General features: G+C 32.2%; 14 protein-coding genes, 1 non-coding gene and 1 pseudogene across 25 annotated transcripts; 4 read left to right on the forward strand and 12 right to left on the reverse strand.

Annotated features, from left to right (window-relative positions):
- Positions 1–2536: 2536 nt before the first annotated feature.
- On the forward strand, positions 2537–4458 carry LOC111290084 (uncharacterized). The gene has a single exon (XM_089768772.1). It carries the CDS (start codon positions 2537–2539, stop codon positions 4268–4270), a length of 1734 nt encoding a protein of 577 aa, XP_089624898.1. The 3' UTR covers positions 4271–4458.
- A 5551-nt stretch (positions 4459–10009) lies between these two features.
- Positions 10010–15791, forward strand: LOC111290932 (signal peptide peptidase-like 2). Its single transcript, XM_022882454.2, has 14 exons — positions 10010–10283; positions 11107–11265; positions 11378–11489; positions 11755–11874; positions 11951–12102; positions 12209–12391; positions 12585–12619; positions 12900–13056; positions 13753–13806; positions 13994–14086; positions 14220–14362; positions 14969–15039; positions 15247–15330; positions 15452–15791. Exons 1-14 carry the CDS (start codon positions 10137–10139, stop codon positions 15580–15582), a joined length of 1641 nt encoding a protein of 546 aa, XP_022738189.2. The 5' UTR covers positions 10010–10136; the 3' UTR covers positions 15583–15791.
- Positions 15792–18628: 2837 nt separating this feature from the next.
- On the forward strand, positions 18629–21280 carry LOC111289543 (aquaporin PIP1-1-like). Its single transcript, XM_022880666.2, has 4 exons — positions 18629–19044; positions 19286–19584; positions 20791–20931; positions 21012–21280. Exons 1-4 carry the CDS (start codon positions 18717–18719, stop codon positions 21105–21107), a joined length of 864 nt encoding a protein of 287 aa, XP_022736401.2. The 5' UTR covers positions 18629–18716; the 3' UTR covers positions 21108–21280.
- Positions 21281–22770: 1490 nt separating this feature from the next.
- Positions 22771–26240, forward strand: LOC111290500 (short-chain dehydrogenase TIC 32, chloroplastic-like). 3 transcript variants are annotated; one of them, XM_022881833.2, is made up of 8 exons: positions 22771–23144; positions 23761–23992; positions 24221–24300; positions 24434–24587; positions 24721–24799; positions 25205–25289; positions 25744–25790; positions 25873–26240. In XM_022881833.2, the coding sequence occupies exons 1-8, from the start codon at positions 23039–23041 to the stop codon at positions 26035–26037; spliced, it is 948 nt and encodes a 315-aa protein (XP_022737568.2). In that variant the 5' UTR covers positions 22771–23038; the 3' UTR covers positions 26038–26240. The 3 variants fall into 3 exon arrangements, with proteins under 3 accessions (XP_022737568.2, XP_089623905.1, XP_089623906.1); XM_089767780.1 differs by lacking the exon at positions 22771–23144 and adding an exon at positions 23458–23479; XM_089767779.1 differs by lacking the exon at positions 25744–25790 and having other exon boundaries at positions 22791–23144.
- Positions 26241–27188: 948 nt separating this feature from the next.
- On the reverse strand, positions 27189–41433 carry LOC111290499 (mitogen-activated protein kinase kinase kinase YODA-like). Of its 2 annotated transcripts, XM_089767778.1 has the most exons (13): positions 41199–41433; positions 39469–40257; positions 38623–39363; positions 38127–38214; positions 37896–37958; positions 37564–37724; positions 37380–37455; positions 37056–37115; positions 36862–36969; positions 28971–29210; positions 28757–28848; positions 27787–28001; positions 27189–27323 (listed from the first exon to the last, which is right to left on the reverse strand). In XM_089767778.1, exons 2-13 carry the CDS (start codon positions 40020–40022, stop codon positions 27319–27321), a joined length of 2403 nt encoding a protein of 800 aa, XP_089623904.1. In that variant the 5' UTR covers positions 40023–40257; positions 41199–41433; the 3' UTR covers positions 27189–27318. The 2 variants fall into 2 exon arrangements, with proteins under 2 accessions (XP_089623904.1, XP_022737566.1); XM_022881831.2 differs by lacking the exon at positions 27189–27323 and having other exon boundaries at positions 27325–28001.
- A 2445-nt stretch (positions 41434–43878) lies between these two features.
- On the reverse strand, positions 43879–48260 carry LOC111290085 (protein neprosin-like). The gene is made up of 11 exons (XM_089768700.1): positions 48238–48260; positions 47977–48049; positions 46970–47053; positions 46753–46838; positions 45801–45873; positions 45655–45687; positions 45458–45544; positions 45099–45299; positions 44918–45015; positions 44488–44812; positions 43879–44383 (listed from the first exon to the last, which is right to left on the reverse strand). Exons 1-11 carry the CDS (start codon positions 48258–48260, stop codon positions 44006–44008), a joined length of 1461 nt encoding a protein of 486 aa, XP_089624826.1. The 3' UTR covers positions 43879–44005.
- LOC111290627 (cytochrome P450 86A22 pseudogene) lies at positions 48106–50528 on the reverse strand (annotated as a pseudogene).
- An 8301-nt stretch (positions 50529–58829) lies between these two features.
- LOC111291057 (BTB/POZ domain-containing protein At5g41330-like) lies at positions 58830–62553 on the reverse strand. 3 transcript variants are annotated; one of them, XM_089767782.1, is made up of 3 exons: positions 60630–62542; positions 60078–60398; positions 58830–59144 (listed from the first exon to the last, which is right to left on the reverse strand). In XM_089767782.1, exon 1 carries the CDS (start codon positions 62066–62068, stop codon positions 60689–60691), a length of 1380 nt encoding a protein of 459 aa, XP_089623908.1. In that variant the 5' UTR covers positions 62069–62542; the 3' UTR covers positions 58830–59144; positions 60078–60398; positions 60630–60688. The 3 variants fall into 3 exon arrangements, with proteins under 3 accessions (XP_089623908.1, XP_089623909.1, XP_022738340.2); XM_022882605.2 differs by lacking the exon at positions 58830–59144 and adding an exon at positions 59168–59951; XM_089767783.1 differs by lacking the exon at positions 60078–60398 and having other exon boundaries at positions 60630–62553.
- A 1218-nt stretch (positions 62554–63771) lies between these two features.
- Positions 63772–67912, reverse strand: LOC111290816 (uncharacterized). The gene is made up of 2 exons (XM_022882299.2): positions 67528–67912; positions 63772–66129 (listed from the first exon to the last, which is right to left on the reverse strand). Exons 1-2 carry the CDS (start codon positions 67639–67641, stop codon positions 64870–64872), a joined length of 1374 nt encoding a protein of 457 aa, XP_022738034.2. The 5' UTR covers positions 67642–67912; the 3' UTR covers positions 63772–64869.
- Positions 67913–73048: 5136 nt separating this feature from the next.
- On the reverse strand, positions 73049–80948 carry LOC111289336 (puromycin-sensitive aminopeptidase). Its single transcript, XM_022880300.2, has 34 exons — positions 80876–80948; positions 80433–80556; positions 80001–80075; positions 79827–79871; positions 79485–79625; positions 79301–79376; positions 79000–79076; positions 78784–78897; positions 78623–78697; positions 78403–78510; positions 78110–78322; positions 77962–78023; positions 77804–77831; positions 77632–77718; positions 77503–77528; positions 77165–77228; positions 76996–77076; positions 76800–76847; positions 76686–76704; positions 76522–76526; positions 76394–76405; positions 76237–76293; positions 76027–76136; positions 75871–75951; positions 75594–75777; positions 75202–75350; positions 74972–75110; positions 74685–74831; positions 74494–74575; positions 74235–74410; positions 74036–74146; positions 73777–73893; positions 73570–73641; positions 73049–73298 (listed from the first exon to the last, which is right to left on the reverse strand). Exons 2-34 carry the CDS (start codon positions 80508–80510, stop codon positions 73218–73220), a joined length of 2940 nt encoding a protein of 979 aa, XP_022736035.2. The 5' UTR covers positions 80511–80556; positions 80876–80948; the 3' UTR covers positions 73049–73217.
- Positions 80949–81715: 767 nt separating this feature from the next.
- On the reverse strand, positions 81716–81787 carry TRNAT-UGU (transfer RNA threonine (anticodon UGU)). The gene has a single exon. It is a non-coding gene; the product is annotated as a tRNA-Thr (tRNA).
- A 604-nt stretch (positions 81788–82391) lies between these two features.
- Positions 82392–84961, reverse strand: LOC111290805 (ubiquitin-conjugating enzyme E2 5-like). Its single transcript, XM_022882285.2, has 6 exons — positions 84817–84961; positions 84623–84702; positions 84037–84151; positions 83838–83890; positions 83577–83705; positions 82392–82734 (listed from the first exon to the last, which is right to left on the reverse strand). Exons 1-6 carry the CDS (start codon positions 84867–84869, stop codon positions 82601–82603), a joined length of 564 nt encoding a protein of 187 aa, XP_022738020.1. The 5' UTR covers positions 84870–84961; the 3' UTR covers positions 82392–82600.
- A 7821-nt stretch (positions 84962–92782) lies between these two features.
- LOC111290830 (AT-rich interactive domain-containing protein 2-like) lies at positions 92783–96022 on the reverse strand. The gene is made up of 2 exons (XM_022882320.2): positions 94481–96022; positions 92783–94118 (listed from the first exon to the last, which is right to left on the reverse strand). Exons 1-2 carry the CDS (start codon positions 95441–95443, stop codon positions 93216–93218), a joined length of 1866 nt encoding a protein of 621 aa, XP_022738055.2. The 5' UTR covers positions 95444–96022; the 3' UTR covers positions 92783–93215.
- An 8130-nt stretch (positions 96023–104152) lies between these two features.
- Positions 104153–107388, reverse strand: LOC111290893 (putative E3 ubiquitin-protein ligase RHB1A). 4 transcript variants are annotated; one of them, XM_022882397.2, is made up of 5 exons: positions 107075–107388; positions 105902–106050; positions 104852–105287; positions 104605–104714; positions 104153–104511 (listed from the first exon to the last, which is right to left on the reverse strand). In XM_022882397.2, exons 2-5 carry the CDS (start codon positions 105965–105967, stop codon positions 104482–104484), a joined length of 642 nt encoding a protein of 213 aa, XP_022738132.1. In that variant the 5' UTR covers positions 105968–106050; positions 107075–107388; the 3' UTR covers positions 104153–104481. The 4 variants fall into 4 exon arrangements, with proteins under 4 accessions (XP_022738132.1, XP_022738133.1, XP_089623912.1 ...); XM_022882398.2 differs by having other exon boundaries at positions 105902–106030; positions 107075–107267; XM_089767786.1 differs by lacking the exon at positions 104153–104511 and having other exon boundaries at positions 104536–104714; positions 105902–106030; positions 107075–107215.
- A 1530-nt stretch (positions 107389–108918) lies between these two features.
- Positions 108919–112618, reverse strand: LOC111291420 (uncharacterized). 3 transcript variants are annotated; one of them, XM_022883142.2, is made up of 8 exons: positions 112322–112502; positions 111534–111721; positions 111072–111426; positions 109910–110054; positions 109672–109808; positions 109441–109500; positions 109274–109342; positions 108919–109183 (listed from the first exon to the last, which is right to left on the reverse strand). In XM_022883142.2, the coding sequence occupies exons 3-8, from the start codon at positions 111261–111263 to the stop codon at positions 109094–109096; spliced, it is 693 nt and encodes a 230-aa protein (XP_022738877.2). In that variant the 5' UTR covers positions 111264–111426; positions 111534–111721; positions 112322–112502; the 3' UTR covers positions 108919–109093. The 3 variants fall into 3 exon arrangements, with proteins under 3 accessions (XP_022738877.2, XP_022738875.2, XP_089623913.1); XM_022883140.2 differs by lacking the exon at positions 111534–111721 and having other exon boundaries at positions 112322–112618; XM_089767787.1 differs by lacking the exon at positions 111534–111721 and having other exon boundaries at positions 109648–109808; positions 112322–112579.
- Positions 112619–116584: 3966 nt separating this feature from the next.
- LOC111291217 (serine/arginine-rich splicing factor SR45a-like) lies at positions 116585–119844 on the reverse strand. The gene is made up of 7 exons (XM_022882850.2): positions 119733–119844; positions 119132–119154; positions 118958–119029; positions 118718–118829; positions 118093–118242; positions 117344–117407; positions 116585–117131 (listed from the first exon to the last, which is right to left on the reverse strand). Exons 2-7 carry the CDS (start codon positions 119152–119154, stop codon positions 117019–117021), a joined length of 534 nt encoding a protein of 177 aa, XP_022738585.2. The 5' UTR covers positions 119733–119844; the 3' UTR covers positions 116585–117018.
- Positions 119845–129661: the final 9817 nt, after the last annotated feature.

A 129661-nucleotide genomic window follows, 5' to 3' on the forward strand; every position in this document is an offset into this window, starting at 1 on the left:
TGCTTTAATATTACTTCGCAAAATAGTTGTGTCTAATTATTGGTAGATACGCAAGATGCTGCAAGTACTTGCAGTGGATCAAGGAGTTTCCAGTCCAGTCCCTTAGATATTAATGCATTTCAATGCCATGGTGCAATCTGCAGCCAAGCTGGATGCTGGAACCCACGAAATACCTGAAACTATTTCCATTTCAACTGACGTTACGGTTAAAACTCAAACAAAAACATAATACCTTGCGGGCTGATATATTAATAGCATATTAGGTATCTTAAATTATAAATAAGAATTTATTACCAAAGCAAAAATGATGAACAATCAAGTTTGTCAATCAGGTTGTTCCCAGAATAACAGACATTCCTGTTATTTCTCCTTTTTTTTCTTCATTCGTTTAGATGTCATTCATCTTTACAAGTAATCAGCATGGTTGTACTTGAATTACATTCAATAAATCTGAAATTCAAAATTTAATATTTATAATATATATTTTTTTATTTTCAAGTTACAATCTCTTTTGTATTTAAAAAAAAAATTGTAATTATGGTTTTTTTTTTAAACCTCAATATAAACTTGATCTTTGAACTTACCATCCAAGGAAAACGTTTCCATAATTGGAGAAATAAATAGAAATCTATAGATAGGAGAAAATCAAAGCAAATTCTTATTGTTAACGGAAAATCCTTACATACTTGTGTAGAAAATTATAATATTATCCGCTATGTTCATCAAGAATAAGAATAGAAAAAACTCATTTATTTCACGCATGAAGAATTGGTGTGATTAAGAAAAGATAAAATCTATTACAGCTGGAACTTGACCTTAGTCCAAGTCCTGTAAAAGGGAATCAGTTGAAGAGAGTAAAACCTCCAATGAAGGCATGGATTATACATGGTAGGCAGATCTTTTAATTCCCAACAGATCAAAGACAAAACAGAAAGTTTTGGTGGAAAGCGAAGGCAGGAAAAAGCCAACTGGTGCTCTAATTTTGATGCCCAAAAAGCTTAATAATTGCATTGTTTACTATATATATTAAGTAATGCTGGTAAACCCCAAGTGTTCAAACACTTGAGCTTTTGTAAAAGGGGCGAAAAGGAAAATTATCCTACAACTCTCTCTGCCATTCCTCACCCAACTCACTGACTTTTCTTATTTTTTCTCTCTGTGCAACATGACACAGCAAGAACAGGACAAAAATGCATAATTCTTTCTTTTCACAGAGGGACTTATTGACATAAACGCACAGAGTGAGAAGAGAGTGGTAGAAGCTGTAGTAAGTTGGGACACACGGAGTTGCTGTGCTGATTGATGAGGAGAGGAAATGAATCATCATGGTTTTGAACACAGTGTTATCGACTGATATATGGTGAGGAAAAATCTTCTCTCCTAAACAGAACTATAGAAAAAAAAGGTTTTTGTCGATTGGTTTTATTGTTTTGGAATTCTTTTCATCATGTATTTCGTTGCTGAGGTAACTTCAACCTAAGCATTTGACTTTACCAGTTTTTTTATTTGTTGTAACTTGTTATAGTTCTTAATTTGATTGTTTCACGTTGATCATGTCCATATGTAGTATCTCTTATCAAATATTTCTGGGTCCATAAAGTCATAAAACAAGAAATCTCTTATAAATTGAGTTACTTTTGATTAGGGTCTGAATATTAACGTTAATCCTTTTTCAATACTGATTGATAACACTCTTAATAGATGACAGTGGTTTTGAATCCATTTTTGTTGAATCGAGGGAGTAGTTTGTGGAGCAACTTTATATATTTGCTTTTATAGCTTTTTCGACTGTAAAAGTTTGAGGCTTCTGGATTTCACTGAATCACTTGATTGTCTGGCAGGAGTTTATGTAGAAATTTGAGCTTACCCTATAGAAGTAGGTATTTAGTCTTATAGGAACTGGATTTTGCACTCGCTTTAACATCTCGGTTCCATTTGTTCTTAGCGTATTGAGTTTAGTTGTACGAAGTTCCTGTCAGAATTAGAGTAAGGGAATCTGTCAAAGTTAAATTCAATTCCTGTTTTGACTCATGTAGTCATATGATTGATATTTTTGAACTTTAACGCTTACTATGAAGTCTATGCTCCCAGTCTTTGTTTCCTTTTTTTTTTTTTCTGTTACTTCTTTCCTAGTTTTCCCATATATTGGTTTTTCCCTGGTTTAGTGGATTCTCGTATACTTTTTGGTTGGGAAATAGTTTATGTTTGGGTATTAAATCAAATCTGCCCTTTTAACTCATTTATCTTCAATTGTTCTTTGCTGTGTTATAGCAATCAGATAACTTGTAAAACAGTGTTATACAGAAACTAGTAGATTCGATCTTGAGATGAGCAGCACTTCTACATCTAGTTTCCAACAGCTATCATATATAGTTCTAGCAAAATGTCCTCCTACATTGAGGACAAGTGGCGACAACTGTCTGCATTTAGATTCTGCTAGGGGCTGGATATATGATATATTGGTGATTTTAGTCGTTTTATTTCTATGGTCCTAAGATTTTGCAATGTTCAGGTTGTAGTGATACCTCCAGCATAGATGGGAGAACTGGAATTTCAGCAGCGTTGGGAGTTCAGGAGGAACGAAGACGACAACCTTGATTCTTCATGCGATGATTCAAAATCAAGTAGCGGGCAACTTTTCAAAAAGCATAAGCTGGTATCAAGCTTGAATTCAGTTGGTGATGATGAAACCAGTGAAACTAGTAGACTTAAGCAGAAGGACAATGATAATCCTGGAACAGGTGGTCATAGGAATATTGAGAAAGCTAAGAAACGCAAAACCAGGAATGTAAGTAACAACTTACAGAACAGTAAAATGAAGAAGGATTCTCCTGAAGAGGTTGATTTGCAGAAGGATGAAACAAGTGCTCATGATGATCCTGCTCCATTGAATGATCTTAAAAACTTCATGGAGTCCTTGTTAAAGGATCTTAAAGTTACAAGACAAAATTTATTGAAATGGATGTTGGAGGAAATGCAAAAATTGGTGGCAGATGATACCACTCCAGAGCGGAAAAGGAAAAAACGTGGTCAGCAAATAAAAAAATCTAAGAAAGTTCAAGAGCAACATGAAAAAACCCACAAGGAGAGCATTCAATTCCAGCATCCGAATAACTCCGAGAAAAGTATCCAAGTCCAATACCATACAAACTTTCAGGAAACAGTCTTTGCGCAACAGCAAAACAACTTTCAGGAGAACATCAAACTGCAGGTGCAGCAGCTTCAAGAGTTGGAGAACATTAACAGGCAGCATCAGAATGACTTCAAATATGGCATGATAACTCAGAACGGCAATAATAGCTCTTTAGTAAGATTTCCTGAAGGTACTATTGCTGCCAATTCTACTGATTACTTTCATGCATTAGGAGATCGAGTTGACTCTGGACAAGTAACTGAGTTCATTACTTCATCAAACAAGAACAAAAGAGATAGCCTCTCAATATCTTCGAAGCCAATTCTTCAAACAAGTTCTGACCAATATGTTCAAGTGCAGAGTGATAAGAGCGTTGTTTTGGCTATCGAAGCTCAAAAAGGCAAGGGTGGATCTTTGAAGAGAAGTTCAAAAGGCAAGAAGTTAGTTGATCGCAGAGATCACAGTCAAGTACCTGAAGATCAAGGTGGTCATGACCAAACCATAAGAACTGCGGTAGCCGATACTAACGGAGAAAAGTTGGGATCATCTATTGTTCAAAATTTTCTATCTAGTCCCTCTGGTCAGGCACCTTCTTCGATGTATTTAAAGTTACCCACCGTTCTAACTGAGCCCATTGTTGCAAATCACGGGCTTCATGCTTCATTATGCAACTATTTTCTACCAAGAGTTGCTGAGACAAAAGGAGGTGTGAATTCAGAAAGAGTGAATCAAATGCTGGAACCAAGTTCTAATCAAAGATCATTTCCAGTTATCCAGCCAGAAGAAAGAGTTCGAAGCTTCACATTAATGGGATCCAGAAATATGGGATCCGTTAATCAGAACAACACCCCAACTTCAGGTATTGGAACTGGATTTCCAGTCCCACTTCATCAGGGTATAGATGTTGGTTTAAGCATTCCAGGACTACTCAATCCACAATCTCTTTCACAGGAAAATAGCAAACCACTGGGTTTGAGGATGAACGGAGGAGCCGTCAAGTTTTCTGGAGGAAGCTATAATCTTTCAGAACATATTGCTGCAAACAATTACCATGGCCTTCCAGCATATAAATCTGATGGCAGACTTATGTCATATCAGATCCAAAACATTAAAGATGGTCATCATTTCCTACAGTAGTTCAACAGCAGGAGTTGAGACTCTTTACAAACTATTCTAGGCAAATAGATTTCAATCCCATGATGTTTCTTGATTGTCTGGTCATGTTTCCCTCCTTTAATCTATATAAACCTGAAATCCTGAATTGATGTTCTTTGACTGTTTTCTATCTGATTATTTAAAAAGGATGGAAGTTACTTTCGTTCTTGAAAAAACCATCTTGCATGTTGAAATGCCCTTGTTAATACTACTTGCCAAGTAATAGAATAGGCAGAGATTTGAGGTCCAAGGTTATCAGAATAAAGAGCCATTGAAGATGGTGGAAGAGCATTCCTAGCCTTGTCTGATGCATCAAGAAATTCTAATTCTTGGACTGCAAAGTGGTTTGAATTGTTGAGTGTTTTGGGATCTGATTAATGGAGTCCCACTGACAGTGACACACGACAAAGGCCCAAACCCTGTTGGTTCAATGTGGTTGATAACAGATTCACATTGCTTGAAATTCAATTGTAGGTAACCTGATTGTGATGGACTAAGAATGCTTGATTTCATGTCAAAAACAAGAAACCCAAACTTAAAAGAGTTTAGACCTGCAGTGAAAACTATGACAAGAAAATAAAAATTTAAATCTTTTCATTTAATTGATTCATATAACTAATTTTTTATTAAATTATTAGTTAAATTTTGCATCAATATACAATTGGATTTTTTAATATATATTAAAAATTAAGTAAAATTAAGTGATAGAATTCAGTAAAGAGGTGCGAGGAATGAATTAAAGTTTAGTTCAATAATTCATAGGTCAAATTATACAAGAGATATTTGTACTTTAGTGAAGTGATGGAATTAATTTATTTATCTTAATGTGTTTAAATTGGATTCTTATCTTTCATTTAATTGTTGAATTTAGTTAATTTATTAACGATTAAAATTTTTTTTTGTTAAAATTTATTATATGGCATTTTGATTTTTTTTGACTTGATATTTTTATTTACGTTACCGTTAATGTTATTGACGTGACAAAATTTTTTAACACGTCATTATTTTTTCACGTTAATTTTTTTTATATTATACGACTCATCTCTATGCTTTAGTTAAATAGTGAAATTAAACTTTCTATTTTAATATATGTTTACGTTTAATCCTTATATATCAATTAATTATTAAATTTAAGATTTGACTTAAAATAACATATAAAAAAGCATAAATTATTATGTCGATCGTTACATTTTCTTTTTCATATTTAGATAAATTTTTTTGAATTTTTGAATTATTAATTGGACTTGATTTGATAAATTGGTTAATCTCAAATTATATTATAAACCCAATATAAACTAAATTACATATTTTCTCTATCTTCTATTTATTTTTTTTCATTTTTTGTTAATTTTTATTTTTAATAATTTTAAAATATAAAAAATAAAAAATAGATAAAAGATAAAAAAACATTTAAAATGACATAAATGTAAAAGTTAGATAAAGAAATTGATAATAAACAAATCTAGATATACAATTAACAATAAAAGCAGTTGTAGACATTTTATTTATTTTGAAAATTTTTTTGATATTAAATGGGTTTCAAATTTTATCTCGATATTAAGTTCTAAAATCATGTTAATTGGGTTTACTTGTAAAATTAGATTTTAAATTTAAATTTAAAAGTCAAAAAGTGTTTTATTTATTTTTTATTTTTATTGTTTAGTCAGTAAAAGTCAATAAACCAAAGTAAAAACAAAAAAAATTAAAAATTAAAAAAATATAAAAAAGTATAAAAATTTTTAGAAAGATTGCTTTGAAAATATTTTAAGAATTCAATGACAATTAATTTTTAAATATTAACAGCTTTTAGGTTTTTAGGATAAATTTTTTTCTTCAATCATTAAATTTTTTAATAATTGGTTTTTAAAAATACGAGTTCATTAAACAAGACTTAAAAAGAAAAATAAGAGAAATTTTAAAAAATTGAATTTTTTATCAAATGAAGTCATTTTAGAAGACAAGTCTAGTGTAATTTACGTGTTGACTTATGCATTTACTTTGTTTACGACTTAATCTATTTGCATTGAAAAGATTTTTATTTTAGATTAAATTTTAAATTTAATAATTAATTGATATATAAAAAATCAAATTTAAACACGTTTTAAGTTAGAATGATTATTTCATTATCTAACAAAAATACCGAGATAATCCGCATATTTTAAGAAAAGTTGATGTGAAAATTTGATAATATGTTAATAAATTTTGTCATGTCATCATCTTTGATTATGAATATCTTACACATCAATAAAATCTAACGATCACGTAAATAAAAATACCATTTCATCAATTGTAGTGAAAAAAATTTGGACCGTTAACTACTTGATTAAATTTAATAATTAAATAAAATATAAAAATCTAATTTAAATATATTAAAATAAAAAAATTAATTTCACCATTTAATTAAAAAATATATATATTATAATTTAACTTAATTCATACAACAATTTTAAAAAATTTTAAATTCAAATCTCATCACCCTTTACTGTTTTACATGAAAAATAAAAAAATAAAAAAAAATAAAGCGAAAGACTGAATTCGGCTTCTGGATAATATATGTTGACTTGGGGAGTTCGTTACTGAATACTGATTAGCTATAGTCGCATTTTTTTTTATAATGCTGAAAATAATACATCTTTTATGTGTTCCACCTTCACTGGATGGAATCACTAAATATTGTTGTTAGTTCCATTAAAGTATGAAATTCCATAATATATCTGATTCTCTCCCCACTTTGAAAAATCTTATCTGTCTGCCATGTGTGAAGATATAATTATTTTATGATTAGACACATGATCTTGCTTTCTTCCTCCTTTTATTGACGGAAATTTCAGAAAACGACATCCCACCAAAGTTTTCCCTCATTTTCAGTTTTAGTTATAACAATAATAATAATCTCGTCCATCTTTTCAAACACTTTGTCAAAAGCATTACAACATTAATCATCATAAATGACAAAATGCTTTCTTTATCAACGCGCCAATAAAAATATTTTGATTATAGACCTGATTTATAATTTAATTTCATTTTTTAAAATAAATTATATCATTGTTCATTAAACAATAATTTTATTTTAAAAATCTCATTAAATTATTAAAATTTGAATAAATATTTTGATAATTTTAATAATGATATATCAATTCTTTAGTTACTTGACAATTTTACATTAATAAAATTTAATTTTTTTTAATTTATAATATCACGTGATATATTAAATAATTTGATAATATTATATAATATTTGACAGTTGATATAATATTATCAAGTCAATTCATTATTAAAAATTAACGATTAAATGATAAAAAATTATTATATTTAAGTGATTAAATTAAAAATATCTAATAACTACATGAATAATTTAAAACTTAGATCATAATTAAATGATAATACTATATTTTATTATATACTCCTATATATATTTTTCAATTTCGCAAATTGTCGACATCTCAACAGCCCCGGCCTTTTGTTGATTGGCACATGCGGGCTGTATATCTTTTGTACACAACCACATGGATGGTCCAACAAGAAAAAAAACATAAAACGCGTAATGAACTTATTAATGTTTGAAGCCGAAAAAGCAAGACAATCCAACGTGGAGAAAAAGTTTTTGCACAACCCCCTTAGTTTCTGCGGCTATATGCTATTTGAAAGTGACCCCTCTTTTTTCCTTCTTGATTTGCGTATTTCTTTTTGTGGTGGACATATTTTGATGTTTTTCTCTTTTTGAAAATCATTGTCGTCAATGTGAGATTATGAGTTGACCCCTACATGAACTTTGCCATTGGATTGGATGGCTAATTTCATTGCTAAGTTCACATACGAAGAGATATAAAATTAGCAAATCAATGATTTTTGAAGTTAATAAAAAATTGAAGTAAGTGATTAAAATTTAAGATTTAAATGTAGAATATTTAAATTTAAATTTATATATTTTTTATTAATAAATAATTTATAAGTTTAAAAAATTATAAAGGATGAACAAATATTTTTGTGAATTGATAGTTTATCTTGATTTTAGAGATAAAGTAATTTTTAAAATTCTTAAAATTATATATAAAAAAAAACCCTTTCGTCTAAATTTTTTAAAAGGGAAATTGATCCTAATAATGGTTTAAACACTTGCTGTTGGAATTTGTTATATAAAGTGGTTGTACGTTGAAACAGTTACTTTGTTTTTTAATTAAAAAAATTTGCATTTTAATGAGAGGATTTTAGATGGTTCTTCAACTTGATTAGATTCTTTAAATAGTTGTATGATCTTTGTAATTAGATATTTATGGCACATAATGACAGAAAGCCTTCAAATTCAATTCACATATAACGACAGGAATTTATTTTGGCCAGTTATACAGATAGGATTAATATGAATAATTTTTGCACAAATTCTCATATTCAAAATAACTTTATAGGGTCCAATATTCTATGGGTACTATTCATGAAAAAGGTTAAAAAAATTCATTCTAATTTTTTTTTTAAAGAAAAAATTTTGAAGTAAATAAATTGTTTAAATTTTTTTATCAAAATAAAATGTATCGTATTTGACAGTTTAAGATAAATGATTACAAATTATGCATTCGAAATGATCACAGATAGAACTCATACCTAAAATCTCTTCGTAAAAAAAAAAGACTTTAATCGATTGAATTAATCATTTATTGATAAATTCATTCTAAATTTGTTTTCATATTTTTGTAGCAAAATTACATTAAATATACATCAATAAATAAAATTAAAATTAAATCCAAAACTTAATTCAATGATATTTAATAAATTTAAAATTTAATCTTAATACTTATAAAATTTTTTAATTTTTAAAGTACATTTTTTAATAAACTAAATTTCTTTAGAAAAAAAAAACATTGAAAATAAAAATTACAAGAGTCTTCCCTTGTTCTCATAAGCAACTTTTGAAAAGGGCAAATGTGCAAGAAACTCTGATGATGTAAGGAAAGACGTAGCCAATCACTAATTACTATTTTTTTATTAATTTTTTTACTACCTACTACTGTAAATTATAAACAACTGAAAAAGAAAATCCTTAATTGCCGGGACCGTTATTCCCGCGGTTTTCAACTGTGCGGCCGTAACGAGTTTTTTTTTTTTTAAGCAAATAACTAACCATATATTCATAAGTTGAAAATCTTTTATTATAATTTTTAGATTATAATTTTTTATTATTAATAAAACTTTGACCCAATTATTATAAAATGTTAAACTAAGCTCGCCAAAACTTTTATTTTCTTGTAAATAGAGATGATAATTTTAATTATGATAAAAATAAAAAATAATTAAAAATTTTAATAAAAATTATATAAATTTTAAAAAATAAAAAATATTTCATATTTAATATATTAATATAAATTATAAATATAATTTTATACGTAATAAATATAATATAATTACTAAATTATTAAATTTAATGATAAATTAGTAATAATTAAAAAAAAAGAAGAATCGCCTTAAAAAACGAGTAAACGGCGTCGGACTTATGACTTCAGCAGCAGCTTGGAAGTTATTTTATTGTTTTTGGGCAAACAGCAGCTTGGAAGTTAGGTGACCTTTGGCTTTCAAGCTTTGACGGTTGCTTTGCTTTTCTCACTTTCTTCCAAAACCAGTAGATCCATTTGCTCATTTTTCGTTTCGTTTTTTTACAATTTACCAACTGCTACAGCTCCAGTACTCCTTCTGTTCATTATTTTATTATTGCTCTTACATTTTATCGGTACTTAGAACAGAACAAAAACCAATAACACCAAAAGCAAACATTTCTGTGATGCACAGAGTCAAGGGAACATCAAAGGGTCCCTGAAGAAATAAAAGTTGAAGCAGGAGGAGGAGGAAATCCCCATCAATGGATTTGCAGAGTCTTTGCAGAGTAATCTTTGTATCAACTCTGATTTCGCTTGTCTGTCCGCCTTGTTCTGTCACAGCAGGTGATATAGTACACGATGATGATTCAGCTCCAAAGAAGCCTGGTTGTGAGAACGACTTCGTTCTGGTAATCATTCGAAATGCTACTTTTCTTTTTCTACCCAGTTCTTGTTTATTTGTTTTCTCAACTGGGTTTACTTAAATTTTTGTTTTTTATTCCTTTTTTTATTGAATATGGTAATGGTAAACATTTAAATTTTGTTTCTTTTTCTTTCCCTCCTTTAAGGACTAGAAGAAATTGAATTTGGATGTTAAGCATTTAAATTTTGTTTCTTTTTCTATCCCTCCTTTAAGGACTAGAAGAAATTGAATTTGGAGGTCTTGAAGTAGGCGTTTTGGATGTTGATCTAAAAAACTATATTTTTCTTTTATTTAATTTAGCTTCTTCAAGACTCAACAAGAAATTTGTGTTTAAAACTAAACTAGGTTCAGTTTGGTAAATTGTTTCTTAGTAGATTGTATATAGCATTTAGTTGTCGTCTTAAGTTGGTGGGCGAGCCTGTGTTTTTTTTTTTTTTTGCTGCGATTGTAGTTTGGTGATATTATGCAGTTATTCCCCTTTGTACTTTCTATTTGCTAATTGTTATATTATATTAGATTGATAGTTACTGTTTTCCTAAGTGCTTTAGCTTATAAAATTTTCAAAGTTCGAGAGAGAAATTGTTATAATGGCTAGTTACTTTCATGGCTCATAGTGATATCATATGGTATTACGGCTATTACCTGCCCTTTCTGTCGTTTTTTTTCTACTTTTAGTTTTAGGACTCCATGTTGTTGGAGTAAATTTGTTTTCAACATTAATTTTGTGCCGCTGATATATCTTGTTGAGCTTTATCCTTGTTTTTGTTTTCTCTATAGAGTTTAACTGTCAATTATCATGACTTTGTTAGGTCAAAGTTCAAACTTGGGTTAATGGCATAGAGGATGCCGAGTTTGTTGGTGTAGGTGCCAGATTTGGTACAACTATAGTGTCAAAGGAGAAAAATGCAAACCAAAGACGCCTCATTCTTTCTGACCCCCGAGATTGTTGTAGCCGCCCAAAGAATAAGGTGTGTTTATTTAGTCATTGATATACTCTTACATTTATGTATGGTGATGCACAACAAGCAAGTATAGTAGATTTTAGATACTAATACCAATGCATAACTTTGATTTTGTTAGCTTGTTAATGATGTCATTATGGTGGACCGAGGCCACTGCAAATTTACAACGAAGGCAAATAATGCAGAGGCAGCTCATGCTTCAGCTGTCCTTATTATAAATAATCAAAGAGGTAATTAATGTTTTTGGTTATTACTTGATGTGAGTGTTAAGTAGTCAAGATTTTCAAATGCATTTTTGATAAGTAACCAGAGTGGTATTGTTATATTAACTGGAAGAAAATGGTCTTTTGTCATTACTCTGAATTTTACCCTTTTGGATTGCCATGAATACGTATGAGACTGGCAGTATTTAATTTTTCTATTATTTTTGGATAAATAGTTTGACGTAGAAAGACAGAACATTGCTAAAGGTCAAACTTGTTTTTTCTCCTGTAGAACTTTACAAGATGGTATGTGAGCCTGATGAAACCGATCTAGATATACACATACCTGCTGTCATGCTCCCACAAGATGCTGGTGCAAGCTTGGAGAAAATGCTGACAAGTAATTCATCAGGTAAGCTTCTATTCTGATATTTGTTTTACTTAGTTTTGTCATCTGCATATATGATTAATGCTTTGAGCTTTTTCAGTGTCTGTACAGCTTTACTCTCCAAAGCGACCACTAGTTGACATAGCCGAAGTGTTTCTATGGTTGATGGCCGTTGGTACCATATTGTGTGCTTCATATTGGTCTGCATGGAGTGCAAGAGAAGCTGCTATTGAACAGGACAAACTATTAAAGGTCACATGCACTTAATTTTACATATTGCCCACACAGCAAGTCTAGAGTTGTGTCCGTCTGTTTACGGCTATATTATACTTATTAATTTGTAGACCTGTCAATGCAGGATGCTTTGGATGAAATTCCAGATGCCAGACATGTGAGTTATGGTGGTATTGTGGACATCAACACCACATCAGCTGTCTTGTTTGTTGTTCTTGCTTCTTGCTTCTTGGTTTTGCTTTACAAACTTATGTCATATTGGTTTGTTGAGCTCTTGGTGGTTCTTTTCTGCATAGGTGGTGTGGAGGTACAAATTTCTTTCATTTCTGATTCCCAGTTATTATTCATCTATGAATGCATGCATATGCCGCTTCTCTTAATTCATGTTATAGTTTTGCATGCACAAAATGTTTCTATGAAAATTACCAATTTTTTCTCACTGGTTCCAGATATTTCAATGAAGTTTTAGCATCTAACTCTGAAGTTTAATTTATGTGCAGGGCCTTCAAACTTGCCTAGTTGCTTTATTGTCAAGGTATTCATGTATTTCGTAGTATGAGTTCGGTATGTTATAAAAGGTTTGCATTTAAACACACGAAGTCTGCATGTCCACTTGTAGGTTATTGTTGATTGATTGTGGCCAACTTTCATCAATAGACAAAGAAAAATGTTCATGCTTTGTTGCTATGGATGCCTAGGCATTTAGTTTCTTGTTTGATCCTAGATAAATACCATTCTGTCAGTTTTACAGCCTTCATTATTTAAGGGAATCACTTGTCTTTTCAAGGTTGTGAATAAATTTTTATATCTCACAGGTGGTTCAAGCATGCTGGAGAATCATCCATTAAAATGCCTCTCTTTGGAGCTTTCTCATACCTTGCATTGGCTGTTTCCCCTTTCTGCGTAGCACTTGCTGTTGTTTGGGCTGTTTACCGCAATGTGTCGTATGCCTGGATAGGTCAAGACGTACTAGTAAGGATGTAATTTCTTGTTAATTCCTAACATGTTTCAAGTTTGTCTAAGTTTCTTTACCGTAAATTATTAAAAATCCCTTTTTTGGCCTAAATGTTTTCCGCTTTCAGTTGTTGATGCGTTAAATCGTGGGTTCTGGCTGAAGGGTAAAGTGTGGCTACCATCATTGGTAACAAGAGGCTAGCTAATTGGATCCATGAGTCATATCATGAATACAATAGCTATATGCTTCAATCTTTGAATGTGCCTATCTTAATACGCCATGCACACCCTATCTTGTTGAGCAACCTTTTTCTTTCCCATAAATGGAAAAGAGTGAGTTTAAAACAAGTTTATGTTTGAACTAATGAATGACGACCTTTTTTCCTCTTCTGAGTTCATGATAGACAATCTTTGTTTTTTCCATCAAGCCATGACTTTGCTAGAATATTCACTCCAAATAGTGGATTTAGAATGCTCTAACTGGTCAGTGATGGAACTATTCCTAATTCCATCACCGTGTCATGTATTACATTACTAAATTAACGAGTAATGAGTACAACCACCGTTAGGTGGATGGATTGAGCATATGGTTTATTCCTAGTTCCAGTACTTCTCTCCCTTTCTTTGTTTTATTTTTTATTATTATTATTTTGACAAGATGTTGATGTAAGATTTACATTGCAGAGTTCAACTTGTAATATTTTTTCTTCTCAGGGAATTGCTCTGATAATCACAGTTCTGCAAATTGTCCGTGTACCTAATCTCAAGGTAGTGTTTCAAATTTATTTGCTCCATCTTGTTATATTTTAGACTTGTACGAACCGTCTCTTAGATTCCTTTCATTTGCCCTTCGGAATGTCTAAAATAATCAAATATGGAATGATTTTGACAAATACTACTATTTCTAGAAAATAAGTTGTTATTATGACATAATTCTGGTTGGTTTATGAATCAGGTGGGAACAGTTCTGCTCAGTTGTGCCTTCTTATATGACATCTTTTGGGTGTTTGTTTCAAAGAAGTTGTTCCATGAAAGTGTGATGATTGTGGTAAGTAATCCACCGTATCCAACTCTAGCCCTTGTGCTATATTAGAATCAGAAGGTTTTGTCTTCAGACTATTAAGATATTCAAAATTTGAAAGGCTAGAAAGTGATACTGATTGCTTGTGTCTATTCCATAGGTAGCTCGTGGTGATAAAAGTGGAGAGGATGGCATTCCAATGCTACTGAAGATCCCACGCATGTTTGATCCATGGGGGGGTTATAGCATAATAGGATTTGGTGACATCCTTTTACCTGGATTGCTGATAGCATTTTCACTCAGGTTTGAACTCTGCAGTCTTCACTTGCAAAATCTTTTATTCCTCTCAGTGCTTTGTTCATGCAAACTCATCAATTAATGTTCATACCTTTCTTTTCAGATACCTTCCATATTGGACAGTTTTTGTTTAAAATATTCAACTGGCTCATAAGGAGTTTTTTTTTGCGCACCCGGAGGGGTGGGGGGGGGGGCACAGTTGCTCTTAAGGAGTTATTCACTTTTTAATCAGAGAGGAGAGAGCTATTTTTTTGACTATTTAAGTAATAAAATTATATTTCAGAAGACACTTAAGTCTGACATCCTTTTAAAATGGTTCTATAATATAGCATATAAAAAAAAATGAAATTTCCACTTGAATATCTCATGTTTCAAGCTGCAAAATGAATCTAACTGTTAGTAAAAATATGATTATCATGTATCATTTTCCTCCCAAGGAGTATTAGAAATATTTATTTATCCCTTTCTCTCATGGAGCTGACAGAAATAGCTGATTTTTTTGCTGCTAATATTCAAAATTTATAGGCATGCTTTTTTGGCCATTGAATTCTCAAATTATTGCTAATTTATCTGCTTAGAAGTTAGAACTCACTTGACCACTTGTGGTTACAGGTATGATTGGCTGGCAAACAAGACTCTTCGATCTGGATACTTCCTGTGGGCAATGATTGCTTATGGCTTAGGTAAGAGATGATAAAGAAATCATGTTGGTCCCAAAATAAAAAACAATCATATTTTTCTTGTTACAATGACTGCGAAAACATTGTTTGTTGATAAATGAATAGAGAGACAACTTCTGAAAATTCCCTTCATTTTGTTGCTATTACCATAAATTTTACCTAGGTTTTGCAAATGACTGTTTTCTACTACTCCTTTCTCACCCATGGCAGGTCTTCTCGTTACATACGTGGCACTAAATTTGATGGATGGACATGGTCAACCAGCTCTCCTTTACATTGTCCCTTTTACACTTGGTAATTTTTGTTACTGCAATCAGTTTTCTTCTTCCCTTTTTTTGGGTCCAATCCAGGTTGAGGAGTTGAAAGCTACAGTCCGGTTACTTTCAGGTGACAAAAGTTTAACACCTTGTTGCAGGAACCTTTTTGAACCTTGGAAGAAAGAGAGGTGATCTAGGAGTTCTCTGGTCAAGAGGAGAAGCAGACAGACCCTGCCCCCATATCCAACTCGAACACCAACATAATGAAGACTTGAACCACGAAAAGTAGGACCCCTTTTGTAAAGTTTGTAGTGTGTGGCTTAGGTTGATCATTTGAAACTTACTGTAGCTCTAGCATAAATCTCAATGCCCTTTAAAGCTAGACAGGGCATGTTATGAATTAACAATAGCGTGTCTCCTTAAAAAAAAAATTAGAGTGGTGTGCATTTGATAAGCTTCAATGAATTGCTTCCAAAATAATTTGTATCTTTCATCCCACCATTTTGCTTTGCTTTGCCGTAAGTGTTTTCATATTAAATTTTTTAGATTGAGAAGAGTTAAAGATGGAAATGGAAAGGAGAATCTACATATTCAATTGTGGAATTTCAAGAGAATCATACTAACAAATACAATTAAAGCTAAAATTTCTTTTATTTTCTCTTGTGGGTAAGAAAAAATGGGATAAACAGGTAGTATTAATTTCGGGGCTGGCTTGCTGGATTGCTGGATAGAGTTCCTTGATTTATAAATTGTCATCAACATTCTCAAGTATTCCAAGGCAGTTAATATCAACAATAAACTTTAATGTTGTGGAAGCAAATATGATCAACAAACTTTATTTCAAAATCTTGAAAGGAACAGGACAGGACAGGACAGCACAAGTACAATAGAGCACCGAAAGTTTAATAAACAAGAATGAGTTTCTAAAGGCTTAAAAGTGAATGATTGGTCATTTTTCAACCTTCATGGAACGAGAATGCTTCAATAATTTGCACATTAGCTTGAGCTGAAATAATGGAATGGAGGAGAAATTAAAAAAAAAAAAAAATCAAAGCCAGAAATTCAATGATTAAATGCATATTCTCATATCAAAATGTATCATTAATTACGTATAAGTATAGCTTAATTTTACCTAACAGCTACTCACCCTTAATCTTTTCTCCAAAAAGAAGTACAACGAAAACTGCTGATTATGGGGGCTATTGCATGAGAACTAAAATAAAGTTTCATATTCATGAAGGAAAGGAAGCCAGTTCATTTTTTATAATAATCCCAAAACACATACTGTAATCCAGTAGGGGTCTGGGATGATCACTTTTGTTGGCAGTCAAACCTACCAGTAGGGGGTCGCCACGTGTCCCCTTGACGACCCACGTGCAACCATGTTGACATAAGACAATTGCCAAATGCCAAGTGTCAAACGAAAAAAAAAAGGCTCGTTGGGTGATGATGATTAGATGTTTAATACTACTAGAAAGCTCCTGTTTAGGTCAGGTTTGAACTTTGGAAAGGGGCAAAGGCAGCATGTGAGGTATCCCGTGAGTATGGGTTGTCCAGCACGATCATTTTGCTCCCATTTTCATTTATAAAGTTAAAGAAGAGGACCACTTTGTTGAGGCTCTGCCCTCAATTCCTCACTGGCTAACGGAATAAATACAGCAACCAGGCTACCAAAAAAAAAGAAAAAAGTGATTGTTGAATGAATGGTATGCCATATGTGGACCAAGCTCCAAACCCCTTTTTTCCTGTTTGTTATCATGTTTAGGTCATGGAAATATAGTTAAATGTAAAACATCAAGACAATCCATGTCTCCCAAGTAAACAAACGTTAGCTGTTTGGTCATGGATACCAGAGTAATTGAAGGAATATTGCAAATTGCGTTGAATGTATTACAGTCTTTTGACAAATTATTAAGCCTTGGGAAAGGTGTTTTGTTCTTCACCATTCATGAACCTTCCCCTTATTCTAATCCTGGAAAAGGCCAAAGAACCAAGCAACTTCATTTCAGATTCCTAAAATTTTGGTTACGTACATTAATTATGTTACTAATAATTGCCAACCACAATGGGACCCGGCCCATGAAACGTACGATTTACGTGATAAGGATAGAACAGTAGTTTTCCCTTCCCGATATTTTCCCACAAATAAACGTTGCTCACTCTCATGTGGCCGTCACTTTCTACAACGGTAACCCAAACGGTCAATTTTACCCATCATTTCATTTTCCTTCTTTCTTTTATTTCCCATTTGCCTCTTAAAGTCCCATTTTCCTACCGTTTAAAGAAAAGACAAAAAAAAAAGAAATATATATATATATATATATATATATATCGTTTCGCCGTGGAGCTGAAAAAAGTAGCGTTGGTTTGAAAAATGACCATTTTGCCCCCACGAGAGTGACATAAATGCTGTGAAAGTGAAACAGCATCATTCCCCATTTCCCAATCAAGTTTGCAAAAACAAATCACGACCGTCCAAAGGGTTGCACGTTGCATCAGGAGTGCAAATAAAATATTAGTATTTATAAATTATTTTAATTTAATTTAAATAAAATAAAATTTTAATTTAATTATTATTAAATTAAATTTAAATTCAGATAAATTGATTTATTAATTAAATTAAATTAAAATATTTTTATATTTAATTTAAATTGTTCATGAATTTAATTTAATTATTATATTTTAATATATTTTAATTAATAAAATATTTTAAATTTAAATTTAAGTTCGAATATAAATAATTAAAATTTTATCAAATATAAAAATTAAATTTATTTTTTTATATTAATCGAATTTAATCGAATGAGTTCAAATAATTTAATTTTATCTCTAATTAAATTCGAGTTAAAAAATAAAATTTAATCAAATTTGAATCAAATTTTAAATATTAAATTTAAAATTAAATTTAAACTTAAATTTAATACTATATTAATTTAAATTTGATAGACTACGTCCCTTAATCAAATAATGAAATTGTTTATTGATTACGGTGATATAAGCAATTAATCTCCCAATCAAATACTACCTTCAAAATTATAACAGACCAAAACGGTATTCTTTAAATATTTTATTGTCTACCACGGAATTTCTTTATTCTGATTAGGATGTTTGGTGGACAACGATATGGCCCAAAACAGCTAATCAAGTTAATCAAAATGAAGATCTTGCTTTTTCTATTTTAAAAAAATAAAGAAACCCTGTTGAGGATAAGAACAAAGGTATAAACCAACAGGAACCCTGTCAACATCCACTTGCTATTTCCAGAACAATCCTTTCGAAATGAGATACACTACACTATCTATCTATAAAGTCACCATATTCTTCACCTTTCTTCTATCGGTACTCATTTGCCTTGAGGGTTTGTGTTGAGATAGAGAGAGAAAAAAAATCGTCAAGCATTGTTTGTTGAGTGGGTGAAAGAAGATGGAGGGCAAAGGGGAGGATGTTAAGCTAGGAGCAAACAAGTTCCCAGAGAGACAACCTATTGGGACATCAGCCCAGACAGACAAGGACTACAAGGAGCCACCACCGGCACCATTGTTTGAGCCTGGTGAACTCAAGTCATGGTCTTTCTACAGAGCTGGCATTGCAGAGTGTATGGCCACCTTCTTGTTCCTTTACATCACCATCTTGACTGTCATGGGTGTGTCTCAGTCTAAGACAAAATGTAATAATGTTGGTATTCAAGGCATTGCTTGGGCCTTCGGTGGCATGATCTTTGCTCTTGTCTACTGCACTGCTGGCATTTCAGGTCTCCTTCCTCAAACTTTTAATGGGTAGTCTGCAGATTTTGGTTTCTTTGGCTAATTTTTCAAACTCCAAAAAAAAAAAAAAGGGTTTTGGCTTTGGTTTCTATGGCTAATTACAAAGCTTGGAACTTTTTCTTGCATATTACACCTTAGGCTAACCTAATATCTTGAAGATGCTTAAGATTCTTTCGTAAAAGATGTTTAATAACCAGATCTGCATTTTTTTTTTTTTTGTGACTTCAGGTGGCCACATCAACCCAGCTGTGACCTTCGGGCTGTTACTGGCTAGGAAGCTGTCCCTTACCAGGGCAGTTTTCTACATCATCATGCAGTGCCTCGGTGCCATCTGTGGAGCTGGTGTAGTGAAGGGATTCCAAGGTGACAGTCGATATGAGTTGTTGGGTGGTGGAGCTAACGTTGTGAAACCTGGTTACACCAAGGGTGATGGTCTTGGTGCTGAGATCATTGGCACTTTTGTTCTTGTCTACACCGTTTTCTCTGCGACTGATGCCAAGAGAAACGCCAGAGACTCTCATGTTCCTGTACGTATTTTTTTTTTCCTTGTCCTTGTATGTTTTACTTGACTTTAAATTTACATGAAACAGATTATCTGCTTTTAATTAATCATTATCTTTTTGTTTCTCATAACTTGATTTTGCAAGAACTGTCATTAATCGTAGTGGATATAACCATCTGTATGGGTATTCTATAGATATCAACTAGAGGGGAACTTTTACTGCCTAAGCAGCATAGTTTAAAACAATAGCTAGTTTTCTTAAGTTTTAGCTAGGTTCAACTCCACACCAAGTTGTTTGAGGGGCTTTTTAATCAAGGCAAAAGTAAAGGAAAAAAGTTTTAAGACTGAAGTCCTCTTATATGAACCCCTAACTGATGACCTCATTGCATCCGGTTTGGATTGAGACCTACCTATATGTTAGTTCTATGTTTGTTAGATGAAAAATCTAGCATCATGCAGAAATGGCCACCTTAATCTACCATGATTTTTTATTTTTTATAAAATTAAAGCAGCATATTGGTACTACAACACAAGCATTACTTCTACCAAAATAGTGGTGGGATAGATCATACACTTCAATGGCCATATGTTAGCGACGCTAGAATGATTCTTGTTCAAAAGGTTGTTATGTTTTCTTAAAGAGACAATGATTAGGTGTGTTCAAAATCTTATGGTTTTGATACTTAGAATACAAGGGGGAAAGAAGTTGGGAAGTTGGAGAAATCAAAGAAAAGAAGGTTAAAAAAAAATCTGATTTCAATATCCAAACATTCAAAGTCTAGATCAAAAAAGATAATAGATAATATTTAAAGTAATTCTGAATCCTTACTAATGTCATTGTTACCTAGTTTGAGCATTTGGCTTTTAATTGGAATTTCTCTCTATTTTTCTTTGTTCTTTGTTTTACTTTGTCTTTCTTTTCTCTCATTATCTTTCTTCTAATTATAATTCTCCATTGTTCTCTCCTTATTGGTAAAAAATGTTGGTAAAAAAAAATGTCGTATAGTCTCTAATTCTTTTTCATACCAGCGTGGCATGGAGTTAGTAATTAAAATTCTTATTGTGCTTTTTTGTTTATTTGAAACTAAACCAGCCACCTCAAATTGAAAACCGATTGGAACTCGCTGTCTAATACATTCCACTCTCCTAAATATGCAAAATTTACTTAAATTAGAGGTGAATTTCTTGAATTGTAGCCCTTTTTAATGTATTTCTGGCCACTACATTGCAGATTTTAGCTCCCCTTCCCATCGGGTTTGCAGTGTTCTTGGTTCATTTGGCCACCATTCCCATCACTGGAACTGGTATTAACCCAGCAAGGAGTCTTGGAGCTGCCATCATATATAACAGAGACCACGCATGGGATGACCATGTAAGTATCCTTCTGCATTCGCCTTTCTTTTTCTCCACTGACGTCGTTAGAGATTGATTAGAATTTGCCTTTGCTTGCAGTGGATCTTCTGGGTTGGACCCTTCATTGGAGCAGCTCTTGCTGCAATTTACCACCAGATCGTCATCAGGGCTATTCCTTTCAAGACCAGAGCTTGAAAAGATGAATCATTAGGTCTTGCATAGTTTCTTCTACGTATTGTTCTCTTTTTCAGCCTCACTTCTTTGTTTGCTTCTCTCACTTCCTTTGTGTCAATGTGTGTAAATTATCTAGCGTTTTGCTGTACTGAGTTCATTAAACTTATCAATGGAGGATTCCTTTTTTCTCTTTCCCTACTTTCTCCTCAATCCTACTGGACCATATGATTTTATTTTTAGTGACTATTCCGTTTGAAATCTTTCCTTGTTGAATTGCATTTGCAAAGGCTTCAAGTAACTTAATAAATGAAGATTTCTTTTGATGGTTTCTCAATCAATGTCGCAACCATTAATATTAAGAAATTGAGTTATCATTTTTCTTCATCAATCATCAACATTGATGCTGCTTTTGTATATATGGGAAATACAGATGAGGACTTGGCGAAAAGGCTATGGCCTATGAGACATTACGTTGGGTTTTGACCAAAATCTAAGTTTCTATAAGCTTGGTCCATGAAATCCCATTTATCTTCCATATTATCTTAACTTTTTCAAATTTTTTGAGTGTAATTCTGAACATGTGAACCTAGTAAAAATTTGGGTGTGTCGCCTTCTTCTTAAGTGACCAAAATCCTTTCCCCCTTAAGAAGGATTAGTCTAAATGGTGTTTTATTATGGCTATGTAACCTAAACGATAGGGAGTATCTCTCTTTTGTGTCTATTAAAATTCAAAGTAGAAAATTGAAGCCGTTAAAAATGTTGCTCGAGGATAGTAGCATCTTTAAACCAAGACAGGACAAAAAAAAAAGGTAGTGTCTGTACAAACGAGGAGACACAGGCAAGGGTCACAATGAAAATATACTAGTATTTTTTTTTTTTTGGTTGAAAAAAATCCGAAGGTAGATGTATAGTTTTTTTATGTTATGACATGAGATCATGTATTCGATATAATTTTAATAAATAATTATCAATAAAACTCAAACTTAAAATTTTTCTACGAAAATAACAAATCCCTTCATTATAAGAACGAATTTTAATTGACTGAGCTAATAATTTGATGAAAATATACTAGTATTATTCTACTGCTACTGTTACTAATAGAGTTGGGTTAAAAGCCTAAACTAATCCTAAATTGAAAAGTGGACACAGGCCTTGTGGCAAGTCCAATTGCTGTAGGAGCTAAAAGATAGACAGAATCAACATCATTCTTAATTGACATGATATTACATAAATAGTTTAGATATTGAGGACGGTGCAATTGATATAGATTTTTTAGTTTTATATATTTTTATCATTAATTTTAATAAATTTAAAAGATAAAATTAAACTATTTTTTAATTTTTCTTCCATCCTTTAAATTTATTAAAATTAATTATTAAAAAAAATATAAAACTAAAAATTTTACACTATACAAATAAATACATCCTCTTGGATAATAGTTTAATACCTATTGAGTAAATAGTGTAATAAATTTGATAAATTATGTAAATTAAAAACTTACAAATTATTTTCCTATGTGAAATAATGTACATCTAAAGTCTAAACAACAGTGTAAATATACTTTAAGAAATGAACATCATTTTTTTATAGAAAAGAAATGAACATTATTGGATGTATACAAAATAGAGTATACAGGGACTAGGTCACATGCGTATATTAATTAGTGATAATTAACATTAATAATGTAGGAGTGATGGTTTAGTTGTAGATTAAGCCATCCATCCTATGACATGTCAGGATCTCATTTCTTCCCTACCGAGTAGAAATTGTTGAGGAACAGATGGTGTGGTCGATGACTTATTAGATTTGGCAAAGTTTTTATTTTTTGGGATTAAGGATTGGCAAAGTCTTGACCTTTGGCAAAAGCTGCTAGTCTGCTTCTCAAGTGAATCTGTTCCTTTGGCCTTTCGGGTAGTTTAAGTGTAACTGTAAACTACTCTACAGTAGAAAACATGTGGATTTTTGGGTGGAAAGGACCATCTGGGTTCTCTGCTTCTTCTACAGCAGAAGAGGTTACTCAAGGGATTGATGGAACTGGTCTCACTGCCATTGTTACAGGTTTTTTTTTTTTTTTTCCTCTTTTCTGTTACTTAGACTCCTTTTTTGATCTGGGTTTTTGTCTTGGTCTTTCGTTGTAGATGTCATTTTTTTAATCTAAACCTCTGTTTGGTTGGTTGGATAGTTTTGGGAAAGACTTTCTTTTTATAGAAATACCAACTAGGTGTATCATTTATGTTTAGATGTTAGAGCTTTCCCAATCACACTGATAGAAAGATGAGTTGATCATTTGGCAAGTAATGAAATTTATCTCTGTAGAATGGAAAAGAAGTGAACTTTTTTTTTTCTGATGATTTAGACCCCGGTTCTTAGGCTTTTCATAATTAGTGAACTTGGTAATGATCTTTTTGCAGGGAGATTGTGCATAATTTTTCTTGGTTGCAATTTCTGGGTTTTGGATATATACTGTTAAATTTACAATAGTTTATCAAATCTTTCTGGCATATGAAAGTTTTACTCTTGTTTATGCAAAAGAAGACCACTTCCCTGAAAGTAGAATGGGGAAGAAAAAGAAAAGAAAACCCCCAACTTCTTGCTTGAAAAGATGCGGTTAAATTGGTGCTATAATGTTTTTCTCTTAGTTATATATCCAAGTGCTCATATCAGTTCATTTCAGGAGCGTCAAGTGGTATTGGTGTAGAGACAACACGTGTTCTTGCATTACGTGGTGTCCATGTGGTTATGGCTGTAAGGAATGTGGATGCTGGTAGGAATGTTAAAGAATCAATACTTAAAGAAATACCTGGTGCTAGAATTGATGTGATGGAATTAGACCTGAGCTCACTGGCATCAGTAAGGAAATTTGCATCAGATTATGAGTCCTCAAGTCTTCCCCTAAATCTCCTCATGTAAGAACTATAAACTCCTGCAAATTCAATTATTTATGACCCTTTTCTTCTAATTTCTGCACTATGCGCATTAACGTGCAGTCATATGTGAATTGACTAATGTTCTTTTGAGCTTATGATTGTAGCTTTTGGTTCCCTTTTTGTCAATTGCTTCTTGGTTGTGCTTGGGCGTAAACTTAAATAAAACTTTTCATGAGAGGACTAATATTATCTTTCTTTGCTTGAAAGCAACAATGCAGGGATTATGGCAACTCCTTTCATGTTATCCCATGACAACATAGAACTGCAGTTTGCAACCAACCATATAGGTTAATATATTTCATACTATAACTTTATCTATAAATAGTGTGTTGATAAATTAATGTGATATACTTGAATTGAAAAATAGCTGTGATGTGTACCTGAATCTCAAATCTAATGAGATATGGGAACTATTTGCAGGTCATTTTCTTTTAACCAACCTTTTGTTGGAGACTATGAAAAATACAGCATGTAAAAGCAATAGAGAAGGGAGGATTGTTAATGTATCTTCAGAAGGTCACCGGTTTGCATATCGTGAGGGAATTCGTTTTGATAAAATCAATGATGAATCAGGGTAAAACTGATGAGAGGCTTTACCAATTTGCTCCCTTTTGGGGTGCAAAATCATGGATGAATAGTTTCTTTTTATCCAAGATATTTGCAATATGCTTGATCATTTCTTTCTCATTTAGCTTGCCAATTTACAGATACTACAGTATGTTTGCTTATGGACAATCGAAGCTTGCTAACATATTGCACGCTAAGGAGCTTGCTAAGCGCCTAAAGGTGCACAATATGGTCAATTTCTCTTTGATGTACAATCAATGCATTTCACAATTCTTGAACCTCATATCACTTAATGTATCATGCAGGTGATAACATGTTGACACTGGGAAAATTGTATGTCATTATGAATTTTCTTTATTAATAAATTGTTCTGACAAATTCTTTATGTTCAAGAGTAACCGATCTATTGGTCAACCACTAGTGCTTTTAGTAGAAGATTTTACTTTGTTTCAAATATCTTTCTCTGTACGTGTCTGAAATTGCATTTCTTAGTGCTATACGGTTCAAGTGGAGTTTATTATATCATTTTGAATTAATTACTTAAAGGTCAGCATCTCGTATGCTGTTAATGTGCAAAGTGGGATATAATCTTTGAATGTTTTTCTTTTTCCTTGATATAAACAGGAAGATGGAGTTGAGATAACAGCAAATTCACTTCATCCTGGATCAATTATGACCAATCTCCTGCGCCACCATAGTTTTATCAACGGTAATCCTTCGAATCATTTAAGATTCAGTTGATTTTTTGTGTTTTAAAGATAGTTTCGATTATTGGAAGTTTAAGCTAGCTAGATTACTTTTTGACTTCAATATGACCAGAAATCTCTTCTATTTAGGAACTGCTGATGCATTGGACCTTGGAAAGCCGTTAGCATTTATTAATATTATTGCATTTATTGATAAAGATAATTTTTTTCTTACTATATTACCAGCATAATCTCATGCAATTCAAAACAAGATGGGAAAGTATAATTTAGTAAGGACAAGGTTAGTTGCACTACATTTTACTGGACGGTGATGGTTATAATCTAGTAACAGGAAGTACACCTATGTAATGATGCTTCATTCCCCAGCCTGACTGAACCCTAATATCAAACTGCTTGAAGTCAACTTGTATCAACTTTGGCTTTTGATTACTGATCCAATATATTGCCTTGATGCAGCCATTGGCAATATGGTTGGCAAATATTTCCTGAAAAATATTCCACAGGTAGTTTTTTTAACAAATTGTGATAAAGATTCATTATGCACACGGCTCAGCTGGTTATTGGTTTCTTCTGATATGGTTGTAGGGAGCTGCTACTACATGCTACGTAGCATTACATCCACAAGTTAAAGGTGTTAGTGCAGAATATTTATCGGACAGCAACATAAGCAACCCAAGCTCTAATGCTAAAGATGCAGAGTTGGCCAAAAGGCTATGGAACTTCAGCTTGATCTTGACCAATCCCAAGTAGTTTCTTGAAAAGGCCTTTCCGAGAGGAGTTGCAGTCTTGCAGATTGCATTCTCTCTTGATCTATAAAGTCCAAATTGTATGACTAGACTTTGGTTAAATGTGTTCACAGTTTAATTTCTGTACTCTTAAACTGAAACAGTAAAAAACCACAATATTTTCGTATCATGCAAAGGGAATATAGATTATGGAATGATCTCATATTCTATGGAGAGGATTTGGATTAAATGTGGAGTATTTTCTTGATTGTAGGAGTTTCAACAACTAGTCCTTATTCTCTTGATTGACTGCATGAATTTGAAAACTAGTTGACAACGATCACCACCGTCATAGTATCTATGGTTCAGAGTCCTTTTTACTAGTTCGTTTGATGTGGTGGGGACTTTGATGTAGAAATGTTTGCATCAATAAGAATTGCCATAGATAATGCTGTGGCAACCTGTCAGCCTTCCCTTTTGTCTCTTGATCATCAGTTAACCATGCCAATCATGGGTCAATTACTAAAATTTGGTATTCAATTCAGCAAATAATCTGTTTGAATTTTGGACAAATTGACGCTCAAACAAATAATGAAGAAATCTAGGCAAGACTAGTGACCTTTCTGCATTGTTATGTTCTAAACATGTATAGCTCAATTCAAATGTTGGAAAGGAAATATAAGTGAAATTAGAATTTAACAATTTGCTTCCAGGGTAATATCGATACATCATACATCAATGTCAGCAGCCAAAATTAAGTTTCTGGCTGAGCTGCTACAGCTGATTCAAAAAAATTTACCAGAAACAGTCAGCAAATTTTCACGTCATCTTGACAAAGCCTAGATTTCGTTTTGGTCACCCACCTTCTGTACAAAAACTTTTTTAACCCCCAACCGCTGTCTTTCCACCTGTACAAATTGTGGAGGGAAAAAATTGGAAAAGAATAGTTCTTCTAACCATGTGTTTCTTAGGTGTAATGAAATGAAATGTACAGTTCTCTTTACACTAGCAGATGCGTTCATTGTCAGGAACTGCTTTAGTAAATCTCCAGAGGTGAGCTTGGTTTTGAACTTCTTTGCCTCCACATTGTGATATACTCTTAAGTGACACAGATTGCCTGCTATGATGGTGAAATATGTTCGAACAAGGTGAAGGGTCTTAGTCACCGACACCAACATGACAACATTATGTGTAGCTAACATCCAGTCTCTAAGAACCTCTTGCATGTTGATTGTTTGTTGCTCACTGTAAGAATTGAACAACCACGCAAAGGGCTCACTTCAACAACGTATCTCCTTTCTGCCATTCAAACTTCCAGAAACAAACATATATTATTTGCATGGAAATTGGAACCTGTAGCCTTAATTTTGAGGGAAAAAACAACACTAGAGCACCAAAAAGCATATAAAATGCATTGAAGCCCTCCCCTGAGTCCTGACAGAGGATTCTGGAGCAAACTAGATTCCTCCATTACGACCAAGCATTGATGAACTTGGGTTCAGGTCCAGTGATGGTTTAAATTTCACATGGTCCCTCAAGAGTTGCTGAGACACATGATCAGCCAAGACTGGCTGCCCATTATAGAGTTCCCTATGATCCCCACTGCCAGGCCTTCCATATTGTTTTCCAAAAGCACCACTATCTGATGAAATCATTTCTTGGAAAACATTAGAGGCTTGTGGAATCCCTCGAAACAGGTCAGGCTTGGCTTCTTGATAAGGCTTGCTAGGATTTCCATAAAAATTACTTTGGGACCTAGGAATAGTTCCAATACCTTCATGCAAGTAGGTCATTGACTGTTTTTGGGGATGAAATGGAATGGGGCCACTACCACCAGTAAGAGGAGTGGATGAACCAGAGGCAGTATGAGGGCTAGATATTAGAGTGGGGGACATCCTTCCACTCAAATGTTGTGGTGACCTTGGATGTAGGAGAGGACTGCCAATAGGAGAAACCGGGGATGACACGTTCCTAGGTGTATGAGCATCACTGCAATAGAGAAGAAATAAGTAAATAAAGAAAATCATAATAAGACCAAAAGATAATGATCATATCTAGATTGGAGAAGTGACGTCAAAATCTTTGTTGCAAACATATTTTCTACTTATAATCAGACCAAGTAAGACATCCAGCAGCTTTCAAGCTAGAGCTAACGGCTTTATTTCTCTTTAAATGAAATCATATAAGTGGATAGAATTCAATACTCCAGGAATATAGGGGGACAAAGGTATTAAGTGCAAAAGGATCTGGCAGAAAAAGCAACTTAGTTACATGTCAACATTCTATAATCATTCATGAAATCATAGTACAGCATCCGATGACAACACGCATTATAATGATAAAAAGTATCAAGTCAGAGTTAGATTAAAAGGAGTTGTAAATATTGACTGGATGCTGATCCATCAATGACTACTGTCATGTAATTTTATGTCACTGTCACAGAAGTGATAATCGAAAAAGCAGTTTTTTATGTTAATTCCCTTAAGAGGCCAACAACATTATTGTCCTCATTGTTCAAGCAGAGTGAGAAAATTTATAGTAGCATGTCAGCAGTTTTGCTAACCCTTTTAGAAGTTGTGCTATTTTAATCTGCAAAACTACCAAAAGCCCTCTATCTACTCGAGTTTGTATACAGCATACGCTCATTAACCACCATGAGGGCACATTTATGCATGCATGTCTAGGCTGCACATGTGCATCCATGTTAGAGAGAGAGAGAGAGAGAGAGAGAGAGAGAGAGAGACCTGGATCCTGATCCCATTTTTAAACCTCTACAAGGAAGGCTAGCTGTCCCTTCAGAGTCAGCGCACGAAACATTTCTAGTATTTCCAACTCCCTAATGAAATATTCAAAAGCAGAATGAAGCAGTCGGCAATACAGTATAAACCTGAACAGATACAGATGATCAACAAAATCAAATTATTAGACAGATCAAATACACAAAACTTATGCTAATACCAGTGTTCTCATGGCATTGGTAACTGCAGGTGATGGGTCTGATGCATCAGCACTAAAGATGGATCTTTCCAGCGGTGCCACATTTTTTACAAAAGGGTGCTCTAAAAGCTGAGCTGCCGTAGGGCGATGTGAAGGGTTTCTTTGCAAACACTGCCTCACAAAGTGCTTTCCCTCATCTGAAAGACTATCAGGAATTGCTGGAAGTTCTTTACTACTGCCAATCTTGAACAGAGCAGCAACCTTTGAAGTAGTATAAGAAAATGTATCAAATTCAAAATAAAGGTTAAGAAATTTTCATATTGGGCATGCAGCATTCTCCACTAGAATCGAATATCCACTACTATGATGCTCAGGAAAAGTACTTTGCTGTATTAGTGGTGACATTTATTGTAACATCCCAACCTAAATCACATGTGGGCTAGAGCACACATGGCCCATGGTACATTGGGGGCCCATTAACATTTTAATTTGAGTGAGCTAGGGCTTACATATAAGGTCATTGATCTTAAGAAAGCAATATGGTTTTGCCGACAAAAAAAAGGAAGAACTCTCCCTTGCTTTCTTGCTTGGGGTTTGAGATTTTGGGTGATTGAACTTGAGGTTAAATATCCAAGACCACAGTTCCATCTCTTTAAAGTAAGCAAAAACCCTTTATTTATTTGGAAGAATGTTTTATTTATTGTAAAATTTGAGATTAAAAGTTAAGAGGAATACTTAAAGATTCATGTAACTCTCACATAGTTCTTCATGACCTGTTGATGCTAGCCTATTTGATTGGGTTTTTATTATTTAATTAAGAGTTAGTTCTTCATGATTGGTTGATGCAAGCCTATTTGATTGGGGTTTTATTATTTAAGAGTTAACCACGATTATAGATTAGCTTTAAGGCTGGTAACCAAAAAACTCACTATTGTGGGCTAAAGGAAGGGATATATATGCTGTGCAACAAGTTTTCTATGACAGTGAGTTTGTATTAAATTTATGTATTGATAAATAGAACTTTATCATGAGCATTATATATCGTTGGAAAGCTTATTGAATCTACTTTCCAACAAGACAAACAAAAGTTGATTCCAAGTTTTTTATGAAGAGTTGTCAAGTTTTTATTTAAGGGGTTGTAAGCTGCTTGGCAGAAGCATCAGGGATAAATTACGAAAATTCTCTTAAATTTTATACAAGGAATTACGGTTTGAGCCATATATGCTTGGAAAACTTATTGAGTCTACTTTCCAATGAAATAAGAGGAACTGAATTATGAGTCTCCTATGCAAAAATATCTAATTTTCACCAGAAGGTATACATGCTGCCTGGCGGCAGCATATGATGCAAATTGAGAAAATTATTGCAATTAATCTACAAGGAATTAAGGTGTGGGCCATATATGGTTAGAAAGCTTATCAAGTCTAGTTTCTAACGCACCTAAAATATCTTAATTTTGAGTTTTATACGTGGAGATATGATCCTTTTAGTGAAAGGGGCGCAGGCAGTCAGCATTAGTTTTAAAGTTAACTATTGTATAATTTAATTGTTTTAGTGTAAATAGCCTCTAAAAGGGTTGATTGATTTTTTATATGTTGAAATGACCTTACATAGGCTGTTTATTATTTTGAGGGAACAAGTTAAGTGATGTAATCGAAAAGAGATAAGTAGAATCACATATACTTTGCTTGTATCCGAACCTATGTATATATTTATGTTTCTAAATGAGTGAAGGTTCTAGTTCTTTATTTTCTATATATGAAAATAGGGTCAAGCTTTTTTTATATATAAATGATGAATTATAATCTCATGAATGGATAGAAAACCATTGCTACAACAATGATTTTAAGAAATGATTATGATGAAATGTGAGCTTATCGATGAAATATGAAATGATTGATAAGACTTAAAAGAACGATTTATGAAAGCTACGAATTTACGCCCTTACGAAGTGGGATCATCAACACCAAAACTAGTTCTATAAACCTAGTTAACGGGTTATAGTAATTAACATAGCCATGATCTTACAGCCCTGCTAGTGGGTTATAATAGTTAGCATAAGGTCTTGACTAATAGGTTATAATAGTTAGCAATGATCATAAGAATAAAATTATCGATACGACTTTTGTTATGGGTGATGATAATGATCGTAGCTAATGATGACTAAATGAGTTATGGTAATGAATTTACGATTTTGAAGATTGATCCATGATTTGCATGAAACGGTATGTACTTGTCCATGATTTATGAATTATAATTAATGAGATGATATGTTTTGATATGATATCAATCTTTTAAATGATTTCTTAAATGTTTTGGAAGCATAATTTGAATGATCCATATGTATGTACGTAAGCGATGTTTGATCTGTAAGGCGTGTAAGCCTATACTTGCCAAACTATGGTTTGTTCATTCCCCTTTTACTTTCCCTTTACAAATGATTAAATTATAGGTTGCTTAATCTTGTGAGGAGCTAGAGGAATGAATTGAAAAGGGCATCTGGGCATTTGAGACATTATTTGGCGAATAAGATTTTATGAAATAATGTTTTTTTAGTTGTATTAGTTTACATTGAATTCTTAGAGATTTGCTATTTAGTTGGACTATAAATATAAAATTTACTTGAGGATATTATTTTATTTAAGAATTTTTTAGTTTTATTTAAGGTGTGAGCCATATATGGTTAGAAAGCTTATCAAGTCTAGTTTCCAACGCACTTAAAATATCTTAATTTTGAGTTTTATACATGGAGATATGGTCCTTTTAGTGAAAGGGACGCAGGCAGTCAGCATTAGTTTTAAAGTTAACTATTGTATAATTTAATTGTTTTAGTATAAATAGCCTCTAAAAGGGTTGATTGATTTTTTATATGTTGAAATGACCTTACATAGGCTGTTTATTATTTTGAGGGAACAAGTTAAGTGATGTAATCGAAAAGAGATAAGTAGAATCACATATACTTTGCTTGTATCCGAACCTATGTATATATTTATGTTTCTAAATGAGTGAAGGTTCTAGTTCTTTATTTTCTATATATGAAAATAGGGTCAAGCTTTTTTTATATATAAATGATGAATTATAATCTCATGAATGGATAGAAAACCATTGCTACAACAATGATTTTAAGAAATGATTATGATGAAATGTGAGCTTATCGATGAAATATGAAATGATTGATAAGACTTAAAAGAACGATTTATGAAAGCTACGAATTTACGCCCTTACGAAGTGGGATCATCAACACCAAAACTAGTTCTATAAACCTAGTTAACGGGTTATAGTAATTAGCATAGCCATGATCTTACAGCCCTGCTAGTGGGTTATAATAGTTAGCATAAGGTCTTGACTAATAGGTTATAATAGTTAGCAATGATCATAAGAATAAAATTATCGATACGACTTTTGTTATGGGTGATGATAATGATCGTAGCTAATGATGACTAAATGAGTTATGGTAATGAATTTACGATTTTGAAGATTGATCCATGATTTGCATGAAACGGTATGTACTTGTCCATGATTTATGAATTATAATTAATGAGATGATATGTTTTGATATGATATCAATCTTTTAAATGATTTCTTAAATGTTTTGGAAGCATAATTTGAATGATCCATATGTATGTACGTAAGCGATGTTTGATCTGTAAGGCGTGTAAGCCTATACTTGCCAAACTATGGTTTGTTCATTCCCCTTTTACTTTCCCTTTACAAATGATTAAATTATAGGTTGCTTAATCTTGTGAGGAGCTAGAGGAATGAATTGAAAAGGGCATCTGGGCATTTGAGACATTATTTGGCGAATAAGATTTTATGAAATAATGTTTTTTTAGTTGTATTAGTTTACATTGAATTCTTAGAGATTTGCTATTTAGTTGGACTATAAATATAAAATTTACTTGAGGATATTATTTTATTTAAGAATTTTTTAGTTTTATTTAAGGTGTGAGCCATATATGGTTAGAAAGCTTATCAAGTCTAGTTTCCAACGCACTTAAAATATCTTAATTTTGAGTTTTATACATGGAGATATGGTCCTTTTAGTGAAAGGGACGCAGGCAGTCAGCATTAGTTTTAAAGTTAACTATTGTATAATTTAATTGTTTTAGTATAAATAGCCTCTAAAAGGGTTGATTGATTTTTTATATGTTGAAATGACCTTACATAGGCTGTTTATTATTTTGAGGGAACAAGTTAAGTGATGTAATCGAAAAGAGATAAGTAGAATCACATATACTTTGCTTGTATCCGAACCTATGTATATATTTATGTTTCTAAATGAGTGAAGGTTCTAGTTCTTTATTTTCTATATATGAAAATAGGGTCAAGCTTTTTTTATATATAAATGATGAATTATAATCTCATGAATGGATAGAAAACCATTGCTACAACAATGATTTTAAGAAATGATTATGATGAAATGTGAGCTTATCGATGAAATATGAAATGATTGATAAGACTTAAAAGAACGATTTATGAAAGCTACGAATTTACGCCCTTACGAAGTGGGATCATCAACACCAAAACTAGTTCTATAAACCTAGTTAACGGGTTATAGTAATTAACATAGCCATGATCTTACAGCCCTACTAGTGGGTTATAATAGTTAGCATAAGGTCTTGACTAATAGGTTATAATAGTTAGCAATGATCATAAGAATAAAATTATCGATACGACTTTTGTTATGGGTGATGATAATGATCGTAGCTAATGATGACTAAATGAGTTATGGTAATGAATTTACGATTTTGAAGATTGATCCATGATTTGCATGAAACGGTATGTACTTGTCCATGATTTATGAATTATAATTAATGAGATGATATGTTTTGATATGATATCAATCTTTTAAATGATTTCTTAAATGTTTTGGAAGCATAATTTGAATGATCCATATGTATGTACGTAAGCGATGTTTGATCTGTAAGGCGTGTAAGCCTATACTTGCCAAACTATGGTTTGTTCATTCCCCTTTTACTTTCCCTTTACAAATGATTAAATTATAGGTTGCTTAATCTTGTGAGGAGCTAGAGGAATGAATTGAAAAGGGCATCTGGGCATTTGAGACATTATTTGGCGAATAAGATTTTATGAAATAATGTTTTTTTAGTTGTATTAGTTTACATTGAATTCTTAGAGATTTGCTATTTAGTTGGACTATAAATATAAAATTTACTTGAGGATATTATTTTATTTAAGAATTTTTTAGTTTTATTTAAGGTGTGAGCCATATATGGTTAGAAAGCTTATCAAGTCTAGTTTCCAACGCACTTAAAATATCTTAATTTTGAGTTTTATACATGGAGATATGGTCCTTTTAGTGAAAGGGACGCAGGCAGTCAGCATTAGTTTTAAAGTTAACTATTGTATAATTTAATTGTTTTAGTATAAATAGCCTCTAAAAGGGTTGATTGATTTTTTATATGTTGAAATGACCTTACATAGGCTGTTTATTATTTTGAGGGAACAAGTTAAGTGATGTAATCGAAAAGAGATAAGTAGAATCACATATACTTTGCTTGTATCCGAACCTATGTATATATTTATGTTTCTAAATGAGTGAAGGTTCTAGTTCTTTATTTTCTATATATGAAAATAGGGTCAAGCTTTTTTTATATATAAATGATGAATTATAATCTCATGAATGGATAGAAAACCATTGCTACAACAATGATTTTAAGAAATGATTATGATGAAATGTGAGCTTATCGATGAAATATGAAATGATTGATAAGACTTAAAAGAACGATTTATGAAAGCTACGAATTTACGCCCTTACGAAGTGGGATCATCAACACCAAAACTAGTTCTATAAACCTAGTTAACGGGTTATAGTAATTAACATAGCCATGATCTTACAGCCCTGCTAGTGGGTTATAATAGTTAGCATAAGGTCTTGACTAATAGGTTATAATAGTTAGCAATGATCATAAGAATAAAATTATCGATACGACTTTTGTTATGGGTGATGATAATGATCGTAGCTAATGATGACTAAATGAGTTATGGTAATGAATTTACGATTTTGAAGATTGATCCATGATTTGCATGAAACGGTATGTACTTGTCCATGATTTATGAATTATAATTAATGAGATGATATGTTTTGATATGATATCAATCTTTTAAATGATTTCTTAAATGTTTTGGAAGCATAATTTGAATGATCCATATGTATGTACGTAAGCGATGTTTGATCTGTAAGGCGTGTAAGCCTATACTTGCCAAACTATGGTTTGTTCATTCCCCTTTTACTTTCCCTTTACAAATGATTAAATTATAGGTTGCTTAATCTTGTGAGGAGCTAGAGGAATGAATTGAAAAGGGCATCTGGGCATTTGAGACATTATTTGGCGAATAAGATTTTATGAAATAATGTTTTTTTAGTTGTATTAGTTTACATTGAATTCTTAGAGATTTGCTATTTAGTTGGACTATAAATATAAAATTTACTTGAGGATATTATTTTATTTAAGAATTTTTTAGTTTTATTTAAGGTGTGAGCCATATATGGTTAGAAAGCTTATCAAGTCTAGTTTCCAACGCACTTAAAATATCTTAATTTTGAGTTTTATACATGGAGATATGGTCCTTTTAGTGAAAGGGACGCAGGCAGTCAGCATTAGTTTTAAAGTTAACTATTGTATAATTTAATTGTTTTAGTATAAATAGCCTCTAAAAGGGTTGATTGATTTTTTATATGTTGAAATGACCTTACATAGGCTGTTTATTATTTTGAGGGAACAAGTTAAGTGATGTAATCGAAAAGAGATAAGTAGAATCACATATACTTTGCTTGTATCCGAACCTATGTATATATTTATGTTTCTAAATGAGTGAAGGTTCTAGTTCTTTATTTTCTATATATGAAAATAGGGTCAAGCTTTTTTTATATATAAATGATGAATTATAATCTCATGAATGGATAGAAAACCATTGCTACAACAATGATTTTAAGAAATGATTATGATGAAATGTGAGCTTATCGATGAAATATGAAATGATTGATAAGACTTAAAAGAACGATTTATGAAAGCTACGAATTTACGCCCTTACGAAGTGGGATCATCAACACCAAAACTAGCTCTATAAACCTAGTTAACGGGTTATAGTAGTTAACATAGCCATGATCTTACAGCCCTGCTAGTGGGTTATAATAGTTAGCATAAGGTCTTGACTAATAGGTTATAATAGTTAGCAATGATCATAAGAAAAAAATTATCGATACGACTTTTGTTATGGGTGATGATAATGATCGTAGCTAATGATGACTAAATGAGTTATGGTAATGAATTTACGATTTTGAAGATTGATCCATGATTTGCATGAAACGGTATGTACTTGTCCATGATTTATGAATTATAATTAATGAGATGATATGTTTTGATATGATATCAATCTTTTAAATGATTTCTTAAATGTTTTGGAAGCATAATTTGAATGATCCATATGTATGTACGTAAGCGATGTTTGATCTGTAAGGCGTGTAAGCCTATACTTGCCAAACTATGGTTTGTTCATTCCCCTTTTACTTTCCCTTTACAAATGATTAAATTATAGGTTGCTTAATCTTGTGAGGAGCTAGAAGAATGAATTGACAAGGGCATCTGGGCATTTGTGACATTATTTGGCGAATAAGATTTTATGAAATAATGTTTTTTTAGTTGTATTAGTTTACATTGAATTCTTAGAGATTTGCTATTTAGTTGGACTATAAATATAAAATTTACTTGAGGATATTATTTTATTTAAGAATTTTTCAATGATTATGGAAGAAGGTTTCATATTGCTTTGGGGTTTTATTTCAAGGAAATTTGGCTGTGTCATGTCTAGGTCTTGGGACTTGACATTTATTCTCTACAATATCTGCCAAAATCAAAATTTCATGCATCTATATAAAAAATTTACTTACCCCTTCATACTGGCTCCAAGGTGGCTTTGTGGTTGCCATCTCCAAAACTGTGCACCCAAGGCTCCATATATCAACAGCAAGGTTACATCCATTTGAATATTTTATAACCTGAATGAAAAATCGAATTAGACAATATTACCAAAAAGCATCATAGAAACGATGACCTTGGAATATAAAAATAAAACCAGGCTGACCTCAGGTGCCATCCAATAGGGGCTTCCCCTGAATGATAATGGACAAGATGAGCCAGTAATCTGCAAATTATTTCAGATAACCTATATTAGAATCTAGAGACATGCAATATATGCATAAAGTATTCTTACTAAGCAAATTACAGGGATTACTTTTTCTTACTAGGATGTACTGAAGAAAATACAACTCAGGAATTTAAATTACTTATCTTATGATAATATCGTATGTCAGGATCTAGTTCAGATAACCACAGCAACATAAGCATGATTTATTTTGGTTTTTTAGGTAAAACCATTAACTATGAAATTATAGATAACTGCTCTTACGTGCTTTGCCATCCCAAAATCAGCCAATTTCACACGGCTATTGGGGTCAACCAGTATGTTTGCTCCTTTTATGTCTCTGAAAAATTTGCACATCAAAACAAATGATTTTCCAGCTTGATTGACATAATGAGAGACTGATATTCCCAAAGTGAAAAACCCAAGTAAGGCCAGAAAGTAAACTCACCTATGAACAGTATTTGTAGCATGCAAGTAAGCCAACCCAGACAAAATTTGTTGAGTATAATTCCGAATGGCACTTTCACCAAACTGACCATACTCTTGAAGCAGTTTATAGATGGAGCCACCAGAAACATACTCCAAGTATATGTAAAGTTTGTCATCTACCTGTTGATGACATAAAAAAGGCAAACAAACAGAATAAAAATAATGCATCAACTGATCCTGTTGATCTATTTATATGTGATGTGAAGAGAAGTATGATGACAGACAATCAGAGAACAATTACAGGAATGACAAATTTACAAGGTCTTAAAAGAAAAAGAACAAAAAACTCACAGTTTCAGATCCATAATATTGCACTATATTTGGATGTCGTAAGCGACTTAGCATCATTATTTCCTGCCAAAACACCATCCATGAATAAAGGTTACCTAAAATTATTAACACCAAAAGAAAAATCAACACTCAAATGAACATCAGGGAAAACATGATTTCTGTTCTTAAAGCCACAAAATTTCCAGCAAATCCATTTTAATAATAATACAAAACTAAAAGAAAAAGACTTACTTGTCCCAACTGCTGTGCACTTTCCTTTGATTTGGAGTCATCTGAAAACAATGTTACTTCCTTCATTGCGCACATCTCCCCACTTTCACTAAAGCAAGAGACAAAAGAAGGAAGAAAAGGAGAGAGAAAACAAATCAACAATTGAAATAGTAAGGAAATTGCAATAAAAAAAAGGATCATGCAATTTGAGGGGGAAACAAGGAAATCAACAATGTTGAACAAGGAATGCGCACATTCAAATTTGATGATAAAGTTAACAAGGACTAATCCAACCTCAAACACATTGTGATTTGATGATAAAGTTAAACAAGGATTAATCCCAACCCAGACACATTATGATTTGAAAAATAGCTTGGGTTCAATCTCACATATTGCTCTATAAAGATAAAGTTTTGGCTATGAAAACAAATAATGTCACAAATGCAGCAATAAAAAATGAACAGAAAGATCTTTATATGAAGCAGATAAATAGTGGAGCATAACTCATTTGACAAACCTGTTAAAACCAAGATACACGTGTCCAAATGTGCCCCTCCCCAGCAATTGTCCTTTCTTCCAGCGGGAGCCAGGGCTTGTTGGGTTTTCTGCCCTACCAGGACTTCGTAGCAGTGATGGAGATGTTGCTGCTGAATATGCAGGGGAAAAGGGGCAAGTTTTAGATATTGTTATTGGGGGAAGAGGCAACCTGTGGCTTTGCTGTTTCCCATCATCGTGTCGGCTTGTAGGTGACTCAGTGGCAGCCCCTGCAGCACGTGGATGCAAAGGGGTGACAGCACCACTGTGTATTCTGGAGCTGGGACCAGGGCTTGTCATTCTAGGACTAGGTATTGGAGAACATTCAGGGCTACACCTGCTTTGTGGCCAAAATAACTGTCCTGACATATCTCCACCAACAGAATTATGTCCAGAATTATGGCCTGAACCTGGACTAGAGCAGTGTCCAGATCCCAGGAAAACTATGTCAGAGAAAGGCTTTCCTGTACACGGACCGGAGTTCCAAAGTTGCTCAATACCAAATGCTCTCATTGGACTTCTAGAAGGGCTGGACATTGAGCTCTCTGCAGCACTAGAGAAAGCACTACGTTGAGGAATCTGTAAATTCTGCACATGATTGCTCAATGGTCCTCGCTTAGGTGATGTTGATAGGTACTGATTATTCAAAGACATATTAGCTGGCTTCAGTATCTCTTTTGGGTCCTTCTGATTGATAACAAGTAACTGACCCTTGTGTTTTATGCTTCATAAAAATTAAAAATGATAATCAATCAGTGATGACATACAAGTAGTGAAGAGGGGCAGTTCAGAAACACTATAAGTTTAAATGATGTTAGTTAAAACTCACCCAGAAGGACTGTTTGCAGCAGTCCTCTGTCTATTTTCATAATCAGAAGTCAGGGGGCTAAGTAGACGAGAATCAGATGGGTCATCACTATCAATGGAGCTATTGCTAGAAATAGAAGCAGTAGCAATATCTCCCTCGGCATCTACAGGATCCAGTTTGTTAGAGACTTGTCCAGGTTTTGGCAACGGTAAAAGCGGTGGTGGCCTTGAACCTCTGTCAAATCCTGGTCTTTTTGATGCATTAATTCCAGAATTAGTACGTACAATACTAGCATGGTGCATCCCAGGAAGTGGAGGTGGTTGGGCATTACGCCCTTCTGCAAAACTTTGACAGTGTGATACTTGCGAGGGTGATGGTGATCTTGACGGGACCTGAGACAGAGATCCCCTATCTGAAACAGTATCATTATGGTGTCTTCGAGAACCCTCTGATCTGCTAGTGGATTTGTCATCAGATGTGATCTTAAGCTTGCGATTTATAGCATCAATGAACCTCTCCTTGCTTGCTTTCCTTTTGTCTTCTTTGGATGAAGACTTTCCCCACCATGTAGGCATATTTGTGTAATATAGGTTAAATTCGGAGTACAAGATCCCCTTCTTAATTACAGTTGATACTTACTTCAACATCCATGATTATACTTGCTGCTAACATGCAGGTTAAGCTTGAACCAGGTCCGATGGCCTTTTTCCTTGACATAATTACATTAAAAGCACAAAGAAATGGACATAACTCAGGGCATGCCAATAAAAGCATGTTGCATTCTTTAAAGATACATTAGCCTGTAAGAACCTGTATAAAAGCTTCATCATGAGCCTCTAGCAAAGGATATAGCAAAAGGAAAAACATAAATAAGAATTATACTAAATATACAGGTTGGGAGATAAATGATAACATGCAAATGGAAAAGCAGAAAGGACCCTTCATAAGCACACAGACAGCATAAGTTCAGAATCTGGTAAGACTGCAAAAATCATGTTAAAAACTTTTCGGCATTAACTTCCTCTTTAAAAAGCAGACATACAAGATGCATTAACTTCAAATTTCACATCTAAAAGTCATAACTTTGAATTTATCTAACTAATCATTGGTGCACATCCAGAAGATGCATCCTAGCTTGACCATTTAGTCCAAAACTACTTCTAATTAATCTATAGGGCATTCCAGCTCAATTTTACAGCAAAAAGTAGAGCAGCTATCGAATATGTGCACAAAAAAAGGGGCCCTTGCCATTCAATTTATTACTATCAAAACAGATCCTAGATATTGGTACCCAGTTTTCTACATAAAGTGACATATAAACTCAATCTCAAGAACCCAAAACTCAGTTTTTTAACCAGGATCTAAAAATTAAATCATTTCATATATCCAACAAAGAAAAAAAAAACATCACTTTACAATAATTAACAAAAAATAAGAACTCAAAATCTGACAAGTTACACAGCAAAACAACTCAAATCAAAAACCCATCTCCAAATTCAACACAATCTAAGGACCCATAAGTTAATGAAAAGAATTCAACCACAATGAAGAAAGACACGCTCAAATTAAACTCTAAAAGTAGAGTAGCCCACACTTCACTTAACTCAAAACTTGAACATAATAAACAAATCAAATGTTGAAAACCCTTAAACGTCATCAAATTAATCCAAAATTTTCAGCCCAAAACACCCAAAAAAAAAAAAAAGACTTTAAACCAAAAATAAAAGCAAAACACCCAAATCATTACTTACAGTGAAGTGCAAGACTGCAAGCATATCCCCGTCTAAAAGAAGTTTTAAGTTTCCAGAGAGACCGCAAAGAGAAAACTCAAAAGGCTCTGAAATGAATGAAAGAGAGAGAAAGGAAGAAAATTAAATTAAAAAGCTCTTTAGAGAGAGTAAATGAGAGCAAGCTCCTTAGAGAGAGAAAGGGAGAGCGATTTTATTTTATTTTATTTTTTTCTTTTAGTTTTAGTGAGCGAAATAATAGAGTGCCGTCTTTCCGCGTTTAATTTGTGTCATAAGAACCGAAAAAAATAAATTATTTGAAAATTTTGGGAAACACTCTCGTGAAAAAGCTGCTGTTCGATTCCACGTTGTGACATGAGATCAGGACCGTCCGATTTGACTTCGATGACGCATCGTTATTGATTTTCAGTCAAGTTCGTTATAGAAAAGTGGAGTGTTTTGTGGTTATCGTGCTAACAGATGCGTTGGATTGGTTACCCCCCCCCCCATCCTCTTTCTCAATTATTTTTAACGGCAACTTAAAATATATTCCCATTATCATTTAACCCAAATGCTTTTACGCGGAGGTTTGTTGGTTTTTAATTGAAGATACCTTGCTTTGGATTATTTGGAATTGGTACCTTAATTTCTTTTGTTTTCATCTTTGTCCTTCCTCATCTAACGTATCTTACGTATAAGGGTTTTTTTAAAACATAAAATCTTAATTTTTTAAGTAAAAAAGTTATTTAAATTACAATATAAATTGTAAAAAATTATTAAAATTTATATTATTATTTACATGCATTATTTTGTTTCTTTTATTTAACTTTCAAATTATTTAACTCAACTTTACTAACAAATAATTTGTTCAATTTGTTAAGATTTATTTTTTTTTATGAAAAAATTTTCGATTTAAGTTTTGTCGATAATCACTTATTGAGATCATATCGAATGCATAATCTATAATCACTTATTTTAAATTATCAAGTACGATATATTTTATTTTAATTTAAAAAACTTAATAACTTATTTACTTTAAATTTTTTTTACAAAAAAAAATTATTTAATACAATTTCAATGTACAATTATAAATATTGGTAGATTAAGATCAATTAAAGTCAAGTCAAATTAAATTCAACAGGTTTGAAAAGAATTTATGCTTGAACTTGAGGCATGAAAGTTTTCTAATTTTTTGACCATTGAAATAAGATCTTGTTGACAACTTCTGGGTTACTTTCACATATACAGTATTACGCACAATGTGTTATTTTAGTCTCCTTCGGGGTTTTACTTTATATTTTATAGTATATATTTTTCAAGCATTGTTGACGTGGTCAACAATTTCTATCATACAAACGAGAGGTTCTTGAATTTGTTTACAAAATTCCAACATCTTTTACTCTTATGTCAAGCCATCGAAAGTGAATTAAGGTCGTCCACCGGTTTCTTTTGAAAAGGATATCAAATATTCTGTTTGATCCCTCAAAAGAATCTTTGAAACAAATAATTTTTTTTTTTTTTTTGGTCATGGTTTTCTAAAACGACTTTGAACCTAACAGTCAAATGTAAATAAGAACTTAAGAAGTGTCGGGAGACATGGGAAGAATTTCATGCTTGGACTTTTTGTCATTTCGTTATTGCTTTAGTCTTTTCTACGTCTATTAGCAGACAAGCCACGAAAGGGTAGGGTTGGCCTTGGCTTGTGAGGCAGAAACCCAAAGGAACGATGCCTAGATTTTTCAATTGAGGTTCGAAAGTCAATTAAAACTTGGTATTTTCTTTTTGCTGGATGCACCTGCAATTTGAAGCTCTTTGATATGGGCTGCCTTAGTCATACCTTATTCAGCAAAATGGGCATTTCCCACGGGAGGATAGCTTCATTATTAGTAGGAAAAACTCTTGATCCTTCCCATGCAATCTCTGTTGCATATATAGCTTGGTAAACTACTAAATAATGATGATGGCTAGTAACCAATTTGATCCTTGTCACCAAATGAAAGCCATTCATTTCCTGATTTTGATCCTATATTAAGCACAGAAAAAAACTGAATACTGATAGTTTCAAAGTTGGGATACCAGATACAGGAATGTTATAAGGGAAACATTATACTTATGAAGTTAAAGATAATGATTCCAGAATTGGAAATTTAGGGACTGATTTGAAATTATTGGATCGACATTTAGGCTAAAGGAGCTCATCTACTTATGCGATTCTGAGGAGTCTTCCTAACAGTAAACAAAGATTTCTCCGGGGAGGGTAATTACACCAAATAGACTGTCAGGTTGGCCACAGATTAGCTAGTGAACTTTTTACTGGTTCGAGTCAAGTCTTGGGGAGAATGTATCTAAATTCTTGAATGCTTCATTAGGATTTTTGGTGGCAAATATAATATCACCACACATCAACTTTACTCCTGATTTGGAACAGAAGAGATCAACTGTGCCTACTTGGAAAGATTTGGGATATGGAACCTGAAGCTTAGCTCAATTGATTCGTGCAATCATGTCTTTAAGAAATAGCATCCAGCAGGTCCGGAGTTAAAATTTCAACACCTACAATTCTTTTCTCTAGACCATGTTATGGCCTTCTTTATAGAAAAAAGAAAGATTTGGGATGTCAATTAGTTCATTCTGCAAAGTCAAATAAAGGAAGAGCTTACTAAGAAGTTGACTTGCTGGTGTTAAACAGGAGTTCATATATGATACCAAATCCTAAGTTCAATCAGTCAGAGACATAAAAATGGAACTAAATTCATGCCACCATCCATTCAAAGGGATTCATTTCATACATAGAATCAAAGATGCCGAATCAGGATTACAAGGATGTTAAATCACATTGAATTAAGTTCAACAATCCCTTCCTGGACCCCCATAAAAGAAGCCATGAACATCTCCTTCAATAGGACCAATGTTATAACACTTGGGATCATCTGCGATGTACTGGAGACGTGTTGGAATAGGATATTCTGAATAACCGGATTCTTCAATTTGAATATCTCGGATATAGCTGCCTTATTCATTCCTTCTTCAGCAAAATGGCCACTTCCCATGGGAGGATTATCTGCATCATTACTACTGAAAGCACCTCCTCCCCATGTAATCTGTGTAGCAAAGTTTGATAAACTTGTAAATAAGGACTCTGGCCAGTACCCAATTTTCTGGTCATAATTTTCACTAAGTGAAAGCCACCAATTTTCTGTATCTTGATCCTACAAGCACAACATTGAGTGAAACTTCGAATTGTTTCGAGAGAAATAAATTCTTATGTTCTAATTACACGGTGAGAAGCTTTTAGAAGATGTTGAAAGCATACCCAAGATATAAAACATACAAAATCAAAGTGCTGCCCTCCATAGACAGAACCATTGTGGAGAATTGCACCAAGAGGGATATCCTTGTTGATTTGCACAAAGCCAGGGCAGAACAAATTATAGCAGCCTTTATTTCCTGCCCGCATAGAGAAATTTGACATGTAAATTCTAAGTTCTAATTTCAAGTCAATGGTTGATGACCAAAAACAAAAGAAACTAAAAGAGCTCACGCTCCAAGAGGCAAAAGTTCGAATGTAATTGTTACCTTGTAATGCTGGATTTATCTCAGATGAGTTTGATTGTAAAAAGTAAACGTGAGCTGCGTGAGTTTATTTGAAATAAACAAAGGCAAACTAATAGAAAATCCTGAATTACCATTCATCCAACTTGAATATTATCAATTTGATTTTGTGATCCACTTTGAACCCTCACAAATGCTTCACTGAATTGGGTATTTGAAACAGATGGATTTTGTATGTTGATCCGGCTCCGGTAAAATTCTCACCAGTTTGTAGCAATCTTATTGCATTCTTTAGATTATTGTAAATCAAATTAACCACTTTATTAAAAAAAAAATTAAAGGAAATACGGACCAAAATAAATAAATAATTACATGATAACCAGGAGAGGCAAGTACAGCAGTTGGTTGAGTACTTTTCATAAACATTTTAGCCCTTACTAAGTCTTCCTTGCTGGTCCTCTTGATTGGAACTGTACCTGATGGGCAGCCTCCATTCTCCAATATTCCAATTTTCAGTGACTTGGCTGGCAATGAGCTTGCACTTTTCAATCTTTTCTGAAAACTAGGCTCCATCTATGCTATTATTTTCATTTATAAAGCAAAAGCAAAACCATAATTAATTATGTGCAAGTGGTGACATTGATGAAGCTATTTATTTTCTAACCATACACCATGCATGATTGAGCAACCATTCAAGCTTTACTAAAAATAAAGGGGTAGGGGTGATTTACCTGGATTTTATGGTTTTTGAGCAAAGGATGATTAAATGCTGGTTGTTTTTTGATCTTGACACAATCAAATATATCACCTTCATCAGTCTGTTAAAGTGATAAAATTGATCATTAATTCTTTAGCACTCAATGATAACAAATTCATAAATTTTTTTATAAGATTAACTTTGTTTTCCATTGAAATAGCAAATTATTACCTCAATGCTCTTGACAAAGGGTTTCTTGAGAATCTAGACCTGTTTCTCTAAATCAAGATCTTCAAAACTTTTCTGCCATTCTGATCCATTTGCGATTATAGAGAAACACAAAGAAAATAGAACTAGAAATGGGACAAGCATCAAACTTGAGCCCTGATAAAGGCCATTGATAATTGTAGGTGCCATGGATGAATTCTAGATCTCAATTTCTGCACCAGACTGCCCAAGGCCTACTTAATGTTGCGAATTATAAGAACATCCACGTGGGTTTACACACAAAAAATGAAGTTCTTGTCATTTTTGCCATTTGTCCTTCTTCCTTTTCTTAGTATTTAGGAGAATATTTGGTTTTAAAGACTATTTTTCAGTTACTGAATAACAAAATTTATTGTAAAGGTTAATAACTTTTCAAGATTCAATTTGAATTTAGAAGGATTTTTCTTGGAGAAGGATTAAGAAAACTCCATGAGATGGTTCATTATATGGACCAAAGTGGACCCATGTAAACAAGAACAATCTTTTTTTTTCTCAGCAAATTGAAGATAACAACTCGAATAGTTTAATTCTGAGCTTCACACTAGTGATATCAACAAATAAAATCATTCATCCTTGAAGTTTTGGACATATAATGAATGCACCTAGCTGGCATGTTCCGGGTTGTTTACACTCTCAATAGGATATCAAAACATATGCTGTGGGCCTTTGGTGAAGGATAATTATAACCCCTACCCTCAAAATTGCTCTTTTCTCTTATATATATGATCCATCAACCATAGTTGACCCTATAAGAAGAAATAATGAAATTAGCCTTTGGCTCGAAGTGATTGTCTCCAATTTTCTTTATGCCCAACAGTGACTTCTCTAATATAACCGCCTTATATATATATATATATATATCCTCGACAGGGCAGCCTTTGTATTGTTCCATGATGGAGTTTGTATTCCCTAGTAATGGCAATAGAGTGTGGACCATTAGTTTTCTGGATTCAGAGGAGGGAGAAGAATGGAACGAAAGGGATATGAGGAAACTTTTTTTTTACTGGAATTTTGCAACTGAATGAAGGATCTTCGGTACAAATTAGCAAGATTTTTCTGAACCTTTGGTTAGAGTTGAGGCAGCTACTTGGATATTCAAAACAGAAAATAGAAAAGACATAACCACGCAATAATTCAATGGGAATTAACTATATGGTTTCACGCCAATTGAATTCTGTCCTGGATCCTATTTCGCCTGATATTTATTTTTTTCCCTTTTTTTCTTTTGTTTTTTTGCAATTTTCCCTTATACTATCTATATGATCATTTCTCAAGCAACATGAGAAAATTGAGCACAGAAACTAATAGCATTTATAAATGGTGACCGCTGTTCAAGCATTTTGAGCATAGAAATATGTAGCATCTGCAAATAGTATAAAATCGAAGGAAATTATACTGCTCGAAGGTTTTCTAGAAAGATTCATGAACTGAATGCTAACGTTGACTTGAGCCTCTAAACTTGTTGGTAATGATCATTAATGCCTAAAAAGTTGTCTTAATCTTCAGCCGTAGACATGCCAGCGGATCTATTAAGTATAGGGATGGTTACAACTAAATCTTCAACTCTTTGATTGAGGTCTCAGTTGCTCGCCAAAATCATAGGCTTTAGTAAACTCTATATGTAGAGCAATTATTAATGACAGATACTTAAACTAGTTAACATTTTTTACTTTAGTTCACCATCTATATTTTGCTTTCAGTGGAGGAAAGAGAGAAAAGATAAAGACTAGAAATAGTTAGAAATTTTCACTGAAAGTAACAGGCCAAGATAAAAATATCCTTTGCTCAAAGGATAAAGTAGATCAAAATTTAAAAGTTTATATTTAATATATTATCAGTATAAAAATTTTATTATTATTAATAAATCAGTTAAAAATAATTCATTAATGAAATAAATAAGATGATAATATTTTATTAATAATTAAAATATTTTTAATTTATAAATATTTATTTTAAAAATTGATAATTGTTTATTAATAAATTATCATCATTTGATTTAATAACAGTATATAAAATTTATATACTGATTATAAATTAAATATAAACTCTAAAATTTATAACTTAATCAATTATCTCAATCAATAAAGTGCTTAGTTTAACTATTAAAGGAAAAAATGTTGAAAACGTCATTTGTAAATTTTTTATATTTGAATTTGTGAGTTTAAATATCTATTCTTGAAATTAAGAATTTAGTATTTTATTTATGAATCACATGCCTATTGATAAAAACTCAAATTTTGCCATGAATTGGTTTGAACCTTTAAGAAGGAAATTAACTTAAAAAACATTCAACTTCAGAGATATAAATGCTAAGAAGAAAAGATATATAATTCCAATCAAAGTTATCACTATCTTTATTCTAGCAATCAAATCTAAAAACACCAAAAATTACCAACTGAAGCAATGGCTATGCTATCATTCTTCCATTGTACAAATTTCAATCTTTGGGAAGGTTGATGTATAATTTGCTTTCAATTTTTATTCCCTTGCAAAACAACATCTATAGATAACTTAAAATAAATTAAGGTAAACTATCTTAATTCTTACTTGATCCCTTCTTCATCAGGCATATATATTGACAATGTTTCATCAAAATTGAAACGTACCCTTACAACACCCCAGCTGCTCCTGCTAGTCCCTCATCATTGCCATTAGCAGGAGAGTTTTCACCAGCTTTGCACGTCTTTTCCTGGATTGGCTTCAGATTTCTTAGGTGTACGTCCATCAGGAGTCCATATTTCATGAACAGTGTTAGGGAAATTTTCTGCTCCACCCGGTGGCCTGTCGCCATTGTAAGCCGGTGTCGCAGCAAAACCGCCGCCGCTATTGATTTCATCTGCAGATAAGCTAATCCTTCCCTAAACAAATTCTAGGACCAGCGTTAAACGAAACAAACCTGTATGAATCTTTTGCCTCAAATTTCATGCCATCTTCGGATAACCACCTTTCTGGCTTGAATTCTAGGCAATCTTCACCCCATATGAATTTCATACGACGGATTGAATATATTGAGTATGTCACATTTGATCCAGCAGGAAACAAATGTTCCATTAGGCAGGACATCATCAGCTATTACATGCTTTGAGTCTTGTGGCACCGAAGGGTAGAGTCTTAGTGTCTCTGATAATGCTGCCTTGAGGTATAACAATCTGTCAACTTCTTCAAACACTAGGGGTTCATCTACCCATTTGGAAGTGTCTGCACCACGTGTCTCCATCAGAACGGTGCAAATCTCGATGAGGATTTTCTCTTCCACCCTTGGGTTTTGACTGACCAACCAAAAGAACCAGCACAGCGCGACCGATGATGTGTCACGTCCGGCTAGGATGAAGTTCAGTGCCACGTGTTGGAGGAATACGTCTGAGTAGGAATCTTTTTTCTTCATGAAACGAGAAAGCAAGTCATCGTGTGGGGTCCCACCTTGATGCTGACTCACCTATTCAAGCTTACCTGTATTAATGATTTCGGATAAGTATTTATCCATGTGTTCAAGGCTTTGGCTCAGCTTGACTTCCATCCCAAGTCGAAACCATTTCTTCAGCTTCCATACGATTTCAGGTAAAATAAAGCGTTGGAGCGTGGCTTCCGTGGCTCGATCAAAAGCCATTGCGAAGCCGTTCTTAGGAAGCCCAGGAGATAGTGTTTGAGGGTCCTTGCCAAAAGTTAAACCGCATATGTTATCGAAAGTCAGCCGAAGCAAGAGGTCTTGAAAATCAATCGGCTTCCCTTGCAGCTGAGCTGTCTCAAGAATGGGGCAAAACCGATGCTTGATGGCTCGGTTAACCCACCGTGCCATGGCTTGGCGCAGCGTCCGGGTGGTAAATTCCAATGCGGCAGTCTTACGCTGGAACAGCCACGTGTCACCATCAGAATTGAAGATCCCATCACCGAGCAAATCATTAAACACAGCCTGCCAAATAGGTCCCTTGGGGTAATTATCGAACCGACTCTAAAATATGCTCAAAGTTCTTGGGATCGCACGTGACAGTCACGAGACTTGCTTCCGGGCTAAAAATGGAATTGCGTCGATGCATGTCTATAAGTGCCACCACACGTGCGGAGATTGTCGGCGATCCACTCATGCATGCAATTCGAGTTCTCAATGAGCCCCGGGAGGCTGCCCAGTAGAGGCCAGACACGTGGACTTTGAGCGATCGTGCGATGAACTTGAACCACACTAAATAAGCAACGATGGCTGATAAGATCATCACAGCCGTCGATGCATCCATGTGATCAACGACCTCACTAAGAAAATTTTTGCACGTAAACAAGAAACTTTAAATGTCTTTGCTAACGCTGACAAGAAACGCAAAGAAATATTTGCAATTGTTGCAACGTAACATTCAACGTTGAACTGAAGCTACTGATTCTTGAGCCCTTGAACAAAAAATGGAGAAAAGTAAAGGGAACCCAGATCCTGTTTCGGGAAGAATGACTGGTTTTGTTTATTGGATTGATAACAGGATCAAAGAATATGGAGGATGAAAGGGGGAGAGAAGTAAAGAAACAGACTTTTCTTGGAGGGAGAGGAGAATAAAAGAGTGGGAGGAGAAGGCTGTGAGTGAAGGGAAAAGAAAGAAGACAAAAGGGTTATATAGAGGGAAATAACACAGAAAGTCAGAAAGGCAAAGCAATTAATATGGGCAGCCAGATTTGTTGAGAATATCTCTCTCTTTCTCTTTTGTTTGTGTCGGGCACCGATCTTGAGGTGATTCTTGAAAAGACAAGAAAGAAAAGAGGTATGGTTACAGGCAAAGGTACGATGTCTTTTTTAAGTTTACACTTGACACATAGTTAAAAAAAAAAAAAAGGTTAAAAAAAAAAGAAATTAAGAAGAAAAGAAAGGGAAGGGAATAAATTTACGTTAATAATGTTTGGATCTTTATATTTATAAGTAAATTGTATGAGATTATCATGAAATAATAAAAATAATGTTGAATTAATGTAACATTGAACATGTTAGATCGATCTGATATTTTAAATTAATACAAATGATAAGAGTATCCTTGATTATTTGCTAGAGGTTTATAAAGAAAAAAAATCACTATATCTTTTTTATCATCAAATGTTTTTAATATTCTGTCCTTCCATCAAGCAGTCTAAGTATCATATTGTTGAAGTATGATCGACGTCCTTAATATTAGGCAGATGAGTAAAAGGAGATAACCTAGAAGTTTAATTTTTTGAAGTTGACATTATGAAAGGAGGTTGGTTTTAGGGGATAACTGACCTTGAGTCACGGTCCAATCTTATGGTTATCTGATCTCACATGTGTGTCTTGAGTTGAGTGCACAACCAACTTAAAGGTTGCCAATGTGATAATTATTGGGAATGATTCAAGATAAGTGCTAGAGTTCGTCTGGCTGTAGTGGAACTTTATTTTATTTCAAAAACTTGGATTTGAGCCTCTACTTTGAACTTTGACGATGAACCAGGCTCTTGATTTACTTCAAAAAGTCATTTGGTTTAGTCAGTCTGACCTAGAATTCATTCAGTTAGGTCGATTTAACAATATTAAATGAAGAAAGAGGTAGTCTGAGCAAAAAAATTTAAAGTGGAAAGATGAAAAGATATCTTCCCATCTTTTCTCCAACATGTGGCACAGCTTGTGTCATTTATTTGATCTATGATGCGTCTATATAAAGAGATGTTGGGACTTTAATTTTCCACATTTTTTTTTTGCTCTTAATCCAACCTGAACTTTCTGATCTCAAAAGCTTTTTGACCTTTAAAGTTTTTTTACACCTTTTTTAGTACATATCCTTAATCATGTCTTCTAGTATAAGTTACAGAGAGGTCAAAAGTTATCGGATAAAACCTATGAGAGGTCAGCGTGAGCAACAAGATGATGATCTAATCCCACCAATTATCGAAGGTTGTGATTATGAGAGGACAGTCTATTGGTTCAATCAATGTATAAGAAATGGCAGTAAAAAAATGAAAAGAATGCTTGAACAAGAGAGAAATGGGTTTTAAGCATGAAATAACTATGTGCTCAGATTAACTTTGACTTGTAAAATCCACCACCTTTTTTTATTTCTCAGGTCGATCCATCTTATATGGTTGACCTTTCTTCGTACTCGATTATTCCCTATTATGGGGTTCAATCTCATCGATTTTTTTCTTATTCTGTTCTCCCCCTATCAATGCTCATGATGTCACTTTTATTCCCCCTCAGTCAATTTATGTTAAGATTTCTTCCTCTCTTGAGTGGTCTCTACCTCATTTTTTTTTCAAGATTGAGTTATTCTCAGCTACTGCTTCACCTCAAAATCATACTCTTACTTAAGAGTCAAAGTTTTTTAACAGTGGAGATTCTGATGAGGAGGGTTCTAAGAAAGAACAAGAAAAAGGGAATACCTTGATTGAAAAAATGATGATAGGGAAAAAAATTTTGTAGTGCAATACGAACTAGCTGAGGTCCCTATGTATACTTCTTGTGACCTCAACATGATCCTCAAAGACGTGATAAGCGAACTAAAAAGCAGGGTAAATCTTGAAGACTGTCCTAACGTGTATTCAGCTTATCATGTTCATACTTTGGCTATAACTTTTTTTTTTCTATAGAAGGGTATAATATAACAATGCTAAACTCTTCAGATCGGGTCACTGATAGACTAAAGCCACATCGACTCTACGTGTATTGGATTCTTTTGTGGTTGGTCTATGGTTTTCACTTTATTTTTTATTTGTTTTAATTTTTAATTCTTAAAATTTGACTATCACTCAACTCACTCCTAACTCTATATCGTACATAGTTGCCTTCATTATTCTTTGTCGACACTTAAACATTCTTCCTTCTCTCCCTTTACTCAGAGAATTTTTTCTCTTAAAAAGCACCTCAATAATAGTATGTGGTACTACATAATAGCTTGAACTAATAAAATTTACTTACCAATTGTTTGAGCTCAATAAAAAATTAGAAGCTACTTTTCTTATGTCTCAAAAAGCAAAAAATAAATAAAGATATAAGCTCAAGGTTGAGGTTAATTCTAAGGTTAAGGCTTGGGAAATAAAGAGTATGTCTAATTTTTTCGTGGATACACTAGTGGCTTTTTTCATCCTGAATTATCATATTAGAATAAAATTTAAAAATATACCCATCGGGGAGGCTGTCATTGATGCCTACGAGCTGACCTCTCAAAAAGTAATAAACGAGACAAAGTATTGGGTTAGGTTTAAGAAAACATCTTAGGTTTAACTTTAACTTAATTTTTATCTAACTATTAGCTCAATTTTACAAAGATGGTCAGCAGCGATAATTTTGACTTCTGGTTGTACCAACACACCTTCAAGCCTAAAAAAGGCTTAAAAAAATTCAACTCAGGGCCCTGTCTCACAAAAAAGACAAGGTGGTCAATACATCATTGTACCACTATCTTACAAGTTAAAAAACAAAAACCAGGGGTAGCTGAGACCTATCTTCAATATCGGTACCAACACTTCATTCTTCTGCCAAAAAATCACGGGTGTAGGCCTTTTCTTCCCCCCTTAAAAACTTCAAGGCTAAGGTATTAAGGCCCAGCTAGAAAAAGATATCTAACAACTTCAAGTACACTATTGTTGACAAACCAATCACCAATCTGATGGTGGCAAAGAGATTCAGCAAAGTCACAATCCCTCATCTTAATAAGCATTAATTAACTTCAGCTTAATTTTATTAGTATTCTTTATTTTGCTAAATTTAAGTCATTTTGCATAGTTGAACAAAAGTTTTCCCTTCAACCTTTGGAGAACACTAATGAAGCCTTTTACTATACCTATCTCGCAATGGCCTACCTATTGAAGGTCAAGAAAGGTATAGCTACCTTGGTTAAGAAGCATAAAAAGATTTCAGGCATGTTAGGCAATGTTTGATCTAGCCTCAACGCATCTCACAAAAAAATAAGCAAAAAAAAAATTGATGAGCTGACAGGGAAGCTGGAGGCCGTCTTGATTAACAAAGCCTTAACTGACTCAATGAGGGAGTAAGTCGAGCTTAAACTCAAAGGCACTCAGGTTAAGATAGCTAAGGTGAGGTCTGAGCTTGAGGCCAGAAAGAAAGGGGAGAAGGACCTAAAAAAAAAGACGATGAAAGAGTTCAAGGCCTTCAATGAATACCTTCAGATGAAAGTGGATTTTTTTAGAAAGAACATGCTCAATGCCTTTTAATTAGCCAAAAATAAGGTACAATTTAAATTTTTCACCCTCAACTTCAATCTTTTTTATATTGATATCAACAATATCATATTAAAGCCTTGTCTAAATCAGCTCGAGAAGGATGAAGATAAGAACAAAGAGGATGAGGATGAGGCTTTGAAGGCCAAACTAGAGGTAACTCTAGGGCCTGAGCATAAGGTTAAGGAGGTCGGGGAAGGTAAGGTCATCGTTGCTACTCCTACTGATGAAGATGCTACCTCTACTACTGTTATTGTTGATGTTGTTGATGAATAATTCTTTTAACTTATTATTTTTGACTTTTTATAAATTTTTGTTAATGTACGAGGTTAGTTTTTTGTAATGACCTTAGCTAGGGATGATTTGCTCACATCATTTGTTAGTAATTTTTGTAACAATTAATCGATACAACTTTTTATTCAAATTAGTCTAAACTTCAGCTCAATTTAGCTTTATTATCGTAATTTTTTTTTTATTCACATAAGTTTAAGCATGATTAATTAAAAAAATTTAAGCCCGATTAATTGAACTAAGGATTTATATAATCCCTTAAATTAAATTAACTTAAGAATCCATCAAAGTTTCAGGTCAAGTTTTGTTAAATCAGTAGGTGTAAGCTCATTAAAGATAATTTGATTTTGGTATTCAATTACAAAATACAAGTATGAACTCAGTTTAAACCAAGCTACTGATAATAAACTTTTAAATTATTTGCATTTCATATCTTTGGGATGGCGTAGTCATTCAAGTTTTATAGTTTATAAGTTATATCATAACGATCTCTTTAACAATATATGGTCATTCTCACGTCGCGGCTAATTTGTCACCTCGATCATCTCCTTCTGAGGTTTATACTTTTTTAAGTACTAGGTCGATATTCTTAATATGCCTACATCTAACCCTTTTATTATAATAGGTGGCCACTTTTTGTTGATAAGCTATTATCTGTGTTAAGGATATGTCCTTCTGTTCTTCACAAGGTCGAGGTCAACCCCAAGCACTTTTTCATTTTTTTTTACTCTAATTTTACTTTTAAGCTCAGAAGGTTGATCTCAACAGGTATCACAACCTTTGTTTCAAATGCCAAATGGAATAGGGTTTCACTAGTGGTACCTTCATGGTAGTCCTTAAGGCTCATAGCATTCTTGGTAGTTCGTTAGCCTACTTTCCCTTTGTTGCGATGAGTTTCTTTTTCAGAACTTCTAACATTGTCTTACTCGTAGCTTCAGCCTGTCCGTTGGACTGAAGATGGGTAACCAACGTGAACCTAAGGTCGATGTGAAGGTTTGAACATCATTATTTGAATCTCAGGTTTTCGAATTGTTTGCCAATGTCTGTTATTATAAATTGAGGTAAGCCGAATCTATAGGCTATATTTTTTAACACAATTTTCTCGACTTAGACCTCTATGATAGTAGCCAGAGCCTTAACTTCAAGCCATTTTATGAAGTAATTTACTGTTATTAAAAAGAATCTCCTTTAACCTGTGATCGAGATGAATGATCCAAAGACATCCATTCCCTATTATACGAAGGGCCATGGACTAATGATAGGAGTAAGCTCGGTCAAGGGGAAATGTTGTAGGTGTGCTAATCTTTGACACTTGTCACACCTCTTTACCAGTTCGATTGCATCCCTTTTGATGGCGGGCTAATAATAGCCTTGTCTAAGCACTTTGTAGGCCAATGATCGAGGTCTGAGGTGACTTTTGCATATTCTTGTAAAACGTAGTCTGTTTCTTCCTCATCAATATATCTTGAGTAGGGTAGGCTAAAAGATCTTTTATATAATTTTTTTTCAATTATTGTGTATCGAGGGGCCTTTTTCATCAATGCTTTAGCTCAAATTTTTTCTTTAGGTAATGCTCCCGTGGTCAAGTATGCCTTGATTTGTGTTATCCAGGTTTCTTTCTCTATGATTTATCCCACGGGTTTGTCCTCAGTACTCTTATATATCAACTCCTTTACTAGAATTTGGTTCGAGCTTTTTATCTTTATTTTTGAACCCAACTTAAACAAGGAGTCTGCTAGTGAATTCTATGACCTCAATATCTTTTTTACCTTGGCTTTTTTAAAGGCAACCACTAAGGCCAATGCTTTATCGAGATACTTTTATGTCTCATTTTTTTGAGCTTTGAACTCTTCATTTATTTGATCGACCAATTGGGAATCGTAGTATGCGATTAAATGTTGAATGTTCAACTCAATTACTAACTCTAAACCAATTATCAATGCCTCGTATTTTGTTTCATTGTTGGATGCCCTGAACTTGAATCTGAAGGCATATGGTACTTTAACCCATTCGAGCTTTTCAAAATAAGGTTGGCTTTTTCATTGTGGCTTGTGGCCTATTCGTCAACATAGAGTTTTCAATCATCTTTATCTAAGGTTTCCTCCTTTTTCTTGAGTTATCTTTAGGGTGTACCAGGATAATTTTTGTGACAAAGTCTGCCAATATCTGTGATTTTAGGGCTGACTTGGGTAATATGTGTAAGTTCGGTTAGGATTTGGGGTTTGTTTGTTCGGATTTATGAGTTATAGCTTGTGTTGAATTGTAGCTAGGGTAATGGTAGGCTTGGGTTATGTGTTTCTCCTCTCTAGAAGCCAATGGGGCTTTCACCTCTTCCTAGCTTGGTTGTCTAACAGTAGCTTCTCAACCTGGGGTGATTAAGTCAGGCACTTTCAAAACTTGGGGTAAGGTTATGGTTTGTAATATCTGCTTGAGAGCCTATATCTATTCGATCATGGTTTGGAATTGTTCCATGGTCGGGCTCGCCTGTGGTTAAGCCAATTGGATGGAATGCAGACTATGATAGGTTTTTATTCTAGCTAGGACGACCATCTCTTCTTCCTCTAAAGTTCTTTTCCTTGGTGGCATCACTTTATGCTAGGCTAATGAAAGAAAAAATCCCTTACCTTGCACGCTAAATGTTTGTGCCGAGCTTTAACATTGAGGTGGTTCCTAGAAAAACAAAAAAAAAAGGTACGATTAAAGGCAAAAGCAGGGTGTATTTCATGCGTGTGCACTTTGACGCATAAATCAAAAAGAGTGTGGTAAAAAAAAGAAAGGAATTACAAATGAGAGAAAATGAATGGAATGAACTAGTCTTAGTGGTGCCTGAACCTTTATATTTATAGGAAAGCTGTAGGGGATCGTCGTGAGACAATAAAGATAATGTCGAACTAATGTAACATTGAACATATTAAACCAACCTGACATATCAAGTTGACATAAAATGATAGAAATATCTTTGATTATCTGGTGAAAGCTTTATAGAGTGAAAAAGATTACTATACCCTTTTGACTATAAATACCCAAACATCTTTTTTTTTTCTCCTTCATATTCAATTTTTTTTTTAATTGTATGCATGGACCTGATTAACTCAGCTTATAAGCATAGCCATTAATGGTCGACGGGGTGGTTGGAAAATCACAAGGAAAAAAAAACAATACCACGAGAGACGACCTTGCAACAAAGTACATAAAATTAACCCACACTAGCTCATCACAAAGAAAGAAAGAAAAAAATGAAAATTATTGGTTGAGATTATTTGTTTTCTAAATGAAGTGTCTCGAGGAAGAAAGGGCTTACCTAATTTTTCAGGAAAGAGCTTCTCCTCCTTAAATTCCACTATGGCTGCATTGAATGAAGATGTAGACGTAAATAAAGATTGGTTCCGCAAGTATACTCCCTGTATGGCTATTTAGATCATAATCATTTTATTTTTATTTTATTTTTATTTTTTAAAAGAGAAATTCAAATCTAATTTTTTCAGTAGAAAAAACATACAGTTATCATTCAAGTATTATTTGAATTCTTATTTCATTTGAAAATATCATGTTTAGTCTAACTATATATTATTATTCAACTTAAAAATTGGATTAATAAAAAGCTTGCTCCTCTTATTTTCATCCCTAAGTTGCATTATATATATATATATATATATATATTAAATATGAACCCAAAGAACTGTTTATATTTACTACTTTCATCATATCTTTGCATTTCAAAATTTAAGGGTTATTACTGTTATTATCCAATCGTCCAACGACACATGTGGGAGATTAATCAATTTGTGCATCTGGCACATGTCAAGTTCTTTATTTTGGTAAAATATCTTGCACATGTCAAGTAAAATACATTAGATTTGTGGTTTTAGACCTAAATTACGATTTCTTTTAGAGAGAAGGTACATATCAATGACATAGCTAAACCTTCATAACTGTTATAGGAATTGGGATAATTTCCAATTTTTTTTGTTGAACAAAGTAATTTTTGGTAACTTTAATTCCTGTTCCATTGACATAAAGTCCAACCCCAAGCAATTAATATGAATGACATTTTCAAGGTCACGCATGAGGGATGATCACCATCATCTGTCTGACAACAGTTTCGAACATGACATATGTGACTTAATTAGTTCACAGAAGTTCAAGCCCAAATCCCTTTCTTAACGGATCCTACTACCTTCTTTAATGTGGCCATGGGGACTTTTGATTTTGACTTTGGATGAGCTTCACGACCAGATATATGAGGCAGACAGCAAGAATTAATGGACTGCCAAAGGGGGTCAGAACGATGCAAGAATTTCTTATTTGAGAAGGGATGGAGGGCATTGCTAATCTACTCTGCAAAACTTTGACATGTTTTCCTCAGACTATATTAATGAATTTTAATGTCTTTTGTATTAGTGGTGGAGAAATCGAGATATGATTTTAATGTGATGAAAGGTCTTGATAGCCCGAGCAGTCTCTGAAGTATCTAATGCAGCCAACTCTTTAACTTCTTTGCTGATGATCGATGGAGGCTGCATTATTGATTCAACCTAAAATTATGGGCTTTGATTTGGGTGTCATTGTTTATGATCTTTTTTGCTGAATACATTGTCTCTTGATGAAAATAACATAAACTTGAAAATAACATAAACTATCTAAAAATCATTAATTTCCTAACGTTTTTAAATCCCCAGCAAGAAAATTAATTACTTTCAAACTGAAAAAGCTGTTGCTACTGACTAGTATCACCTAATGTCTTTGAATCTATGGTTTTGAAAAAGAAGGATGAGAAAAGCTTAAGCAAAGCATAATGTTGTTATACTGTCGGACTACGTATATTTCAAGCTTAACCCACCTAAAACCCCATACTAGCATGCATTTAATGGCATCGTGCCTCTTTAGACAAGGCAGGCAAGCTCCTGGTCCAGCCGCGTTGATTTGCAGGATCAAACCGGGACTGCATCTTCAAGCGTGCCCAGCTCATGGTTTGGTTATTCATCATTACCGATCTCATGGATTTCCTATGTCAAAGCATGGAAGAAAATAGATTCAAAAATTTACAAGATATTACTCCAAATGCATTTTAGTTTAACGGTTTCCATCGACTGTCTAGAAAGATTTACAAGGTCAAAAGGAAACCAAATTACACAGCTCTTAATTCACACAATTAATCGACCCCAAATTAGTGTCAGGCTGACTGTCGTCACAATAGGTGTTGAGAGTACACCGAGTTTTAAATGACTCTAAAAGGAGCAAGTACAGCCAAAGTCTAAAACAGCCAGCATCACGACCTTGGTTTTCATAAATAATTGATTGCAATTGAACCCTACAGCGACAGCCTGACAGGTTTGAGGCAACCATTCTCACTTCTCAGCCATACCTAGATAATTGATCTTTGGAATATAGTAGCTGCTGAAACTGCCATTCTTAATCAAGTATGCATGCATAGTGAAGCTTACTTTAATTAGTGTCATAGCCAAAGAGCAACCTTTTAGGTTTAACCATTGGCAGACCGACAGGCCTGGTATTTCTTCACAATCCTTCTTCTGCCATAATATTCTCTGACGATCTCAGAAATGCACATATTATGTGTCTATTAGGTAAAAATTAAGAAAGGGGTTCCATGTTGCTGCTCTATTTTGGAATAAAAGACTTTACACTTTTGGAAGTTATAGACATGTCTCTGGCTATTGCAGGCTTAATCTACTATATGACGATATATTCATAGCTTGATTCCAGAAATATCAAAAACTATCCTCAGATCTATTTTGAATTCGTAATCAAAGCCGAAATGCAATCTACTCTACTTCCACCAGCTTAGAAATAACCTGCAACAATATATCGAAAAGAAGTTTTTGCATCAAGAAAGCTGTATCCTATTTCCCAACATTAATGTCATCTTAAAGGCTTTGTTTTATTCAAAGGCCTTTTCTTTTAGCAAAGGATGTCATTACCAATTGATAGGTTCGAAATCCCATGATTTGAAGCTTGCTCCATATTCAGCTGGATGACTTGTCCAGGTCCTAAAGGTAGATGGATGAATTGAGTATTACTGAGACTTGTTCATTTGTCTCTCTGAATCTCCCCGCCACTTCCTCTGTTTCTTATTCTTTAACATCTCTATTCGCTCTCGATTTATCCTGCCTATGCTGCATCATTTTACTTCTGTCTTATATTACTCTTAGCAATCCTCTGAATTTTTGGATGTTACTTCCCCAATCAAAGCATAGTTTTGCAAGAAATCATCATGCAAATCACAACCAAGAAACAAGAACCTAAGGTAAGAACAAACAACAAAAATAATGTCAATTCACCACATTTTTTGAATAGGGCATAAAATTTAATAGACTAAACAGCAAAGGCGTGAATCTTCTCATTTATGATTCAATATTACAGTATCAATTGTTGATATAAATTCAACCACCAAGAACCAAATCTATAAACAATTACAAGATACAATACAGTCCTATTTACAACAGTACCGAATTATGAAATAGGTTACTGACTTGTAGTTTGATCAACATTCTCTCCCATGCAACATCTAACCAAAGGTTCCGTCCGAAGATCAAAACCGTGTCGAGGAACCCTGCCAAATCTCAACAGCTTGCTGATCCTTCCGGGTCACAAACATCTTGTTCCCACCAAATGCCAAGTTGGTTATCCTCAAGCCTCCCATATCCTTCACTCTTCCCATCAAATTCTTCCTAAAATCCCTTTCCTTCAGTCGACCCTCACTACTCTTCGCCGGACCCATAACAACCTCCGACCACAACTCTATATCCCCTCCTTTACTACAAAACACTTGATTCCCATGACTCTCTATTTTGCACCCATACCCTTCTTTCTTCCCGTTAACAACCTTCCTCCTATCCCCAAGAGAAATCCATGGATCACTATTATCATTCACACTCCCTAAACTCCTAAAATCAGCATAAAAAACCTCCCCAGAATTCACTCCAATCTTAAAAATGGCATTCAAATTATCCGAAAAACAAACATCAGAAAAGCAATCAACTTTTTCCTTCAATTCAAAAACCATGTTACCAGACCTTATATCCCAAAACCTAATATTACCTGCCACACCCGATAACCCGCTGTGTGACCCGGATGCCATAACTAACCCATAACCCGAAACCCATCTCAGCTTTGTAGCTGGTATGGCTGAATCAAGATCAGCCCCGAAAATCTCATTATGACCAAGCTCATTAACAGGGTTCAAGGTATTCAAATCATAAACCATTATTGAATTCGAGTTTCTCCTACTGGATTCGAAGCTAGTAAACAAGAACTCGCCTGATGAACCAATGGCTTGAACTGTTGAACCGGACCGGGTCACATTCTCCCAATTGAGAACTTGTTTGATGGACCCGTTTTGGAGATCAAGAATCTGCAGGCCCGAAAAGTCGGTTGCACCGGCGGCCACGATATCTGGGGATATGGCAAGTAAGGAATCGATGGCTGTGAATTGGGTCAAAATCGTTGACTTTTTTGTCAACGACCAATCGAAAGACGTGATCTTGCTCCCGTGGGAAACATGCAAGGACCCAAACGGCGTCGTGGCAATCACGGAAGGGAAGTCACGGCCGTTCAAGGGCAATATTGACGATTTTTGGAGAGCAAAGGCATCAAAGTGAGAAGGGTTGGTCAAAGAGCTCGTCAAGAGAGGCTCAAGGCCGTAGAATCTGGATTCTTCGATGAGGTCGCTGATGTCAAAGTCTTTGACTTTGGAAGGAAGGGTACCGGTGCGGAGGAGGGAAAGGAGGACAGAGAAGTAATCGGGGTCTCGGTCGACGAAACGGTTGGAAGTGGTTTCTGCGAGTTGAGAAAGGAGGGATTTGGGGCCCGCTTGGGTTAGGGTTTGTTTTGTTGTTTGGAAAATTTGGCCGCCGACATTGATCGTCACAACATTGCTGTTTAACTCCGGTTCTGCTTCCAAACACTGCATTTCAAATGGTGGCAAAATTTCAGTGAAATTTCCAAAATTGAACCTGAAGAGAAAAGCAAAAAAAAAAAAAAGGCAAATGTTCAGCTTTTGGCTAGTTTTTAGAGAGGAACCCTAGTTTTGCGGTGAGGAAAGCGAAATCAGAGCAGTAAGACTATAAAGGAAAGGGCTTTATTTGTGGTGTTATAGAAGTCAAAGGGTCGTCAGGTTTAACGGTCAACAGTGACAGAAATCTCAGATTCGAATGGATATTAAAAAAAAAAAAAAAGGATATATTAACACTAATTCAACTTTTATTTTTATGATGATTAATGAACCAATGGCTAAACAAGCCGCCCGCCCAACATCGACTAAAGAATTTGTGTAGAAAGAAAATTCAAGAGAATGCTGTTTTGTTTTTTTTTTTCTTTTTTACAAGAGAATTTTTTTTTTTTGTCACCATTTTAATAGAGGATCTTAAAGGGTGTATTTTTTTTGTACTAGACAAAAGTTTTATACCGCTAGGCTAAGTTCGTAATTGTGTTTTTTTAAAGAAAAAATTGATTTTTGTTATGGCTGTCGTTGGGTGAACAAAGTTGGAACTTTAGGATTGATGACCCTGATTTGGATTCTTCACAAGAGTTCATGCTGCAGGTTTTGAATTGGCGGCAATGAAACATGGTGCTTAACTTTGGGCCAAAAAAAAGCATGTTGCTTAACTCACTAGTTGAAGCCCACTGAATTTTAGATTAATTGGTATTACATTGGAATTAATGTTAAGAGGTTGTGAGGTAATGTCCTCTTCATTTAATAAGAAAACTTGAATTATTTTTTTTTTTTTGTAGAAAATTAGTTTCACACATCATATAAATATGGATGGTGTCCGATCAAATGATTAAATAATCTTTAAAAAAGCAAAAAAATATATTTGATAATCAAAATATAATACGATAACATAATAAAATATGATGCAAAAATAATATATAAAAACAATATGATTTAAAATTATAATAATTATTATTTATAGATTTAATAAAATAAAAAATTTATATTTCATATTTTTATATTAATATAGTTATAATATTTAATTTTTATAAAAATATGATATAAATATACGAATTATTAAATTTTAAAAAAATATTAATTTCTCGTTTTCATGAACTATGCCCATTATATATACACACACATATATATATATATATATATATGTATGTAAGCATGGATGGTTGTTAGTGGAGCTGTTGGTTGTTTCCGAGTTAAGCTCAGTCTTGTCCAAGAACCTGCCCAAGTTAAGCTAGGGCCATTGACCAAGTGGGTTACGGAGCCAATGAAAAAACCTTTTTTTTTTTGGCTAAAAAATTCCCTAGGTATTCTTTAGTACAAGGTTAGTGAAACGTATGATAGCTTTATAAATTTTTTTGTTACGCATGGCAATATTTTTTTTATAATCTTTGAAACTCTTTTAGTAATTTTATTACAATTTTGTATAACCACTGAAGCTTTTAAGTAACCATTGCAACATTTTTTATTATCTATGTTTATTTGGTTAACCTCGACATGCACATTTAATAATCTTAAAATAAATGTCGTGCTTGTGAGTTGGGTGTCCAAGACCGGGGCAGGCCTGTCTCCTCCATTTAAGCTTTCTTTATATTAAAAATATTATTTAAATATTAAAAAGAATCTTTATGTTAATTTTTATATAAATTTTTAAATTAAAAACTTAATAAAGAATAATATTTTATTAACAAAATAATGTTTCGGATTGGTTCTGGGCTTCAAACGTCTTGCCCACGAACCAGGACAATATAAAGCGTTAACACCTCTCATTCATCCAATTCTTTTAGTAACATTGAACATGCTAGTGATTTATTAATGAAATTATAGTTTCTGAAAACCAAAATTAACAGCGATGTTTAACGTTCTCGGCTTCTAGCAGTGAGTTTAAATTCGATCCATGAATGGCCCTTCGGCTTGTGGGTTAGTGTGGACTCCAAACAGCCCATCAGCCCAAACCGGCTTCGCAAAACTTTCCACTCACCCTTTGCTTTCTGGATCATTTATTTCATTTCCAGCTGCAACTTTCCGTTGGTTTCAAAAATTTTTTAAAAATTTTCAACATCCCTAAACTTAAGCAAGAAACAAGAAATAGGTTAGAAATAACAATCGCTTTTGTATTTATCAATTATAAGTCTGCCCAAATAGTCCCTCGGAGTGAACCAAAGCAATAGTTACATGGAGAAACAAATGAATGGCTTCCATGGTAGCATGGCATCAATTGCCTGAATATTACCCTACAATAATGTAAAACTAACACCAACTATCCCATTACCACAGCAAAACATCTTTAAGTACCATTGTCACAAGAGTAGAATCTTGGTCAATTTGCAGACGGCATAAGTAGACATCGATCATCATATTCATATATATATATATATATATTTTTATTTATTTATTTTTCAATCTTTAACTTCACTGCTATTATTCTATTCTATCATTAATATTTTACATAATGAGGATTAAGGGCACAAAATCAAAAAGACTGTTTTGACATCTATCTGACAAAATTAGAAATATAATACATATTGTAACAAAAGAAACATTCCTATAAGACCCTATTTTCTAATCACGAAGGAGTCAAAAACAGCCTTAATGCATTGCCAATCATGCAATATGCCATCTGAGTCAAAACCCTAAAATTATCTATAATTTGATTGAATAATTGCGCTCTGTTGCTGTTACCAAATTAATTGAATCCCCAAAGCCACACCTAAATTCCTAGAATGATAGGGAAATCAGAAGGCATCAACTAAAATGCATACCAGTTAGCTTACACCTGGCTGCATCATGGGGAAAAAGGACCAATTCCTGGGGACACCATCATCCTTTCCAGCTACCTTCTCATTTGCCCACCAATCAGAACTAACAATAGGCTTATGGGCATCACCTCCATCAACATTGTTAAAATTGAATTCTTTAGCTGACCCGAGAGTGATGGATCGATTCTTATGGTGCTGTGGTTTGCCTTCCTTATCTTCTGGAGCTTTCTCTGGTCTTTCGTTGGATGTTTCACCAAGACGACATTCATAATCATCCACCACCTTAGTGGCGGTTTCTTCTCTCTCTTTTGTTGCTTCATTCTGTAGAGATTCTGACACAGCCTCAGACAGCTTTGCTGTCTCAGTTTCCACGCATCTTAAATCTTTTTCAGTAGTCAACTCAAATGAAACTCTATGATTAACTGCAACCTGATCAGTTTGGTTTTCACTATCCAAATGTGGATGTGACACAATGTCAGAGATCTGATGATCCAGAAGAAAACCATTGCGAGGTGTAGATGTTGTAGCATATGGAGTTAAAGTGCCGGAACCATTATGTGATCCCCATTCACGGTTGGAAAGTTTATCAAGGTTCAAGAGCTTGGGAGGGTCACCCATTCGGAACTCGGGAAAGCATAGACCAGCAGCAAAATCACCATCAGGGAAAGGAGATGAGGGGCCAGAACCTGAGATTCCTGAGCTTGGTGAGATCAGTTGACCAACAGGGCTCCCAGGATGAAGTTGATAAGACTGAAATTCATAGTGGGATATTGGGAATCTCTGTTCAACCGCTCCATACTGGAGGTTGGGGCCAAGGAACTGAGCAAATGGCACCTCTGGTGAGGAAGGTGTAGTCAAGTGCACTGACTCGGGAGGAGGAGTAAAAGGAGCAGTTGACGGTTCGGTGGAGAAGGTTGAGAAAACAGGTGGTGAAACTAACTGAGTTTCATGTGCATAAGGGCCAATTGCAAAAATAGAAGCAGGCCCTGGAGAGTACATATTAGCAGAAATAGAGGTGAAAGACACTAAACCAGCTGGAGACTGTGTAGCGGAGGTGGGTTCAGATGGAAGGAAAGATGCAGGAGAGGAGGGTGGTGCAACAAAAGGAAGCGCTATGGTGGGTGCTTGGGTTGGATTTTCAGCAGTACGCACATTAACACCAGAAGCACTCGTTTCAGAAACAAGAACAGCAGGCCCAATTCGCTTTTTTTGGTTGTAAGATCCAAAACACCAATATATGCTCCAGCAGCTACCCCATCTTCTCTTCTGGATGCCACCAAATTTAAGATAAAATGGATTAATACAGGAAATTACACCAAATTCTCATGTGGCTAATAAGATATCAAATAATTGGCAACAAAATTAATTACTTGAAAACTTTTGTCCTAAAAAGACATAAAGATATATCAAACCAATAATACGACACCTCATTGAATCTTTACCAAAGTGTATTGAGTAATGAAACATATTAGAATACACATGCTCAAAACTTATTGGACATCATGCTACAAGTGTGCTTCCAACTCTTTGGCAGAAAGAGTATGGGCATGCTGTTCTCTTTCTCGTTGGAAAGCTTTTAACCTAGAAGATAACCCAATTTAATCTCACCCCTTTACCATCTAAGTTAAGGTCAAGGAGCAGAAGCACTTCATACCCATTGTTTAAATATTTCTGAAGTTTTTCCTCAGGTGTTATAAATGACTAGTCTTCAACTAGACCTCCAGTACAAGGGAAATCACATCTACAGACAGAACAAATCAGTTTCCAACTTTCCATTATTCAGAACCACTGATTATCCATCTCGAATTTGGATGTTGAAATGGGATTAACCTGATCTTAGTCAGCTAAATAGGATGTATAGAAGTTTCTAGTTTTCCAAAATCACACTGAATCTGAAAACTTCTAATTAACTATTCTCACATCATGGCCACAAAAAGAGCATGATACAAACAAATTCAAAGACAAACTTGTCCAATTAACAACTGTTATCTAAATTCCAAATTGTACGATATCAGCTCTGCTTTACTCTTCCTTTGTTTCTTTACTTCTGATCTAGGAACTTTTACCGAATGAGAGTAAAAATAGAAAAAAGAGGTAAGCAAGATCACCTAAGTCCATGATGTTTTCTGGGTAAAGAAGGAACCAAAAATTATTGATAAACACTGTTTCATCAACACAGAATATCCTCAGATTCCTGAATTGCCAAGTTCAAGAGGTAAAAACCTGAATGTATTGAACTTGAAGTACCAAAAAAAAACAACTTATAAAAGAAAAAGCTTGATCTTCTAAATCTAACAACAAGAAACAGTTAAAAGATTCATGATTCTGGAATAAGTCAACCTTTAATAAATCTAACCCTAAAATGTAAAATCACAACAAAATGACTTGTACAATATTCTTACGCCAAAAAACAAAAAAAGCCTAATCTTGGTTAAAAACAAAAGCTTACTAAGTCGCCATAACATAATCAAAGAACCAAAACAAAAAAAAAAAAACAACAAAAATCATGCAAAAACAGATCACAAAATGAATTTCAGAGAAGCTTAAAAACACTTCCGAAACTCAACCAAATTGAATTAAATTCAATTGAAACAATCACAACAAACAAACAAAAAAATAAATGAAACAGCAATTTTAAAATATATAAAGAAAATAAAAATTTACCTGAACCGTAGCTTGTGGAACACGATTCTCAGCTGAAGCGATCGCGTTAGCAGCAGCATGTATGGTCTCCAAAGTGTTATTCATAGCTCTGGATTCTCCATTTGCGCCTCTCATCTCTACTTTTTTTTTATCTTTTTCTCGCGCAACAAACAGCACAAAACTTTCTTCCCTCGGAAAATGTCAAATTTCCCCTATACCAAAAAAACAATTCGAGAGAAAGAGAAAGACAAAAGAAGGAAGCTGTAATTTATAGAAGAAGCTTCCGTAGTGAAATCAGAAATGAAAAAAAAAAAAAAATCAAATCTTTAAAAACTCTTAAATCTAAATCCCCTTTTTATACTTACTATTATGTTAATGAGAAATTCATTTTTTTTGGGGGAGGGTTTGAATATTTACTAATAATTGCGAGAAATATGTGCATAAGCAAATGCTTTAGAGGTCAAACACGGCAATGACTTCATCCTAGGCGGTGAAATTAAAAATAATGATGGTGACGAGATTATTTTTTATAATGACGAAATTAAGTAATGTAATAATAAAATAAAAATTAATAGTAAAATATATTTTTGAACGTAGAAATGAAAAGAAAATAATTATTAAAAATATTATATTAAATTTTATTGATTTTATTATTTATTTAATTATATATTTTTGTTAACTCATATTAATTATAAAATATTTATTTTTTAGTTTATTAAATATTTATTTGATTATAAAATTTAGTTTTTATTTTTATTTTTAATTATTTATTAATTATTTTTGTTATATAATTATCATATTTTATTTATTATATTATATTAATAAAATTATTTTAAAATTTTAAATAAAAAAAGGATTTAAAGGTAAAACAAAAAGAAAGTAACTGTTTAATTGGAAAAAAAAAAAGTATAATGGACGATTAGTGTATTCACTAGAACCTTGAACTCTAGTAAAAAAAAAAAAAATTAGTACGATGAAAACACAATATATTTTATAATCTAAATGAATGATCAGTCTAGTTGGAAGGTATAATCTCATCTAATTGGCAGCAACTGGCCATTCAAACAGGACCTAAATTAGTTGCACTATTTTACCTTTTTGCCCTTTTCATTTGCAATACAATCAAATGAATTTTCAATTGGGTTAGAGAAAAAAAAGTGAAAAATGCTTTTAAGAACTAGGAGAAAATCATTTCTCTAATTTTAGATCAATAAATTTTGTGTTTCTTAAATTTAATTAAACTTACACTCTTATAAGAAAATTCATGTCAAATATGTTACTATATATTATAAACTTTAAAATAATATTATTTTTTTAGGATGAAAAGAGTAATTTAGTTAAATGAAAGGGACAAATATTATATCAAAATTATATATATAAATGTGTGATATGTTAATAGAGTGTTGGATTCTTAGATTTTATAATAAGATTTAAATTCCTTTAATTATAAAAAAATTTATATAAAAATAAATAGTTAATTAGGTAAGGTACTTTTTATTACTAACCAAAAAAATTAAGATACTTCTATCTTTTTTTTTTTGGATTTTTTATAATATCTAAAAATTTTAAGTTTTGTCTTAATTAATTTTTTTAGGATAATTTTAAAAATATATTATTTGTATGATACAAACCCTTTTTTTATAAAAAAATAAAAAAATTATAAATATTAAAATTTAACCTTATGATTTATTAAATATCATCTTCGAATAATAATTTCGTAAATCAATTAAATTAAACCTATAATATTTCATAAAATCGAATCTTAATTGATAAAAAAATTTTCTCATTGCCAACGAAACTAATTAATATAAGTTTTTGAGATATTATTTTAATTTGTAATTCTTTTTTGAAACGAAGGAAATAAAAAAGGGGGGGGGGGGTTGTAGATTGTTGTAATGAAGTGTTTTGTCAAAGGTGTGCACGTGTGCACATCCACTTCCTTGATGGCTTTCATGCGCACCTCCATTTAATAATAGGGAAAGAAACGAAAAAATGGGTCCCATCTTCTCTTCTTAAATTCTCCCCCTTTACCCGCCACTTCAACTAACTCCCACTATTGGCCCCATCTTCCTTTTCCCCTCTTTCCTCTTACCTTCCCTCTTTCTCTTTGGCATAATTTTTATGCCCCCAAAATTTGGCTCACCTACACAAGCAAGTACCACTTTTTTTTTTCCTTTCACATTTGTATAACTTTTTTTAATATTTTTCTGTCTCATTTATTTATTTAAGATATTTTAAAATTATATTTTATTTTTTATATTTTAAAATTATTTTTTATGTTCTTTTTTATTTTTGATATTAAAAATCATAAAACTTTAATTTTAAATATATTAAAATTAATTTTTTTTTAATTTTGTAAAAATTAATATATGACAAATATTTTGGAATGAAGAAAATAAACATCTCCCACTCCTCTTTAATCTTTGTGAATTGTTGCACTCCGAATGTCAATTTTGTGTCGTTGTTTTACTTTTATAAAAGATTATTAATAAAATAAAACACATGTTCACTTGATTGCTTCTAAAAATTATTTAAAACTTGATTTGATAATGAATCACTTTCTTTAAAATTATATTTGATAGAATAAATTTATATTTACCTAAAACTTAGATTGAGAGATGATGATGACCCTTCTTAAAGATTTGAGAAAATAACATGAACTATTCCTAGGTCTAACATTCAAAATTGAAACGGTCAACCCTTCTAGAACAATTTTTATTATTCATTGTGACCCTTTCTTCAAAGAAATTAACTCTCTTTTCCAAAAGAGTTATTCCTTTTAACCTTCTTTTGAGATGGTTAATGGTATGATTTTATGCCAATCTTCTTCAACAATCCAATGATTTATCCCTTTTTAAGGCAAAAAGATTTAACTTTTTAATGTTCCTTTGACCATGTATAGTTACAGTTTGACAGTTGAATTCATTGATCTTTGTGAAGTATCATTTCTATAACATATAGCAAAAGAGCCCCTTTTAATCTGATTTGACTCTTTAAAGATGATTCTTTTTTCACTATATGTATGCTACCTAGCTACCTACCCTTTTTTTTCTTTAATCTTTGTGAAATTCATGCCCCCAAAGTTCCCCTTACTTCATTCCCTTTTAACCAGCATTGACACTCGACAGAGGGGAAAAGTGCCTTTTGGTTGTAAAACTATAGCTAGCTTTGACACTTTACATGTATGATTTTCACTATAATACTGGTAGTGCTAGATTTCACACAAGGGGGCCATTGGGGGATCTTTTACTTTTGAGTATAGCTTTTACATTCATTGTTGAAGGGCTTTACTTTATAGTTGAGTTACATCTGTTTGTTAAAAGCTAGCCTAATCAACCAAAGCTTACCTCGAGGGCCCCAAAAATTGTGAAAAAAAAAAAAAAAAGGTAGATGTTTCACACAATGAAAGCCTTGAGCTTTAGGGATAGTTTTTTTTCTGAGTTCTTCAGGCTTTTGCCTTGAAATAGAGCCCCACATGCCGTGGCTGGTGAATGATTTGAGGGGAGAGGGAAGGAAAAATGATTAAAGCAGCTTACTAAAAAGTGCTTTTGGGGATATGTAATTAGAGTTTGATTATTCAAGGTTTAAATTAATTGATCATGACTCACTAAAAGCTTGATTAGGCAAAGCAAAGGTAAGTAGAGAAAATGAAGCCTTGATAAAGAAGGTAAGAGTGAACCAAAGTTTTCAGCTGAAAAGCAATGCCCTACTTTTGACCAAGCAGAAAAATGCAATGCAGGATGACCATGATCATGATCATGATCGGTATGTAAGCATGACTTCAAAGTTCTTCTCATCAAGTTTGCTCATTTTGTCATTTCCCAATTATTACTATTGGACCTTTTAAACCAAACCTTTTAGGTCAAACAAAGGCCGAATTAATTTCTCTCTTGTAATCTTTTACTGTCTCAAGCACAATCATATTCTCTTTTCTCTTTCATGGTATTGGATGGTGGACAGATTTGAAGAGCATTTTGAAAAGAGAAAAAAAGGGGTCACTGCATCCTGTAGATAAGCAAGAAACTTGATTGTCAAAGCTTGGTTTAAGATATTTTTATTAGAGAATTTAATCTTAAAGAAGAATCTTCTACACCATTGTGTTTTCTTTTTTTCAACCCCTTGATGGGTGAGATTGAATGGGCCATATTCAAATTTCTCCCATTTTTTTCTTTGGTTTTATCTCTGACCATATTCAAAATGTTACGTATACATACTAATATGATCACATTCTCAACTAATCTTTCACTAATAATTTGAGAAGAAGAAGAATTTACGAATTTTATTGAAATCCATCGCTTAAATGAAGTTGAAAAACTATTTGATTTAAACTTTAAGTTTAAAATAATATTTATTCGATCAAAGTTTGGAGTGTGATATTATTAAATATTATTATACAATATTATATCTAATTCTTAGAATAAAATTTTTTCATATAAAATAATTATCAAAAGATCATTTTTCAACATCTCGAATAAAAAATTCCTAAAAATAACAATAAAAAAGTTGAAAATTTTAAAGTATATTAACTACTAATAGAGTAGTAGACAAAATGTATATATCAAAGCTAAAGAGATGATGATGATGTTGATGAAGATAAGACACGAGACCTAACTTAGGCAAAGAGAAAAGACTTGGGAAAGTGAAGAGAATTGGTGAATAAGGAAAAAAAAAAAAAAGAGAAAGTGAAATTTGAAGTTTGAACCCTTCATGCATTAGCTTTTGCTCGACACGTGTGATTTAGCGTATGCGTAAAAGAGGCGATGGCTATTGTTGGGATGGATGGGTTGAAAAGAAAAGTTTTAGGTGAACTAAGTGGGACCCAATTAGGGGTAGTATTGCAAATCTTTAAATCTGGATTAGTGCGTTGACCCCTACGATTTTATAGGCCATCAGCAATAGTCTCAACATCGTTCTATGGCTTGTGCTTTCATGTGTTTCACTGTAGATGCCATTCTTATTAGGGCTTAGGCCTTTCACAGGCTTTCACATACAAACATACAAGACATCAAAATATGGCATTTATAGGTGAGTAATTTGAGTTTATGGTTGTCCACCTAATTGCTGCTTTGGTGGATGGATGTGCTTTTATATTTTATAAGAGGCAGTTGTTAGGATTCGTGCTTATCTCCTCCGAGGTTGTAACTTAGGTTGTGTCTTGTAATAAAATACACGAGAGAAGTGAACTGGGATTTTGGATTGAGCATGGGTTTACACATGATTGTTGACTGCTGTGGAAGACATTTCCTTATGCTCCGATGAGGCCTCAGTGTCAGGTGAAATAAGCTTCTAAACTTGACCCACAGTTACTGTAGAAATTACTTGCCGCAAACAGAGTTTCACCATTAAGTCAATTTCAGATTACAACTTTACAACAACAGTTATTAATATTAGATGTAGATCCACTTGCTGAATTTCTTCGTCAGATCTGATCCCAAGTTGAACCAGTTGCTTGTCATATTAACACTAACAAGGTGACAATTGAGTTATACAGTCAAATATGAAATATAACTTAAGAGAAACAATTTCGCAGGTTGGACAGAAATATTCAAACCCAAGCTCATCCAAGTAAGACATAATAAATCCAATTTCCAACTCCAATCACTGAATAACAGAAAAAACTCCATTCGGTGATATCATAATTAAAATCCATTGAAAGCTATTTTATTTGTGTCTATGACACATGGGACAGCAGCAAAAGTCAATTGACACATTTAAGCAGCTAAGCTCTTTGAGGCAATCTCAAATACGTTCTCTGATAACCCGTTGGCAGACATGATCATCTCCAGTTGTGCCTGTAAAATGTTATGCAACTTTTTAGTATTATAATCCTGCTGTATAGCACAAGGAAATGAATCAATTTGTAATTTGTCCACTAAGTTTTTCGATCAAAACATCCCATGTAACTGATAAATGCCGACACCAAAACAATATTCACAATGGTAGATATGATAGAGGCATCAGACACTTTTAAGCCATTTCTGGATATACATGAATAAAACATTCTACATTTAACTTTAACCAAGGCAATTACATAGACATAACAGCTACCAGCATATCATTTACCTTGGCAAGTTTTTGCCTGCTTTCATCAAAACGCCTCCATCTTGAGAAGGCTGACACCATGCGGGAGGCCACCTACAACATATAAGGAGAAAAATAGTTACTGAAGAACAGCAAATGACCAGATGAAAAGTAACCTGACAAAGGAAATTGGCCTTTCGTGTTTCATGCAAAAGAACAAAGGAAGACAGAATGGGATTATTAACAAACCTGAGGATTTAGCTTGTCAAGTTGTAATACTATTTCACCCAAGAACTTGTAGCCGGAACCGTCCTTGGCATGGAAATTCACAGGAGATCCGCAAAATCCTCCAATGAGTGAGTATACCTACATTAAAAAAACAACCCACAGTCACTGCAACGCTCAAATTTAAGCTGAAGATAATTGGCACCAATATGTTTATGCCCACACCCACACACATACATGTGTGTGTGTGTGTGAGAGAGAGAGAGAGAGAGAGAGAGATCACCTTGTTTGGATTGCGCAGGTCAAACGCTGGATGATTTAAGAGGTTGCGAACATTCGCAACATTACCAGGAATGTCAGACATGGCTTGAAGGGCAAACCATTTGTTTACAACCTAAAAAAGAAGAAAAAATGAGACTATCCAAGATAAGAAGTTCAAAATACATTCAGGTAGGAAAAGGGAAGTTGAGTTGGAAATTTACCAGGAAATCATGCTGCCACTTGCTATAGAAATCGACCAAAACATCATCACGAGTTTTACCAGGCTTCTGGGCAATGGCTGCCAAAGCAGCAAACTGTTCTGTCATATTTGTAGCGGTATTATACTCATGCAATGCAAGCTCCATTATCTCTGGATCTTCAAGGGATGCAAGATATGCTGGAATTATACAGATGTAAGGCAATCAGATGACGTAAATTTTGCCACACATCTTGCAAATATACAAGTCATGCAATACAAACCAAGAGCAATATTCTTAAGTGCACGTCGGCCCATATTAGGATGGTTAAATACATACTCTTCTGAGCTTCTATTGTTCTGAACCTGTTATAGTGCCAAGAGGGAAACAGGAAAATCAAGTTCATTTGCAAAAGATGCACTGGTCTAAAAGTAATAAAGATGCGTTTATATAAGTCAACTTAATATGGCATACAGTGCTTAGAAACTCTGATTTCAATTGTAAGGCAAGCTCTTTTCTAATGAAGGTTCGAACAGCATGAACAGCATCAGGATCAGCAACTTCCATCATATCCATAATCTCTCCTTCACCAGGGAGAGTTATTGCTTTTGCAATAAATTCCTGGATAACAAAGGGCAGTTAAAAATGAATCGTGCATTGATTTCTATATATCGCACAACACACACTCTCCATTCAAACACAGAAGGAAATTTTAAACATTAAGGATCTCATATTTTCCAGGAAGAGAAATATCATCATACCTTATCCAAGCTTGTATCACTGAGTATGCTTCTGAGACCTTGCACAAATTTGGGGTTCAAGGCCAATGGTTTGTTTTGTTGGAAATCAGTAACTAAACTGAGCATGAGCTTCCTTGCCAACAACTGCCCAGCCTCCCAACTAAAACAGAAAACCATCAAGTTAACAAATTCTCATATATTCCTCAATAATTAAATTAAATTAAAATATTCATGCTTCAAGAATGACCAACCGATTGAACTCATCCGAATCATGTGCAAGGAGGAAAAATAGATCACTGTCAGAGAGATCAGATTCAAGACGGATAGGAGCACTATAACCTCGCAATAGTGATGGAATTGGTCGCTCAAATATATCAGAAAACACGAACTCTTCTTCTTTCTGCCCAGCACCAAGAAGCATAAATGAAATTCATAAAACATAAAGATATGCAACAGACATGTTATCTGCCTATATGTAAATATGGCAGCTTGGGAACAGTTTGCCCCCATTGTCATGGTCTTTCACTTTCCGAAAGGTCTGTAGACATCCTCAAGAAGAGTGCAAGTTCATTGCTTTTTTCTCCTCCATGATGGAAGTATCTTAGAAATAAGAAGATGGAGCACAGGAAGATGCTCAACTGACCTTAGTTACTCGAAGAACAGTACTGAAGACTGGCTGATTGTTGCTTGCAACAGACTGCAGTGTACCATCGTGATACAAAGAGGACAGAGGCATGTCCTTTCCACTTGAGTCCAGCAGACCAACAGCCACAGGAATGAACATGGGTTCTTTAACAGGCTGCCCAGGAGTTGGGGGTGCCTCTTGACTGAAAATCCCAAATCAGGCATAAAAGTCAGCTACAAAATCTTTAGGAGAAAATCGATGATCATTCTTGGAACAAAATTTACAGCTTGTATACCTAAACTTTAAAGAAAAAGTATGAGCATCGGCATTGTAGGATGAAGTAACTTTTACTACCGGAGTCCCAGCTTGTGAATACCTGAGTTTCAAAAGCACATGCATCAAAATTACCAGATAGACATAGTAATTCAAAAAATAAGATACTGATCCATACCAAAGCAAGAAGTTAGCAAGATCTGCATCATTTGCATCTCGCATGGCAGCAAAAAAGTCTTCACAAGTTACTGCTTGCCCGTCATGTCTTTTAAAGTAAAGATCCATGCCCTGAAACATCAACAAATCATATTCACAAATCTATCCAACATAAGCAACTTCACATACATAGACATAAGTTCAGACTCATAAACATGCTTAAACCTTTTACCTTTCGGAACCCTTGAGTCCCTAGGAGTGTTTTGTACATCCTGACAACTTCAGCTCCCTGGCAAGTTGAATCATAAGGAAAATTCATTAACGCGTCAATATAGCTCTTGCCCACGAACACACATAAACAAGAGAGATTCTGGTTAAGATATTCAAACCTTTTCATAAACCTATGAGAAAGAAAACAAAGAAGACCAAGTAAAACAAGAGGAAAATTAGACGCCTTGTTATTGAAAAACAGAAAATCAAACAGATAAAGATGCAAATGCAAGTGGCTAGTCCTTACCGTCACTGCAGTTGTTTATAACCCCATTTCCATTCATATATAACAAGATCATGCGACAAAACCAAACAATCACACATTAAAAAGGGATATCAAATTAAATATAATAAGAGGAAACTGATCCATGCACTCATTACACATTTCTATTAAACATGACAAAAACTTGCCTGTGTAGAAGTTGTCCATCTGTCAAAGGGAAAAATGGGAAATAGTTAACACAGCTTAGAAGCGCAAGTGAAAACTCAAAGAAAATGCCACTAAAAAGGGAGATACTTTAAGACCTTAATGTAAGAATGCGGCCTAACAGGATGAGCCATGGGACCAGCATCCTGAACAAAGGGAAACAAAGGCAAGTGAGCCCTCAAGTATGTCACACACTGAAGGATATATTTGTAGATTTTAGAATAGTTGCAATAATACTTGCTCATATAACCGCACATAAGGTCACTATCAAGTCATGCAAGAAACATAAAAAACCTGTGGAAATTGATAAGTTCGAAGCTTTGAAACATCAGCAATCCTCTTCACCGTACGGCTTCCCATGTCAGATGAAAATTCCTACCAACAACCCAAGATTACTTGACCATAAACACAGTTATGTCGCAACAAGGCTTCATTTTCACTCTTGATAACTGACGAGTCATACCTGATCACGGAAAACAGTAAGACCCTCCTTCAAGCTTAGCTGAAACCAGTCCCGGCATGTCACTCTGCAGTGTTTCAGCTAATATTATATTGAAGTTTGTTTATCCTTGTAGTTTTAAATAGATTTAAATTGATAAACATGTCTTCAGAGCAACACATAATTTCATGACCTTCATGAAATTATTAAACATACAACATAGATCTAAACATCACACTAACAACAACAAACACATTTATGGCAGATCAGATCTCAAAAAACAAATAACAATACAGTAAGGAAAAATAGAAAAGGATGTAATTTTTAAACAAACAATATGCCTAAATGGGAAATAAACCAACCTGTTGCCAGTCCAGTTGTGAAAATACTGCATGAAAGCAAGAAATAAAATCAAGGCATAACATGTCAGATCCATCAATAAGTCTAACAAATGTGAGAAAAGGCATTTTCAATTGATATCCACAACAAACCTCGTGACCAATAACACCCAAAATTGCAGCATAATCAGCATCTGAAGCAGTTTCCGGAGAAGCCAAAACAAGCTTTGAATTGAAAATCTAAGACGTGCAACAGAAACATATTCAACAAGATGAAACAGTAAAAATATTCGATATAGATGACCAGATAAGTCAGAAGACATACATTCAGACTCTTGTTTTCCATGGCTCCCCTACATCCAAAAAAAAAAAAAAGAACAAAGTACATTGGTATTAACAGATATAAATACTGCATAAAAACCAGGTAAGAAGTAAAAGATAGCACATGTAGATCAAATGTTCGGTTTCCTTTAACCATCTTACATGTTAAAATCAGGAACAGCGACAATATTGAAGAGATCCAGATCATACTCAAGACCAAAAACCTACCCCAAAAAAAAAAGATTTTTAATAAAGAAATAAAATAATCTCAATACCACAATAAAAACAATCTAAGGATATAAAGACTGACATCTTCATCCCACTTCATAGCTGCTTTAAGTGAATACATGGCATGTGCAGTCTTGGGTACATCTTGTGCTGGGGTCCAGATCCTTAGGGCCACTTGTCGGCCAGTGCGGGTAACAAATATATCATCTCTGCTCTCCAACTGGCCAGCTACTAAGGCAAACAAGTAACATGGCTTCTTAAAGGGATCCTCCCATACAGCATAATGCTTACCACCCTGCAATGGATCCAGGAAAAAAACAATGAACAACAGTCAACATTAACCAAAAAGAGACAGCCATAATAAGTGAAGCTTACCTCAAGGGTTCCTTGCTCTATGAGATTTCCATTAGATAACAATACTGGATACAACGACTTATCAGCTTCAATACGGCATGTGTATTTCGCCATTATATCAGGACGGTCCTGTTAGCAAAGTAAACATGTCAAGGAGGTATAAAACAGATTCATGCATCAAAATGAAAAATAATAATAATAATAATAATAATAAAAGCCAATATTGTTTCAACATCCTAACTTGATAAAAAGTAATTTTCCGGAAACCCTCTGCTTCACATTGTGTACAGAAATTCCCCGATGACTTGTAAAGCCCCTAAAGAGAAAAATAAATTTATAACATGGTTATTAGGGAAAATAATACTGTACATTTTGGAACCAAAAATAATAACAATGTCTCACCTCCAATGATGTGTTCTTCTGAGGTTGTATCTCAGTATCAATTTCCAAAGAAAATTTGCCGCTTGGTGGTGATAGAAGTGTCAAATGGCGTGAGTCTAAGCAATAATCTCCCTCCTAAGAATGAAAAAATAAACATATTAAAATACTATACCTTCAGAACGACTGAGTAATTATGGTACCAAGCCTACATTGAGAGAGGTATGATATATGGTATACCTTCAGTTCCTTGCCATTGATCTTGATTGAAATTAGCTTTAGATCAACCCCATCCAGAACCAATGGAGAAGAAGAACCTGCTCTAGAAGATACATTAGTATAAAATAAAAGAATAATGACAACCAGAGTTTTTCAACATAAAACTTGAGCACTAGGTTCTCATGAAAGAAGAATGCAGAGCCAAGAAGTAAATTACCCTTTAACCGTGAACGATACTTCTTGCTAAAAAGTATCAAAAACAACGAAATTGTCTACTAACGATAGTTTGAGTATTAGAAGCAAAGAATAACGAAAACAATACCTTCCACTCTGGGGAACACAGTTATTTTTGAAGCAACGATTGTTTTCTCCTCACCCAGTGAAAATTTCAAGTCCACCTGAAAATGCTATTTTCATAAGTAAAAGAAAGCACAAGCCAAAGCCATATAAAAAGGTTCAGAATCCCAGCTTATGCATAGTCTAATTTAATTAATTGCCATACATACAGTATCAAAGCAGTAATCAGGGGACTTGTAGTCCTTCAGAAAGATTTCTTTAGGTGCATCCATTTTGGATTCTTCAACTTGCTTAGGTAAAGGTTCTACTGCAACCGAACAAAGCAGCCTTCTGCTGGCTTCCCTTGCCCTCTGAAACAGTGTTGCCAAATCAACAAAAATAACAAATATAACCATAAGAGACCACATCATATTCCATGATAGAAACATCCATGAATATTTTGAAAATACTATACGAATTATAGACCTTCATATAAATGCATGCATGTAAGCATGTGTCAATGGAATAGAGCAAAAAGTGTTAGAATTTAGATACAAAACATAGCAACTTACATAATGTGAAGAATGTGGAAACCTGTAATTCCTTCTAGTGACAGCCTAAAACCAAACAACAAAAAGAAAATTTTCATTTAGAAATGCATAATGACAAGACCAAAAATTATTATTCCAAACAAACTAGGGACCCTAGTACACTCTGATAATAAAGAACTAACAAAATGCACAAACCTCTAAAGCAGAAAAACACCTATACCGAGAGATATTCTTCAGTGAACCTTGAAATGAACTAACACTACTTTTAACCTGAAGGTGCAAAATAAGCAAACAGTCAGACAGAAAAATATTTAAAACAATAGATCCTGCCATAATTAGCAGTTCATAACCACCCTTCAAGCTATCAGTAACAGTATATCCATGTAGGTATATGCATACATAATTACATATGCAAAAGCAAATGTGTAAAGAAACTGTGCAATGTATACAATCTCCTACAAGCCACCCACCAAAAATAACAATCTAAATGCACTTTGAACTTGAGCATCATGCAAAGGAATCAGTTATAATGAATTAAAAGCCAAGACTTTCAATGGGAAATAACTCAAACCCATAGAAGCAAACAAAGAGATATTCATAAAGGAGAAATCGGGAGTGGATAATCACAGGAGCAGAAGAGATCAAACCCAAAAGACTGGTCCTTGCCAAACACGAGCTTTTGCAAGGAAGAATCAACCGAGCCATTCAAAATCAACAATCCCCCCTTTATTTTATAAACTCCACGTTTTCACTATAAGATAAAATAATCAAAACTACACTTTAATCTCCAAAGAGCTTCTTTGACTGAAATAATAGATACCCAGAGGCCCAAAACCCTAAATTAAATGTAGCCCACAAGAGAAAAACAAAGGACTGAAACAGAGTCAGACAGGACAGCGGAGGATTTTTATAAAAAGGATATATGGATAAAACAAAAACATGGACAAGAAAATTCAAGAAAAAAATGTGAAAGTGAACGAATAATAAAATAAGGCAGGTTTCTGGGAAATTTATGCTTAGGAAATTGAATTAAATTAAAACTTGAAGAAAATAAATTGAAGTGATTTTACCTATTTTGATGACCAGATGAAGAGGAAATCAGGATTTCAGGAAGCGAAAAAATGACGGATAAAACCAAAGAATGGAGAGCCACTGTCCCACAACCAAGATATTTATTGTTAAAAAAAAATTCTAAAAATATACGTGTAATTATCTTATTTGGTTAACAGTGGACTTGTTTAGTATTTAGCCGTTCGCGTATTCAGCGGATCTTTCGCTGTCGAATTGTCTGTGTTTTTTAAGATTGATGACAAGAAAAAAAAGGCGGGGCTTTTTCTTGGTAAACGATCTTTTTTAACGGGCCAGAAATTGGGTTAAGCTTAAATGCGGTTGAAATTTTGGCCCAAATTTGAGATGGACTTCAAGTTTTAGGGTTTGTTGAGGAGGTCCAACCAACCCTGAAGCCGCAAAAAGTATAGCAAAAATTTAAATAAGCAAATTTCAAAGGGTTATTTTTTCTCGGATATATAAATTGTCAATTACATGTAATATATAAATTAAAATATGAAAAATAATTTATAATCGAGTTGTGACAACAAATGCACAAAAATATTTCATTAATTGATCATAGACGGAATGATAGGTTATCAATAAAAAAAAAAAAAATAAGAGGAAGGAAAGAGAGAAAATACGAAAATGAGGAGAGAGAAGGGAAAAGAGAGGTTGGTGGCTGCAATGATTGATTTGGGTGAAGTGTAAGTAAGGACAGTGTCGTGTGTGATGTTACTGCTGCTTACTCTACTTTCAGGCTTTTGTACAGGTTTTGTACTGACCCCACTGTTGTCAGAAAAGTGACCAGATCTGAATAATAAGATCCACTGACTAATAAAAAAAACAGAAAAAAATTAATGTGCCCCCACGCAGGATCGAACTACGGACCTTCAGTTTACAAGACTGACGCTCTACCACTGAGCTATAGGTGCTGCACAATGATCAAAATAGTATATACTTTATATGTATAATAACACCTAACTCTAATCATTTAATCCAATTCTTCCACCTTTGATCGAAAATGGATAATTATTTTCACAGAATTTGCAGATGGTTTCACCTATTCACGGAAACATTGTATTAAATACTATAAATCATCTGAGTGTCATAGTTTCTTATCACCGCCAAGTCCAACCATTTCCTGGTGTCACAAAATACTCATGGAAAGTGTGTCAAAAGTCCAACCATTCTCAAACTGCCTAATTATTCACCAAAACATCAGATTGACCTAACTAACCAACAATTTCTAGAGCAAATCAAGTGCCATGCCAATGGTTTTTCGCCATCATTGGAAAAGAGGGAGAAGACGTGGGGTATATGAATTCCCTTGGCGGCCAACCATCACAAAGTTGAATTCTGAATAGTTCCCCTTCAAGTAACAATGTCTCTATGCAGTCAGATCAGCTTTTGAAAGATAGGAATATTGAAAGATCACCTCAATCAAGGTGTTAATGCATTCTCCTGTGTGGACAAAGACACTCACACTTGTAAAGTCTAGTTGATGCGTGCACATGAGGAGGAGGAGGAGCAGGAGCATGAGAAAACTGTTTTTCAGTCTCAGCAATGGATGAATACTTGAAATATTAAACAACAGTAGATTAATTAACACAACATCAATGGAAAATAAAGACACAAAGGAGAAGGAAGTTTTCCATATGGCCCCAGTTTTGTCAAGTTCAAATTTTCCTGGACCTGAATATGATGTACAGCACAACAATTGTCTAGGGAATAGGCATATTGTGTGCCTAAGGATCAGCTTTTCCAGCAATTTCCTCGTCATCCGAGGCAGCATAGTCATCTTCACTTAGCTCTTCATCACTGGACTTCTCTTCAGGCGCTGCTCCGACATCTTCTGGCTTGGCATATTTCTCACAATATTCTGGGAAATGAAAAAAGTCATAACATTTCAATTATCGCATCCTTAAAACGACATGGAAAGAGACAAGCAATGCATGATGCCGCAGAAGTAAAATTGCAGACCACATTTTGGAAAGAACAATAATTGCAATGCCAGTAAACCTTGTAGCATCTTGTCAATGATGATAAAAGCACTTTGCCACAACTTGTTACTAGTAAGCTGAATTCATTAACCTATTTGAGAATATCTATATCTATATTAAAGAAGAACGGAGAAAGTAGGTGAAATGGAATGGCCACAACAAAGAGGTAAAGTGGGTCTATTGCCAGCTACTATTAATATTATTTTGACTGAAAATGGCCTACTTTTAAAGCTGCAATCTCTCCTTTCCCACTACAAACACACAAACTTCTGAACTCTAGCATACTCTCTAATCCCAAGCCAAAGAGTAGCGAAATTGCAAACAAATGACTGCCAATAACAATAGATAACAAGCTTCGGGTCCCTTTAAGTAGTGGAAAAACTGTTGGCAAGATCGCAATAGACCTCGTCAACTGCTTTCAGAAGCAATTCTTAAGGTTTAAGACCATTAATCAACTGAGTACAAATTAAGCAGGGTTAATAGTTGCATGCCACTTATAAAATAATTCGTACTCCCAACATCTGAGATTTATGACCTCATGTAATTTCTTTCAAAAACACAGGTGGTCAAGAAAATTCTTGTAAGCCTACTGCTGTCTGACTTCACTTATTTGGCTTTAGAGAAGCAAGAAATCCAAATAAATACCTTAACTTTTCAGCCGAGCATTCTTAAGAGAAAAAAATGGACAAATAAAATATAAAAAGTTATTCAGAAACGCTACCTTTCACTCTTTGTTCATAGGCTGTACGATCACGCATCATAATGGCTGCAGCTTCCCCATTCAATGGATCTGATGGATTGGGATACAAAAGAAGTTGAGGAAGAAACACTTCAAACACATTTACCAGATCTGAAATTGAACATAAGGGTGGAAAAAAAAAAGAAGTTAAATTGATTGTCAGGTTCCAAGTGGAATAACAGCAACTTTAAAACAAAAAAAAAAAAAAAAGAATGAGGAAAACAAAGAATGTGAGAGGTTTACCAAACATGGGACTCCAAGTCTGATTGATGACATCCAAACAAACTGAGCCAGACCTGAAACTCATATATAGTTCAAGTATATTTTAATTAATGATAATAAACCATTTACTCATTCTAAATTACCTCACACAAGTTAATACTACCGCTAAGACAAAGCTAAAACAGCCAAATTTAGAACTTTTTAACATCCACAAACCTACATTTCATCAACATTTGGGTGGTAGATCTTGTTTACAAAGCCAATTGAAGGAGATTTATAAGGATAAGCATCTGGGAGCTCCACCCTTATCTTCCACACACCACCATGATAAGGACCTGTCATACACCATATAAGATAATCTGTGAGAAAAAAAAAAAAAATATATATATATATATATATATATCCTTATTTGGCTCTAGACTAAAAATACCCAGAAGCAAAATCTATCAACAAAACCCACCCTCATTCAGAAAATTCAATGAACTAAACAAATAAATGAAAAGTGGCAGCTCAGGTATGAACAAATAAATTAAAATATCACTTTAGATTAATTGGCCAAAAAGTACAAATATATAGATAGATATTAATCTTCAAATATCAAGATCATCAAAAGAGAAAACCAATAGCAATCACCAAATGGTCAACATACTTCCAAGCAAAAAAAAAATCAACTTTTGAGAAGAATAAGAAAAACCCAGAAAGAAAAGATAAAAGAAAATTAAAATTTTCAGCAGAAGTAAAGAGATAGATCATAGAAATGAATTGAAGAAGAAGAAAGAAAGAAAGGTTAAAGAAATTATTTTTACTGTCTTTTGGTCCATTGAATTCAACATAAAATTCTTGCAAGCCATCATTGATCATCTCCACCTTGTAGTCACTCATCATCCTAGTAAAAATCAATCCAACAAATGACCAAAAAAAAAACCAATAAACAAAACCAAGGATAAAGATAAATATTGCGATTCGGGGAAAAAAATAAAAAACAAGAAAAAGCAATTACAGTTTCATCCAGTCCATTTCTCGGCGTTTGGTTGGAGAAGACATTTTTTTCATTTTTCTTTGGGATTCTCGAGGGAAGGAAAAAAAAAAAAAAGTGAAGAGAAGTGAGATTTCTTCACAAATAAAAGCAACCCAAAAAGTGGTTCGGACATCAAAGAGTGAATCCAGGAGTTTATATACATGTGTAGTCACGGCCGTAATTCTAATTTTAACTGCAGTAACTTTCTCATTTTTATTGCTGAAAGACAATAAACTTAGATTTGTAACCTTTACCCCATTTTTATCGATTTTGATTTCTAATGGTATGTTAGTATTTTTTATTTTTTATTTTTTGTAATTTTATTTTTCAATATCTAAATATAGGAAAGTGATTTACATTTAATCTAATAGGCATAATTAAGAACAAGATAAATGAGAAGTTTTTATTTGACATAATAAATTTAAAAAAAAAAAATCAGCCGGCCAACAATTATATGATTAGTAGGTAAAATATTAGATCTTTTATTTTATTGATTAAAATTTAATTCTTAATTGCTTTAAATATAAAATATAAAAAAAAAATCTAATCTATATAACATTAGTTAGTTGTTATTATTATAAGAGTTACGATCTGATGATTTTAAACTTTTAGAATTATACGCACTCAAAGACATGATATTTCGATTTCAAAATTATTCCTATGGAGATAGAATGAACATTAATCCGTGAATCAAATTTTTAATGATATTTTTTTCTGAAAATAACAATCGAAAAGATTGGGCAAAAGCAATGGCTTCCTGAATTCTTGATGTAATGGAAGAAATATGATGTTACGTTATGTTATTTATTTTGTTTTTTTACTTCCTCATTGGATTCAAATTTTCCTCCACAAAATCAAATTGCCTTTAATGCAAATCTTTGACAAATTCATTCTAGACGGAAAAAATAAAATATTAAAAAAACTTTTGAATTATTCTATTTCTTTTAAATAAATCATTATATTTTTATTATATTAAATAATTTTTTATTTTTTATTTATGTCAAAATACATTTTTATTTTAAATAAAATTAATGTAAGAGATTGATTTAGATATAAATAAAACATTATATTTTTGTTTGGATATAAATTATAATTTAATAACTTATTTATCTATAAATTAAAGATTAAAAATTTATTTGAATACAATAAAAATATAAAAAAAATTATCTAATTAAAGTGATAAAATTCATAAAATTTTTATAATTTTAGTCAAAAAAATTATTTTTTGAAAACCATTTTATTAGGGAAAAAAAAAAAAGGGAAATCCCCATTATTGCTTTCCTTCCCTGACACATAACACGGTATTGTTGCCAAAGCGTGAAGTAAACTGGGATGTGGACTTGAATTGAAACTAGCTTAGTGTATTCACATTTGCACCTTTAAAATTTTTTAACCTCATCCGTAGGCTACCACCTACCTGAATTGTCGGTATTTTCGTTACTTTTATTTGTTTGGTATGATAATTGGACCAATAATTGATACTTTTAAAATTCACTTATAATAATGGAAACTAATCTCAAATGGCATCATCATCATTTTTTTTTAATTTTAAATTTACCCTAAACTTCCAAAGTTTAATCTATTTAACTCGCCGACAACCTCTAAAAATCTATCTACTTAACTCATTCAAGAAAAATATTATATGTTTAAATCTTCTTAAATTCTTAACCCCTCAAAATCTATCCAGCATACATTTATTTATATAAAAGTTGATGCAACCTAAGAATAAATAAAAAATTATAAATATTAAAATTTAAATTTAAAATTTATTGAACATTATTTTTTAAAAATGATTATATAAAATATCTGAATTAAATTTTAAATTCAAATATTTAATAATAAACTAAAAATACTATTTTTTTTATGAGGATGTGTTTTTAAAATACAATGATATACTTTTTATTTATTATTATCATGGTTCCCTTCAATTTAATAAAGACAATATATTAAAAAAATCATATGCTATAAATCAAAATTAAAGATGTAAATAAATTAAATTACTTATTAGTTATATGAATTTTATTTTGTGAATATTTAAACTTAATTTATTCATTATCAAGCTCGAATTCATAAAACATAAATAACAAAAGAATCAAATTTAAAAATTTTATTATTCGGTTTTAAAAGTTTATAAGTCTTATTAAATTGAATTCAAATTGTTTAAATATAAAATTTTTATCTTATATTAAAATATAAATTTTAATCAAATTTAAATTATAAATTTTAAATTTTAAATTTTAAATATTCATATCAACTTAAATATCAACTTGAGTAATTTATACTCTTAATCAAAATATTACATAATAAAAAATAACAAAGATTTAGTAGAAGAAACGTACTAATAGTAATACTAGTCATAATTTGCTTTGCAAATTATTGAATAAAATTAAAATAAAATAAGAAAATAAGATGATAAAAAAAAAAAAAAAAGGTTATCGATTGGAGCACCAAGATTCAATATTTGTTGTACTTAAAAATTCTTTTTTATCCGTTGGTTGCTGTTTTGCCGCCACACAATTATTTTTAGTATTTCATTGTCGTATATTAAATAAGAGATTTGATGCTTGAGTGAGCATCGTCAGATTCATCTCCCCCTGATGCTTGAGTGAGCATCGTAAGATTCATGCATCGTCAGATTCATCCCCCCCTGATGCTTGAGTGAGCATCGTCAGATTCATCCCCTCCCGCACGCTATCTTCTTGTTATTTGTTCGAAGCTGGAAACACCGAAAGCTACCGACTGCCTACCATTGCCAGCTACAACCCCTCCCCCTTTTAATTATATTTGCTTCTTTCTTTCTTTTTCCTTTCCTTTTTGTTTCATTCACTCCGCACATTTGTGGTTGAAACCAACCAATTAATCATTCAAGTTCCGTAATTGACTTTCCTTTTGTTCTTACATAATTACCCCACCTACCCCACGTTTCTCAACTTCACTTTCCGATCAAATAAAAAAAAAATTTAACGTGTGATTTAACTCACTAAAATATTATTTTAGTAATGCTTAATGTCATTGCAAAATAATGATTTATTATTGTAAAAACTTTTTGGCAACGAGAAGAAAAGTTCCGTTGTTAAATGTATACGTAATAATTTTTATCTTATTAAAAGTTAATTTAAAAAATATTTATTACAACGATTTTTTGTTGTTAGTAAATAAATTATATTTAAAAAGCGACTCAATATAGTTGTCCAAGCTTTCTTTCAGAAATTACATATTTGTTACTAAAATTTTTACATGATAATATTATATTGATTGCTTGATTATTTTTGCAATACAATATTTTTTATTACAAATCGTTTTTGACAACAATTATTTGTTAAATAATTACAATAATCATTGCCAAAAGTTTCTACAAAATGCAATATTTTTTATTACAAATCGTCTTTGACAACGATTATTTGTTATTGCAATAATTACTTTAATAATTACAATAATCGTTGTCAAAAGTTCTTACAAACTATAATTTTATCGTTTCTAATTGTTTTTAGTAATCAATATTGTTGTTTCAAATAACCTTCCTACAAAAATGATAAATTATCAAAGAATCGATAGTTTAAATATTTATTATTAATAGAAATCAACATTCAATCTAAAAAAAAAAAAACGAATTCATTTAAAAGAAAATTAATATTAACATATTAAAATATATATTATTGTCATTTACAATACATTTATACTAAAATATATTATAATAATTAAAGTTCCTAAAGTAGTAAAATAAAAGAATTCTGAACGTAATCTCGCTCTACTGCAAGGAAACAATAATATTCCATAGTACAAGGAACTTGAAAGAATGAATATAAAACTCGGACTAAGGTTGATGAGATCTTTTGGATAATAGGAGAATTACTTGTAAAAAAGAGTAACCTGGAAGCCAAAAAGCAAGAGTCTTAGTAAGATAGAATTTTATATCCACAAGCATTGTAAATTGTCTAACAATATAAACCTGACATCTTTTGTAATGGAACATTGCTTTTAAGATTTGAATGTTTCAAACTAAGTTGTAAAATATTAAAGCGATGCAAGGAGACAAATAAAAGCCCACTAGTAAAATGAATAATCTAATGTGACAAAGGAACCAAACATGATGAAAAGGAATATAAGGACAAAGCAATTACAGTGACAATTTGGGAAATCATCAAAGTGCTTATTTCAATGTTGCTCTCTGGACATGGAAAGTTGTAGGCCTTTCAAACTAAGTTGAGAGTGGTGCAGGCGTGGAGGTGATAGTAAGTAGGGTTAGGGGCGCCGTCAGACGTAGGGTTATCATCGGATCAGGTTCGAGACGGATTTTACTTGTTTTGAGCTCGATTTGATTTTATGTTTTATTAAATTCGAACTCGATCTTATTTAAAATTTTTTTTATTTTTTTTATACTCAAACCCAACCTGACCCTGATACTATGTAAACCGTACCTGATTCGATTTGACTTGAAATTAATAAAATATTATTTTTTAAATATAAATATTTAAAAATATCAATATATAAATATATATAAATTAAATAATTAATAAAAAAATAATTTTTTATATAATATCGGATTGGATTTTAGGTAAATTCGAACCTGGCCCGACCACGATTGTTTTTTAATTTTACCCTACTCAAAACTTGAATTAAAAAAAAAAAATGATCCCATAAGGTTGGGTCGAGTTAAAACCCGTCGGAGATGGGTTAGATCGCCGTCCCTAGTTAGATAGCTTGGAGAGAAGGCGTCGGGGAGAGAAATGAGAAATGAGAAATGAGAAATGAGAAAGAAGGGATTAAGGTTTTATTAATTTATGAAGAGAAGTTGGTAAATATTATGAGTTTTTTTAATAATTTTTTAATTGATATTAAAAAATATATAAAAATAAATAATAATTTGATTAATTTCCATAAAAAATTCATTAATGTAATTTTTGGAAAAAAAAAAAAGTGTATTGGTATTGTTTGATACTCATAAAAATTTTAATTTTTTTCACGAGAAAATACTGACAAAATTTTGTCAAAAATTTTGATAGTAATACTCTCATTTCCACAAAATTAATCAAAATTTTCGTAAAAAATAGAGCACTAAAAGTAAATGATGTCAATTTTTGCCGACAAAAATAATTTCGTTGGTAGATTTCAACAAAATTACCGACAAAATTTGATTCATTAGTAATTGATTTAACTATTCTTGAGTTGAGATGGGTGGAATTAATATATGAAAAAGATAGATCAATTAGAGAGACGGATACATAACAGTGGAAATTAGAAAGAAATAAAATAAAGTTTTAGACAACAAAAGCCTTTCGAAGAAAAAGAAACAAAAACGCTGTAAATTGAGCTTATTTTGATTTGTTTGTTTTAATTTCTATTTTTTCTTCAAAGTTTTTTAAAATTTTTTTTGAGAAGTGATCAACTTACATAAAAAAAATTTTATATATTTTTTTAGTTTTTTATTTTAATAAATTCAAGAAATTAGGTTGATCCATTTTTTTCTTTTTCACTTGACTCTTTCATCCTTCAAATCTATTAAAATCCATTATTAAAAAAATTGTAAAACTTTTGAGTTTTACACAAGTGCAAGTTGATCTCTTCGCAATTTTAATATATCCTCTAAACTTTTAAACTTAACGTGAAACTATTTTTTTTCTCTCTATCTTAAGTTCTTAATTATATATGTTTGTCTATAAAAAATTATTTTTAAATTTTTGTATATGTTTCTATTATTTTCATTTTAATATTAACGGTATTTTTTTTCAAATAAAAAATAATATAGATTTTTTAACAATTATTTTTATCTATGTATAAAACATTCAAACATGTAATTATGCAGAATTAAATATCTAAACTTTACTTTCATCAAATATTTTATCTCATTTCATCCCACACGTTAATTCTACTAATGGTAAATTGGTGTGACAAAAAAAAAATTACGTGACACATTTATATTGGTAGTGTTTGTCACATTAATATTTTGACTACCAGTATTTGTTAATAAAACAAAATATTTAATAAAAATAAATTTAAATATTTAATCATGATTTTTTTAATAAATACTAATGCGTTAAAAATTGTATAAATAAAAAATTAAATTATGTATTAATGCTTTAAAAAGTGTGACAAGATATTAAGAGTATTTATAATTCGATTTTAATCGAATTAATTGACGGAATAAATTTAATTTTGTCACTGAATTAATTTTGATTAATTATCAAAAATAATTTTTAAAACAATTTTGATTTTATTTAATGTTATTAGAGTTTTCAACTTAATACTTTGATATTTAAATATTTTTGTTAGATGATTTTACTTAATTTATTTCATATATGAGAAAATAAAAATTTAAAATATAATTCAACTTAATGTATTTTATTATTCGATTAGCCAAAAAAATTAATCGAACCAACTAAATTAATTTTGATCAATTAATTTTTGAAGTTAAGAAATTCTGTTTAGTTAATGAAAAAATATAATATAATTCAATCTTAGATAATTTAATTCAAAATTAACTAAACTGATCAAATGAATACCTTTATATAGGATGAAAAATGAAAGATAATATGATATCCATGCTTGAAGTATGAGACAAATGTGTTAAGTATCGAACCTAAAACCAATTAAAAATTATATATTTATTATATTCAAAAATTAATTTCCTATAACGTTATATTCATGTTCAAAATTAAATATTTAATAGATGTGAAATCATACCATTTTAATATGCTCCCATCACGTTTAAACGAAGATAGAAGAAACCTATAATGTATCAGATTTGGAAAGCATAACTAACTCTGACACCATGAAACCTAACTCTGACTTTGATATTATATTAAGTATCTCACTTAAAACAAATAACATGCCTCTATTTTGAATACAAGATTACAGAAAATTATATATCAATTAAATATGAGATAATACCATTTTAATAGATTCACATCACGTGTAGAAAGATATGAAAAAAACTTGAATATAAGACTACAGAAATTAGATATTTATTAAATGTGAAATAACACCATTTTAATAGACTCTCATTTTGAATATAAGACTATAAAAAATTATATATTTATTAGATGTGTAATAACACTACTTCAACAGACATCCATCATTGTAGGCAAAAATAAAAAAAATCTATCAAATGACAGACTTAGAAAAAGTAATAGAAAAAAATTTTAACTCTGATATCATGTTAAGTATCCAACCTAAAACCAATTGACAGTAAGTATAAAAACTCAACCTAAATATAAGATTATAAAAAAAATCTATCACATGACAGACTTAGAAATATATTTATTAGATGTGCAATAACACCACTTCAACAGGCATCCATCATGTGTAAGTAAAAATAAAAAAAATTTATCACATGATAGACTTAGAAAAGGCAATAAAAAAAAATTATAACTTTGGTATCATGTTAAGCATCCAACCTAAAATCAATTGACAGTAAGTATAAAAACTCAACCTAAATATAAGATTATAAAAAATTAGATATTTATTAGATATGAGATAATACCACTTTAACAAAATGCACTTTTATCCTTGTAAGATTCAATCATGATAAAAAGAGTAGTAGAAAAAACCAATATATATATATATATATATATATATGATATATATATATATATATATCATAATATTCATAGTGGGAACGGAATAAGGCTTCTCACTTCTGCAACAGAAGTTTTTATCTGATGATACACAAATGAACTTCCATATGACAAGCCATCAACAGGTATGCTTTTCAGTAAAAACAAAAATTCTTTATAATGATCAATAATAAAGATTGAATCAATGAAAAATATCTGAGTGAAATGTGCTAAAAGTTGCATAAAAGTCATCAGAAGTTGGCTTTTAGACATTATTCTGCAAGAAAATTCGGGAGAAGAATCTGTTTATGGTGACTTTCTATCAAACCTGCAGGCAAATTAAACATAAAAAGATGGCAGCATTGGCGAGAAAAGAGAACCGCCCAAACACAACCTTGACATACAAATGAATGAATTCATTAGGGCAAATGTATAAATCATTTAAGAGAAAAATGAAAGTTAAAACTTAGAATTGAAGAAGCGGAAGCTGCATCTTTTGTCTCCCACTTCCATCTTCCCCTGTCCAAAGTTGTTACTTAAGAATATAACAGTATTCACAGATGCAAAAGCAAAGTATAAAGCTATCCTAAAACAGGTATTGTACACCAGCACATTTTCTTTTACCAGAGCCAAGGAACCAAGCAAGGTCCAAATTCCACCCAGGCACATTTGAAAACTGTATCATCAGTGTCATTAACCTATCCCATGGAGATTTTGAGGTAACTGAGTGATGCTGTATGGTAAGTTGCAAAGAAACAGAAAAAAAGAGAAGGTTCAACTATTGGTTCAAACAGTGGCGCCAGATCTAATCAACATGATAAGTCTTCATCAGTATTCATCTGATTCCCAGTCAATGCACTGATTATTTTGAGAACATGTCAACATATTTGAGCCAGGAATCTTAAGGGCATCGCTTCCGAAACTGTCACTTATGCATCCAAACTCAGATTCATCATCATCACTATCAATGCTTTTAGGAGTGACACGGTTCTGATAACTTCTACGCCTGATAAGAAAGACATTGAAGTAATAGCTTACCAAGTCTCGCCTAGTCTTCCAGGGAAAAAACTTGAATGCATTAGGCCAGAATTCATTTAAAGATGGTGGTTCTAATTGTACCATATACTTGAATCTCTTTTCTTCTTCAGCCGTCCAGCGAAGTGAGACTTCCTCACCCATCCCATCAAATCTCCAACGGTAGAACACTGAACCTAGTTCAAGCTTTAATTTCATCCTCTTCTCAGCAGTGTGAAGTCTAATACATTCAACAGAGCCTGGAATCTGACAGCCACATGAATATGGTCTTCCCCTACCAATTGGATCTGTTACAGCTAAGGAATCATGTTCTCTACCTTTTAAGGGCCATTCCCGTGTGCCTAGCCATTTAGAGTCAGTATCAGAAACCATACCAGTCCATTCAGGGACTTCAGCTTGATAAAGGGGACCCACAGACACTTGTCTTCTAAAAGAATCATCCCCAGATGGCCCTGCAGTTGTACTCATATCTAAGGAGGATAAGCCAACAGCTACAAGGGATTGCTCCTTAGGACCATATTCAGATTGTGCCTTGTGGAGACACATCAAGTTGTTCTCTAAGGCTGAACCAGCACAGCAACAAGAGCACGAACAAGATTTCGATGTAGGAAGTCTCTCATTGCATCTTAACCTATGTGTAAAAGGGTGACTAAGAAAGTCATCCTCATACATGGATGGATGCATCTTTTGATTATTCTGCCAATTACACAACAATATGTCTTTAATATTGACAACTAACCGAATTCCACATGCAAACTAGTATGAGAGCATAAAATCCACATTACAAACTTCTTCCAGGATAACTTAAGTTTTCATATATTGAGAATTCATTTACTTTGCAGATTCTGATCTCAAAAACTCCTTTCTAAAGCACTGATTAATGTTTCAAACAGCTAAGTAAGGTTTATACCATCCAAGTTGGTCTAATGATGCTCTAGCAAAATTTTATAATGAAAATTTAAAACTTGCGAACATGAAATTTCAAAATCTTTCAACTACATAGTCAATTAATATTATTTTATTCCACAACTTGAATTAACTGACGATATTAATTTTACCTGAAAGAAAGCCTTTTCAATGTTTGAATGATCATCCCTTTTCTGCCTTAAAGCTTCACGTGCCCTGATGGCTTGTATCCAGAATTCATTGCCTCCATGGTCTTTCCACTTAGATGGGTCCAATATTGCCCCAACTGAAGGATCATCAGGGCATTTTGCAACCTGGATTACCCAATTCAGCATACCTAATAAAGATTTTCTTTTTCTCTTCCGAGTGCTATATTCTTTCCTAGCAACCGGTGAATCCAGCACTAAGAGATCATTTCTACATAATTTTTCGTCATCATCACCAAACAGTTTCTCGACACCATTGTGCAATCTACACCTATCGTTGGCATCTGAAATTTTCAATCCATTATGAGTATCCTTACCAATGAACTTGTCATGTTTTATATATTCCGATAGAGCCACTCTGTTTACCACCACTTTTTGATCAACCCCATTTGTAAACAAACCTCTAAATTCTTCCTCTTGCTCCAATGACAAGAACCCAAAATTTCCACCACATTTACCCTCCCCATGTCTATCTCCAAAACCATTCCTCAACCATTTTTCCAGCTCATGCAGATACTTGGCATATATCAATTTAACTGAAGCTGAAACGTCAAGATCCAACCCTAATTCTTTCACTACAGAAGCCCATAACCCTTTTTTCGACACGAACTCATACCCTCCAATCTCCCTAACTACAAGGAAAAGCTTGAGCAAATCTGGTGATTGCCCATCATTTCCAAGCATTGCTGGAATAGGCCTAACAAAACCCTTACCAGCAACCTCTTTCAGATAACCAGAAAGAACCAGATCAAACAAGCATCTTAGTCTATCCTTGTAATCCCCAAACTTTTCAACACTATCCCCTGCTACAGGACCAACATCTAGGTGACAACCATTACTTTGACACTTATTTACAAGTCCTACAGAATCTAAAGCAGACCCATTTGTTAAAATTGACCATCCTGCCATTAAAGTTACAAATTTTCCCTTTCTTTTCAATCTTACAATCAAAAGCGGTTCTTTTTTATGGGTGAGAAAGGATTAATACAAATAACAAAATACAAACAAAAGAAAATTGAAATATCAAGTGGGCATAAGGAAGATCCTCTGCTCCTTTTGTCTCCAAAGTTATTACCTCATATTTTGTTGGGTATTTGGTTTTGTTGATTGTATTTGCTTTCAAGCCGCCCAATAAAATCTACAAGTTGTAGAGAAAGGAAAAAAAAAAAAAAAAAAACAAAACAAAGAGAGTGAAGACAACTAGATTAAGCTTGTTCTGTTTTGGGATTTTTGAAAAATGATCAGTGGGTATTTGGAAAAAAAAAAAAAAGAGAGAGAGAAAGAGGGGGCAATTAAAGATTAGCAAAACTATGATTTCAAGAACAAAGAAGAAGATTCCAAATGGACTTTGAAGCAAATCAATCCAAAAAAATTCAATCTTTTATTTTTCGCTTTGAATCTCTTTTTGATAATAACAGGGTTAGCGGATGTAGGTTTTTTTTTTGGTGAATTTTTACAACAAAATAGGTGATTACTATCAATGATATTAGAACATAAAATTTATTACCTTTAATTATATATTTTTCATTTTTACTAATATTTATATTACTAGTTTTTATAAGTTCACAATGTTAAAATTGTAGTATGAATTATTTTTAGGACATTTTTCTACCATTAATTATAACATAAAAATAAATTTCATCTATTTATATAATTGATAGAAATGATTAAATAAAATTAAAATGATACTAATAATAATTTAATTTATTTATAAAATATTAAACTCGTCATCAATATTTAATTTTTAATAATTTTAAATATAAAAATACAATAGATTTATAAAATTTGTTAAATAGATAGAGTATATGAAACTTTAAATAATTTAAATATGTTTTAAGATTTCACTCTCTCAGTTACAACAAAAATGTTGTATATAAACATATTATTTTGGATTAATTTTCAAATTTTATTAATCTACCAATTTTGATTTTTTTTATTAGTAATTATTATTCGGTTATTTTCGTAAAAACTCCACAACCTCGACATGAGAAATTTTGTTTACATTTTATCGTATTTTTAGAAAAATATTCATATTTATTAGAAGCATTGAGAATTGGAAATTGAATCACGTGGATGCGATTGTAAAAGTAATTATTATCTTTTATTTTTCACTTCCTTTCTTAAAAAGCTTTACTTTTGATTTATTTATTTATTTATTTTAATTTAACTTTACCAATCATAAAATATAAAAAATAATGAAGACCTTAAGAGCTTCAAGAATATATTGAATGTCAATTGTAAAAAGTCATAATTATCTTTTTGACTCTTTATCATTATTTTAATTTTTAAGGGTCTGATTTAGATGATTTTAATAAAATTAAAAATAATAATAATAATATTTATTATAATAATAAAATTAAATATTGTAGAGGTGTAACTAAAATTAATTTGTGATATATATATATATATATATATATTTGAATGTAAAAGTAATGACAACAGTAAGATAAATAAATTGTAATAAAAAATAATTATTAAAAATATTAGAGTAAAAATTATATTAATACAGACTTTAAATTATTTAATATTTTTAAATTTAATAAATTATTAAAAATTTTAAAATATTTTAAATAAATTAATAGTTTTGCTAATAAAAATTAAAAATAAAAAAGTAGTTAAAAATAATAAAAATTTATTATATTAAATTAATAAAATTATTTTATAAATTTTAAATAAAAATCAAAATAAAAACGTTAAATTATAAAAATATTATTATCTTTGTAATATAATACAAATGTAAAGGGTAAAAAAATTAAAAAATCCAAAGTTGATAGTTATTCTCTCCACTAGACCGTCATCAACACATTCAGTTGAACCGTCGTCATATCTCCCAAATGAATTTTCAATAGCTTTTAAGGATGCATGCAATTGGCACTCATCATGAATGCAATTGCGTCAAAATTGAGCCTAAGACGATATTTCATTGAAACAATTAATAATTTTTTTATAAAATAAAGTTATAAATGTGGTTTTCTAACAAGTTAACAAAAAACAATTATTATAATACAATAATCTCGTTTGTAATTGAGATAACTGTTAGAAAAATTTAATCATGAAACTAATTAAATTTGTCAAAAATTAATTAATCACGAAAACTAAAATTTAATCACCTTATCAACCACACTATTTTTTTTTTATTTTATAATTAAAATTATGGATTCAAAAACAAAGAAGAAGATTCCAAATGGACTTTGAAGCAAACCAATCCCAAAAAAATTTCAATCTTTTATTTTCGGCTTTGAATCCCATTTTTTTAATAACAGGGTTAGTAGATGTAGATTGTTTTGGTAAATTTTGACCCAAAAAAAAAAAGGTGATTCGAAACAATCAATTATATTAGAACTTAAAATTTATTGCCACTAATTATATATTTTTCCTTTTTAGTAATATTTATATTATTATTAGTAGTTATTAAAAGTTTATAGTACTAAAATAGTCTTATAAATTATTTTTAGGACATTTTCTTACCATTGATTATAACATAAAAATAAATTTCATCTATTTATACCATTTGATACAAATGATTAAATAAAATTAAAATGTAATAAATAATTATTTGATTTGTTTATAGAATATTAACTTTTTTATTTTAGTGATTAATAGTTGATTTTTTATAATTTTAAATATTAAAGAAATTTAAAATCTAATAGATTGATAAAATTTGTTAAATAGATAAATTCCATAAAATTTTAAATAATTTAAACATGTTTAAGATTTCATTTACAACAAAAATTTTGTATATAAGCATCTTATTTTAGATTAATTTTCAAATTTTATTAATCTACCAATTTTGGTTTTTTATAATAGTAACTATCTCATTTTTATATTAGTAATTTTCAAATAAATACTTTTTATTTATTTTTATTTTATTTTATTTAACTTTACCAATCATAAAATATAGAAAACAAATTATTAAGACTTCAAGAGCTTCAAGAATAGGTTGAATGAAAATTACATAAAGTCAACATAATTTGGCTCTTCATCATTATTTTAACTTTTAAAAATCTAATAGATAGTAAGATTAATTCCAATAAAATTAAAAATAAAAATAAAAATAATATTAATTATTATAACGGTGATATTAGATATTATAACGAAGAGATTAAAACCAATAATGATGGAAACATCCCAAAAATGGTCTAGAAATCGCCTAGAGGAGGTTGGAAAGGGTTGAATGGGGCTATGAAGAAAAAGCTATGTTTTGATGAACAGATAACATATTTTATTACAGGAAGTTGGGTGACATAGAGACATTTTTTGTATTGCTCTCACACTTATTGCCATAGCCTGGCCATGGTCTGGCCTAACTGGTTTTCCATTTCCAAAAGAAAAAAGTTGGAGAATTTGGCATCAAAGTTTGTGAGTGCTCTGCTGGGATTTCACATTTCCTTTTAACAAACTTAGAGAAATGCTTTATTCTTTTTCTTTTATTGGAAAATACTATATTCTAAATTTAAACAGTTAAGAAAATTATCTTTCTTTATATAATATAAATTCATTTAATATTTAGTTATACTCTGCAGAATCTGAGTGTATATTGTTCTCTACTAAGATTGGAATATACAGCATTAATATGCCTCTAATTAGTAGTATGGGAGAAACTTTCAACTCTAAATATAATCTCAAATTAAAAGGTTGTCGGTGTTGAGCTGTCTTGATGAATGCCAAAACCTGAAATTACAGGGTAGAAGGTCAGTTAGTAGCAAATGTTCAAAGTTTTTTTCGATATTTGTATTTTAACGTTCAAGTTAGTGCTCCACAAGAAAATGGAAAAGAAACAAATGAAAAGAAGATATGAAAAGTTGAATGATTCGACTGTAAAAAAAATTATCATTTTTTATTTTTATTTTTTTATTAAAAAACTTTACTTCTTATTTATTTATTTTTATGATAATATTTATGTTTTTATAAATACTTCTTATGTATTTATTTTATTTAATTTAACTTTAACGATTATAAAATATAAAAAACAAATTATTAAGACTTTAAGAGCTTTTAGAGTATGTTAAATGTCAATATGAATTATTTTTTGGCTCTTAATCATTGTTTTAACTTTAAAGTCATTATTTCATTGGAAAAAAAAATTTATAAAAGAAAGTTATAAATGTGGTTTTCTAACAAGTATGCATATATATATATATGTATATTAAAATACAATAATTTTGTTTATAATTGAGATAATCGTAAATAGATCTAATCATGAAAACTAATTAACATTGTCAAAAATTAATGTTAATTACGAAAATTAAAAATTAATCAGCCTATCAACTACACTATTTTTATTTTATAATTAAAATTATAAAAAATTAAAAAATTTAATGCTTTATGACATAATTTAATGAATAAAATTCATTTGCCTTTCATGACAACCCGTCATATAAATGCTGCATATAGGCTTTGTCCTCATCATGCCACGTGTCATAATCTTATTCGTCCTATTTGGCATTTACCATATCATTTACCAGGTGTCACCATATCATTGGTCCTTTCTATTTTTTTGGTTTTTTTTTGTTTCTTTGATATTTTTTTGTTTCTTTTCTTTTTTTTAATTAATAAAATTTTAAAAATTATAAAAATATATATATATATATATTTGTAAATTTTGTATTTTTATATGTGGAACCTATTATATTAAACTTTTTTTTTTTACGCTTTTTGGTTTCTCTTATTTAAAATGAAAAAATGTCGTTAAGATTTTTTTTAATTCTTTTTTAGCACACTTGAATAGTATGCTTTCTTTGATTATTGCATGTCATTTTTTTATGTTTTACTTTTTTATTTGTTTATTCTTTTTAAAAATTATTTAATAAATACTTTTAAAAATGATAAAACTATATATATATATATATATATATTTTGTTTAGACTTGCATATATCAAATTTTTTTATTATAATTATGAAAATATTTTTTATATTATATTTGACTAAAATTCCTATAATACTCTTTAACTATAATTATAAAAATATCCTTTCAATTACTTCATATAATACTTTTTCCAACATAATTATGAAAATATATTTCATATTATTATTGGCTAAAATTATTAAAATATCATTTAAGAATAATTACAAAAATATCTTTTTAATTATAATTACTTATTAAATTTCAATATTCATACAATATGAAATCAATCATTTTTTAAATGATTGTAATGTTTTTTCAATTACTTAGACAATTGAATTACATACATTTAAATTTATTATATTGCCTTTTTCTTATGATTAACTATAATTATTATAATATCTCTTTTAACATAATTACTATAATGCCCCCTCTTAACATAATTGGCCAAAGTTTCTATAATACTCCTATAACCATAGTTACAAAAATACCATCCAACCATCATTTGTCAAAATTATTATAATACCCTTCTATCACAATTACAAAAATACCTCTTATATTATATTTATCAAAATTATTATAATATCTTTTATCATAATTATGAAAATACCCTATTACAATAATTACCAAAATAACTTTCATATTATAATTAGCTAAAATTATTATAAATTCTTCTAATTATAATTACAAAAAACCTCTTTTGATTGCTTCATATAATGTCTATTCTATCATAATTACGAAAATACCTTCATATCATAATTGACTTAGCTTAAAGTACTATAATACCATTTAAGCATAATTACGAAAATCCCTTTTTGATTTTTTCATAATTCCTCGTTAAATTTTAACATTCGTATAATAATTAAAAGTTAATACCATTAGAAATAACCATAATATTTTTTTAATTATTTGATAATTGAATTACATGCATGCAAGTTGACCGTAATGCCCATTTTTTACGAGTAACTAAAATTACTATAATACTCTTACAATCATAATTATGAAATGTTTTTCTACCATCATATGTCAAAATTACTATAATATGCCTATTCTACCATAATTATGCAAATACCCTGCATATTATAATTTACCAAATTTTTTATAATATCCTCTAATCAGAATTACGAGCATACCCTCTTACATAATTACAAAAAATACCTTTCGTATTCTAATGGTTCAAATTACTATAATACTAACTACAAAAAATACCTTTTTGATTGTTTTATATAATGCCTTTTATACCATAATTACAATATATCTCTCATATTATAATTGATTAAAATTATTATAATACCTCATAAACATAATTATGAAAATACCATTTTGATTGCTTCATAATTACTCATTAAATTTTAACATTCAAAAAATAATATGAAATTAATTCCATTATAAATGATTATGATACATTTTTAATTATTTGACAGTTGAATTACTTGCATCAAAATTAATTGTAATACCCTTTTTTCTATGATTAACTAAAATTACAATAATGATTTTTTAACATAATTACTAAAATACCCTTATTACTATAATTACCCAAAGTTAATATTATATCCATACAATCATAATTACAAAAGTCAGTTCCTACCATTATATGGAAAAATTACAATTATGCCTCTTATACCATAATTACGAAAATATCATCATATTATAATTTGTCAAAATAACTATAATATTTTCTAATCATAATTACGAATATACCACTCATTATAATTAGTTAAAATTACAATAACACCTTATAACCATAATTACAAAAAATAAAATAAAAATTTTTGATTGCTTCATATAATGTCTCTCCTACTAGAATTACAAAAATATTCATCATATTATAATTGACGAAATAACTATAATACCCTTTAAGCATAATTATGAAAATACTTTTTGAATACTTCATAATTACTCATTAAATTTAAACACTCATATAATAATATGAAATTAATCCCTTTAGAAATGATCATGATCCTTTTTAATTACTAGACAATTAAATTATATGCATCCAAATTAACTCTAACGCTTTTATTTTTATGATTAACTAAAATTATTATAATACCCCTCTTAACATAATTATTAAAATACTCATTTTACCATAATTGTCTAAAATTACTATAATATCCCACAATCATAATAACGAAAATGCTTTCATACCATCATATGTCAAATTTACAATTATGTCTTTCTCACCATACTTATGAAAATACTTATCATATTATAATTGACCAAAATTACTATATAAACTCTTTAAGCATAATTACAAAAATAATCATTTGATTGCTTAATAATTATACATTAAATTTTAACATTAATAGAATTATATAAAAGTGATTCACATAGAAATGATCGTAATGTTCATTTAATTGTTGAACAATTGAATGACGCGCATCAAAATCAATTATAATGTCCCTCATTCTATGTTGACTAAAATTACTATAATACATTTTTAAAAATAATTACTAAAATGCATTTTTTTACCATGTTTAGCTGAAGTTATTATAATACATTTACAATCATAATTATAAAAATACCCTCCTATCATCATAGATCAAAATTACTATAATATCTTTCTTATCATATTAAAATTATTGGTTGATTTTCCCTTAAAAAATTAAGTTGAACATATGATATTAGTAGGCTTTGATTCCTTAGATAAATGAATTTAAATTTAATAATTGATCAATACTGATAATAAGTACATATTGTATCAATAGTTTGAATTTCCATATATATATATATTATTGTGTGTTGAGTTAATTTATATAATTTTTTAAAAATAATCTCTCTTATTTAAAATAAAAGCCACCGACACTCGATCAATTACGATTGAGTGACATAATTTGAGCATTAATTTTTTTTAATTTTTTTCAAAAGATTATATTTTGCAAAAAAAAAAAAGAAAACCAACAAAATACTAAAAAAATTATATAATTTATATTTCATCAAAATTAAAAAATTTGTAATCGCCACGTAATTTTTCTAGTCATGGTATTAAAAGTAAAATATCTCTGACGATAATGAACTATAACAAGTAAAAATAAAGTCCTGTAAATCATGGTTAGTTGCCAAGTGAAAATGAAATGTAATTTAATTAATCAACCATCGGAAATAGCCACCGAGTTTCATACCCTTAGGCGCATAAGAGGAAAAAGTGATAATGAAAAATAAGAGCAACGATCAAACTTTGATGTGAAAATTATACTTTTATTATATACATGAATCATTTAATATACAAAATGCCTATTCAGTTTATCCCTTCTGCATTTTTTTTTTTTTTTTAAAAAAAGGGAAATTCTTTACACAAATAAGATTCTCATCATTCTAAGGAATTCATAAACTCATAACAAAAGCACATCCACCACCATCAAACAATTTCACGTAACCATACAAGCCATTAACAGAAGAAATCCAATGAAAGGAGGGAAACATCTGTTTGAAAGATCTGAGTTTGCAGGTTCATGGAATATATATATATATATATATATATATATATGTATATATGTATGTATGTATGTATGTATGTATGTATGTATGTATGTATGTATGTATGTATGTATGTATGTATGTATGTATGTATGTATGCGAGAAGAAAGAGTTAACGTGCAGCTTTGGGGAAGGTTTTCTGGACAAAGAAGGCACAAGAAATCAGCATGACAGCATCGTATTCCCTCCTTTACGCAACTTCGGGCACTCATCTAATGCTGAAGGTAGAGAAACTATGACATCACATGCTCATCTAAACATTTTAGGGGAATGCATAGTCCATTAAACATTAACCTCTGAAATGGTATCAAACCTGTTTCTGTCTAGTTTTTACTGTATATTTTTCTCCTTTCTTTTCATCTATTCATTTTCAAATATTTCAAGGTTCAAGGGATGAAAGTACAAAGACACTATGCTCACAAATGGGCATGACTCTCTTATAAAATCAAGCAGAAAAAGGAAATGAAGAAACAGAAATCCACCAAACTATTGCCAAATTTGCAGCAGCCACGAAATATATGACAACGAATGAGGGAAAAGGTAAAAAACTGAAATGTTGATGTGTGGTAAGTTGTAACCTTTGCAACAAACTTAATTTCAAGCAGCTAAAGCTCAGTCCACCACCAGGAACCTAATCAGTGGCTAGGTCGAATATCATTTCCTGCAACATAAGAGACTTAGATTGTTATTTCCATAGGTTACATAGAATAATTCCTTTTGACTTATAACAGACGAAAATAGTTTTGAGACAAACCTTATCACACACAGGACATGTGTCACTTCTTTCCATCCATTCAAGAATACATGCAAGGTGAAAATGATGCTCACATTTTGTGATAATTTTAGGATTTTCAGCATCATACTCTGCAGGAAAGGACAGAAAAAGGGTCTATCAACAACCTTTCTACTTGAAAGTTGAAATACGGCTTAGCAGAAAAAATGCAACACCTATTAGGCAGTGGGGGGAGAAAAAGTTCAAAAATGGCAAGGGGAAGACATACCTTCCAAACAGGTGGGACAAACATCCACCTCCTCCTCCTTTGTAGACACAATCGGTTCAACTAGTTTTGAAAGTTCAACTTCTAGCCCCTTTGGTGACTCAATTTCGGTATTGGACTCCACTTTGTAGACCAATTCCTTTATGTCCCCAGATTTTATAGAAGTCTCTAGGGTATTGACAGCAACTGTTTCTTGACTTGAATCGACATTTGTTGTTTGCACTGCTTCATTGCTCTTACTGTTATGAATTCCTTGGGCCACTGAAGGAGTTTGAGGAGGTCCTAAAACTGCATCGAACGGCATTGGAGCAGGAGGAGGTCTATAAGCATCAGGAACAGATACCACCAGATTTGTGTCAACCAGGAGCCCCGTTGAGAGGGCAGAGGCAGCACCACTGTGAGAAGATAAAGGTACATGCTCATCTGACGCTCTTGGGTACTGTTAAAAGAAAGAAGTTCAACCCAAATGAAGATAACAAAAATGCATTAAATATGATAAACAATTAGTTCAATTTACCTGGATAAGTATTTAAGTAATCCATTTTCTAATAAATAATAAGTATGAGAATGGACAGGTCAACAAGAAATTTTGAATATTCATTTTCTGTTTTCAGGTTGTTCTACAGTTTAACTCTGACCCATTTTAGTATCAAGTGTAGGTGGGCAGAAATCATGATTCATGAGCAACTTAGTAATGGTGATTAGAGAATTAACAATTGGAAACATTATAATCGGTTACATGCAGTAAAAATAAAGGGGTTCCAGCATTTCAGCGAATTTAAGACATTTTTATCCTCTAAGTGCACTAGAGAGTTCAGTGTAACTTATTTTTTAGTCACATCATGCATCCACCCCTGAAATTTTGCAGTGTGGCACCTAATAAAATATAAACAGACAGTACTCTACACTGAACTTGAGATCAGTTGACACCGAATTCAAAACATACGAAGTCAATTGCAACATGAGAAGTGAGGATGAGAAGATTAGGCTGATAAAACTAAAAGAAAAAAAATACAGAAAAACATTTCCATGGAGGAAGAAAATGATACTAACGTAAAAATATGATGGTGCACTATTTATTTCAACTCGTCCAGAAGAGCAACAGCAGCAACCTCCCATTCCTTTTACTTATGTCCACTGCCCATATAACACTACTGGTTCTTGGTATATTACAATCCCACACTACCACAATGTGAGAAAATCTGTTATAAGAAAAAGACTAAAATCACTCTTGAAGATATAAACAGCATAATATACCATCCAGTTAACTCTGTAAATTATATACATGCCAAATGCCGCATGACAATGTGAAATATATTGTAAATAGAAAGTTCCATAAAAATAACCAACAGCACAATGTTCTTGGAGCAAAAGTAAAACCCAACAGAAAGTAACAAAATTATGTAGCTTCTAGCATACACCTTTCATCAACATACAAATAGATGATAAGAAACATGAATAAGACCCTAAAAGAAAGCCAACATGGCAGGTATTCTACTCATTGTAGCACATACTACAAAATTTTCTATGTTCTGAACAACAAGTAGTAACGGAATTATAGATGTAAAACCAAAAACAACATCCATTACTGATTGTCAAACACGAACCAAGTTTAGAAACCTACTCAATTCAATTTTCCTGCTATTCCATACCAAGAACTTCAACATAAATTCATCCAAATAGACGAATAAAGTAAACAGAAAACTAAACAAGATTCTGATAACTGGAAAGATAAAATGCCCAAGTTTCCACTCCTCGAGTAATCACGGTTGGTGGTCTTAGAACTTCTTATCAAAGCACACTTTTTTTGACAAACTACAATTAACCCATGTGCTGAAACAACAGTAATAACAATTAAAACAGGTAAATTCAATAAGAAATCAACCAAGACTGAGTTGCCTTAAGTTACTCTTCATCAACTACCAATACATCAGACTTCTATCGGATAACCAACTAGCATGGAAATAGCTAAAAATGATAAATGTAATAATAGAAAGGAATAAATAAGAAATAAAATAAAGAAAATCAAAAGCTATAGCTAAAGGACTAAATTTCATAAGGATGGGAAAAACCCAGTAAAAGTTATCAATAATTCAACAATTTAAGAGCTAATAAGAAAAAAAATTAATCAACTTATGCTTAGTAAAACCCTAGAGAAACCATAATTTGATTAATACATAGAGAGCTAAATTCCAAAAAAAAAAGTTGAATAGGGTATGAAATTACCTGCTGATTGAAACTTCGATTGGAAATGAATTCAAGAATTCCAAGTGAAAATTCAATAATAAGAAAAATAAAAAAAGAGAATTACGCTTTTTTTTTTTTTCAGTGTAATTTGTTATGCTTCTTTTTGCGTGGGAGATCAGGTTTCCCTAAGAGAGGAAGACTCCATGAAAACTGAATTGTGTTTTTGGGATTCTTTCCACGCGCCAACCTCTCCAGTTTTTCTACGCGCCATATTAAAAATGGAAAAAACATTGAAAATTGATGAGATAAGCATGACTTTACTCTTTTGATTTGATCCTTCCCTTTCCAAAAGCAAAATTGAAAAGTCTTTTCGACTTTTTGTATTTTGCAGATGGACATCTAGCCATGCTACTAGCGATTGGAATTTCTGTAAGTGTTAAAACAGAGCTGGGCTGATGGAAACTTGGGTTTCATAATTGGGCTTTTCTTATTTCTAATGGCCTTTTTTGGATTAGGTTCGTTTCATGATTGGCTCTCTGTTACGACCAAAAAAAATGGGGAAGATTTATTTTGATGGGGATGGCCTAAAATTCAATGCTAACAAAGACAACTAGTGAGGGAGATTACCTTCTGACAAAATACAACAGACGTTGACCTTCGTTAAGCAAGAAAACACAATTGCGTTAAAGTCAAACAAATTATTTAAAATTTATATAATTACTTTTAAAATATAATATTCTATATGCTTAACGTTTAAATCTGAACACCTAAAAACTTTTAAATATTTTAAGGTTAATTAGATGTGGTCCATCAATTTACGGTCAAAATAATATCTAAATTTAAATATATGATGAATTTAAAAACTATAATTAACAGAAGATTTTAAGATTGAAATGAAATCCCTTTTACATGAGATTTACAAGGCAAAAACAAGGAAAATGACGCCCATATTGGAAAGAGAAACGGCCTAACTTAATTCCTTCCCGTCAAAGATGTTAGGCATAGGTATGAAATATCGCAGAATAACGTCGTGGTTATCCAGTCATAATGATACATAGAGAACAAATGTAACTCAACTCACACGGCACCATGCTGTCAAAACATTCATCGAAATGAATTTCTATGCTCCAAATTCTTTATATAGTTTGCATGTCTATTCCCTTTTATCTTTTAAGCATCGTCTTAAGACACAGACCTTATTTTTATTAGTCAATCGCTCATTGCCAGAAACAGATCGGGAAAAGCTTTTATCATTGCCAAATGGATGGACACAATTGAATTATAAAAAATTCAACAAAATAATGTTAGCCCCCATTTTAAGTGCCATTGGAAAGGCTTCCCATATCGCATTGGAGTGCTAAAACGACACTCCAGTCACCGCATTTTGCTCCCAAACGCAGCCTTGCCTCAATTTTATTGTGGTATTAGCTGCTAATTACAAACCTTTTAAGCATATGGAGGCTGGTCCAATCAGAAGCGAATGGCCAGTTTGCAATACTTAATAGCCGGGAATTGTTAAGCGACACTGCCATGCCCATCACCGGACAAAAAAGGGCCTGAAGGCGGTCAGTCAGGGTCACACATCCACTTGACTTTTAACCATCACCAGCAAATAATTAAAGAAGGTAGAGTCCTTGATTTGAAACTTGAGGCAGGTCGGGAATATACGTCCCCACTACCCACAGTTGCACAGATACCGTGACACCAAATGCCAGCCTGGCTTCTGTGCAATCACCATCATATAATTGAGGTTGGGGGCTGGTTTATTTCAATTCCAAAACGTCTTGATTTACATCATGCCACCATTGGTGAAGTTTCAGAACATATCCAAGATTTCGCTCGTGGTTCCACTTAAGTTCACGGAAGGGTTGGGTATGATGAACTATTGGAATAGTAGATATACTAGAAGAAAACAGTAACAAAGGGCACAAGCCCTATATTACAAGGTTAGAAGAATCCGGTTGGTCAATCGATAACTCTTCCCAATTAGTCTTTTAATTAGTTCAAATCTAAGGTTAGAGCTAAAATATGTATGTAATTACACAATGTTGAAAACATTCAGAGTTGCTCACTCCGTGTGTCATCAGTTTTCAGTCTCTTAGCTGCGGTGATGAATTCTGAGATCACTTGTGCCTCATTCAGTGGTGGCTGTATCAAAGAACGTATGTTAGATCCATGCAAAGGTGCGAAAATATGGCACGTTTGTGTGTATGTGCATGAGTCTCAGAGATGATTGACCTGTGACACAAAATGCTGCTGCACAGTAAAAAGCATTAGTTCCCTTGGCGAATAAGCATTGATGCCTTCCTACAATTCAAAATAAAATAACTTCTTTAATTAGATAAATACAATTTCATGTAGATCTTCAAAAAAAATTCATCAAGGTGAGAGTTAGTAGGACCTACAAGTTTAAAGTGCCTGCAATATCTTCTCAAGGAGTCGGTGTCAAGTCTTGCCAACTTTACCTTCAGAATTGGGAAACAGATGATAAAACGCACTAAGAATTATTTGCTCAATTATAGGCGGCGAAAAGGCAATAGTCAAAGTTCCCACAACTAGGGCACCAAATATGTAAAGTACAAAATTATAAAACAAAGGCTAATCAGACGCACACTGCAACATTCGGCAAAACTAACCGATTCAAGTGCATGAATAATGGATCGAACATATCTGTAACCACTACGATTTGTTGATTTCATAGATGGAGATGGAACCCATGGTTTTGTATGTCGTACTCTTGGTTTGGCAGTCCTGTGGAACACGATGCTACTAGCTGTCCAAAGTGAAAAAAAAAGGAGATTATCACAATGTTAAATGCAACGTGAATAATTTTTAGTTACGAAAGTTTTTATGGCATGAAATCATTTGACTTACAGAAATCATGGTCCTTCTCACCAATGTCAGAGCCACTGCTTGAGTTATCAAAATCACGATCATCATCTACTTCATTCCCTGTAGGATGTTCCAGCACACTCAATGCATTCCTTTGCAGCTTAACTTCAACCCCATTCTTCAAAACCTAAAAAACGGCAGCACTAGTGTCACAAAATATGATTCTTCCATAATATAAAAGTTGACAGAGTAAGTGCAATCTAGCTATAACAGGGTTTAGCAACAAATAAATCACACGTCAATTTCAGTTATCAAGAAAAAGACCCAATCTTATCATGAACAATTTCATTTAAGGAAAAACATCACAAACTAAGTTGATGTCTGGTCCATCTGTCCAACTAGAAACAGAGGAAAAGCTAAGCAACAGTTAAAGCTACAAATCAGTATGCAAAACAAATTGAATAACCTGTTAAGAATCAATTTACAAACAGGAAAAGTAGCTCTCTCTTTTTATTTTCCTTGATTGAGGAAAACAGAATTTGATCACTGGATGGATCACAAAAGTGTTCTATCAAAATCTATGTGGTCCAACTATCAGAAATTTTTAAAATTTTTTTGGAATCAAACTATTAGATCAAACAGATTTGAGTTTAAAGAAAAAGTCAATCATCTCTGCCAGATATACATAAAAGCGTCTAATTGCATCATCAGAGCGAGTCATAGAGTTTGGGGGGCTGTAACGAGCAAAACTGTACACAAAAACCGAGACCGAAATACATGGATTTATATAGTAATTTCTGCATGCAAAAAAAAAAAAATCTCACCTTAATAAAGTAAATAATAGTACTAGTAGTAACTAAAAATACAACCAATCACATGTAAGATACAAGTATAATATTACATGTAAACCAATTACAATGGGCTGTGAAAAAACAAAGTAAATTAATTAAAATTAAAACAATCAGAGAATAATCCAAATCAATTAAAAACCACTTGTTTAGGACTTAGACCAACTTATTTGTATTTTCTTTTTTTTCATAATACGGTCAAGGGTGTTCTTAAACTTTGTGTGAACCTAATTCTTTTTAGAGGCGATCTTAAGAACACACTAAAGGCTAAAGCAACTTCATCATTAATTATGGAGAATTTCCATCAAACAGTTAATTAAAAAAAAGCCCATAATAATGTAAATAAAGGGAAATACCAGCCAATGCCAACCACCAAGGCCCACAGCCTTCTTGACCACGCCTTGCAAACCAACCAATACAGACTTTGTTCTGTTGTTTCCTGTGACAATAACTTTTGTGTGTCTCGGTAGAACTGAAAGCTCTTCATCGCCGCTTTCCTCCCTGAACGGCGACAGGACCCGAGATGAACACAGCTCATGCTCCAACATTTTCCTCCCCAAAGTTCAATTGTCAAGACTTAGTTTAACCCCAATCCAAATGCCCAGATCCTCAAAAACGCAGTTGACTTGCTAATCAATAACTCATCAGCCCCAACTGTCTTCAAATTAATTTTGTTTTCTAATAGAAGATTCTGAGCTTTAGCTTATGACGCTGTAAAAAAGAAGACATGAAAGGCTTTAAGAAAGTACAAAGAGAATCCCAGAATATATAAAGGGTAATCAATTTGAAGCCAGAGAAGAGAAAGATTGGTCACTGACACCAATATTTTGAGTAAGATTTGAATGCGAATTTAGCTTTGGGGAAACCAATCACTGATTCACGGGACTAGGATTGATCTCAATAAATGAAACACCCCCCCCCCCCCCAAAAAAAAAAAAAAAAAAAAACAAAGTAGACGATGCTATCTCTTAATCAAGCTTCAGCTTTTAAGTATGCTGATAATCACCTGAAACAAGCGCAACTGAGTTAAAACCTTTAAGTAGTAAGAACTTGAAACAATCAAAGCTGCCGTATTTTTAATCATCAACCCGTGAAAAAAAAAATTAAAGCTGAATTGTGCAGATCAATAGCCAACAAAAGTTGGCCAAGGAAGAAAATTTGTGTTTGGTTGCTGAGAGAATTTAAGCATATAAGGAAACATAATGAATCCCAACTACAGAACAAAAACTTAAAAAAAAAATGTTTATAGTGAAGAAAAAACCCATTTAACTATATAAGGTAAGCATAAAAAATTTAAACTTAGAACAATAAATCAAGACCGGTTACCCTTCAAAAAAAATCCCATTAATCTAAGAAGAAAACAGAGAGAGAGCAAAAGAAAGAGATAAAATTCTCTTTGCTGCATTTTCTTTCGGGAAATTAGTAAGGGAAACGTTGAAAAAGGTCAAAATTCTGCTCAAATTCAATATGTAACCAAAAAAATAAAAAAACCCAAGCGAGAATTAAGAAGCTTTTTTAGCATTGCAATCCGTTCACACATGAAGATTATGTTATAAAAGAATCTTGAATTGAATAAAAGAAAGTAAACCCAAAAAATCTGGTGTACCTGCAGAGCACGAGAAAAATGCCAAACGGCTGAAAGAAGGAGTAAAACAGAGTACCAGGAAAATTTTCCGGGTCAGGGATATTGGATTTCAGGTTAAGAAAATCGGGTTTGTAACGGATCTGAACTGAATGTGTGTTTTTTTTTTTTAAATGGATGAGAAAAAAAACGGCTGGGATTGAGCAGAGAGAAACTGGAAAATGCACAGCTTTTAAGAGAAAAGAGAAGGGTTTAATTGAAATCCATGAAAAAATGCAGTTCAAAATACAAAGAAATAAGAACTGAAGAGAGAGAAAGCACACTAAATGCTTACCAACTGCCATGGAAACGACCTGCCATGTGCCGTACGGTCACTGCTTTCGTTTTCTTTTGTAACCGGCGATACCCGGTTCGGTTTCTGCTAAATCCTTTGGGGGATGATGGCTCGGCTAACTGCTAATGAGCGGGGAGCGTTAGAAATGGGATTTTTTGTCGTACGTAACTATTGGCTGCGGGGCCCGGAATAAAGTAATGCTAGGCGGATAATGATCTTGTGGGGCCCTGGATTTCTTGTTTGTTGAGAAAATTGTTTTGCATGGTTGTGTTTTCTGCGCACTTACCGAACACGAACTGTTCGTGACTCGTGATTGTGTTAAGTGCATATTGGTTTCTCATTTTTTTTCTCTCTCAATTTTGTCACCTCGTCGATCCATCAATCATTTTAGCAAGCAGTACTAAGGTAAAAGCATGGAAAACGTTTAATTATAATTAAGTACTCCATACATGGAACTGAGGTTTAGAAATTTTAGATTTATATAATTATTTTTAATAAATAATATTTAATTTATTTAAAATTAATTTTAATATTTATCTTTTATCTCAAATTTTGATTTTTTTTTTGTAAAAAAGTAATGTATTGATAAATGTTAAATTAAGTTTATCATATAATTTATTTAACTCAAAGAATAGATAGAGTGGAATTTGAAAGTTTAGAATGCTCTTTAAGCGATTTTTGAATTTGTTTGTATGGTAATATAATATTATTTTTTATTATTTTGAATGTTTTCAATTATGCGCGTATATATAAAAATATTGTTGATGTAATTTATGATCTTGTATAAGTGGAGTTAGTTAGATGTTAAGGGGGAGAATGTATCAAATTTATTACAAAGAATAAAATAAGAGGATCTCAGGATAACGCTTTGAAACTTAAGTCAATTAAATTTAAAAAAAAAATAGAAAAAGGAAAAAAGAAAAAAAATTGAAAGAACAAATAAAGGTAAAGTAGAGATTATTACCTATATGACCGATCATTCTTTTTATTCATTATGAAAAATGATGTAATTAATTTGATATGTATCTGTTTATCTTTAAATTATGTATAAAATACTGATAAAATGATAGTATGTTGCTAAGATGATCATAAGATATAATAAAAATATATATAGGTATATTGTTTAATATATTTTATTAACTTTTATTAATTGATTTTGTTTTGTTTACGTGAGTTGATTATTCAATTAAAAAATCAATGTTCAAATAATCAAACAAAGCTTGAATCTATGGATCCGATTAAAGGGTGCTTTTATTGTTGATAATATATATTTTTAAGATTAAATACCTATTAAATGCAATAAACATATAACAACAACATCTAGTTTGATTATGGTAATTAATGATTGTTAAAGATGTTGAGAGTTAAACCCTCAACACTTACAAAAAAAGTTTAAATCGATTTAATATTAAAAAGAAAAATTAAAATAAATTCAATCACATTCTAATTTGAATTAAACCAATTTGATTGGATAGTTGACCACCGCACAAAATCCAAGTTAAGTTTAATAATATGATAGTAACTTTTGGCTTTCAAGTTCATCTCAACTGTATAATTTATTTCATACCTATTGAGTGGAGAGGTTAAAAATCTTAACTTAATCTTACTTCTTATATGCATGGATTATGGCTATATATATAGATTTTTCTATTTCATGAATTTGATTTCATAAGTGTTATGAACTTATGATGGAATCATGATATTAATCACAATCACGAAATTTTAATTCATAAACAGATATAAAAATATCTTTTTTATTTTATGAATAAATATCTTAACTATTGATATAGTTTGGAGATGTTAAACTTATGACTTCAATCTCATGTCTTAAAATTTGAATAATGAGAATTTAAATTGAGTTAAATTCAAGTGTTTTCAATGTGATTTAACTTAATTATATTTCATTTGTATTAATGCCAAATTATTAGTATAATATTTTGATATAAAAGAGATTATAGTTTAAAAATAAAAAAGAGTAGATTACAGATATTTATATTTGAATTTTAATTATATTAAATATCACATTTTTAAAATAATTATATGAATTAATTAAATTAAATTTTAAATTCTAATTATTGGTATAATTTTGAATATTACTAACAAGGGTTCTAAATACAAATTTCAAGACTAATTAAAATAATATTTAAATATTATCATATAAAATACAAGAATCGATAGTTAATTTTATTAATTTGACGTGTTTGATGCATAAGATTATTGATAGAATATGATGATAATTATCTTATATTATATTTGATTTATATTTAAAAATAATAAAAAATATTACAAAAAAATTAATATTCTTTTGGTACAAGATTATTTAATCATTATAAAGTATAAAAAATTATTTTTAATTTATGAGATTAAATTTATACATCTAATTATACCTTTAAAAATTATATACATAATTTAAATTATGTAAATTAAAAAAATAATTTTAATAAATAAATAAATTATCTTATCTTAAAATTACACACATTAAATATAAAATAAGATGTTATTATTTAATTTAATCTTATTCATAATATTATATTATATTATTTTATAATAATTTTGTGTATATGCTAAGAAAAAAATTATATGATAATCTTAAAAAATATCTTAAAATATTAACAAAATCCATAATTTGAACGCATGGGCTTAATCATTAATTCATATTTAAAAATATCATAACTTTATGGTAAACTCTTCAACTTCGTTTCAAGGTATGGGTTGAACAAAAACCGTTTTTTTTCTCAATTTTAACTTCAGAGCCGAGGGGACAACGATTTTCAACGGCTAGGATTCACCCGATCATACCCAACACCGGCGTCCAACACTGGGCAACTTTGTCATTTAGCAGTAACTAATAGCCAGGCCAAGCCGCTCATTTATCCCCAAGGCCCAAACAAAGCCAAGCCGATTACCGGTTGCTTCGTCAAAGGAGAAGCCAACAATGTACACGTGTCGTAAACCAGCTGTCGGATCTTATCTTAGCAAGGAAAAATCGTACAATAACACTTATGCTATTACATACCATACATTAAATATAATAAAGTTATCAAGCTGTTTTATTAAGATTTCGCTAATAATTGCTTTAAACTTAATTAATATTATTTATAATAATATTTTGAATAAAATGTAATAGTTAATAAAATATATTGGATGAAAAATTTTTTTATATAGTAATTTAAAAAATATTTAAGATATTTTTAACAAAATTTATTTTATTATTAGTAATTTTTTCACATTCCCTAGATAAAAATTGCAATTGTCTAAATATTTGAGAAAAAATAGATTATGAACTTTATGTAATTGGTCCTTCTACTTATTTTTTAGTATTTATCCTTCATTTTCAATATTTTTATTGAAAAATGAAAAATAAGAACACTAACTAAATGAAGCTACTTATGACGTAAATTGATTTTGATATTTAAGTAACTTACTTAATTAAATTAATATTTTAACTGGTGACACAATATTCAATTATCAAAATTTTTATATACATAAAATATGTTTTGCCAAAAAAAAAAAAACTTTTTATTTTACTAAAAGAGATATTGAATAAATTTGAAATTTGACTTGAAGTCCGCTGTGGCAGCTGGAGCGCACTCTAAAGTCCAATCCTCGTTTTCAGATTTTAGGATTCAAAGTGTGGGGCCTTTTTCTAACCCCACATGTTCCCTCTTTGTTTTTCGTATTCTTTTTTAAATTTAATGTCAATATATTTTATTTTTCTCTTTACCCCTTTCCCAATCATTTAAAGAGAGTTGCTTCAAATACAATATTCAAATTTCAAACTTACCTGCTCAAATTTGTTGCTTTCGGATTTTTTTTCCATGCCAAAGCAGGGCAAGCATTGGTGCTTTCTATGAATTTAACAAAAATTCTTTTGCGTCAAGGTTTTTTCCCTCCAAAATTGATTCCAACATGTGCACAATCTGTCATCATAAGCCTTGGATACCAGGATCCTCTCAAACCCAGAATTTCATCTCTTGATAAATGCAGCATTTTCTAATGTTTCTGGTCACATTGTTCACCTATCATCATGGCTAGTTGCAAAAACAAAGCCAAGTTAATGTCATACAAATGTTTAGGGTACATCATAAATACAGATGAGATAAAAGGGTAACAATTATATTATCAGGAAAACCGAATTAATTCATCTACTGAAAGTATGAAACTACTGAACTGTGGTGGCACGATCGCTTGCAACTCGAATGATTACTTCTCATCTATTATAACCATTGCCATCAGCAGACAAGGGGCATGCTCTGCACCTCCTATATGAGTAATAATCATCCCTTCTCCTACCACATGGAGAATAATTTTCTCTCATCTGCAATAACCTCAGCCAGCACCAGACAAGGAGCATTCTCTGCACCTCCTATATGAGTCATAATCAATCTCATCTCCTACCATATGGAGAATGAGAACGTGATCTTCCTTGCCTACCCCTTGCATAATGATCTCTATCATGTCGTCGAGGTGAGTAACTATGAGACTGTCTGCGACCTTGTCCTGTATATATTTAGCATGTTGTTTAATATATAAGAATAATCAACAAAGATAACACTGTTGAAATGCCCTACCAGCTCTAGAGTTAACAAAGTTTTTATAAAGCAAAAACAAACAAAAACTTCAACAAACTCAAAGTAAAGCAACATAACTTGAAAACATCATAAAGAACTTTGACAAAAATGCAATAGCAAGAGTGATTCTAGTATATTTACCTCTCCTGTCTCGCAACCCCTGATACCTCCCAGGAGTCGGTGTTCTTCCTCGGGACCTTTTTGCCTGCATTGTTATCACAAAAGTAAGTTTACATATGGCAGATAAAGCAAGCCGGTAATTTACTCAAAATAGTTATATTGTCACCAGAACATGCAAAATTTGAAACTAACTTTTGCATTATAAGAAGATCCAGTAAGTTGCCCACATAGATGATATAGACATATGCACAGGTCTATACAATCATCAAGAAATTTTCTAAAATATTAAACAACAATGCAAGCCTTGGGCTGTTACGGCAAGCATTTCAACTATGGCTGACTGATCTTTTAAACCAACCTTTATTGTAATGAATAAGATAAGATATTCACCTTCAAAGAACAAGCATGAAAAGACCAAAAAATTGATGTAACGTGTATGTCTTGAGGGTATTTCAAAAATGACACAAATAATAAACAGCCTCTCCAGATACCATTACTGATGAAAACAAGGAAAAAAGGGCATACAACCCTAAGCAAAATAGTCGAGTTTGAATCGATGAGTTTGAAATGTCGATGCGGAACTCCTGTCGTGAGAGGGTACAGGTTGAACTGTTAAGAGCTTAGATTTCGATGAAGCTACACATACAAGACCTGCTGCCAAAATTTATCAGGCAACACATCTAAAGAAAACAGAGTTTTAGATAAAATTCCACATAAATGATTTAGCCTTACTATGGCCTAACTATTACATCTTTGGTATAAATTAATACCTTTTCCACAGTAATTAATCGACCTTCAAGCACTGAGCGATTCAAATACTTGATACAGCGTTCTGCATCCTCAATGGTTTCCATGGTCACAAAAGCAAATCCACGAGATTCTCTGGTGCAAGGATCTGTAACCAGATGGCACTCCACAACCTGGAACCAAAACTCAGGTTACATAACTCTAGAGACAGATCGCTAGGACAACCTACAACCACTTATAGTTCTAAGGTGAGTCTTATTGTAACGCTTTAAACTTTTCTGTTACCATGGAGGTTCTATAAAGGCAGAGAAACCAGCTACACCCTTAACTTAAACAAGGTGGAGCAACACTAAAAGAAAAACCAAAACATAGTTTCAAGTTTTGTGCTTTCAAAAACTGCCAAAGTACCAGCTGTACCTACGGCAAAGAGCCTATATGTCAAGCCCAATAACATACAAGAACCTAATTAACTTCAGCCACCTATAAAAGAAAAATCCAACACCCTTTTCATGTTTATTTTTCTTTCAGTAAATCATATTGCAACTTGAAGGATAACCCGAAAGTTATCTCCTTATAGTAAGACATAAAAAGAAATAGGAGCACTTGAAAGAACAAAATGTGTTGTCTTCATAAACAATCATTCCATACCTTTCCTTCATTGCTGAAATACTTCTCAAGATCACTGGTGGTAACCCTTGTGGATAAGCCAGTTACATATAAGTTATTTCCTAGATTGGCTGCATCCTGAGAGTCGCGGCTCCTGGGGAAATAAAAACTAAATTAAAAAATAAAAAAAAAAGAACTGCTGAATAAACAACAAAAACATGATACTAATATGTTATAGGAACCAAGATATCAAGATAAACAAATAACTAAGCTTAAATATACCTAGACCTGGAGCGGCTCCGTCGGGACCTTGACAATGACCTTGACCGACGTCCTCTTCCCCCTGTAACTGACCTGAAATTATCAGTTTGAAAGAAAATTCATTTTACTTCCATTGAAAGAAACTGACCTTTTACATTAGGAAAGGGAGATTATATTTAAAAATAAAATGCTCACCTTCCTTCCCTTAAGTACGACATCTGCAAATACAGAAAAATAGATTTCAAATTTTAAACACTAAAATATGCACTCTTTTGCAACGCAAAACCTTTAAAAGTTCCTATCCTGTTTCTTTTCATCATTTTCTCAGCGAGCAAACATATCAATTTCAGCCTTTTAAGTTATAACAACAAAATATTCATGATTTTCCATTAAACTATATTTCAGATTTTCAACACTAAAATATGCACTCTTTTGAAACGCAAAACCTTTAAAAGTTCCCATCCTGTTTCTTTTCATCATTTTCTCAGCAAGCAAACATATCAATTTCAGCCTTTTAAGTTATAACAATAAAATATCCATGATTTTCCATTAAAATAACATAAAATTCATCGGTTTTGCTACTTGAATCTTGATATTAGAACAAAAAAGAAAAAAAATTGAAAATTATAACTCAGATCCATAGCCATAAAAACACTGAAAATCTTTGAAAATAGGGTACAATTTTTTTTTCTTCTAATTATCGCTATTTTACTAAACTGGAGATGTTTAAAACAGCAAAAACGCTAAAATTAACAAAGAACCGACGTAAAAATGAAGAAGCTTGTCAGAGAATTGCCTGAGTCAACTCAGATGCCCTAACTCGGTAATAGCTTGTCTCTGCTAAGACAATCGACTATTAATCAATGGTTAAAAGAAACTAAAAATGGAAATAGCGAGCATTAATGCTTAAACAATATGGCAGCTGCAGTTCTGGTGTTTATCACCGGACGGGTTGGGCTTGTAACGGGCTTGAATTGGACCCTCGATTATGAAAAATTGCTGAAATATGAAAATATATTGAATTTTTGAAGAATTTTGTAAATGAATGCCTATTTTACTGGCAATTGTAAATGTACTCCATTATTTTTTACTTTGAACACAAATCAAATGACATAAATTCGGTTAAAATTTTGATAAACAATAAAATATGTAATAATAAGGTTAATTTCTTTTAAAGTAGAGAATCCAATTTTAAAATCCATTTTTTCTTTTTTTTTTTTTTTGTTTAAGATAGTTATAAAGTTTTTTTTTTTAATTCTTTTAATTTTTATCAAAATAATCAAAATTTCTGTATGCATAGAGCCAATAGTATTTAAAATATTAAAAGTGACTATATCTTAATATAGTACATTTGACGAAGACATATTTATTATCTATGTTTTTTATAATAATAATAATAATACTAGCAAGTGATTTATAGACACTGTTTAACAAAGTTTGAACTAATTCATTAACATCATAATTATTTATGGTATAATTATATAGTAAATTGATTTTTTTTTTCAGAAAGAATGTGTAGATGACTGTCCAATCCATGTATACTCTTTTTGTCTAGAAAAAAAATATCTTAAAAGCTTGAAGTATGTTACTGATCCACTTTTACATTTCAGCAAATTCTCTTTTGGTTTCACCGCGAAGAATTCAGCTGAGAAAATTCATATGTTGCCTATGATTAATTCCATCTTCTGCTACTTCATTTTCACTGTCGTCTTTACTCTTTGCCTTTAATGGCTGCTTTGGAAAGAAGGAAGAGGAAGGCGGATATGTATAGAGCCACATGCCAAGACTGAAAAGGAAAAAAAAAAAAAAGAATGCAGAATTCAAAGAAATTAGAAGAAATGGCAAGTACTTTCTAATATATTATAAGGTGAAACTTTTTATTGGCTGCTTAGGACGGAGTTATGATTTTTTGATGCATGGTTGGATAAGTTGCAGCAAGGAGGGCTGTAGTTATTGTTACAATTGCATGAACTGTTCTTTTTGCTGCCCCATTGATGATAACAAGATCGACGAAAACACTGACTACGGCCTTGAAACAGAGCCAAAAGTCCATGAACTGAGAACCAACTAGCAATTCATAAATCTCTCTTCAAAAACTTGAAATATAAATGAAGCAAAATCGCAGTATATGATTAATCAAAGGTTAAACAAATATTTGTCCAGTAAGTAACAAAGAAAAAAAAAAGAAAATTTGAAAGGAGAATAAAAAAACTGAAATAAAGTGTTCATCAAACATAACAAAGAAAGAGAGTGTCGGGGGTATTTAGTGTTTCAAAGGATATAATGATTTTTTTATTCATTAGAAGTTTTTGGTAGATAATTAAGGATATTTTGAATATTTATGTCAACTCAATTTAATTTGACATATTTAATGTCATATCAGCTTGATTAAGTTATTATTGTCCTTTATTATCCCATTACCTTTTATTTATAAATATAAACATCTAGACATTATCTTCTATCTTGTTTTAAACATTTTTTCTTTCTTTCCTCTTGATCTTTTGCATCTTGATTAGGGTTAGTAATGGGTCGGGTTGAGATGGATTTTTGCTCGCCTCAAATCCGACCCAATTTTATAACGATAAAACTCGAACTTGAACTGAAATTTTTTTAAAATTTTTTTATACGTGAACTCGACTCTATCCGATTTTATATAAATCGTACCCGATTCGATCCGAAATTAATAAAATATTATTTTTTAAAATATAAAATATTATTTTAAAATATAAATAAATATATATATTAAAAATTAAAAAATAATTTTTTATATAATATCGGGTCAGGTTTGCCTAAAATCCGAACCTAACTTTTCCTTAATAATACCCGACCCGATTCGACCTGAAACTCGATTTAGAAAAAAAAAACCTACCATTGGGGGTCAGGTTGGGTCGAGTTTGCCTAAAACTCGAACTCAATTTTTTCTTAATAATATCTGACTCGACCCGACCCGAAATTCGATTAAAAAAAAAAACTGACCTTAGAGGGTCGGGTCGGAACCCGTCGGTTGCGACTGGGCTACCGACCCTAATCTTGATTTTTGACTTACGCATCAGAGTGCAAATGCAAGTATCACTTCTTATCATTAAATCTGACTGCTTTCTTTTTACTTTCTTTTAGGAATATCTTTACATAGGAGTTCGACACAAACATTTGGTGCGCCAGGTAAGGGATTTTCCATTCATTAATTGAGCACAAAATAATGCCACCTAGGAAGAGAACTTTGGAGGAAGGAAAGATGGCCATTTCGACTGGAACGAAGACACACAACAGCCAGCACTCGGATCGACCTACCCTACAACAAACTGGTCCCACCATGGAGCAATTTCAGGCTTTGATCGAGCAAATATAGGCTTTTAAATAGATGTTACAAGCTATAACTCCATTTCAAGCTTTGAATGTTCTTGACCTAGTTACCTTTGACAAGGAAGCGGTGGAAAGTCAATCGAGTTATAAAGAGGTCGAAGTGTCTTCAGCCTCCAAAGAAAAAGAGTTTGACACTTTTGCTCACCACCATCCTAGTCATAACTCAACACATGTCATGACCCAAAAGTAAAAACAAACTAGCCCATAACCCCAACCAAACAAAGACTTAAAATCTCGAAAATAAGTTATAAAGAAAAAACTAAAGGTGAAAACAGTGGCTTTCAAAAATGAGCTCAAATTTTTAAAGCCCTTGCCCTTCACTTAAGAGATCAAAAGTGCAATGCCCCTAAAATGGTTCAAAATGCTAACTTTAGAAATTTATGATGGTACTTCTGATCCTTTCGATCATTTGGAACTTTGTAGAATTAACATAATGATACATGGTACAGATAAAGCTCTGATATGTAAAGGCCTTGCTACTACCCTAAAAAACGTAGCTCAATCTTGGTATAGCAGTTTAAAATCGAGGTTAATTACAACATTTAAAAAGCTCAGTCATTTCTTCCTATCTCGATTTGTAAGTAGTTGAAGAATGAAGAAAATGACATTAAGCTTGATGTAGATCCACCATGGCTGTAATGAATCCCTAAAAAATTATGTCATGCGTTTTAACGCAAAAACTTTACAGGTAAAAGACTTGGAACAAATGGTTGTTGTAGCACCCTGACAAGTAGACTCAATGGCAGAGAATACCACCTAAAATTGACCTTATCATTAAAGTTGCCTAAGACTTTTGTCGACATTCTACTTGTAGCTAAAGATTGTAAGAAAGAGGTTCATTCATTCTTTTCGATTGTAAGAAAGATAAAGATTTCTATGATCATCCCTTAAGAGAGAGATGACATAGGGCTTGAACCTTTAGTGGAGAAAAATTATACTGCATTGGATACCTTTTGAAAGAGGAGTCTAATGTAAATAAAGAGGAATTCAGAGCTCAGTTGGTCGAAGCCATTGAGGTAGAATACCAGGATGGATCCAACCAAAAGATATGCTTTCCACAGGGACATAAGCTATAACACCGAGAACTATATTGACCTAAAAAATGAGATTAAAGCTCTGGTCAGAAGAGGTCAGCTAAAGAGGTTTGTGGACTAAAGAAGATAATAGCAAAATATATTGTATTACAGACAAGATAAAAAAAAGCCCCACAAGGGACAAGGAAGGTAGGCTAAAGAAAAACAAAATAGGGAAAGTTCGAAGAGATAAGCAAAAAAAAAAAAGGTTGATCTAAAAATAATAGGTCGATTGCTGGAATGATTAATGGGATTACTAGATGGGGCTCGACCTCGATAAAAAAAAAGTCCAACTTAGGTATGATCATGGCCATTGGCTTTTCAGTAAAGAAAGAAAAAAATTGGTATGATTAGCTGTTCTCATTTAGTTTGAAAGATTTGAAAGGAATGCAACATCCCTATGACGATGCTATAGTAATCACGGTTGAACGAAATAATTATGTGGTCAAGAAGAGTCTATTCGATAATGAGAGTTCAATCGATATCATTTACTACTCTACTATGAAGAAAATAGGTATCAAAGAAGATCAGTTTCAACTGACCACCACAATCTTGGTAGGATTTGAGAACGAATAGATACCAGTGGAATGGACTATAAAATTATTGATCTATTTAGGAATGAAACTAAAGATAATCATTTTGATCATAGAATTTATGGTAGTAGATGTCATATCTACCTATAATATGATATTGGGTCGACTTAGCCAATATGTTATGAGGCTCATAGGCTCAACTCTCCATTTAAAGATAAAATTTTTAACACCTCAAGGAGTTGAAAAGATGAAAGAAAACTAGTTTATGGTGCAACAGTATTGTATCACGATAATGAGATGGAGGATTGGGAAGTAGATTGACAGCCTGGCTGAGACCAAAAATACTAAAGAAGAAAGACAAGCAACAAAAACTGAAGAAAAGTAAAAACAGAGTAAGAACTTATAACATACGATCGACTTGACAGAAGTGCACTATTAAGCCACTGTAAGCTCTTAAGCTTTAATAGTTCCAATAAAAAATACATCTTTTGTTTCATTTTTTAAACTTTTGAAATGATCTTGAAGATGATCGAGCTCTTAAGTTGGCATAAATATTTACATGTCATTTGGACAGAGCTAGCACACTGACCAAAAACAAAAATTGAAATAAGAAATACATTTTATTCAACCATATGTTTAGATCACTTATCAAATAGTATACTGATTGTCATGTCGGGATCTATCTTCATAGGAAATGATCTCGACCTAACTGAATAGAAATAAATAATTGATCAAAGACCTGATCCAGATGAAAATCGACTTGAGCTAGCAGAGAACCTTATGACTGTACTATTTTGAAAAAATATTTTTAAAAAATATATACAGATTGAAACTAAACTTGAACATAAAGAACAATTAATTAAGCTGTTGAGAAATAATGTTGACCTATTTGCATGAAAACTATTTGACATGCCTGGGATTGATACTAAGGTGATGGTCCATAAGCTGTACACTAGCTCAAAAATGAAACCAATTTGATAAAAGAAGACAATTTTTACCTTCAAAAGATAAAAAGCTATTGAGAAGGAGGTTGACAGATTATTACAATCGAGCTTTATCATAAAAATTTACTATATTGAATAGATAGCCAATGTAGTCATAGTAAAAAAAATATAATAGAAAATAAAATATATATGTTGACTTTACCGACCTAATAAAATATGCTCAAAAGATGGTTTTTCTCTTTTTAGCATAAATTAGCTAGTGGATGACAGTGTCGAGTATGAGCTCCTCAATTTTATAGATGCCTACTCTGGCTATAACCAAATCAAGATGTTGAAGAAATATGAGGAGAAAATGGTTTTCATCACTGAAAAATGCTTGTATTACTATAAAGTGATGCCTTTTGGCTTGAAAAATGCAAGGGCAACCTATTAAAGGTTGGTTAACAAGATCTTTAAAAATAAGATCGATCACAATATGAAAGTATATATAGACAACATGATAGTCAAAAGTAAAAGCTTTGCCTAGCACTTGAAAGACTTTAAGAAGACCTTTGACATATTGAAAAAATATAACATGAGGTTCAACTCGAGCAAATGCGCTTTTGGAGTTAAGTCAGGTAAATTTCTTGGTTATATAATTAATAAGAAGAGGATAAAAGCAAACAAAAAAAAAGTTCAAGTATCATGTGTCAGGTTAGCCTTAAAGTCTTAAGTGTTGACAGACTTCATTGTAGAGTTCACATCAACCTCTCTTGATAAACAGCCTAAAAAAAATAAAGAAGCTAAAAAAAAAAAGCTAAAAATTTTTTATCGATGGATCAGCCACAAGCCATGGTGGTGGAGCTGACCTCATTTTGATAAGTTCAAAAAAATTACAGTATCAATACGTCTTGAAGTTTGGATTTAAGGCATCCAACAATGAAACGAAATATGAAGTATTGATAGCCGATTTAAGACTGACAATTGAGCTTAATGTTCAGCATATAATCATATATAACGATTCTTAACTAATGGTCAGTCAGATAAATGGTAAGTTCAGAGCTTAAAAAGAGGGAATTCAAAAATATTTGGATAAAGCACTCGCTCTCATCGCTAGTTTATAAAAAGTTAGGGTAAAAAAATATTGAGATTCAAAAACTTGATGGTAGATGCCCTGCCTAAATTAGGCTTAAGTATAATGACAGAAAATTCAAATTAAATCCTAGTGGAAGAATTGGTACAAAAAAGCACTAAGGGGAAGCTTATAGGATAGATCGAGGAAAAAAAAACTTGGATGATCCCGATCAAGGCATATCTGACTACGAGAGAGCTATCCAAAGATAGGGTCCTAGCTAAAACATTAATGAAGAAGGCACTTTGGTGTATGATGATCAATGTAAAGCTATACAGAAGATCTGTCAACTTGCTTTATCTGAGATGTGTGGATAATGAGAAGCAAATTACATCATAAAGGAAATCCATGAAGAAATATGTGAGAACCATATCGGACCTCAATTATTTACCTATAAAAGGCTCATGTAGGGTTATTACTGACTCACTATCAGAAGGGATACTACTGATCTGGTGAAAAAAATATGATAATTGCCAGAGATTTACTCATATGCAACATTTTTTGTCGATTGTGCTCACTTTTATTATCAGCCCTTGACCCTTCATGCAGTGAAAAATAGATGTCCTAGGACCATTCATCCCAACTATAGGCCAAAAAGGTTTGGTTCTGGTTGTGGTAAACTACTTTACAAAATGGTTAGAAGTTGATGCCCTAGTTATTACAATAGAGGCCCTGGTTGAAAAATTTATATGAAATAACATAATTTACAGGTTCGGCCTATCTTGATCCATAATAGCGGATAATGATAAACAATTATAAAATTTAAGGTTTAAAAAATGGTGTTCGAACCTTTACATAAATCTAAGATTTACATTAATTGCCCACTCTTAGTCCAACAGATAAGCTGAAATCACAAACAAGATAATATTAAAGCCCTGAAAAAGAAATTGGATGAAGCAGTGAAAAAATGGGCCAACGAACTCCTCAAGATACTATGAGCCTTGAGGACAACCACTAAGGTACCTATAAGAGAAACCTCATTCCACCTAGCATTTGAAACAGTAGCCGTAGTGCCCATTGAGATCGATTTTTTGAGCTTAAGAGTCGAGTTAGGGATGGAAGAAGGAAATGAAGAATCCCTAAGAGCCGACCTAGATATAGTTGAAGAACAGAGAGACGTGGCTCTAACACGAATAGCAGCTTACTAACAAAAGGTATCTATCTATTATAACAAATAGGTTTGATGTAAAAACATCAAGAATGGTGACCTGATACTAAGAAACATTAAAGTATCAAGAGTTGATTATCGAAGTGGCAAGTTAGCTCCGAGCTGGGAAGGACCATATATAGTTAAGGAGGTCATCCATAATATGACTTATAAACTACAGAACATGAATGACAATATCATTTCAAGGACATGAAACTCAAATAACTTAAAGGTGTATTATCAATAGCTCGAACTAAATCGATCTTATACTTGTAATCTAAAAATCAATGAAGTCATAATGATTATATTCACTTGACATCGCTTATGTTCATTATCAGCCCTGAAATAGTGCCCCTAACTTGATATATTTGACCTAAAATAGTTAAAATATGACAATGTTTATTTTATTTTAATCTTTGGACTCAGGTATCAACCGACCTAATGCAATCTGACCTGAGACTTGTATCAAGATGGATTCTCAAGTTAATTTGAGATATTCCTAAACACTTAGGTGAATTCTTAGCTCATTTAAACTAAACTGAATTAAATCAACTATTGGCTGAATTATTTTGAATAGTCCAAGCTAAGTCTACAGAACTTAAGTCACGACGTCATCTTGTTAATAGTTAACTGAGCTTAAACATCAAATTTAAATTAAATAAGAAAAAGTAAAATCGAGTTTCAACTTGAACTAATTAATTTTGCTTTCCATTAATGTCAGTAGGTTAGTACAAAAATGAACACTTTATAAAAGTTTTTCATAGTGACTTTTTATCGAGGTCATAACAAAAACTCGACCTTATACATCTACAAAAAAAATTCATGAAAGTTTTGTAAAAGTTAATAAAAAAGAAAAAAAAAGAATAGTAAAGCATTAGCAGCATAGATAGCAGTAACAGTGGCACTAGCAGTAGTAACGACATTGGCTTATTCCTTTTTAGTTGCACCCTTTCAACCTTAGTGCCTAAGGCAGCTTTGAGCTCGACGTCCAGTGTGTCATTTTCATTTTCTCTCTTTTTTTTTTCTCATTGAATTGATTTGGAGGAAGCCTCGATATGATATTGTTCAAGTCAATATCAGAGAAATCAAGATTGAGGTTGGCAAATTTAAATTGTACCTCATCTTTCACCAGCTTAAAGGTACTGATCACGTTCTCTCTGGAGAATTCCACTTGGAGCTTGAGGAATTTGTCATAGGTTTTGAACTCTTTAACGACTTTCTTTTTCATCTTTTCCATTTCTTTTTTTTTAGCCTCTAGTTTAGACTTTAGCCTAGCTATTAAAACCTAAGCATCACTAAGCTTCAACACAGCCTGTTCTCTTATAGACTCTACTGAGGCTTTCTTGATATGAACGTTTTCGAGCCTGGCCATTGGGTAGTTAATTTTTTTCCTTTACTTGACCTCTTTTTTGTAAGACGCATTGAGGTTAGACCTCACGCTGTCTAAGGCATCTGAGCTTTTTTGGTGTTTTTCACTCAAGATGATTAAATCTTTCTCGATCTTGAGTAGGTGGATCATGGCTAGATATGCATGATGGAGGGCTTGGGAGGTGTTGTCTATAGGTGTAGGGGGTTTTTGAAAGACTGCATAGGATGAACTTAGACTTAGTAAAATAAAAAATAGAATAATAATGAGTTGAGCTAAGGTTAAACGATACTTATTGCTAGGAGGAACTACAGCTTTATAGAACCTTCTAACTACATCAAAGTTTTCAAGGGGGTTATCAACTGGAGTGTACTCTAGCCTTGTGCAAACCTTCTTCAAGTTGGGCTTTAATGCCCCGGACTCTAAATTCTCTAGGATAGAAGAGAAGGGCTCGATCTTTGGCTTATTTGTAGGTGGGAGAGCTATTGAGGAGTGCTTCGGGGGGTTGTGATTTTGTGCTTTTTACTGGTGGGAGAGTGCTGAGTTAAGGAGTTTGATGGCTTACCCACTGTGGGAGTTGATGACTTTATTCCCCAATAAAAAGGGGCTCTAAGCTAGATCTTTTTGCTCTTAGCCTTTTTAGGTCTGGGCTTGTGCTAAAAGAGGAAGAAATTAAAGTATTTCTTGTAGGGATGTCAATTTATCCATATCTAATGGAAAACTTGATTTTTTATCAAAATAAGGATGTGGATAAGTATCACATTGTGAGTATGGGGATGGGATGGGTATGATTTTAAATTTTTATTATGTATGAGAATAGGGATAAGAATGGGTAATATAGCATCCGTCCCGTACCCATGCCTTACATATATATATTTATATATATTTAGTATATAAATTTTTTATTAAATAATATAAATTATTATTTTAGATTAATTAAAATTAATATATTTTTATTGAAAAAATATATATTAATATATATTTAGAAAAAATTACCTAAATATATAAGATAAAAATAAAAAAAGTTAAAAAAATTTTAGTTTTTAGTTTTTTGTTAAAAGCTATGGGTATAGGGATTATCTATGTCCATTAAATACTCATGAGGATAGAGATATGGATAAATTTAAAATACTCGTTAGGTATGGGTATGAAGATATGTATAGTATAAAAATCTAGAGATGGGGATGA

The sequence above is a fragment of the Durio zibethinus genome, chromosome 11 (genome assembly GCF_047325235.1).
Source record: "Durio zibethinus cultivar Kanyao isolate XHJ-2024 chromosome 11, ASM4732523v1, whole genome shotgun sequence".
Taxonomy (NCBI): Eukaryota; Viridiplantae; Streptophyta; class Magnoliopsida; order Malvales; family Malvaceae; genus Durio; species Durio zibethinus.

What these genes read in the sequence shown, in the direction of transcription:
- LOC111290084 (XM_089768772.1), top strand. Translation starts at nt 2,537, where the DNA reads ATGGGAGAACTGGAATTTCAGCAGCGTTGGGAGTTCAGGAGGAACGAA.
- LOC111290932 (XM_022882454.2), top strand. Translation starts at nt 10,137, where the DNA reads ATGGATTTGCAGAGTCTTTGCAGAGTAATCTTTGTATCAACTCTGATT. An exon ending in GGATAGGTCAAGACGTACTA is followed by an intron (nt 13,057 to 13,752) that starts GTAAGGATGTAA and finishes TTTTCTTCTCAG; the next exon opens with GGAATTGCTCTGATAATCAC. An exon ending in ATGAAAGTGTGATGATTGTG is followed by an intron (nt 14,087 to 14,219) that starts GTAAGTAATCCA and finishes TCTATTCCATAG; the next exon opens with GTAGCTCGTGGTGATAAAAG.
- LOC111289543 (XM_022880666.2), top strand. Translation starts at nt 18,717, where the DNA reads ATGGAGGGCAAAGGGGAGGATGTTAAGCTAGGAGCAAACAAGTTCCCA. An exon ending in CTGCACTGCTGGCATTTCAG is followed by an intron (nt 19,045 to 19,285) that starts GTCTCCTTCCTC and finishes TTGTGACTTCAG; the next exon opens with GTGGCCACATCAACCCAGCT. An exon ending in ACCACGCATGGGATGACCAT is followed by an intron (nt 20,932 to 21,011) that starts GTAAGTATCCTT and finishes CTTTGCTTGCAG; the next exon opens with TGGATCTTCTGGGTTGGACC.
- LOC111290500 (XM_022881833.2), top strand. Translation starts at nt 23,039, where the DNA reads ATGTGGATTTTTGGGTGGAAAGGACCATCTGGGTTCTCTGCTTCTTCT. An exon ending in TCTCACTGCCATTGTTACAG is followed by an intron (nt 23,145 to 23,760) that starts GTTTTTTTTTTT and finishes AGTTCATTTCAG; the next exon opens with GAGCGTCAAGTGGTATTGGT. An exon ending in GTTTGCAACCAACCATATAG is followed by an intron (nt 24,301 to 24,433) that starts GTTAATATATTT and finishes AACTATTTGCAG; the next exon opens with GTCATTTTCTTTTAACCAAC.
- LOC111290499 (XM_022881831.2), bottom strand. Translation starts at nt 40,022, where the DNA reads ATGCCTACATGGTGGGGAAAGTCTTCATCCAAAGAAGACAAAAGGAAA. An exon ending in AATATTATGGATCTGAAACT is followed by an intron (nt 37,725 to 37,895) that starts GTGAGTTTTTTG and finishes TGTCATCAACAG; the next exon opens with GTAGATGACAAACTTTACAT. An exon ending in CCAATGCCATGAGAACACTG is followed by an intron (nt 28,849 to 28,970) that starts GTATTAGCATAA and finishes ATATTTCATTAG; the next exon opens with GGAGTTGGAAATACTAGAAA.
- LOC111290085 (XM_089768700.1), bottom strand. Translation starts at nt 48,260, where the DNA reads ATGCCTGATGAAGAAGGGATCAA. An exon ending in TGGCCTTTATCAGGGCTCAA is followed by an intron (nt 45,688 to 45,800) that starts GTTTGATGCTTG and finishes AAACAGGTCTAG; the next exon opens with ATTCTCAAGAAACCCTTTGT. An exon ending in CCCAATTCAGTGAAGCATTT is followed by an intron (nt 44,813 to 44,917) that starts GTGAGGGTTCAA and finishes TTTCAAATAAAC; the next exon opens with TCACGCAGCTCACGTTTACT.
- LOC111291057 (XM_089767783.1), bottom strand. Translation starts at nt 62,068, where the DNA reads ATGCAGTGTTTGGAAGCAGAACCGGAGTTAAACAGCAATGTTGTGACG.
- LOC111290816 (XM_022882299.2), bottom strand. Translation starts at nt 67,641, where the DNA reads ATGAGAGGCGCAAATGGAGAATCCAGAGCTATGAATAACACTTTGGAG. An exon ending in TTCCACAAGCTACGGTTCAG is followed by an intron (nt 66,130 to 67,527) that starts GTAAATTTTTAT and finishes GGTGGCATCCAG; the next exon opens with AAGAGAAGATGGGGTAGCTG.
- LOC111289336 (XM_022880300.2), bottom strand. Translation starts at nt 80,510, where the DNA reads ATGGCTCGGTTGATTCTTCCTTGCAAAAGCTCGTGTTTGGCAAGGACC. An exon ending in CTGATTACTGCTTTGATACT is followed by an intron (nt 79,377 to 79,484) that starts GTATGTATGGCA and finishes TAGCATTTTCAG; the next exon opens with GTGGACTTGAAATTTTCACT. An exon ending in AGAAGAACACATCATTGGAG is followed by an intron (nt 78,698 to 78,783) that starts GTGAGACATTGT and finishes TTTTCTCTTTAG; the next exon opens with GGGCTTTACAAGTCATCGGG.
- LOC111290805 (XM_022882285.2), bottom strand. Translation starts at nt 84,869, where the DNA reads ATGAAAAAAATGTCTTCTCCAACCAAACGCCGAGAAATGGACTGGATG. An exon ending in CACCCAAATGTTGATGAAAT is followed by an intron (nt 83,891 to 84,036) that starts GTAGGTTTGTGG and finishes TATGAGTTTCAG; the next exon opens with GTCTGGCTCAGTTTGTTTGG. An exon ending in CTATGAACAAAGAGTGAAAG is followed by an intron (nt 82,735 to 83,576) that starts GTAGCGTTTCTG and finishes TTCATTTCCCAG; the next exon opens with AATATTGTGAGAAATATGCC.
- LOC111290830 (XM_022882320.2), bottom strand. Translation starts at nt 95,443, where the DNA reads ATGGCAGGATGGTCAATTTTAACAAATGGGTCTGCTTTAGATTCTGTA. An exon ending in TTGAAAAGGCTTTCTTTCAG is followed by an intron (nt 94,119 to 94,480) that starts GTAAAATTAATA and finishes TGTAATTGGCAG; the next exon opens with AATAATCAAAAGATGCATCC.
- LOC111290893 (XM_089767786.1), bottom strand. Translation starts at nt 105,967, where the DNA reads ATGGGAGGTTGCTGCTGTTGCTCTTCTGGACGAGTTGAAATAAATAGT. An exon ending in GTGCACCATCATATTTTTAC is followed by an intron (nt 105,288 to 105,901) that starts GTTAGTATCATT and finishes TTCTTTTAACAG; the next exon opens with TACCCAAGAGCGTCAGATGA. An exon ending in TTGTCCCACCTGTTTGGAAG is followed by an intron (nt 104,715 to 104,851) that starts GTATGTCTTCCC and finishes CCTTTCCTGCAG; the next exon opens with AGTATGATGCTGAAAATCCT.
- LOC111291420 (XM_089767787.1), bottom strand. Translation starts at nt 111,263, where the DNA reads ATGTTGGAGCATGAGCTGTGTTCATCTCGGGTCCTGTCGCCGTTCAGG. An exon ending in TGAGAAGGACCATGATTTCT is followed by an intron (nt 109,809 to 109,909) that starts GTAAGTCAAATG and finishes CACTTTGGACAG; the next exon opens with CTAGTAGCATCGTGTTCCAC. An exon ending in ATTGCAGGCACTTTAAACTT is followed by an intron (nt 109,343 to 109,440) that starts GTAGGTCCTACT and finishes TTTGAATTGTAG; the next exon opens with GAAGGCATCAATGCTTATTC.
- LOC111291217 (XM_022882850.2), bottom strand. Translation starts at nt 119,154, where the DNA reads ATGTCGTACTTAAGGGAAGGAAG. An exon ending in ATTTCAGCAATGAAGGAAAG is followed by an intron (nt 118,243 to 118,717) that starts GTATGGAATGAT and finishes TTTTGGTTCCAG; the next exon opens with GTTGTGGAGTGCCATCTGGT. An exon ending in GATTAATTACTGTGGAAAAG is followed by an intron (nt 117,408 to 118,092) that starts GTATTAATTTAT and finishes ATAACAATGCAG; the next exon opens with GCAAAAAGGTCCCGAGGAAG.